This window comes from Rattus rattus, chromosome 4, assembly GCF_011064425.1.
Source record: "Rattus rattus isolate New Zealand chromosome 4, Rrattus_CSIRO_v1, whole genome shotgun sequence".
Taxonomy (NCBI): Eukaryota; Metazoa; Chordata; class Mammalia; order Rodentia; family Muridae; genus Rattus; species Rattus rattus.
This window is the reverse complement of record NC_046157.1, coordinates 92,946,162-93,074,961: the sequence shown is the minus strand read 5'-3', so window position 1 is coordinate 93,074,961 and position 128,800 is coordinate 92,946,162. Positions and strand designations below refer to the sequence as shown.

The following is a 128,800-nucleotide window of genomic DNA, read 5'->3' as shown; positions in this document are numbered from 1 at the left end:
AAAAAAATGGTGTACAGAGCTAAACAAAGAATTCACAGCTGAGGTATATCAAATGGATGAGAAGCACCTAAAGAAATGCTCAATATCTTTAGTCATCAGAGAAATCCAAATCCAAACAACCCTGAGATCCACCTCACACCAGTCACAATGGCTAAGATAAAAACTCAGGCGACAGCAGATGCTGGGGAGGATGTGGAGAAAGAGGAACACTCCTCCAATGTTGGTGGGATTGCAGACTGGTACAACCATTCTGGAAATCAGTCTGGAGGTTCCTCAGAAAATTGGACATTGCATTACTGAGGACCCAGCTATACCTCTCTTGGGCATATACCCAAAAGATGCTCCAACATACAACAAAGACACATGCTCCATTATGTTCATAGCAGCCTTATTTATAATAGTCAGAAGCTTGAAAGATCCCAGATGCCCTTCAACAGAGGAATGGATACAGAAAATGTGGTAAATGTACACAATGGAATACTGCTCAGCTATCAAAAGCAATGACTTCACGAAATCCATAGGCAAATGGATGGAACTGGAAAATATCATCCTGAGTGAGGTAATCCAATCACAGAAAAACACACATGGTATGCACTCATTGATAAATGGATATTAGCCCAAATACTTGAGTTACTGAAGATGCACAGAACACATGAAACTCAAGAAGGTTGACCAAAAATCAGCTGCTTTACTCCTTCTTTAAAAGGGGAACAAAAATACCCATAGGAGGGGATAGTGAGGCAAAGTGTAGAACAGATACTGAAGGAACGGCCATTCAGAGCGCGCCCCACATGTGGTCCATACATATACAGCCACCAAACTAGGTAAGATGTATGAAGCAAAGAAGTACAGGCTGACAGGAACTGGATGTAGATCTCTCCTCATAGACACAGCCAGAATGTGTCATATACAGAGGCAAATGCCAGCAGCAAACCACTGAACTGAGAACGGGACCCCCTTTGGAGGAATCAGAGAAAGGACTGAAAGAGTTGAAGGGGTTTGAGACCCCATATGAACAACAGTGCCAACCAACCAGAGCTTCCAGGGGCTAAGCCACTACCCAAGACTATACATGGACTGACTGTGGGGTCCAAATTCATAGGTAGCAATGAATAGCCTTGTAGGGGCACCAGTGAAACGGGAATACCTTGGTCCTGCCAAGGCTGTACCCCAGTGTATGTGACTGTTGTGGAGGCAGTAATGGATGGTGGATGCGTGGGCAACACCCATATATAAGGGTAGGGGGAGAAATAAGGGTGTTGATGGCCTGGAAACTGGGAAAGAGAATAGCATTTGAAATGTAAATTAAAAATACCCAATTTAATAAAAATGGAAGAAGAAAATAACCTAAGAATAATATGTATAGAAGAGAGCGAAGATTTCCAAATTAAATGGCCAGTAAATATCTTCAACAAAATTATAGAAGAAAACTTCCCTAACCTAAGGAAAGAGATGCCCATAAATATATAAGAAACATGCAGACCTCCAAATATATTTGACCAGAAAAGAAATTCCTCCCATCACATAATAGTCAAAATATCAAAGGCACAAAACAAAGAGAGAATAAAAAAGCAGTAATGGAAAAAGTCAAGTAACATGTAAAGGGAGACCTATCAGAATTGCACCAGACTTCATGAAAGCCAGAATATTCTGGGTAGATAGCCTACACACATCTAAGAGAATACACATGCCAGCACAGGCTACTATATCCAGCAGAATTCTCAACTAACACAGATAAAGAGACCAAGTTATTCCATGACAAAACCAAATTTACATAATATATTTCCAAAAAGCCCTACAAAGTATTCTTCTTGCAACAAACCCAAAAGAAGTGAGGCACACAAACGTAATTACTCCTCTAACAGCAAAAATAACAGAACACAACAATTACTATTCATTAATATCTCTTAATAGCAGTGGACTCAATTCCCAAGTAAAAAGACATAGACTCAGAGATTGGATGCAGAATGAGGCCCCAGCATTTTGCTATATATAGGAAACCTATCTCAGTGACAAAGACAGACACTATCAGAGTAAAAAGGTGGACAAAGAATTTTCCAAGCAAATGCCCCCCCCAAAAAAAAGCTGGAGTAGCTATTCTAATATCAAACCAAATTGGCTTTTCACCAAAAAATTTGAAAAAAGATAAAGAAGGAAACTCCATTTTCTTCAAGGAAAAAATGACACCAAGATGAACTCTCAGTCCTGAATATCTATGCTCCAAATGCAAGGGCATCTATATTCATAAATGAAACCTTACTAAAGCTCAAAGCACACATTGTGCTGCTTACAAAAATAGTGGGAGACTTCAGCAACCCATCCTCAGCAATAGTCATATCATGGAAACAGAAACTAAGAAGAGACAAAGAGAAACTAGCAGAGGTTATCAACCACAAGGTTTTATCAGACATCTGTAGAACATTTCATCCTAAAATAAAAGAATATAACTTCTTCTCAGCACCTCATGGTACCTTCTTCAAATTTGGCCATATAATCAGTCACAAAATATGCAACAATAGATGAAAGAATATTGAAATAATCCCATACATCCTGTCAGATCACCATGGACTAAGTCTGGTCTTCAATAACAACAAAAATAACGGAAAGCACACATGCACATGTAAGTTGAACAAAGCTCTACTCAATAATAATTTGGTCAAGGAAAAAATAAAGAAAGAAGTTAAAGACTTTTTGGAATTTAATGTAAACTAAGGCACAAAATACCCAAACTTATGGGACACAATGAAAGCAGTGCTAAGAGGAAAACTCATAGCGCTGAGTGCCTCCAAAAAGAAACAGGAGAGAGCATACACTAGCAACTGGAAATCACACCTAAGAGCTCTAGAACAAAAAGAAGCAAATACACCCAAAAGGAGTAGATGGCAGAAAATAATCAAACACAGGGCTAAAATCAACCAAGTAGAAACAAACAAACAAACAAAATCCTATGCAAAATATCAACAAAACCAGGAGCTGGATCTTTGAGAAAATCAACAAGATAAATAAACCCTTATCCAGAATAACCAAAGGGCTCAGAGACAGTGGCTGAATTAACAATATCAGAAATGAAAAGAGAGTCATAAAAACAGAATCTGAGGAAATTTTAAAAACATCATCTGATCCTATTTGCAACAAAATTGGATAATCTGGATAAGATAGAAAATTTTCTAAACAGGTACCAGGTACCAAAGTTAAATCAGGATCAGATAAACCATCCAAACAGTCCCATAACCACTAAAGAAATAGCAGCAGTCATTAAATGTCTCCCAGAACCCCCCCCAAAAAAAACCACAAAAAAGCCCAGGACCAGATGGGTTTAGTGGAGAATTTATCAGACCTTCAAAGACGACCTAATACCAATACTGTCAAAACTATTCCACAAAATAGAAACCGAAGGAACACTATCCAATTCCTTCTATGAAGCCACAATTACACTTACAGGTAAATCACACAAACAAACAAACAAACCAAACAAAGAAAGAGAAGTTCAGACCAATTTCCCTTTTTAATATTGACACAAATACAACTCAAATAATTTTCACAAACCAAATCTAGGAACACAACAAAATGGACATGCAACATGGTCAAGTAGCCTTCATCCCAGGGATGCAGGGATGGTTCAATATATGGAAATACATCAACTTAATCCACTATATAAACAAACTCAAAGGGAGAAAAAAACCACGTGAACATTAAACTACATGGTGAGAAAGCATTTCACAAAATTCAATACCCCTTCATGGTAAAATTCTTGGAGAGATAAAGAATTCAAAGCCCATACCTAAACATTCTCAAAGCAATTTTGGAGAAGGTACCATGAGGTGCTGAGAAGAAGGTACATTTTTTGCTTTAGGATGAAATGTTCTATAAATATCTGTTATATCCATTTGATTCAAAAGATTTTTTAGTTTCTCTATGTCTCTGTTTAGTTTCTGTTTCCATGATCTTTCCATTGACGAGAGTGGGTGTTGAAATCGCCTATTATTATCTTGTGAGGTGCAATGTGTGCTTTGAACTTTAGTAAGGTTTCTTTTACGAACGTAGGTGCCCTTGCATTTGGAGCTCAGGTATTTAGGATTGAGAGGTCAACTTGGTAGTTTTTTCCTTTGATGAATATGAAGTCTCTTTCCTTATCTTTTTAGATAACTTTTTGTTGAAAGTCGATTTTATTCGACATTAGATTGGCTACTCCAGCATGTTTCTTCAGACCATTTGTTTGGAAAAAAAATTCTATCCTTTTACTCTGAGGTAGTGTGTGTCTTTGTCACTGAGGTGTGTTTCCTGTATGCAACAAACTGCTATGTCATCTTTCCATATACAGTCTGTTAGTCTATGTCTTTTTATCAGGGCATTGAGTCCATTGATGTTAGATATTAAGGAATAGTGTTTGTTGTTGTTGTTGTTGTTAGAGGTGGGATTATGTTTCTCTCTCTCTCTCTCTCTTTCTCTCTCTCTCTCTCTCTCTCTCTCTCTCTCTCTCTCTCTCTCTCTCTCTTAGTTCTGCTGTAAGCAACTTTCTTTCTTACTTTTTCCTGGGTGTAGTTTTCCCCCTTGTGTTGTAGTTTTCCATCTATTATCCTTTGTACGGATGGATTTGTAGAAAGATACTGTGTAAATTTGGTATTGTCATGGAAATATCTTGGTTTCTCCATCTATGTAAATTGAAAGTTTTGCTGGATATAGTAGCCTGGGCTGGCATCTGTATTCTCTTAGGGTCTGTATGACATCTGTCCAGGATCTTCTGGCTTTCATAGTCTCTGGTTAGAAGTCTGGTGTGATTCTGATAGGTCTGCCTTTATACGTTACTTGACCTTTTTCCCTTATTGCTTTTAATATTCTTTTTTTTTGTTTTGTGCATTTTGTGTTTTGATTATTAATTGACAGGAGGGATTTCTTTTCTGGTCCAATCTATTTGGAGATCTTTGGGTTTCTTGTATGTTTATAGGCAACTCTTGCTTTAGGTTAGGGACATTTTCTTCTATAATCTTTTTGAAGATATTTATTGACCCATAAATTGGAAGTCTTCGCTCTCTCTTATACATACTATTATTAGGTTTGATCTTCTCGTTGAGTTCTGGATTTCCTGGATGTTTCTCATTAGGTGCTTTTTGTGTTTTACACTATCTTTGTTGGTTGTGTCAATGGTTTTTATAGTATATTCTGCCCCTGAGAATTTCTCTTCTATCTGTTGGATTTTGTTACTGATGCTTTCATCTATGACTCCTGATCTCTTTCCTACATTTTCTATCTCCAGGGTTGCCTCCCTTTGTGCTTTCTTTATTGTTTCTATTTCCATTTTTAAATCCTGGATGATTTTGTTCAATTCCTTCACCTGTTTGGTTCTGTTTTCCTGCAATTCTTTAAGGAATTTTTGTTTTACCTCTTTAAGGGCTTTTACTCATTTTATTGTGTTCTGTATTTCTTTAAGGCAGTTATTTATGTTCTTCTTAAATCCTCCATCATCATCATGAGATGTGATTTTAAATCCAAAAAGTTGCTTTTCCAGTGTGTTTGGATATCCAATATTTGCTTTGGTGGAAGAACTGAGCTCTAATGATGCCAAGTAGTCCTGATTTCTGTTGCTTAGGTTCCTGCACTTGCCTCTCACCATCAGGTTGTCTCTGGTGTTAGCTTGTCTTGCTGTCTCTGACACTGGCTTGACTCTGTTGTGACTCTGTGTTTCAGCACTACTGCAGACCTGTTTTCTTTCAGTTGGATCTGGGAACAAAGACTTGCTCCTGGGTTTGTGTGTCCTGAAACCTCCAGGTTGGTCACGTAGAGCAGAGAATTTAGCATTACCTCTGCTCTCAGGTGTGTCTGCACTTCAGGTGACTAGCTTTCAGCTCTGAGCTCAGGAAGAAACCAGAAGGATCATGCTTCTATCTGCTCCTAGGTTCCTGTATCCAGCAGGCACTAGTCAGGTTCCTCTTGGGCCAGGAATGTGAGCAGAAATGGCACTCTCCCCTGAGCTCTCATGATTGTCCATACTTCTGAGAGCCTGACTCTCTCCCCCATGGGATTTGGGTTCAGAGAACTGTGGGACAGGTTCAGTTCAGTTCTGGGTGCAAGCAGAAACCTTAAGGTTCTTGCTGCTGACTGCTCCTATATTGCTGTATCCAGAGGGCACTAGGCAGGTTGCTCTTTGTCCAGGAATATGATCAGAAGTGGTGGTTTCCCCTGAGCTCTCAGGATTGTCTGCACTTCTGAGAGTCCAGTTCTCTGCCCCACAGGATTTGGAAACAGAGAACTGTGGGAGTGGTTCAGCTCTGGGCATAGTCAGAAACCAGAAGTGTCCTGTCCCAGATGACTTCTGCTTTTGTGTGTCCTGATGCCACCAGGCAGGTCACTTGGAGCAGAATTGTTGGTCTTACCTCTGCTCTCAGGTGTGTTGGAACTCCTGGTGACTCCTGTGTCTTGTTTCTGTTGGTGATTCTTGCACCTATGACTCTTGATCTCTTTCTTAGTTTTCTATTTTCAGTGTTGTCCCACTTTGTGATTTATTTATTTATCTTTTTTCATTTTTAGATCCTGGATTGTTTTGTTCAATTCCTTCACCTGTTAGGTTGTGATTTCCTGTAATTCTGGAAGGAATTTTTGTGTTTCCTGTTTTAGGGCTTCTACCTGTTTACCTGTGCTCTCCTGTATTTATTTAAGGGAATTCTTTACATCCTTCTTAAAGTCCTCTATCATCATCATGAAATGTGATTTTAAACCAAGATCTTGCACTTTCAGTGTGCTGGGATATGCAGGGCTTGCAGTCATAGGAGAACTGAGTTCTGATGAGGCCAGATAGCCTTGGTTCATGTTGCTTATGTTCTTGCACTTGCCTCTTGCCATCTGGTTATCTCTGGTGTTATCTGGTCTTGCTGTCTCTGACTGTGGCTTATTACTCCCGTAAGCCTGTGTGTTGGCACTCCTGAAAGACAAACTCCTTCCAGTTGGAATTATGGAAACCTTGGCACAGGGTCAGCTCCAGGGTATAGATTGAAGATGAAAGAAATTTCTCCTGGCTGCTCCTTGGTTCCTGCATGTTCCAGGCCTGTCCCTTGGAGCAGGAATGGTGGTTTTAACTGTGCTCTCATTGTGTCATTACTTCTGGGAAGACCAGCTCTTTTCCAGTGCAATTTCAGTATGGAGATCTGTGGACCATGGTCAGCTCCAGGTGCAGATGGAAACTTGAAGAATCAAGATGTCTCTTATGTGTAGAAAATATACCCTGAATATGAATGACAGAACTCCACAGACTATCATCCCATACTAAATAAAGCACAACAAAGAACCAAAGCAGCTTAATGCCAGTATTCATTTTTGTCTGTAGCCTGGTTGCTTATGTAATATGAACAAATACCTCACATCCATGTGAACAAATTTTCCTGTTATCAAGGATTGCTTTGCACCCCTACATTACAAGTCAAAATTAGACATTCCTTCCTTAAGTTTTTCTGGAGACGTACTAAAGTGCTTGGATACATAAAAAAAATTTACTGAGGTAGAATAGAATTGAGTTTATATATTAAAGAAAAATTGTTATCTTTATCATATTAGTTCAGCCTAACATAGGCCAAGGGATATTAATAGGTAAATTTACAAATGAAGTCTAGCAGTAGAGACCCTATATTTAAGAGAAAGAGGTACCGCACCATGAAAATTTTAAAAAATTCCTCTTGATTTGCAGATATTGATGAGTGTCGATTGGAAGAAACTTTGTGCAAGGACGTATCATATTGTAGAAATAAAATTGGGACTTACATATGCAGCTGTGTAGTAAAATATCCTATAATTAACTGGGTAGCTGCCATTTTTGATATTGATCATCCTGATTGTTATGGTAAGTATATCCATTTTTTTATTTAAGCAAAAGTAGGTGGGTTAGTAGAGCTTGTGACATCTATGCCACGTTTAGCCAGAATACTAGAGTGATTTTTGTGTTTTCATACCCCATACATTTGTTTCTGTTCTTTTTGTTATTCAATAACATTAATCACTGGGATCAAATTACTATTTCCAAACAATAATCTTCCAAATTTTTCTCCAAAGAAAAATTTCCTTTGATCTTCAAAAGAAGAGCTCTGATGTTTTACAGAAGTTTACAGAACTTTAATCTTGTACTGATGCCAAATTTAGTTCCCATGCCAATTTCTCTTCAGAGTAAACTTCATCAGTTTATGCCAATACTCTCAAGGCTTCTGTAACAAGTGACTTCATGGTAAAGCAATGACAGATCAGCTTCTCAAGATCCAGAATATATTTTTATTGATCAAGTCATGTAGAATGCCATACTTTAAATGATGCTTCATTAATATTTAGAGCATCCATTTACAAATTACTTTGGGTGTACAATTAAAAAAACTTTTTTCATGCAATACATTTTGACATCTTCCTTCCACTCACTCTTTCAATGTCATCTTTTTCTACCTACAGAACTTCAATTTCTCTTCCCTGCTTTCTCTTTCTCTCTCTTTCTTCAAAACCAATAAAACAGATCAAAATACAACAAGACAAATAGTACCATGACAAGAAAAACAAAGAAAAATCTCTCACATGCAAACTTATGTAGTTTTATTTTGTTGACCAAACATACATAGACAGAGTTCCTGCACTAGAGAATAGTTGTTATATGTATTGTCACTCTAATGGGGAATAATATCTTCCCTTTTTTCACACATGTCAGTTCCTTGTACCTTCTTGTTTGGGGTTGGAAATTTATGTCTACTACCCCATTTTAGGGCAGGTTGTCTTTATTTCAAGAATTGAATTTTAACCTGAATATATTAAAATGTATCATATATAAGTAGGAATAAAAGTAGAATTTACTACACTGTATACACATTGCTAAATAATAAGTTATCTAAGAATTCAGTAGAATAAAGCAAGAAATAAACCACTTTTGCACAATTTCTGTGAATAGAGGTCTAGACGGGTTAGTGGGGCTATCTGCATCTGAGATTCTTGTTTTCAATCAAGATTCTTGTTTTCATCATTATCAAAGTTATAATTTCACTGTACCTTATATTAAGGCAGGACCTGCCACTTACTCACACAAGTGCTGAAAGGATAGTTAGATGTTTGTTTTGTTTTTTTTTATGTCTTTGTTTTATGGACAGTATTGATAGATATCCAGGGATTTATGAGTCTCCTCCACCACAACTCCCAAATTGAAATTTAAGTATGCTTCAACATGGTTTGGTTTATTATCATAAAGTCTTTCTTTTAAGGCTAGAATACTGTAATCTAGTGTGATTGATTTTACATTAGCAGCTTTGTGTCTTTACACGCATCTTAGATGTGAGCGCCTACTGAAATATAATTTTGACTGAATTGTTGAACTGATAGATTGACTGTGGAGTTACTTTTCTTGTGGAAATAAATAGCTATTTACCAGAGATAGGGTATCAATAGGCGACGAGATAAATGTTATTACCCACGTAGCTTAGAAAATAAATGAGGGGCAGGCATCACACATAGGCAATAATGACACCAAAAGATCCAATCCAACATGAATGGCAACTCAAAAAATATGCATCACTGAAGCTATTTAATGAGCTTTAGGCACTGGAATGATCAGAGACTTTTCTTTCTTTAGAAGTTAGTACTGCAGATGGAGCCCATGAGAGGGACTTTGTGGATCTTTTAAGTTTCATGAAATTTCTGAGACTGCTATTGCTTATTCCTGAATCTTAGCAAACCTTCATGAAGAATGAAGCTTTTCAGTTCTGATCGAATATTGATAAACCCTTCATTCTATCCATTTTAGTTCTCAAAGTATTTTATTTAGCTCTTTCACAATGTTCTCTAAGCCTATGGTTGGGTGAAATTAATATTATCTTCTTTCCTCTACATGTGAGCATCAGATGACTACCACAGCAAGAAGCACTTATTCTGTGAGGTAGCATAATTATGAATCTTCACATTATATTTCCACTTTAAATAAATTCATTTTCCTCAATTACTAACATTTTGTAAGCAACTCGACAAGCTTATGCAGTAAATTAACAGTATAATGTCAGTGGACTCCATGGGGTCTTTGACTTCAGTCATTGGCATACAATATCAGATGTGGTCTCCACCTTGTGAAATTGACCTTAATTTTCAGTAGTCAGTTATACACATAACAGACAGGTCATGGAGTAATATGACATGCATAATTTATAATCACGAAAAAAAAATTGATGTCAATTTTGCTGCCACAGACCACACTGTACATCTCACCATTTTCAAATCTACAAAGGAGTGTATTCTACTCTGTATCAGCTTGATTTCTCCATGTTCTTTAGCCAACAATTTTGGTGTCATTAGCAATATGGTTTTGTCATCCCATTCTGCCATCCATCCTGGAATATTGGGAACAGGCTTTATGATTTTTAAGAATTAAGTGTTTCTATAGCAAATAATTTATAGGGAGTCTTCCCATCGCTGGCACAAGGATTCGTAATCAATGTTATTTTCTAATCACAATAAGTCTTTGTTTTTAGATGTTTTTACAAATCTATAGGATATAATGAAATATTTTTAATGTTTTAGACAGGACTACAGATGCCTACCAAATTTCCTTCCAATTAAATTGTAGTTGTTTATGAAAATAGGACAATTATTAAGTCCCATCACATTATGAGTGATTTCATCCATTCTATAAGTTAATTCATCAAAAGGACAATGTTGGTATGGCACCATGTAAGGAAGCATTATTCTTTGTTGTCATCCATTGCTCACAGACATTTTTATGTGTTCCGGGTTACCATCATTTGTCTTCTGCACTGCTGTATATCTTCGCAAATCAGCCTTGTGGTGCTCAGCTCCCTTAAACCAGTCATCCTTCATGCTGGCAATGTGTTCTAAGTTAAAAATGCTCTCAACTCAAACTATGGTACTTACCTATACAATAGGTACACCTAACTTGTAAAATGCCCCTCCACCCCCAGACTGGGTAAATATTTTTTCCACTACCTGTCAATTATATAAAAAGCACATAGTGAGAGATGCATGTATCAAATCAAACTTAACCTTTCTTTTCTGGAACTGTTACTTGGCCTTTTAAGACATATAAAAGCTCATTAGCTAAACAGGAGCTCATTAGCTAAACAGTGAATTAGCTAGACAGTTGGCTTTCCAGTAATTTATTCACTAGGGGGTCTACCTTGTTCACCCAGTATCCTCACAGTTGTGTTTTATTGTTTTTAATTTTTCTTCTACTCTTGATTATGTTAACATCTTAGAACCTAATTTATGTGTCACAGCACATCACTCACATCCTCTAACACTTCTTTTGCTCATAAATGATTTAAATATCATGTACCTCAGCAAAGCCATTCAAGCACCATGTCAGGCCCAAATTACCTGATCAATCAACATCTTCCTAAAAATCTGTGATAGATTCCTATAAGTCTTATAAGATGCATCTAACTGGATATTAAATGCTACCTTTAATGCAAAGTTTCCTCAACAATGCCTGTCCTTTTAGTGTCTTTCAACCAATATGTTAATAAAAATTACCTGCTGATAGATTCCACCAATGCGTTTTATGGGACATCCCATCAGAAACTTTCCTTAGTATGGTTAGATTATGCATGTTTTGTTGAAGGAAGAATATTAAATTATATTAATGATTTCTTAGTTTTTGTAGCATTCAGATTGACCGTGTCCATTAGTGTGTCCTATAACCCATTTAGCATGGTTTTAAAAAGAAGTTTCAAAGTGTTTGTTTAAAAGTTTTACTCAGTTCATGTCAGATGCAGAATCATCTCTGATTATCATTGTTTCCAGTTTCTCATATGCAGCTGTTCATAAAATTGTTGGCTGCCTTATGAAATGCAGATTTCTCTTTTGCTTTCCTATAGGAAGTCAGAGCTAATGCTGTCTTCTCTGCATTAGTTAGCTAATGATCTTTCAGTCATTACCTTAGTTTTTCTGAGTTCCAAGGTTTTACATCTAAGGAAGGGCCACTTGCAAGCTTTTTCTCAGCATTATTCCATACCTATCTGGCCATGAAATCTGAAATCAGTCATATATCTCACTGCACTCAGCAAAGGCTACAAAAGTAATGACTCAGACTGCTTATGGTCTCCTCCCACATGTGCTAATTTCAGGTATTATAATGTATTTTATACCCTATAAGCCACTTAGTGGGCATTTCTACACTGGATTGAATGACTTTAATCATCAGTGGTGACTGCTAAGAAGATGGCCACACTGTAGTTCTAGCTATGGAGCCTCCATGCTGAGACAGCTTTGGTGGTATTCTACCTTTTATCACAATGAGAATGATTCCACAAGAAAAATGAGAAGGCACATCGTGCCAAACTATATGAGGAAAAGTAGCCACATTGGGATTGCCTTTGCAAAAATCCATCCTCAGATATACCAGCCACTGTTGTGTGCCCCAAAAACCTATCACAGGAGCCACACAACTCTTTTATTTCAAATAATTTCTGATTAAATTAGTGCCATTTGGTATTTACTGGATCATATGAACAAGTTATCTATCAACTGCAGATACAACACTATTGACTATTCATGTCTATATGAACAAGTTATCTATCAACTGCAGATACAACATGATTGACTATTCATGTCTAACTAACTGAGCTAGTGAGTTTACTGGAGTTGCAAGACTATCTTAGAGAAATTATAATAACAGCATGGATTCTTCAAGGCAAATATACCCAAAAGCCCACATGACACAGATTTTAACTTCCTACAGACATAGAGCTCCTTAAACATTTTTTAGACAGTTCAGTAAGTCTTACTACAGAGGCTTTCCTCTCCATCAATGTTTACTGCTTGTATAATCAAGGGAAGGATGCATGGACCTCCTGTAAGTTTAATAACATCTTCAGCCATTTAAGTTTGTTTACTTACCGAGTTTAAATGGATATTCTTTAGCAGAGAATATTTCCGTTCATAGGAGATAGCTTCAGATAAACAATACCATTTGCATTCTAAAACCTTAATACAGTAAAAGCATGACATAGAACACATATAACAAATATCAAGACAGTAGGAGGCCTTGGGAATTAAAAGATTTGGTGAAAGATAGGGAGAGAAAATGATATAGGAAAAAGTAGCAGAAAATATGAAAAGAGACCATATAAATGTGTATTATAAAAAGAAATGACCTAAAATTCAGGTTTAGAGTACATATTCAACATTTTACAATATTAACATTATTAACATTTTTCTTTTTCCCAACTTCTCTAAAATCCTTTCCTCTCCACATGCAATTTTGTGCTATTTTTTCTCTTAAAAATAAAAAAATACAATCCATTCAAGCAGCAACAAAAATAAAAATAATAACATGGATGAACTGTAAACCAATTAGAAAATTATCAAACATGAAGGTGATTGGAAAATAAATATAAACCAGATGTGTTTTCCCATATCTGATATAAATCTGACTTTTTTTCAGTGAACAAGAGCAATGAAATTGGATCGAAATCATGTACTTCGGTGAGCGGACCAATGTCTGTGGTTGGGAGTCATCTAGTCTGTCTTGTTGGGTTGTTCTCTCCTTAAGCACTACACCAGCTCACTATGGTTATTATGATAGAGTATTTCCTATCCCCAGTCTATTTTCTCCTCTGTTCTGTGTAAAGGTGGAAATATGTGAGTGAATGTCAAGCTTGATTGCCATGCGAATTAACTACAACACTATGTCCATGAAAATTGAGAAACTTTAAGGTGGATGCAGGATATAGAATATCTTCAGTTGTCAATCAACAACTTTTACTAAGTGTCAAATGCCTCACTCATCTCATAGCATAGTGACTAACATTGCTGTCCTCTGGAACCAGCCAACAAAACTTACTGACATTTCTTCTTAAGTGTTGATAATAACCTATATATCTGCAAATATGTGTTTAAAAGGGACTACTGAGTGACTGTGACTCTAAAGAGGATGTTGCAAAAGGGGCTACCGTATATCTTCAAAACACAGAACGTTACATCTTAAATGAAAACTCAGATATACCAAAAAAGAGTTCTACACGGGATATAGGTAAGAAATTTAAAGTTACCTTACTAAAGTGCTGTAAAGAAATTGAGACATGGAACACTCATGGCCTCTGAAGTATAAATCTGCTGTTTGCCATAATTTTATGCTTAATATGTGAACATCTCACATAAATAGCAATCTCTATTCATAAGAAAGAATCACATGTGACTTAATCACATTTCATCCCTATGTCAGAATAGGTGAACTTACCAAACATGAAAGGTTTATTTGGGTTAAGTTTTTCCACTTGGGTTTGTTGATATGTGCTATAGGCAGAGAGACAAAATATAGTAAATTTACCATAAGGCTTAGTATAAAGCAGATAGACCATGTGTCATGGGTTTCTTTTCAAAGGCCCACCAACATTGGTTTACCTCCTACAACTCACTCCACCACCTAGTTTCTAGAATCTTATATCCAATAACGTTAGTTTGTGAATCCAGTTATAGACAAATAAACTGATGATGTTCAGAAAGAATCCCAAAAGCCATAGGTCATGATACCTATGATACTTGTTAGAATCTTTACATATCCCTACTTGTGAAAAGAGTGTACAGCACACGACTTTATGGTAGTGGTCAAGGAGAAGAAAAAGTTCTAATTCTTCTTTATCGATTTCCTTGCATATGTTAATGTTAACATAGCCTTCTAAAACTCCTATCCTCCTGTCACATAAAACAATCAAGCACCTCTCAATTGACAAGTTGGCAAAAACTTGACCACATGCAACTTATCAGGAGGCTTTTCATAGCCAAAGGATTAATGATAAGTAGATAAATTCCCATCTAAGTGATTTTACCTTTTTAAGATTGGAAAACAAATAGAAATCATATTCTCAAAGATAGAATTCTTAAGCAAGATTATCATCATTATCATCATTTATCTCATAGTCATTGTTATTGATGTGTAAAGCCGAACTCATTTTTCATTGCTTTCAGTGTATGAAACTAATAAATGCAAGAAGACAACTATTTTGGAAGCTGGCAACAACACAATGAAGATTAATTGCACTAGTGTCCTCAAAGAAAACAAGAATAGAGGTGACATGTTTATGACCAGCATTTTCTCCTGTCACAGACAATAGGCCAAGGGACATGTATTCATATTTTGCAAAGGATCAGAACTTTAAGAATATGTAAAAAAGATCATCTTTGAATACTGATCAGGCATGCATGAAGATGAAGTTGAGTATCTGTCATAAGAACAGTATATTCTGCAACATCCTCTAAAGTAATAACAAATTTGTACTGCTCTATTTTCTAAAGGAGGACAGGCTTGTCAGGTTTCAGTATGATCCACTGTCATACTAATATTCAATAGTGCCAGAGAGGCATTGCCTTGACCATCATTTCTTTGGAGATTCATTCTAAAATCACTTTTAAAAAGCATTTATTCAATTATCTTCTATCTTAGAAAACTCATATTTGTTGCCATATCTTCTCTCTCTCTCTCTCTCTCTCTCTCTCTCTCTCTCTCTCTCTCTCTCTCTCTCTCTCTCTGTGTGTGTGTGTACACCTAGGAATAGATAATATACTGATCAATGACTTGCACGCCTCAATTGAACTTCCACTTCAAAAATGGAGAGCATTCTGTTTTTGACATAATCTTCAATAAATGCCTGAAAAATGAAGGGGGGATATTAGGGAGAAAGAAATAAGGAAAGAAGAAAAAATAATAGAAATCTTTTAAAGTAGAAAGATCTGGTCCAATCTTAAAAGAGAGGTATTTACTCTGTAAATTTCTGATCACTCCTGCATCATCACTCAGAATTGCTCTGTATAAAACCAAAGGAGAGAACTTTCTAAAAAAGAGTTTATTTGAAAAGTGGAGTAAATGATCACAGTGCTGTTGGCTGATGTTAGTCTACAACAGGAGGCTGTACAGAGCCTGCCTAAAGCTCGGCTCTCTGCCTTGGCATGACTGCTTTTATGCCTTACATTTGAGAAAGCGTGCACCAACTATTCTAATATTCTTTCATTGTGATTCGTATTCTAAAGGGGGTGGAAAATATGTAGGCTCATTTGTAACAGAGTTGGAGTGCTGTTCTCATTTGAACTGCCCACCATCATTCACCAGATATACTCATTTCATTTTTGCCTGGAAATTCTACACTGCTATTGGAGTTACTATTTGAGTAGACAACAGGTTTTAGACATACTTCCCTGTATTTTCATTCATGTCCTATAAACAGTGAAACAAGCTCTTTATAAGTTTATCTATCTTAGGGAGAGAATGCTACCTGAATTGAACATTTCGACATCATTCATTAGATAGGCACCATTTTTAATTTTCCCCATGGAAGCCCTCCTGCAGCAGTATTGGACTTAGTCTTTGTATAAATGGTTTTAGAAACTTTTTATTTTTTCATAATCTGGTGATCACCAATAAGATCTAGATTAATATATACAATGCTAATCAATTTTATTCTAGGAGTTATAAAGCAAATCACTATCAAATATGTTTTAAAAGTAATCTTGTACTATTCTTTAATTTTACATGGGATTGAAAAGTAAGATTTGTACAATATAATGAAATCTATGCACTGTAAAATAACAACAAAGAGAATTAGCTGTAACTTGTGTACTTAACTTGTATATATTAACTTCCAATTTTATGAAAATGGAAAGAAGAGAGAAGAAAATAGGAAGAACAAGTAAGTTGGAATAAAATGAAATAAAGAAAGAAGAGGGAAAGAGGGATATATAGAGAGCAAAGGAATGTATATATAAACAGAAAAGACTGCAAAGGCAATGAGAATAAATTAAACAATTACCTAACCTTGAGAGAACTTGAGGTGGCATTGTACTTTTTCCATAGTCCACTTGTTCTTTAGAACAAACATAATCATGTTTTACAACACACACACACACACACACACACACACACACACACACACACACACACGACAGAGAGAGAGAGAGAGAGAGAGAGAGAGAGAGAGAGAGAGAGAGAGAGAGAGAGAGAGTAATTAGTGTCAGGGTGACAAAATTTTCCAGCTCATAGTTTGTGTGTGTGTGTGTGTGTGTGTGTGTGTGTGTGTGTGTATATACATACACATATATACATACTCATATGCATATACAAGTTAATACATACATGCACATACATATATTTATATAAATACATATGAGTAGATATGGTGCATGCATGAAATTTCATGCTTATTAATATTTATAGTGTGTTATGTATGCAATTTAAGGGATGCCTATTATATTTACTTTATGGTCGTATGTAAGACATTTGGGTAACACCTGTAATACATTGTTTAATCTCCAACAAGATTCCTTTTATTTCATCAGATGAAACTACAGTGGCTTTTATTGCATATAAGTCTCTTGGGAATCTTCTAAATGGATCATTTTTTAGAAATAAAGAAGGGTTTCAGGAAGTAAAATTGAACTCTCATATTGTTAGTGGAGCCATTCGCTCAGAATTCAAACCTGTGCTATCTGAACCTGTAATCCTGACTTTACAAAATACTCAGGTGAGTTTGTTCTCAAAGCATCATTTAAAAACAAATTTAAGATTTTTTTTTTTACTTGATGTGCTTGAGTGTTTTGATTGCCTGGTCATTCCTGCATCATGGGTATATAGTAGCCAGAGAAGACCAGAGTATCATATAACTGGATTTCCAGATGGATATGGGAAAGACTATGGGTGCTGAGTAAGGAACCTTTGTCCTATGTAAAAGCAGTCAGTTCTATTTAGTAGTGAGAGACCATACCTTCTGTGTAGTGTATGAAGGGGTTTAATAAAATTAGCAGAAGGGCAAGAAGTTTTATGTTGGTCATTCAAAAGTAACAGAAATTGCAAAAATGTTGAGAATTTTCAATTTTATGTAACTTCACTAGTGAGATGATTTATATTTACATATTAATAGTCAATAAATCATGGTTTGAATGGAGTCTACCTGTCTGTAGCTTCCCATCTGAAAAGAAGCTGGTAATAAAATAATATATTGAGTTGCACCCCTAGAATCAAATGAGTACTCGATAACTTTGTGGTCACATAGATGCAGTGACATTTGAAATAAAATAAGAGATGCTATTATTGGAAAAGGATTTATGGAAAGCTATGTTTAGTGAGGCTGCATGTGAGATTAATGTGGGTAAGGGACACACACTAATTAAATACACTTCATACATTTAAGTTAAAAATTTTTTTAAATTACAAATGTCAGGATTGGTAAGAATGACAAAAAGGGACTCATTATATATTGCAGTTGAGAATTATTTATTAGTTTATAATTTAAGGAAATAAAAAATAAATTAAAACGAGAAAGGAAACCATGAAGGGATCTGTCAATCATCCTACTCAAGGCATGCTAAGCAGACAAAGGTTTTGAAAAGGTACTGTCCTCCCACATTCACAGTACCATAATAGCCAACATTTGGAAGAAAAATACACCTGTCAAGGGCATGGTATGTCAATGAAATGTGAAAAATTTAATAAAATATTGTACAGCTTTGGTGTGTGTGTGCGTGTGTATGTGCATGTGTGCATGCATGTGATGTAATGATGAATAATGAAAACAAGGGACCATGAACTTGAAAGAGAGCAAGAAGGGGTAAATTGGAGGTTTATAGGAAGGAAAAGAAAGATAGTCAGGCTTCTTTAAAAGAACAGAAAGTACAAAATGACAAAGGCCAAAGATCCATTAGTTGTTTAATTACTTGTTAAGTCCATTAAACTGGATATCACATCAGTCCCAGTACGGTACTGGAGTTCCTGGAATGTCTTCAAGAGTTGCTCATCTACAGTCTACATTGAAATCCTGAAGAATTATGTTCTAACACTAGTGCAAATATGCCTTAGCATCAGAACTGATGAACTTGCCAGAAAGAGTAAGGACAAACAGGCAAAAAACAGTAGCTTCCTTCTCTCTCTCTCTCTCTCTCTCTCTCTCTCTCTCTCTCTCTCTCTCTCTCTCTCTTTCTTTTACTTTAATTGTATTACACTCTCTTTTTTAAGGGAGGGTATTTATTTTTTATTTACATTTCAAATGTTATCCCTTTTCCCGGTTTCCTAACATCAACACCCCATTCCATCCCTCCTTCCCCTTATGAGGATGTTCCTCCTCCACAACAACCTCCCCCTTCCCATTCTAGCATTCCCCTCAATGGGGGTCCAGTCCCTGCAAGAGCAAGGGCTTCTCCTCCCACAGGGGCCGAAAAGGCCATCTGCTACATATGCAGCTGGAGTGAGTACCCTTTGGGTAGTGTTTTGATCCCTGGGAGCTCTGGTTGGTTGGTAGTGTTGTCTTATGGGGTTGCAAGCCCATTCAGCTCCTTCAATCATTTCTCTAACTCCTCCAATGGGGACCTCATTCTCAGTTCAATAGTTTGCTAATAGCAATCGCCTCTGTATTTGTCATGCTCTGATAGAGCCTCTCAGGAACAGCTATATCAGGCTTCTGTCAGAATGCACTTAATGGCATCAGCAATATTGTCTGGGTTTGGTGGCTGTATGTATTTGGGCTTTATCCCCAGGTGGAGCAGGCTTGCAATGTTCATTCCTCCTGTCTCTGCTCTGAACTCTTTCTGCATATCCCCTCCTGTGAATATTTTTATTCCCCATTTTAAGAAGGACTGAAGCTTCTGTACTTTGGTTCTAATACTTCTTGAGCTTCATGTGGTATATGAATTGTACCTTGGGTAATTCGAGCTTTGGATCTAATATCTACTTATGAATGCATACCATATGGGTATTTTTTGTCATTGAGTTACGTTACTCAGGATATTTTCTAGTTCCATCCATTTGCCTATGAATTTCATAAAGTCATTGTTTTTAATAGATGAGTATTACTCCATTGTATAGATGTACCACTTTTCTGTATCCATTCCTCTGTTGAAGGACATCTAGGTTCTTTCCAGCTTCTGGCTATTATAAAAGGCTGCTATGAACATAGTGGAGCATGTTTCCTAGTTGTATGTTGAAGCATCTTTAAGGTATATACCCTGGAGTTCTATAACTGGGTCCTCAGGTAGAACTATGACCAATTTTTGAGAAACTTCAGACTGATTTCCAGAGTTGTTGAAGCAGCTTGAAATCCCACCAAAAATGGAGGAGTGTTGCTCTTTCTCTACATCCTTGACAGCATCTGTTGTCACCTGAGGTTTTCATCTCAGTCATTTTGACTGGTGTGAGGTAGAATCTCAGGCTTGTTTATATTTGCCTTTCTCTGATGACTAAGGATGTTGAACATTTTTTAGGTACTTCTCAGCCATTCAACATTCTTCAGTTGAGAATTCTTTATTTAGCTCTGTACCCCATTATTAATAGGATTATTTCATTCTCTGAAGTTTAACTTCTTGAGTTCTTTGCATATATTGGATATTAGCCCTTTATAGGATATAGGAGGGGTTGGGGATTTAGTTCAGTGGTAGAGCGCTTGCCTAGGAAGCACAAGGCCCTGGGTTCGGTCCCCAGCTCCGAAAAAAAAAATAGGATATAGGAATGGTAAAGACCTTTTTCCAATCTGTTGCCATTTTGTTACCTTTGTGTTACAGAAGCTTTGCAATTTTATGAAGTCCCATTTGTGATTCTTGGTCTTAGAGCACAAGTCATTGTTCTGTTCAGGAAAATGTCTCCAGTGCCCATGTATTTGAGGCTCTTCCCCATTTTACTTCTATTAGTTTGAATGGATCTGCTTTTATGTGTAGGTACTCTATCCACTTGAACTTGAACTTTGTATAGGAAGATATGAATGGGTTGATTTGCATTGTTCTACATGCTGACCTTCAGTTGAACCAGCACCATTTGTTGAAAATGCTATCTTTTTTCCACTAGATGGTTTAGCACCTTTGTCAAAGATTGACTGACCATAGGTGTATGAATTCAATTCTGGGTCTTAAACTCTATTCCACTGATACCTGTCTGTCTCTGAATGAGTACCATCCAGATTTTATCACCTTTGCTCTGTAATACACGTTGAGGTTAGGGGTGGTGATTCCCCCAGAAGTTCTTTTATTGTTGAGGACAGTCTTTACTCTCCAGGGATTTTTGTTATTTCAAATAAATTTGCTTATTGCTCTTTCCAACTCTATGAAGAATTGAGTTGGAATTTTGGTGGGGATTGCATTGAATCTGTAGATTGCTCTCAGCTAAATGGTCATTTTTACTATATTAATCCTGCCAATCCATGAGCATTGGAATGGCCATCTTTCCAACTTCTGAGATCTTCAATTTGTTTCTTCAGAGAGTTGAAGTTTTTGTCATACATATCTTTCACTATCTTGGTTAGAGTCATATCAAGGACTATTATGTTTTTTGTGACTATTGTGAAGGGTGTCATTTCTCTAATTTCTTTCTCAGCCTGCTTATCCATTGAGTAAAGGAAGTATAATGGTTTGTTTTGAGTTAATTTTATATCCAGCCACTTTGCTGAAGTTGTTTGTCAGGTTTGGTAGTTTTCATATAGAACTTTTGGAGTCAATTATGTATACTATTATATCATCTGCAATAGCGATATTTTGAATTCTTCCTTTCCAATTTGTACCACTTTGACCTCCTTTTCTTGTCTGATTGTTCTGGCTAGAAGGTCAAATACTATATTGAATAAGTAGGGAGAGAGTGGGAAGCCTAATCTAGTCCCTGATTTTAATGGGATTGCTTCAAGTTTCTCTCCATTTAGTTTGATGTTGGTTACTGGTTTGCTATATATTGCTTTGACTATGATTAGGTATGACCTTTGAACTTCTTAGTATTCCAAGACTTAACATGTTGAATTTTGTCAAGTGATTTCTCAGCATCTAATGAGATGATCATGTGTTTTGTTTTTTCTTTGATTTTGTTATATAGTGGAATACATTCATGGATTTCTGTATATTGAACCATCCCTCCATCCCTGGGATGAAGCCTACTTGGTCATGATGGATGATTGTTTTGATGTGCTCTTGGATTCTGTTTGTGAGAATTTTATTGAGTATTTTTTGCGTTGATATTCATAAGGGAAATTGGTCTGAAGTTCTCTTTCTTTGTTGGGTCATTGTGTGCTTTAGGTGTAAGCTTCAGAAGAGGAATTAGGAACTAGCCCTTCTGTTTCTATTTTGTGGAATAGTTTGGATAGTATTAGTACTAGGTCTTTTATGAAAATCTGATAGAATTCTGCACTAAACCCATCTGGTCCTGGCCTTTTTGAGGTGGGAGACGATTAATAACTACTTCTATTCTTTAATAGTTAGGGGTCAGGGTTGATGGTTTATCTGATCCAGATTGAACTGTAGTACCTGGTATGTGTCTAGAAAATTTTGCATTTCATCTATATTTTCCAGTTTTGATGAATATAGGCTTTTGCAGTAGGATCTGATAATTTTTTAACTTTCTCAGTTTTTGTTGTTATGTCTCCTTTTTCATTTCTGATTTTGTTAATTTGGATACTATCTCTGTGCCCTCTAGTTAGTCTTGCTAAGGAATTCTCTATCTTGATGATTTTTTAAAAAAAGAACCAGGTTCTGCTTTTGCTGATTCTTTGTATAGTTCTTTTTGGTTCTATTTGGTTGATTTCAGCCCTGAGTTTATTTCCTATCATCTATTCTTGAGTGCATTTGCTTCATTTTCTTCTAGAATTTTTAGGTGTGCTGTCAAGCTGCTAGTGCATGCTTTCTCCAGTTTCTTTTTGGAGGCACTCAGAGCTATGAAGTTTCCTCTTAGCACTGCTTTCATTGTGCCGCATAAGTTTAAGTATATTCCCTCATTTTATTAAATTCTAAAGAGTCTTAAATTTGTTTCTTTTTTTCTTTCTTGACCAAGTTTTCATTAAGTAGAGCATTGTTCAACTTCCATGTGTTTGTGGGCTGTCTGGTTTTTGTTGTTATTGGAGACCACCCTGAGTCAGTTGTGATATGATATGATTCATGGGATTATTTCAATATTCTTGTATGTGCTGAGGCCTGTTTCGTGACCGATTATATGGTCAGTTTGGAGAAGGTACCATGAGGTGCTGAGAAGAAGGTATATTCTTTTATTTTAAGATGAAATGCTCTATAGATTCCAGTTAAATCCACTTGGTTTATAACTTCTATTAGTTTCTCTGTGTCTCTGTTTAGTTTCTGTTTCCATGATTTGTCTATTGATGACAGTGGGGTGTTGAAGTCTCCCAGTATCATTGTGTGATGTGCAATGTGTGGTTTGAGCTTTAGTAATGTTTCTATTATGAATGTACGTTCCCTTACATCAGGATTGAGAATTCATTTTGGTGGATTTTTCCTTTGATGAATCTGAGATGTCTTTCCTTATCTTTTTTGATAACTTTTGGTTAAAAGTTGATTTTATTCAATATTACTATGGCTACTCCCACTTGTTCTTGGGATCATTTGCTTCAAAATCATTTTCCATCAGTTTACTCTGAGGAAACCCATTATCCTTAAGTTTGATCTTCTCAATATTTCCTGGATTAACAGTATGTTTTGGGTTAGAAGCTTTTTGCATTTTCTTTGACAGTTGTGTCAATGTTTTCTATGGTATCTTCTGCCCCTGAGATTCTCTTCTATCTCGTGTATTCTGTTGGTGATGCTTGTATCTATGACTCCTGATCTCATTCCTAGGTTTTCTTTTTCCAGGGTTGTCTCCTTTCATGCATTCTTCATCGTTTTTATTTCCATTTTTAGATCCTGGTTTGGTTTGTTCAATTCCTTCACATATTTGTTTGTGTTTTCCTGTAATTCTTTAAGGCATTTTTATGTTTCCTCTTTTAGGGTTTCTATTTGTTTACCTGTGTTATCCAGTATTTGTTTAATAGAGTTATTTATGTACTTCTTAAAATTCTCTATCATCATCATGAGATGTGATTGTAAATCCAAATCTTGCTTTTCTGGTGTGTTTGGCTATCCAGTACTTGCTTCGGTGGGTGAACTGGGCTCTGATGATACCAAGTATATTGGTTTCTGTTTCTTAGTTTCCTGCATTTGACTCTGACCATTTGGTTGTGTCTGATGTTAGCTGGTCTTATTGTTTCTGACAGCGGTTTGCCCTCCCTGTAAGCACTCCTATAGACATGTTTATCAAGACTTGATAAACCAGAGAGTTGTGAGACAGGGTCATCTCACAGTGCAGGCATAAACCAGAAGGTTTCTGTTCCATACTGCTCCTGTAGGTTTTTTCTTTCATGTCTATTTTATGTTGACTACCATGGGAAGATGTGGCTCTGTTTTAGGGTGATTATCCAGGCCTCAAATAATGCAACCAAGTACAAATTTTCTCATGTAGGCCCAAGCGCTATGGTTTTATTTATTTGCATATATAGTCAACACGGGGCAAATGATGTAATTACAATATAATTTCAAAAATAAAGGTAGTAATAAGACCAGAAATAAGAATCCTTGTGTTTTAGTTGCTCAATCTTAAAGTTAAGTTCAAGAAACCCTTCAGGAGTTCACAAACCCTGGAAAGTAAATGATTTTAATTTTTTTTTCTTTTCTTTTTTTTTCGAGCTGGGGACCGAACCCAGGGCCTTGTGCTTGCTAGGCAAGCGCTCTACCACTGAGCTAAGTCCCCAACCCCATGATTTTAGTTTCTTAACAATAGAATTGGACAGGATTTTGAAAAAAAATGACAAAACATTAGAAACAAACTTTATATTATAAAATAACATTTTAGAGACAATGTAACCAACGAATCTTGAGATTATTATGTTTTATTAATGTGAATTAATTTTACATATTAATGGATTAAATTATTATATTTTCATACATTTACATAATGTGTTTAGCTCACATTAACCCCACGATATTAAAGCATTTTGGTTCTTCTGCTGTGTGAAAGTTTTCCTGGGGATGTAAGAACAAACTTTATTTTATCTCATGGCAAAACAAAACAAACATGCCACCCAATTCCAGTTAATGACGCAGTGATCTTGTAAGGGTAAGAAACAGAGACTGCTTACAGTTGCACAGATATCTAAAAGATACTCACAAGAAGGATTAACCCAATATGCATGAGGTCTTCTAAGATGTAAATCCCTGGAATAATGTATGTGTTTTATAGGAACTTGTAAATGTCAATGACCCTCCCTTTCATAGCCATCCTCACAGCTTTTTTTTTAAAAAATAACTTTCAGGAGGCATGGATTTTTGTGAGTTAGAAACTTCTGAATTGTTTATTCTTGAATATCAAAAATTGAATGTTTCAATCCTGACGACAATACTGTAATACATACCCACTCTATCTTTCATTTCATTTCAAATATAATTATTTCATGTTCTTCCTTCTCTTTCTCTTTCCAGTGCCACTTTATGTACCCTACCTTTCTTTTTCCTCAAATTCCTAGTGTCTGTTTTTTAAAAAGATTTATTTATTTTATTTATATGAGAACATTTTGGCTGTCTCCAGACAAATCACAAAATGTCATCAGATCACCTTACAGATGGTTGTGAGCCACATTGAGGTTCCTGGGAATTGAACTTAGCATCTCTGGAAGATCAGTCAGTGTTCTTAACCGCTGAGGCATTTTTCCAGCATGCTTCTTAATGAAATATTATTGTTGCATACTCATATTTCCAAGATATTGGATCTCCAATGTCATCACTGATTTCAAAGTAGGAAGTGATGGTTATAGTTAGTAGCTTAAGTCTAGTAATCCATATATTTTGTATATATTGGTTATAAAACACAATTTAAATGTATAATATACTTGTGAGTGGCACTTCAGGAAAGATGAAAATGAGTACTAAGTAACCTGTATACATCCATTAAGACAAATAACTATTATGCAGAAACTAAATTAGGCAATGGTGTTATCAGAACTGTTCAACATACTGTGTTAGAGGTAGAAATGAGGAACTGGCCTTTGCCAAGATCATCATGGAGAAGACAAATGGTCTTTCTTCAAGCAGTGGTCTATCACCACTACCCCTCTTTAGTTTATTCTGTGAAAGAAAACATTAAGTCAGTTATGAGTCAATGCCTAGTGCAATGAGATATACATATGTGCAATGAAAGATTTGAAATGTCTACTCATGTGCTTTCCCAATCAAGTGTATGTCAGATTAACCTAGGTAGAGAAGTTACAATGTGGATGTGCAGGAAGAGCAGAGAGATGAGGAAGGGCAAAAGGTGAGTGAGATGAGATGGATATACAGTTGTTAGATTATATACTAGCTAATGTCATTTATCTTAATTAAAGATAAATAAAACTTGGCATTTTGACTTTTCTATTGTTTCCTTTACAGCCCATTGACTCAAGAGCAGAACATCTCTGTGTCTATTGGGAAGGATCAGAGGAAGGGGGTAGCTGGTCTACTAAGGGCTGCTCTCACGTGTACACCAATAAATCCTACACAATTTGCAAGTGTTTCCACCTGTCCAGCTTTGCTGTGCTTGTTGGTCTATCCAATGAGGTATCAAGTCTCACAGGGCTAAAGCATGAAATTGGTGTTTATTTTAATATATATCTATGAAAATACCTAGAGTTATTTGACTGTACATTTAATAAGAGATTATTATTAGAAAATCTATAAGAAAATGAGTGCAACTTGGTTCCCCTCTGTTATCCCCCTGATATTTTGTAGAATTATTGAATACTGAGGTTGATTCAATTGACTTGACTGGCTAGAAATGTGTCCACTGAAGCTATATGCATGACCTAATGTGCCAAAACTCCATGAAAGACAATGGATATGTTTTTGTCAACGTTTATTAGTTATTTTACTACTTCTCTCATAAAATACTGTGACTGAAAGCAGTGTAAAGAAAAACATTCATTTGGCCATCTTGTTTCAAAAGTACACTGTCTGTCATGACACCGAAAGAGTGATATCACAAGCAGATGTCAAAATTTGTCTACACAAATGAATGAAAAAAGGGAACACAGTTATAAACCCTCATAGTCTACCCAGGTGATATACCCTCTGGAATAAATTGTATGCCAGAGAGGTTCTATAACCTCCCAGGAATACACTAAATGGAGATCAATGTTGGAATACACAGCTGATAGGGACCTTTAACATCAGAACCTCCAGAAAGATACAGAGGTAGCTTCTCTTCTCTGGTAGAATTGCCAAACTCTCAAGAAATTCCAGTAGTTGATTATAGATAAAAAATGAGAATAGTATGAATCGCACTATATAGAATATTACAAGTTTGGATATATTGAACTTATACTACTCCTAGATGATTTGAAATGAGTTCAGAATATACAGTTCATATCATAATTAAAGGTAGTTAAGCATAGATATAACACATGACCTTTCTTCAGTAATTTTATTTCATGAAGATTTTATAGTAACAGAGTAACACATTTTTAAAATAAGCAGTTGGGTATAGAGTGCTTAGATGACCCATGGAATATTCTTGTATTGACTGCAGAACACACACTCCAGAGTTATTATAACCAAAGGCTGGTTAAACTATAGCACATGACCTTTCTTTCAGTAATTTTATTTCATAAAGACTTAAAAAAAGAAAAAAACATACTTTTAAATGAAATATTTCAAATGTTGAGAAATCTAGGTAGAAGACCTTAAACTTGCAGGAGACAATGGGATCTGGAATTGGAAGCATCCTTTAACTTGCAAGACAGTTATATCCAAAGTGCCTTGGTTGAAACAAATTGAAATAGCTGGCTAAGATCAAAGAATTATCATCATTCTATAGAATTTTAGATGCCAACAAAGTTTCTTGTAAGTAAATTTGAAAGAAACTCATCTTTTATCTTCTAGTCAGTGTGAAATAATAAAATCATCAAAGCTCTCATTTCATAAGAAATAAAAAAAAATACCTTGTTGTAAGTTGAAACATAAGTGGAAATGGCCTGGAAAGATAGAGATGATCATAAATAGCATTATTTTATAGTAAGAGAAAAAAAGAAAATAATGTATTCAATTAATTCAAATATGATAGTGGAACATCAGATGGATGGATCACAGGGAAGCATGGAAATCTTGCATTTCCCAGATGCTATTGTTATTTTATGGTTTGGAATAATGCAATTTAGAGGTCTGGTTGTGTGATTCATAAGAATGTACATAATATTCTCAATAATGCTGGGGTAATTATCAGTTAAACAATAGATGATATTTACAGGGCTAAAGACAATTATAATTATATTATTGCTATTTTGTAATGGTCCAACTCTTTATATTCACAAGTGTTAATCATTTAGGTAGCCTTGTTTAATGTAGCTTTTAGTCTATGATACAGATTTACAAACCCCTATTGCACTTTACTCCGTGTTTATGAAGTATTTTACTACTCAATGGCCATCATGATATCTATTTCTGCATGCATGTTTCATTTAGTCAATATTTAGTGACTCTCATATGTTAAGCACTAATCTTAAACTGTATGACACAACTAAGAAAAGATCCCCAATATATCAGGTTTCCTATAGCTGATATTATGGTTACTGCAATATATACATGGAGACTCTGAAGTATCCCTTTGTGGTTTGTAGGAGAACGCTGTGCTTTCTGCACTCTCTGTGATCACCTATGTGGGACTCAGTCTTTCTCTCTTGTGCCTATTTCTGGCGGCCATCACTTTTCTCCTGTGCCGGCCCATTCAGAATACCAGCACGACACTCCACCTACAGCTCTCCATCTGCCTTTTCCTGGCTGACCTCCTCTTCCTCATAGGCATCAACAGAACTAAGCCTAAGGTTAGTGACTTAATAAAATTACTTCATTGTCTTAATCATTCTTAACTATCATGTCCTTAGCAAGTATGAAGAGTGAGAGTATCACAATAGAGATAGATGAAACTGCTGGAAGATAATTTTAGCTTTCTTTCATCTTTTACTCAAAACACCAACTTTATTGAACAAAGGAATAAATGAGGTTTTCATGTTTTTACATCACAGTTATTTTTTAATCCATGACAGTATGTATAAAGACAAGATGTTTGTCTATTTTTTGTCATTTGTATTTTGTTTAACTTTATATTCATAAATATATTTGAAGGGGTCTCTATCTTTAGTTGGCCATTTTGGAATCAACAGTATTACTAGCAGTAATGTCATTCTAGAGTGTGATTTGTGTTGGTGGTGTCTGAGCCTACTTCAGGGACATGAATGTACACGTGCGTACAGTAATGCATATGTATACAGCAGATAGAGCAAAGTGTTAGTCGTGTTTATTGTGTGCTCTTTAGTGATTTGGGACATAGTCTCTTAATGAATCAGATGCTTTCCCCTTTCATGAGGATGGCTGACCAGAAAGCTTTGGTGATATACCTTCCTCCTTTGTCTCATAATGCTGGGCTTATAGACACATGAAAACATGCCAAACTTTCATTATATTTCTGTGCATTTGAGCTCATGTTGCCATGCTTTCAAAGCAAGTACTCCTACTCACTGGGTCATTTCTTTATCCATAGGTAAAACTTATGACATCTCAGGATAGATGCAAACAAATAGATTTAAAGTATGTCAATTATTTTCCTACACGCTAAAGGTGCATTTCTTACTGTCACTACACAGCTTCAAAGTCATCTTTTAATCCCAAAAGGAAAAAAGTTACTACATACTCTTGCAGGGGAAGCTTATACAGATAAAACCAAGAGTGCATAAAACTTCCTCTTATTGTTATAGTACTTTCACCTCACCACAGCAAACTGTAAGGTATGCTGAGTAATATGACCCTATGTTTGGAAGTCCTTACATTACCTACAAGACTCTACCATAAACAATAAGCTAGAGGTTTGAAGAAACTGACTGTAGATTTGCCATACTAATCTGCAAGTTACTCTAATACTCTTCATTGTAAAGATGTTTGAACTTGAATGAATTCTCACTTTAATATCATGGAAAAATAAGCAATTATTGAGTCCTATTCATGAAATTTTTTTCTATATTTATTATACACAGATTGTTTGATTGTTTTGAAAAGATATAAACATGATAATATAATTATATTATGGGTTTAGTGTTTGAGTATGCAACCCAACCATTGATGATGGCTTAATGAAAAATATATAAATGATAAATGTAGATCCTTGTAGCATAATAGAACACTGACAATAATTAAGTGAATATTTCAAGTTACCAGCAAAAATGCATTTTAGTATTTCTAGAAGGAACACAAAGAACTGATATATCTGTGCTAATATGTGAATGACCCTGATTTGGTCATCCCATTCTGTGTAGACATATTGAAATGCCATAACGTGCCACAGGACCATGTTTAGTTAATATGTATTTAGTAAAATAATAGTGCAAGGTTTTTTACTCTAGTTAGCTACATAGAAAACTACAGAAGGTTTATGAGTCAGAGGCTAGTTCTGGCACAATACTGATACAGTATTTTAAAATAAATATATAAAAGTACAGAAAAGTCATGGAGCCTTCTTTAAAAGATTTTGCTGCTGGGCTCACCACTCACCAATAAATTGTTCTTTATTGCTATTATGAATAGTTTTTGTACAGAAAGACAAGTGTTTGCTTTATACTATCTCTTTTCATATATTACAAGGTGGTGTATAAATATAGGAAGAAGTTTTTCCAGAAGTATCACTTTGAGCTTTGAATATCTACCCACTAAGTTATATCTGTTCTCTGCCATGAAACTCTGTGTCATAGATTGAAAAGATGATATATAAAGCAAAAATTAGGATATGTGTTCCCTCTGAAGATTATCTTCTTGTGTGGCATGAGTAATTAAAACCTACCCTTAGTTCTTTCTGAATGCATAATAAATTGTTATTATCAGTGACAACTGAAATATATGATAGGCCAATGCAGCTAAAGAAACGCTGAGTGCTCACAGCCTAATAGCTTTATGCTTCCTCTCTAATATGCAAATGTCTCATTACAGGCTCTAGTAAGAATTTGGCCCATGAAATTGGAAAGGGTATATTTGGGATAGGACTATGGCTTAGGGATGAAGATCAACTGCTGTTGTTGAACAAACAACTGAGTTCAGATCCTAGCATCTTCATAAAATGTCACATGGATGATGAAGTCAACAAGTTCTGTGCATCTTACTGACTAAAAAACATAACTGAAATAACCAGAGTCAAGTTCAGTGGGAGACTTTTTCTCAGAAGAACAAAGTGGAGAGTCTTAACAGCACATATTCATCTGGCTTCACACACACATGTACACACACCATACATTAGAATAACTCTGTGCACAAATGTGCATACATCATATACAACCGTGTACCACACTTGCACATCAAACACCTTACACCATATATACACATGGAGCACTTATTACACACATAACATACACAGATGTATGCACACACATTCATGCTCCAAATATTTACAAATACCACACAAACACACACACACATACATGCAAGTGCCTCATACATGTACATAGGAAACGTGTACACTCCAAAGACATGAATACTTCATAGCATAATACAGATCAGTCAAATGCACAGATTTTGCAAAATATCCTGTGCAACGAACATGACCATATATCTGTTTTCTGTCTTTTTACACTGTTCAAACCAAACTTAATTTACTGTGATTACTTAAGCAATGTGGGGAAAAGTTAATTACTGTATCATGGATGACAGAAAAGCAGCTGCATTGCCAAGAAGGTCACTCCACGATTGGTGATGCCTCATGTGAAGAATGAGACTAAATGTCACTTTCAACTTCCAAGCAGGTAGACAGGCCAGAAATCCTCCAAATAATTGACATGGACTGACTCTCTTCTCTTAGCCTCACAGCTAATCAGATAATCTTCTTTTTGAGGCAGTTTCTTAATTAATTATTTTATTTATTTTCATCCCAAATATTGCCCCTTCCCAGTCTCTATCTGAAAGTTCTTTACCCCTTCTACCCACACCTACACCTCTGAGAGGCAGCTTCACTTGCCCACCTCTCTTATTTTCTCTCTTACCTGAGGCATCACATCTCTACAGGATTCGGCACATCCCACTGAGGACAGATGAGACAGTCCTCTGCTACGGATGTGCTGTGGGTCTCACACATGCATGCTCTTTGGTTGGTGGGTTATTCTCGGGGAGCTCCCAGTTGTCAGAGATAGTTGACATTTTTTTTTCTTCTTATGAAGTTACCATCCCCTTCAGCTCTCAAAATCCTTCCCTACACTCTTCCATAGTGGTTGCTGACTTCAATCCAATGGTTGTCTGTAAGTAGCTTCAACTGTCTCAGTCAGCTACTGATAATGGAATCTCAGAGTATAGCCATGTCCAATAGTTTGTATATGCTTGGCACAAGAGTGGCACTGTTGGGAGGTGTGACCTCTTGAGTGTGGTATTTAACATCTTTTAAAATACCTTTTGAAATAAGCTTAAATACAGGCATGGTAGTACACAACTTTAATCCCAGGAGACAGAGCCAACTAGATTTCTGAGTTTGAGGTCCGTCTACACCACAGGGTCCAGAATAGAAAAGCTCAGGCAGTGAGTTAATCATAACAGAAGGGTAGTAAGATAAGATATGTTCCTGCCACAGGAAGCAGAACAGAGCAACTTTTGCTATGTGACTCTGACTTTAGAGTCCAGAATAGAAAGAACTACTGGGATAATTGGTGGTAATTAGCTGGAGTTAAGAAATTAGCCATGATTAAGAAGAATCCAGCATCATTGATATTAAATATTCTGGGAAGTGTCTTCTGAAAGGTATTTAATACCTTTAATACTGAGAGTCAGAGGTTCTGCTAGCAACCCTCAGATGAAGATGTAAAACTCTCAGCTCCTTCTTCCTGAATGCTGTCACTCTCCCACCTTGATGGTAATGGACTGAACCTCTGAACCTCTAAGCCAGCCCCAGTTACATGCTGTCCTTACAAGACTTGCTTTGGTCATGGTATCTCTTCACAGCAGTAAAATCCTAACTGACATAATAATTGTCACCAGGAGTGGCATATCACTGTGAAAGGCCTGACCATGGTTTTGTTTGGAAGAATGTGGATTTTGAGACTTTAGATTTGGAAAGCTGCGGGATGCTTTAAATGGTGCTTAATAGATATCCTAGTAGAGATGTGGAAGATGTTTTTCAGATAGTGATTTGAATTGTGAAGACATGCCCCCAAGAGGTTTTAGAAGAGAAGAATTTCAATATACGGCACAGAGACTGGTTTTATGGTATTTTGGTGAAGAATGTGGCTGTTTTTGCCTTGTCTTAATAGTCTAGCTGAGGCTAAGGTAAAGAGATTTATATTAATTGAATTGACAAAGGAAATCTCGAAAAAGCCTAGAAAACATTTTCATGAACTATGTTTTGAACAAGTGTGTCAAGCTTAGGAAAGAGAACTATATAAATCATATAGTTCAAGTAATAAAGGGGCACCAGGGAAGTGCAGTGGAGCTGAATCCTTAGTTCAAGGATATTATATTGAATTAAAGGAGTGGTGACCTTGGGTCAAGATCCTATTCAGTGAAATTTAGGTTCTGGCATGGCACTACACACCCTTAATTCCAGGAGTCAAAGCCAAGCAGATATCTGAGTTAAAGTCCAGGCTGAGAGAGAACAAGTTTTAGAAGAAAATGAAAACTTAACTACAGGCATGGTGGTACACAACTTTAATCTCAGGAGACAGAACCGTGCAGATCTCTGAGTTCAAGGTCAATCTATAGAACAGCCAAGCTTAGGCAGTGAGGGAATTGGAAAACAGAAGGCTGGTAAGATAATATATGGGGGGTCATGTTCCAGCCAAAGAAGCAGAAGAACAGAACAGCTTTGGCTATGTGACTCTGGCTTTAGAGTCCAGAATAGAAGGGACAACTGGGACAATTGATGGAATTAGCTGGAACTAAGAAATTAGCTGTGTTTAAGAAGAAATTAGCACCATTGATGTTAAATATTCTGGGAGGTGTCTTCTGAAAGCAAAATGAAGCTATGTTCCAGAGGAAGCCAAGGTTGTACCTGGTGCTGCAACTGAACTTAGTAAGGTGTAAGAGTCACCCAGGCAGTGGTACTGGTTTCAAGGCAAGAAGGAGTCATGAAGAGCAGCTGAGGCTTGCCACTGTGAGATACCATGGAAGGCCGTGGGTGAAGGTACAGCCTCAGTTGCAGTTGATGGTCCAGAACCGAAGGTGTCATACAAAGGAGTTGAGATTTGGCATCAGGAAGAGAGCCTAGGAGAGGTTTTATGTGAAGCCTAGTTGCAATAGAAGACCTCAGCATATTGGAGATGCCAGTAGCATGGGATGATCTCTAAAATCAGCAGTTGCAGAGGATCAACCCAAGCTTAGTGTGTTACAGAGGTAAGAAGTGGAGAAGTGATGCCACTTCTCTGAAGGATCCCAGATCCTCATGTTTGGATCCCAGACATTGAAACAAAAAGCTATAGTATTGAGGATGCCTTGAAGACCCCAAGATTTTCACAATGCCAGAGCCATAGGATATTTCCTTACAAATGATACTAACAGGGAGTGGTGTCAGCCCAAGAAAAGAAGTTTGTTGCCATCAATAAAGATGAAAAAGAAGTTGGAGATCTGAAACATGGTTGACATCGGATATGGAGATGCAGGGTTGAAGTTTGCCCAGCTGGTTTCCTATCTTGATTTGGGGATTACAGTAAAGTGATTGGATGAATCTCAGAAGAGACTTTAAACTTTGGACTTTTAACATTGTTGTTATTCCTATAGAATATGGGACTTCAGAAGTTGGGGTAAATGAACTTTTTAAATTATACTATGGGTAGATATAGCCTCCCTAGACTCATGTGTTTGAGTGAGCCTATGGGAACCAGGGAGTGGAATGGGATCGTTTGTATATTCTTGGCCCAGGGAATGACAGTGTTGGGAGGTTTGACCTTGTTGGAGTAGGTGTAGCCTTGCAGATGTGAGCTTTAATACTATTGTCCTAGCTGCCTGGAAGTCAGTATTCTTCTAGAAGTCTTCAGATGGAGATGTAGAACTTTCAGCTTCTTCTGACTGGATGCTGTTACTGTTCCACCTTGATAACAATGGACTGAACATCTAAATCTCTAAGCCAGCCCCAATTATATGTTGTTCTTACAATTTACCTTAGTCATGATGTCTGTTCGTAGCAGTAAAACCTTAACTAAGATACCATGCTAAGCTCCCATCTTTGAACACAATATAGCATCAGTAATGCTGTCAGGGTTTGTTACCCAACCATGTGATGGATCCCAAGTTGAGCAGGTTATAGGAAAGCCTTACCTTTTTCTGCTCCATTTAATTTTAGACATGAACAATTCTAGGTCAAGAAAATTTGAGTTGGGTCGTTGACCCCATTGCTTCATTGTGGGCCCTTTCTACCTCCTAGAGGTAGACTCTTCAGATTCCGTCTCCATAGGGTTGGTTGGGCATTTTGGCTAATGTTATCTCATTGAGTCCTGGGAAACTCTCACATTCCAGGTCTCTGGGACTTTCTACAGTTCCTCCCAACCCCCAACCCTGGCAGTCACATATTCCCATTCATTCTCTTGGCCTTCTGGGCTACTCTTCTATCCCCATACCTGACCCTGCCTCTATTCACACCCCACCCCCTCTTTGTACCCAGGTCACTCCTTACCTCTCATAATTATTTTGTTCTACCTTCTAAGTGGAATTGAAACATTCTTACTTGGGACTTCCTTCTTGTAAAACTTCCTGTGGTATGGGGTGGGCATGTATCATTGATATTCTGTACATTTTGACTAATATGCACTTATCTGTGTGTACATACCATGTATGGTCCCTTTGAGTCTGAGTTGGGTCTCACTCAAAATGGCATTTTCTAGTTTCATTTCATTTACTTGAAAAATTCATGATGTCCAAGTTTTAAATGGCAATTGAACCATAGTTTATGTATCCATTCCTTGGTTGAGGATCTTCTGGGTTGCCCTCAGTTTCTCACTATTATTAATAAGGCTACTATGAACATCGTGGAGCATGTATCTGCGTGTTAGAATGGAGCATCTTTTGGGTATATGCCAAGGAGCAGTGTAGCTGGGACTTCAGGTAGAACTATTTCCAAATTTTTACAAAAATGCCATATTGATTTCCAGATGGGTAGTGTGAGTTTGCAATCCCATCAGCTATGGAAGACAGTTCCTTTTTCCTATATCATTGCCAGAATTTGCTGTGACCTTGAGTGCTTGTTCTTAGCTATTCTGATTGTAACAGGCCCCCTCAAAGGTAGATGGAACTGTGTGACCTGGGTTAGAGCAGGCCTACTGAGAAGTAAGCAGTGCTGTTCTGGTTAGAGAAGGCCTCCCCTGTTTCTGGATAGAGCAGGCCTCCCCTCTCTGGTTAGAAGAGTTCTCCTGGATTACAGCCACAGCTGTGCCGTTAGAGAGTAGGCATGCCACTCTGCCACAGGTGCAAGTGGAGGGGCAGACCAGAAGGGCAATGGTCTTCATGTAGATCCCAAGCCTGCGGGACTCTGTGGTGATCTCACATGGCACAAGAATTGAGGCACGAGTCTTGCCTATGTCTCTGTTTAAGACAGACCTCCTGAAAGACAGGCAGGCTGCTGGGTTTAGGTGAAATAAATGCTGATCTGCCATGGATTCAGGTGAAGGTCTTTGAATTAGATTTACTGCATGTATAATACTGAGGAGATACCCTGTTAACCTTGTTAGTTTCAGGCATATTCTGAGGATTGTAAGTTTTTTTCTTTATGAGCTTCATGAGCCTATCTGCAGGATGGCTGTTTTATTTCAGAATAAAGTCTTACATAACAGTCTGTCTTCTTTATGTGTGCTCGTGATTGTGATGTTTTAATATTCATTGAAATAATGGCAATATCGAAGCTTGTTTTTATTATATGGCTATAATAGTACATTGTATGATTTACCTCATCCTGGTTATTCATTAATCACTTAGAAGAATGTGTGTGATTGTTTCTGTCTTTTACCTGTTGTCCTTAAAAATAATATAAATGGTGCTGCCAACAATTCCTTTAAATAAAAATACATATTTATCTCAGTCAATATTTTGTACTACAATTAAGGCTGAGTATGGTAAATATCTTTATTTTTCATTCACAATTTCTGACAATTTTAAGAATTCCCTTTGACTTTGGACCACTCAAATTGAGAAAAATATCATTTTTCTGAACACATTTTCTATACTACCTCCATCATTTTGTTTTAGTAATTTAATTGCTATCCTTACGTATTATATATTTATAAGAAGTTAAGCTGTATTTATTTATTGTGTGTGTGTATGTATTTATACATGGTTCACATGTAAAACCAGAGGACATCTTACCATATTTATTATCTCTATATCATAGAGGTGTCTAATGGTCAAACTAAGTTTTCCATGATTACAGGTAAATATCATTACTCCTGAGAAATCTATTTTTTAGTCAAGTAGTTGAATATGTATGCAACAGTATCTAATCCACTTTTATCTCATTTTGTAGTCATTTCATAGTATTTCGTATATATGCTTCACATTCCTAAAATGTTAATTTTGTTATCCATATATTTTGTATCATACATTTCAATTCCGTATCATAGTTTCTTCTGCCATCTCAGTCATGATTTTATAAGTCAGAAGCATAGCTGGAAACATGTAAGACCACTTGATGCTCTTGAAGAAGAGTTGGATTTGATACCTAGCACTCTCAAGGAGGTTCACAGATGTCTGAAACTCCATTTCCAAGAGAATTACATTTGCATTAGCGGTCCCAGATACATACATATGGAATCATAAACATAGTGCACATACATAATAAATACAGGAAGCTGCTAATTAACATAAAATGAATATTATTCTGTAAAACAAATTAGTCAAATAAATTCTTGTTCTCCTAAGTGAGTAAATCCAATTGTCACAGAAAGTTAGTGACTTAAATTAATGAATGAAAGCATACAAAGTTATTCTTTGTCTTCCTCAAATGTGCACACAGAGTGATAGTAATAATAATAATAATGATAATAATAATAACAACAATAACAAAGTTTATACTAAAGAAATATTACAGTCAGAGCTGAAAATTATTATATATACATATGGATCAAAAATGTGCACACATTTTAAAACTAAATTTCTTAATATTTATTTCTATTGTTATATCATTTATGATATGTAAGTCTGATTTACATTCATTGAAAGTGATGAAATCTCATCCTGAGAGGACATTTATTTTATTTATATAGCTTGAATATTATTGAATATTTTTCTTTGGGGCCTCATTGTCATTTTCTCTAACACAGACACTGCAAAAAAGATTTGAACATTTTTTGCCTTTTATCTAAGACTCAATCAACTAGGAAGAAAAAATAATATCAAGATGGAAAGAGAGCCATTCAATCATTATTTTCAAGTTCCTAGCATAAAAGATTTCATGCAGATTCCACTGAAGACACCCAGGAGGCAGCCCAGAAAGTTTGTCTTAAAATTATGTTTAAAGATCTGGGGAAATGGAATATGGATCTAGGAATCCTTCTGCATTAATAATTTGAGGCATGTGCTGGTAGCATTAATTCCTTGGGATTTTCTAACCTGATGTAGTATTCAGGTGGAAAGTATTTTTTTATTTTTATTTATTTATTTATTTTTCCATCTTTATTAAATTAGGTATTTCTTATTTACATTTCAAATGTTATTCCCTTTCCCGGTTTCCTGGCAACATCCCGCTAACCTCTCTCCCTCCCATTCTATATGGGTGTTCCCCTCACCATCCTCCCTCCATTACCACCCTCCCCCTAAGAATCCCAGTCACTGGGGGGGTCCAGCATTGGCAGTACCAAGGGCTTTCCCTTTCACTGTTGCCCTTACTAGGCTATTCATTGCTACCTATGGAGCTGGAGCCCAGGGTCAGTCCATTTATAGTCTTTGGGTAGTGACTTAGTCCCTAGAAGCTCTGGATGATTGGCATTATTGTTCACATGGGGTCTCAAGCTCCTTGAGCTCTTTCTCTGATTCCTTCAATGGGGGTCCCATTTTCAGCTCAGTGGTTTGCTGTAGGCATGCCCCTATGTATTTACCATATTCTGGCTGTGTTTCTCAGGAGACATCTACATCCGGTTCCTGTCAGCCTGCACTTCTTTGCTTTATCCATCTTATCTAGTTTGGTGGCTGTATATGTATGGGCCACATGTGGGGCAGGCTCTGAATGGGTGCTCCTTCAGCCTCTGTTCTAAACTTTACCTCCCTATTCTCTCCTATGGGTATTCTTGTTCCCGTTTTAAAGAAGGAGTGAAGCATCCTCATTTTGGTCATCCTTCTTGAGTTTCAGGTTTTCTGAGCATCAAGTGTCATTCGAGCATTTAGGCTAATATCCACATATCAATGAGTGCATACCATGTGTGTTTTTCTGTGATTGGGTTACCTCACTCAGAATGATATTTTCCAGTTCCATTCATTTGCCTATGAATTTCATGAAGTCATTGTTTTTGATAACTGAGTAGTATTCAATTGTGTAGATGTACCACATTTTATGTGTCCACTCTTCTGTTGAAGGGCATCTGGGTTCTTTCCAGCTTCTGGCTACTATAAATAAAATTGCTATGAACATAGTAGAGCATGTGTCTTTTTTATATGTTGGAGCATCTTTTGGGTATATGGCCAAGAGAGGTATATTTGGGTTCTCAGGTAGTGCAATGTCCAATTTTCTGAGGAACCTCCAGACTGATTTCCAGAATGGTTGTACCAGTCTGCAATCTCACAAACAATGGTGGAGTATTCCTCTTTTTCCACATCCTGGCCAGGATCTGCTGTCACTGGAGTCTTTGATCATAGCCGTTCTGACTGGTGTGAGGTGAAATTTCAGGTTCGTTTTGATTTGCATTTCCTCTATAACTAAAGATGTTGAACATTGCTTTAGGTGCTTCTCAGCCATTCGACATTCCTCAGTTGTGAATTCTTTGTTTACCTATGAACCCCATTTTTTAATAGGGTTATTGTCTCCCTGCCATCTAACTTCATGAGTTCTTTGTATATAAGCCTTCTATCAGTTGTAGGAGTGGTAAAGATTTTTTCCCAATCTGATGGTTGCCATTTTGTCCTAACAACAGTGTCCTTTGCCTTACAGAATCTTTACAGTTTTATGAGATCCCATTTGTCGATTCTTGATCTTAGAGCATAAACCATTGGTGTTTTATTCAGTAAATTTTCTTCAGTGCCCATGTGTTCGAGATTCTTTCCCACTTTTTCTTCTATTAGTTTGAGTGTATCTGGTTTGATGTAGAGGTCCTTGATCCATGTGGACTGAAGCTTTGTATATGGTGATAAGAATGGATTGATCTGCATTCTTCTACATGTTGACCTCCAGTTGAACCAGCACCATTTGCTGAAAATGCTATCTTTTTTCCACTGGATAGTTTTAGACCCTTTGTGAAAAATTAAGTGACCAAAGGTGTGTGGGTTCATTCCTGGGTCTTCAATTCTATTCCACTGGTCTATCTGCTTGTCTTTGTACCAATATCATTCAGTTTTTATCACTATTGCTGTGTAATACTGCTTGAGTTCAGGAATAGTGATTTCTGTAGAAGTCCTTTTATTGTTGAGCAGTTTTAGCTATCCTGGGTTTTTTATTCCAGATGAATTTGAAAGTTGTTCTGTCTAACTCTCTGAAGAATTGGATTGGAATTTTAATGGGGATTGCATTGAATTAGTAAATCTCTTTTGGTAAAATGGCCATTTTTGCTGTATTAATCCTGCCAGTATATGAGTGTGGGAGATCTTTCCATCTTCTGAGATCTTCTTCAATTTCTTTCTTCAGAGGCTTGAAGTTCTTATCATACAGATCATTCACTTGCTTGGTTAAAGTCACACTGAGTTATTTAATATTATTTGGGACTATTATGAAGGGTGCCATTTCCCTAATTTTTTTTTTGGCTGGCTTCTCTTTTGTGTAGAGGAAGGCTACTGATTTATTTGAGTTAATTTTATGCCCAGCCACTTTACTGAAAGTGTTTATCAGGTTTAGTAGTTCTCTGGTGGAACTTTTGGGATCAATTAAATATACTATCACATCATCTGCAAATAGTGATATTTTGACTTCTTCCTTTCCAATCTGTATCCCTTGATCTCCGTTTGTTGTCTGATTGCTCTGGCTAGCACCTTGAGAACTATATTGGATAAGTAGGGAGAGAGTGTGCAGCCTTGTTGAATCCCTGATTTTAGAGGGATTGCTTCAAGTTTCTCTCCATTTAGTTTATTGTTAGTTTCTGGTTTGCTGTATATGGCTTTTACTATGTTTAAGAATGGGCCTTGAATTCCTGTTTTTTGTATATTAAACCATCCCTGCATACCTGGGATAAAGCCTACTTCATCATGATGGACGATTGTTTTGATGTGTTCTTGGGTTCAGTTTGCAAGAATTTTATTGAGTATTTTAGTGTCGATATTCATAAGGGAAATTGGTCTGAAGTTCTCTTTCTTTGTTGGGCCTTTGTGTGGTTTATGTATAAGAGCAATTGTGGCTTCATTGAAGGAATTCGGTAGTGCTTCATCCGTTTCAATTTTGTGGAATAGTATGGATAGTATTGGTATGAGGTCTTCTATGAAGGGCTGAGAGAATTCTTCACTGAACCCATCTGGACCTGGGCTCCTTTTGGTTGGGAGACTTTTAATAACTGCTTCTACTTCTTTAGGAGTTATGGGGTTGTTTAAATGGCTTATATATTCCTCATTTAACTTCAGTACCTGGTATGTGTCTAGGAAATTGTCCATTTCCTGCAGATTTTCAAGTTTTGTTGAATATAGGCTTTTTTAAAGGATCTGATGATTTTTTGAATTTCCTCTGATTCTGTTGTTATGTTTCCCTTTTCATTTCTGATTTTGTTAATTTGGATTGTGTCCTCTCATTAGTCTGGCTAAGGGTTTATCTATCTTGTTGATTTTCTCAAAGAACCAGCTTTTGGTTCTGTTGATTCTTTGTATTGTCCTTTTTGTTTCTACCTGGTTGATTTCAGCTCTGAGTTTGATTATTTCCTGCCTTCTACTCCTCCTGGGTGTGTTTGCTTCTTTTTGTTCTAGAGCTTTTAGGTGTGCTGTCAAGCTGCTTATATATGCTCTCTCCTGTTTCTTTCTACAGGCACTCACAGTTTTCATTGTCACCCATTAGTTTGGGTATGTTGCACCTTCATTTTCATTAAATTCTGAGAAGTCTTTAATTTCTTTCTTTCTTCCTTGGCCAGGTTATCATTGAGTAGAGCATCGTTCAGCTTCCATGTATAAGTGTCTGTTTTTTTCTTATTGTTATTGAAGATCATTTTTAGCCTGTTGTAGTCTGATAGGATGCATGGGAATATTTCTATCTTTCTGTATCACCTGAGGCCTGTTTTATTCCCGCTTATATGGTCAATTTTGGAGAAAGTACCATGAGGTAATGAGAAGAAGGTATATCCTTTTGTTTTAGGATAGAATGTTCTATAAATATCTGGAAAGTCCATTTGGTTCATAAGTTCTGTTAGTCTCTCTCTGTCTGTTTAATTTCTGTTTCTATGATCTGTTCTTTGATGATAGTGGGGTGTTGAAATCTCCTACTATTATTGTTTGAGGCGCAATGTTTGCTTTGAGCTTTAGTAAGAGTTATTTTATGTATGTAGGTGCCCTTGTATTTGGAGCATAGATATTTAGGATTGAAATTTCATCTTGGTGGATTTTTCCTTTGATGAATATGAAGTGTCCTTCCTTATCTTTTTTGATGACTTTTGGTTGAAAATCGATTTTATTCAATATTAGAATGGCTACTCCATATTGCTTCTTCAGACCATTTGCTTGGAAAGTTGTTTTTCCAGCCTTTTACTCAGAGGTAGTGTCTGTCTTTGTCTCTGAGGTGTGTTTCCTGTAGGCAGCAAAATGCTTGGTCCTCATTACCTATCAATTGGCTAATCTGTTTTTTTTTTATTGGGGAATTTTGTCCATTGATGTTGAGAGATATTATGGAATAGTGATTGTTGCTTCCTATTATCTTCATATTTGGAGATGAGATTATGTTTTTGTGCTTGTATTCTCTATGTTTTCTTGCAAAACTATTAGTTTCTTGCTTTTTCTAGGGTGAAGCTTGCCTCCTTGTGTTGGGCTTTACCATTTATTATCCTTTGCAGGGTTGGAGTTGTAGAAAGATATCATGTGAATTTGGTTTTGTCATGGAATATCTTGGTTTCTCCATCTATATTAATTGAGAATTTTGCTGGGTATAGTAAGCTGTGCTGGCATTTGTGTTCTCTTAGGGTCTGTATGACATCTGTCTAGGATCTTCTGGCTTTCATAGTCTCTGGTGAGAAGTCTGGTGTGATTCTGATAGGTCTGCCTTTATATGTTACTTGACCTTTTTCCCTTACTGCTTTGAATATTCTTTCTTTGTTTTGTGCATTTGGTGTTTTGACTATTATGTGACGGGAGGAGTTTCTTTTCTGGTCCAATCTCTTTGGAGTTCTGTAGGCTTCTTGTATGTTTACGGGTATCACTCTCTTTTGCTAGGGAAGTTTTCTTCTATGATTTTGTTGAAGACATTTACTGGTCCTTTGAATTGCGAGTCTTCCTTCTCCTCTATACCTATTATCCTTAGATTTGATCCTGGATCAAATCTTTGTGTCTTTGTGTCAAATCTCTTTGTGTCCTGGATTTCCTGTATGTTTTAGGTCAGTAGCATTTTCCATTTTCCATTTTCTTTGACTGTTGTATCCTTGATTTCTATGGAATCTTCTGCTTCTCTCTTCTATCTCCTGTATTCTGTTGGTGATGCTTCTATCCACGGCTCCTTGTCTCTTCCTTTGGTTTTCTATATCCAGTGTTGTCTCCCTTTGGGCTTTCTTTATTTTTTCTATTTCCATTTTCAATTCCTTCACCTGTTTGATTTTGTTTTCCTGTAATTCTTTCAGGGATTTTTCTGTTTCCTCTCTAACGGCTTCTACTTTTTTACTTGTGTTTTCCTGAATTTCTCTAAAAGAGTTCTTTATGTCTTTCTTAAAGTCCTCCATCATCATGATCAAATGTGATTTTAAATCTTGATCTTGATTTTCTGGTGTGTTTGGATATTCGGTGTTTGCTTTGTTGGGATAATTGGGCTCTGATGATGTGATGTTGTCTTGGTTTCTGTTACTTGGGTTCCTGCGCTTGCCTCTCACCATCAGGTTGTCTCTGGTGTTACCTTGTTCTGCTATTTCTAGGAGTGGCTTATAGTCTTGTGTGTCAGGAGTGCTGTAGACCTGTTTTCCTGTTTTCTTTAAGCCGGTTACGGGAACAGGCTTTCTGCTTTCAGGCATGTAGTTGTTCCTGTCCACTGGCTTTCAGCTGTCTTTGTGGGAGGGAATCAGTAGGGCCTCCCCCTACTTCTCCTGGGTCTCTGTGCACAGGACAGTTGGTGCTAGTCATTTTCCTCTAGAGTCAGAATTGTGGGCAGAGAGTAGTCTCCTCTTGGTTCCCAAGAATGTCTGCCTTTCTGAAAGCCTAGCTCTCCCGCCCATGAGGCTTGGGAGCAGGGAGCTGTTGGCGGGATCAATTAGGTTTGGGCACCAGCTAGAAACTGGAAGTGTCTGGTCCCAGAGGAATTTTGCCTTTGTATGTCCTGAGTCCACCAGGCAGGTTACTTGGAGCAGAAAAGTTTGTATTACCTCTGGTCTCGTGCCTGAATTCACTCCTTAGGGCTTGGTTTCAGCTCTCCCCATGGGCAGGAAGCAGAAGGTCCTGCCCCTCATTCTTCTGTGCCCATGTGCACAAGGGGCCCAGATGTCACTAGGCGTTTTCCTCTCTGGTCTCGAGCCTGAAGTCACTCCTTGGGGCTGATTTTCAGCTCTCCATGAGGGCAACAACCAGAAGTGCCCACCCCTCCATGTCCTGTGTCCCTATGCACAGGGAAAATAAAATTTAATGACCATAATGTACTCCCTCAAAGTGTACTGTTTCCAAGCAAAATGTCACAGAAACCTATTGTACTACCATAGCAACATCCAGTAAAAAAAAATAGGTACTGAGAATTAAATCAAGCACAGCTGACATCTGTTCTACAATTTTTATTTTCCCTCCCAGGTGCTGTGCTCAATCATAGCAGGAATGTTGCACTATCTCTACTTGGCTTCCTTCATGTGGATGTTTCTGGAAGGGCTACACCTTTTTCTTACTGTGAGAAATCTCAAAGTGGCCAACTACAGCCACTCAGGCAGATTCAAGAAGAGACTCATGTATCCTATAGGATATGGGTTTCCTGCCCTTATTGTTGCTGTGTCTGCAATAGCTGGCCACAAGAATTATGGAACATACAACCAGTAAGCATGGTATATGCATGTGTGTATGCAAGAAGAAAATGTATAAATGTAACTTATGAATTATAAATTCCACAGGAAAACTAAATTTATGTTTTTTGTATTGTTAAGAATATTGTTTCTGTGTCTTTTTTGTTGGTGGTGCCCAAATTAATTGTATTATAGCTGTAACATGAAAAGTTGTCCCCAGTCATAGATGCCATTTGCTACCCTTAATTATATATATATATATTTGTTTGAAACAATAGACACAGGCTTTTGTTTTTTTTTGTTTTTTTTTTTTTTTTTTGGTTCTTTTTTTCGGAGCTGGGGTTGTTTTTTTGTTTGTTTGTTTTGTTTTAGTTTTGTTTTGTTTTTGTTTTGTTTTGTTTTGTTTTGTTATTGATGCTTTGTTTCTTTGAGAGATGGTCTCATGCATCCAAAGGTGGAATGGAACTCACAATGTAGTCAATGGTGTCCTTGAGCTTCCTATCTTACTGGTTCTACTTCCTGGTGCTTTCAGATCCATGCTCAGTTTGTGCAGTAGCGATGACAGTGTGACATCTGGGTGCATCTAACTGAACACCTCAGTAGCTCTGGTGTTTTATTGCATTGAGAATTTGGTAAAATGAGAGGTCCTTACCTTCTCACAATCTCCAATTAATATCAGATGGATTGTGTTCTTTAAGAACCTCAAACAGTAGGTAAAGATTAAGATTATTTCTTTGAATAAAAATAGTGAAAAGAAAAATAGTAACTACCAAAGGCTGGTCTGTCGCTCATGTGGTTTTCAACATTACTTCATGGAGATGAAGTTATTAATTTCATTGATAGACATGTGGAGATAGTTGTAGTTCATACGTGTTTTGAAAGGTGAGATCTGAAAGGAAGCCAAGTAAAAGTACTCAATGCTACATTATGAAGAGTCACAAATTTCTGTCTTTTTAAGAAAAATTTTCCAAATCTCTTCTCTCAGCAGTAAGTTGAATTGATTATCATTTTGATAGTGTTGAGTTACAAGCTTTGTTATACCTAGATAGAATGTCATCCATAAGAACAATCTTACACTAAAAGATATGCTTAGTGTGCACTTTGAATCTTACACTCATCCAGAATAATGATAGAGCATGAATAGTAAACAAAATTGTGAACAGGAAAACTGTTTCAATAAAGTACCAAATATTAATTATCTTATGTTTTCAGACCAGTTACTCCAAATGACTTTACTAGTTTCTTTACCAGTCACTCTAAAGCATATTTCTATGTATCATTAATAATATATAAAGTAATGTGTTGTAAAAATTAATCTCAGATCATCATCTCTACCCCAACTTTATTTTTTCAGGTCCCAGATAAATTACACACAAGTTTTATACTTTAAATAAGCATTTAATACACTTGAATAAGGCAGATAACTACCCTTTAAGCTACATGAATCTACTTTCTTATCAATAGTCATGAGGTATATATTGGTATATTTCATCTGAACTGCTCTTAACTCCAATATGCTGTCCTTCATGGCAAAGTTTTCACAACTCACCTACCTCATGATAACTTTTTCACTTTCAGTCTTCTCTCCCTACTCATGTTTCTCTTCTAACAGCAAGCTCAGGAATCCCAAACTCCGCTTATTGTAATTCTGCCCAGTTACAAGTATCACTAGTCACCAATCATGAATAACTGAGTAACTTGGGAAGTGGGGCAAGGTTGTATAGTGTCAGTTGGGTCTACCTGTAGGTTCTACCCTGGGAGTAACCTGGCCTTGGGGGGCCAGTATTTAGTCTCACAATATGTAGGAAAGACCACACATCAACAGGAAAGAGTGTAACTGAATCCCAGTAAAACTTATATGCAAAATATAAATATTTGGCCATTTCATTTGCTACAAGGTTGCAGTTTTCAATCCAAGAAGACAATTTATGAGTGGATACTTTTTGTACCCTAAATATTATCTGTTGCACATTATAGTTACCAGATTCATAGTTATTGACATTTTCCATGACAAAATATAAAAATCCTCAAAAAATCGAGTATTTTTACACAAAATGTTTAATTTCTTTGATGTAGCTACAGCTAATTGTTGATTTTACTGTCTCATTTCTACCCATTTCATTATAACAGCCTCATCTATTGGACTTGCTTTCACTTTGAAAAGTTACATGTTTATCATCCTACTTAAGCTATATCATCTATAGTTTGTAGATGAGAAAATTTCCAAGTGACCAATGAAAGTTTAAAATAAATGGAGAAGCATCCATGTTTACATAGCCAATCTTCCTAAGATATACACTTTACAAAAAAGTTCTAAATCTTTGAAACATTTAAAACTTTAGAAAAATTTATCTTCTGAAAATTAGGGAAATTATTAAAAATTTATTTGGAGAAATAACAGCTTTTGAGTTTAAGTGTCTCGTTGCTTTACAAGTCAGTTTAACTTTTCCAAGTTTTGATTACTTCTTTCCTACTTGGGAAACATGATCCTCAGTGCACATAGCTTTTGTCAGACAAGAAATTCTTCTGAAATTCTTCTAGGAATTATTGGGTCCACACAGTGTTAAATCATACTCTAGGGCCTGGTGTACAACTCTTCTTTCTTCAATAGTTTCAGACTGATAATTCTCATCTTCTGAACACAGCTGCTGGCTCAGCCTTCATAGAGGATTCATCTGGAGCTTCTTGGGGCCAGTGGCAGCCATTATCTTGGTAGGTGATTGTTACTTGTGAGGATGCCTACATTCAGGTGTCATAGAATAGAATGCATATTTTATTATCTCTTAAACTGGAGCTGAAGTGAAGAAGTGGAGATAGATATCAGTCTGGAAGCCTTTTGTTCCTAAGTATATTGTTATCATACATCTCCCTCTCATATGGTTATCTTCCATTAGTTCATTTTTAAATGTATTTTTGAGGAATTTATACACACACACACACACACACACACACACACACACACACACACACACGGGACTATGATCCTATTTAACCCTTATTTATTCCTTCCAGCTCTGCTCCAAATATTGTTTACTCTTCCTTTTAATGTTACTGAATGCGTTAAACTAGGATATGCCATACATGTGTGGATTCGTGTCCAGCATTGCAATCATGAATAGCCTATTAGAGGGCATAAACAAAAAAAGTGACTCTTTTTTTTTAATTCTACTGACTATTGAGGCCAGCCATTCCTCACTTCGGATGGCATCTCAAGCATTCCTTCCTCACCATGCTGGCATTTTGTGTTACTTAATCTTAAGACGGTTTTGTCTGGATAACTATGGTGGCAGTGAGATCATGAGCAAAATAAACTTGTCGTACATAGACAGTATTTTTCAGCATCTTTATGATTTTTCTCCTGCACTTTACACACACACACACACACACACACACACACACACACACACACATATATATATATACCAATCATAAATTTAATTGATTTTTTTCTTCAGAAAATATTGAATGAACATCCATTTACTGTATAAGTTTTGTTCCTAAATTTAAAAAATTTTAATCAATAGTTTTTGCCTAGGTCAATGTCTTAAGGTTTCCTGCTATATAGACCAATATTTGACCAAGGCAAATATTATAAAGGCAAACATTTAATTAGAGTTGCCTTATATTTTCCGAGATGTAGACCACTCTCCTCCTGGCATGAAACATGGAAGCCTGCAGGTAGACATGCTGCTGGAAGAGCCCACGTGGCTCATCTTGGTCTTAAGGAAGCCAGGAGGAGACTGTGATTCACAGGCAGCCAGAAGGAAATTATATTTTCAATTGTGTGGAGCCTGTGCATAGGAGACCTTAAATCCCACCTATGCACTGGCAAACTATATTCAACAAGACCATGCATCCTCCAATAAGGCCATAATTTCTACGAGTGGCACTCACTATGGCCAAGTATTCACACACATGAGTCTTTGGGTAGCAAACTTATTCAAAGTACAACTGCCATGAATGACTAATAGCCTTTCATTTTCATAAGTTTCTATTTTGAGTAAAAAGTACAGAAAATTATCAAAAACTGAGAGCAGCTATAATTGTATTATGGGCTGAGCACAATATTTCAGAGAATGTGCATAGATCTATAGGAATTCTGAATTATTGATAAATGATTCTGAGATCCAACAAAGTTGTATATGAAAAATTTTCGTGAAAAACTCTCTAATTCATTTTCTAATGCCATTTCCACAGATAAACCTGGTGTTCTACTTTCAAGTTCTATGGATTTTAAGAAGCAAACTTTCTTCTCTCAATAAAGAAGTTTCTACACTTCAAGACACAAAGTAAGAATGTAGTGGAAATGGACTGTTCCAATTGAAACAATTTTAGAGGAAAAACACTTATTTAAAACTATAATAACATGTCTTAATGAAGTCCATATAGGTCTTGGTTAGCAGAATTGAAGTCCTAGCTTCTGTACCCAGACTAACAGACAAATACATGAAATCATACCAAGGTACAAAACTAAATTCTCCATACTATACCCCTGGGTATAACCAGAAACTTTGACTAGAATAAGGTCAAAAGTCTACATTTCAGTTAATCCAATGCAGTCTTTTAACTATGTACTATGGATATTTTTGTTATTTAATTATTTGTGTAATATTATTTATGGAATATATATATATATCAAGAGATTTGTCTTAATTTATTTTCGTACTGCTCTGACAAAATGCAATAACAAATATATATTAATGAAGAAAAGGGTTTTTTTTTTAATCTCACTGGTCTTGAACTTTGTATACCAAAAATTGAGGAAAGGTCAAGGTAAGGAGATATTGAAATATGTTGCTATATAGCATTCACACCTGCAAAGAAGATGGCGATGAATACATGCATGTATATATATATATTCCATTCTACAGCTTATGTAGTATATGATCCCAGCTCTCTGATATGATACTGTAACATTGGGCAGAATGTCCCTCCTTAATTAATATAATCAAGACAATCCTTCAAATATATACACAGAGGTTAACCTTAATCTCAGTATTACTTCACAGATATGCTCCAAAATAGGCTATTTAAGTGATTCTGTTTTCTGCCAAGTAGACCTCAAATGCATTACAGCTCCATTGTTATTAACTTTATACCCAAACATTTTACATTCTACTCCTGGTCCCCACAGCCTCAGAGCCATTACATAATAGGACATTTATGCAGTCCAAATGAGAAGCCTTTAAAGACATTTATAGCTCCAGCATAGTAAAACACCAAGTTTTACTACATACATATAAAATTTCTTAAGTGTGTATTTTTATAATTTTTCTCTTACTCTCTTTATATGCATTATATCTTGTCCACTGTATCTCTTCATTCCATTCCAAGTTCCTATCCAAATCTCATTTTTTCTCCAGATCCACTTCTCTGTTTCCTTTAACAATGAAAATAGCCCAGGGAAAACTACCAAACATGGCTTAGTATGCTAGGCATAAACCCTCATACCCAAGCTGGACATGGAAAGCCAGTAGGAACAAAAGGGTCTTAGAATCAAGCAAAAGAATCAGATACTTCCCATTCCCACTGTTGATAGTCCAGCAAAACCACCAATTTATACAGTCAAAAATATATGTGGAGGATGATGCAGGGTATGTGTTTGTTGTTACAGTCTGTGTGAGCCTCTATGTGCTCTCTTTCACTGATACATTTGGCTGTATTTGCTGCCATAAGTTTTGCAGCACCATTACCTCAGCACATCTTGTTTGTAACACAAGTATATTCTGAATATGTGAAATATTTGTAAAAATTAATAATCTAGCATATGAGAAAACACACAATTTCCATCAATCTAAATTAACTTGCAGTAAAAGCCTAATGGGCAGTAGTTAACTTTGTTGTCATTGTTTTCTTCCAGGATTATGACATTTAAAGCCATCGTTCAGCTATTTGTATTAGGATGTTCTTGGGGCATTGGCTTATTTATTTTCTTTGAAGTTGGGAAGACAGTGAGATTGATCTTTGCCTATCTGTTCACCATCATCAATGTCCTGCAGGGTGTTTTGATATTTCTGGTACATTGTCTGCTTAATCGCCAGGTAAGGCTGTATCATTTCTCACAAACATAGCTCTAAAAGTGTCTTTAACAAAATATGCATATTCTATTTTTCACACTTCAATTTTGAAATTTTCATTTCTTTATTATAGTTTTAAGTTTTGTTTAAAAAAAGCATACAATGTGTTTCATATCTAAGTATACATCTTAGAGGCATGTCACAATGAGATTGATCATTCTCCATTAACAAAGGCTTCTTTGTTACCTTTATTACCCATAAGATTTGGGGGTTTTGTTCATGTTGTATCATTGACATTTGATTGACTTAATATTTATGAAATGAAAAAGTCTTCACTTGACAGTGATTTTGGCTGGCATTATAAACATAGTGTGTGATATTGTCTGGGGATCATATAAAAATCACACTTAAATCTTGAAGCTTGCACATATTACTTAAAGATAGCATTTCTGAATGCTTTTGATTGACCAAAGCAAAGTTCATTATAAAATTTGAGCTAACCATGGAGGATATGTATAATTTCTTGTAGTGATGTGTATTTTAAAGAGAGACAGAGTGACATTCAGCACAAGCTACTTCACTCTCAAATCTTCCATTCAGAAGTTTTTTTTCATGATGGAAAGATTATCCCTATTCTTTCTGAGTCTACTTTATCCTCAGGAAATATTGCAATGTCTTATTTGAAGGACTCAGACTCTACAACAAAGTACAATGTAACCCAGCAGCACATGTTATATTTTGCAAGGGTTGTAATTATAATTTATTATCTATTTGCAACCACTTTTGGTAGCCTTTCTGTTGTTTTGTTTGTATGTTTGTTTACTATTCACTGTAAAAATAACAAGAGTTAAGGTGCTAACACAATGAGGCCATTATCATTACAGTTTATTAATTTCAGTTCATTTAATTATGGGGATATTAGGCTTGTGTGATATTTACAGATAAAAGTGTTTGTCTTTTCGTGTTTGGAAAGAGTTTATTAAAAAAAACAAGACCCTCCAATCTATAATTGGTATGGCATGATCGCAGTCTTTTAACTTAAAAAATCCCACCCTGCTTTGCTTGGCTTTCCAGGGATGTTTTCCCTCAAGGGACTAGTCTGCTTTTGGTAAGGTTGTGAATAAAAGAATCATTGCAATTCTAATGGAACTAGCACTCATGGGGATCTTTAATCTTTCTCAAGTAAATTATTTCAAATGAAATTATATGCAACATGTGCAGTTGTGTTAAATCATGTTGAGGAGTACAAATTAATATCTTATTTATGTTAGTGTATTCTCTCATAAATTTTATCCCTACAGCAGTTTACATCCCTTCTTTTGTCTAGTCCCTTCCCCTACTTCTCCCTTCCATATTCTCTTCCTTTTCCTTTCAGAAAAAGGCAGGAATCCCAGGGATATAAAGCAAACATTGCTTATCACATCTCAGTAAGTCTGGTCTAAGGTTTGGTTGTGCATCTCTACATCACTTGCTGGATGTAGCCTTTATGATGGTGATTGTCAGACTCATATATACAAGTGTAGCAGAAAATCATTATAAATTATTTTGTTGACTTTCTATTTTGCCAGTCATGTTCACTTCTGTCCTAGTGTTCTGGTTAGTACTGACTCTTGATTCTGATACTCCAGGAAATGTCATGGTTAGGCTGCCAGTTGTGGCATGTCTCAACTTGGAAAAGTCCAACAATGCAGGCAAGACAATTCCTAGATAAAAGATTTTGTGGAGGTTGGTAGGGGTGTCCCAATCCCTTCGCTGAAAATATTACATGGTTATAGGATAATCCTGGTTCAGGATCTGTATCCTCTGTTACCAGAAATCTCAGCCAGAGTGATACTATTAGTTATGTTAGAATTTCCTTTGCCCTAGCTTTTTACTCTAACCCAAGATTACCTATCCCCATATCACACTTTTCTCTCTCAGCACTCTCTCCTCCCTTTTCCACACATATTATTATTTATATTCACATCTCCACCCATAATGAATCAACCCACAATATCTGCTGTTTTCCATTCCCAGAGAAATTCATACATCCCCTCAACCTTCATTGTTATTTAGCTTTTCTGGGTCTCTGGAGTTTTGATTAGAGCAAAGTTACTATGGAGTTAATATCTACTAATAAGTGTGTATAAACCATGTTTGTCTTTCTGGATCCACATTGTGTTACTCAGAAAGATTTTTTCTTAGTTCCATCAATTTGCTGGGAAATTGTATGATACCACTTTTGCTGCTTCTTTTTCTTTCTTTCTTCCTTCCTTCCTTTCTTTCTTTCTTTCTTTCTTTCTTTCTTCTTCTTCTTCTTCTTCTTCTTCTTCTTCTTCTTATTATTATTATTATTATTATTATTATTATTATTATTATTATTATTATATTATTATTTACATTGTAGGCATTGCCCTCCTCATATCAGTCCCCCCTCCCAAAGTTCTTATTCCATTCCCATTCCTTCTTCCTTTTGCCGCTGAGAAGGTACATCCTGACACCAGGCCTCCCCATTCCCTAGTGTCCCAAGTCTATCAAGGATTAACTACATCTTCTTCCAGTGAGGCCTGACCAGGCAGACCTCTGCTCTATTTGTGCCAGAGGCCTTGGACCAGTGTGTGTATGCTTCTGGTTGTTGGGTTAGTCTCTGGGAGCTCTGTGGGGTCTATGTTAGTTGAGACTTCTTGTCTTCCTATAGGATCTCTCTTCCCTTCAGTTTCTTCAATCTATCCCATAATTCAACCATAGGGCACTCTGACTTCAGTCCAATGATCGGGTGTATCTGTTTCTGTCTCAACTGCTGGCAGGGCCTCTCAGAGGATAGCCATGACAGGTTCCTATCAGTAAACATATCATAGCATAAGTAATAGTGTCAGACTTTGATCTCCCCTCAATCCATGAGATGATTTCCAAGTTGGGACATTCACTGGGTAGCCTTTTCTTCAGTCTCTTTAGTCACTGCACCTCTTTTAGAAAGGAATAATACAGGGTCAGAAATATTGACTGTAGGTTAGTAACCCTCAGCTTAAGGTCATGTCTCTCTTTCTAGTTCCCTCTCCCCAATGTTAGACATGTTGGCTAAGGTCACCCCATTGAGGCCTTAGGGTCTCTCACATTCTGGGCTTCTGGTATATACTAGAGGGTTCACCCAACTAGCCCTGTATACTTATATCCTCTCCTGTACCCACATATTTGATCTTGTTTTCATTTTACTCCCCCACTCAAATCTCCCACTCAGATGCCTCTACTCATCTGCTCCCCATGATTATTTTATTATTCATTCTAACTGGGATTGATGCATGCTCACTTGGGTGCTTTTGCTTGTAACATTTCTCGTCTTTGAGTTGTATCCCAGGTATTCTCTCCCTTTTACTAATGAAAACATATCAGTGAGTATATATCATGTATGTCCTTTTGGGATAAATTCTAGTTTCATTTATTTTCTTGCAAAATTCATGAAGTCATTTTTTATATAGCTTAATATTATTCCATTTTAAGAATGAACCACATATTCTGTATCCATTCTTCAGGTGAGGCACATCTGGGTTGTTTCCAGCTGCTGGCTTTTACAAATAAGGCTTCAATGAACATGGTGGAGCACATGTTCTTGTGATATGGTGGGGCATCTTTTGGGTATATGCCCAAGAGTGGTAAAGCTTGATCTTCAGGTAGAACTATTTGCAATTATTCAAGGACCCACAAAATTTATTTACAGAGTGGTTGTACCAGTTTGAAATCATACCAGCACTGAAGGAGTGTTCATTTTTCTCCACATTCTTGCCAGCATGTTCTGCTACTTGAGTTTTTGATCTTAGCCATTCTGATAGGTGTGACAAGGAATCTCAATGTCATTTTGATTTGCATTTCCTGGTGACTAAGGACTTTGAACATTTCTGTAAGTACTACTTGGCCATTGAAGATTCTTCTTTTGTGAATTCTCTGTTTAGCTCTGCATCCCATTTTCTTTTCATTTTAATTTGGTAATTTGGTTTTTGGAGGACAACATTTTGAGTTCTTTTTATATTTTGGATAATGGTACTCTGTTTGATGGAAGGTTAATGAAGATTGTTTCCCAGTCTGTAGGAAATTGCTAATTTTTCCTATTGATGATGTCTTTTGAAGCTGATCAGCTTCATGATGTTCTATCTATCAAATATTGATCTTATGGCCTGAGCCATGGTGGTCATTATAGAAAATTTTCCCATGTATCAATGATATCTCTGTTCTTTCTCACTTTCTCTACTATTAGATTTGGTGTATCTTGTTTTCTGTTGAAGTCCTTGACACATGTGTACATAGGCTTTGTGCAAGGTGATAAACATGAATCTAATTCTCCTACCTGCAGACCACCCATAAAAACAGCACTATTTATTGAAGATACCTTCTTTTATCCACTGCATGATTTTTTTTTTGGTCAAAATCAAGTGTCCATAACTATGTGGATTTTCTTCTGTGCCTTTAATTGCATTTCATTGATCAACCTTTTGGTCTATGCACCAATACCATGTGATTTTTATCACTATTGTTTTGTGGTAAAACTTGAATTCAGAGATGGTGATTTCCCAGGAAGTTTGTCTATTGTTGAAAATAGTTTTACATATCCTGTTTTTTTGTTTGTTTACTTTTTTCCATACAAAGTTGAGAGATGCTCTTTCTATGTCTGTGAAGAATTTTAGTGGCATTTTGATAGGGCTTGCATTGAATCTGTAGACTACTTTTGGTAAGATGGCCATTTTTACTATGTTAATCCTCTCAATACCTGAGCATGGGAGATCTTTCCATCTTCTGAGGTCTTCTTTGATTTATTATTTACAGAGTTTTATATTTCTTGTCATATATATCTTTCACTTACTTGGTAATAGTGGCACTAAGATACATTATGATATTTGTGGCTATTTTGTAGCCTAGTCTAAAGAGTATTGACATTAGGCCTTACATAAAGGTCTGAAGGAATTCTGCACTAATCCCATCTCGTCCTGGGATATCTTAGTGGGGAGACATTTAAAGACTCCATCTATGTCTTTAGGGATCATGGGATGGTTTAGATTGTTTATCTGATCCTTATTTAACTTTAGTACCTGATATCTGTCTAGAAAATTGTTCATTTCTTCCAGACTTTCCAGTTTAGTTGAATATAGACTTTAGTAGTAGGATCTGATGATTTTTTTTAAATTCCCTCCATTTCTATTGTTATTTCTCACGTTTCATTTCTGATTTTGTTAATTTAGATACAGTTTCTGTGCCCTGGGCCCTGGGCCCTGTGGTTAGTATGGTTAAGGGTTTCTCTGTCTTGTTGATTTTCTCAAAGAAGAAACCCCTGGTTTTGCTGATTTTTTTGTAACGTTCTTTTTGTTTCTACTTGGTTGATTTTAGCTCAGAGTTTGATTATTTCCTGACATCTATTCTTCTTGGGTGTATTTGCTTTTTCTTTGTTCTAGAGCTTTCAGGTATGCTGTCAAGCTGCTAGTATATGCTCCTTTTAGTTTCTTTTTGGAGGCACTCAGAGCTATAAGATTTCCTCTTAGTACTGCTTTCACTGTGTTTCATACATTTGTGTTATGTTGTGCCTTCATTTTCATTTAATTTTAAATAGTCTTTCATTGCTTTCTTTGTTTGTTCCTTCATCAAGTTATCATTGAGTATAATGTTGTTAAGCTTCCTTCTGTATATGGGCTTCTGTTATTTTTGTTGTTATTGAAGACCAGCCCTAGTTTGTGGCGACCTGATATGAGGCATGGGATTAGTTCTATCCTCTTGTATCTGTTGAGACCTGTTTTGTGATGGATTATATAGTCAATTTTGGAAAATGCAAAATGAGGGGTTGAGAAAAGTTATATTCTTTTGTTTTAGGATGAAATGTTCTATTGATATCTGTTATACCCATTTGATAACGTCTGGTCATTTCACTGTGTCGCTATTTAGTTTGTTTCCATGATCTGTCCAATGATGAGAGTGGTGTATTGAATTGTCCCACTATTATTGTGGGAGGTGCAATGTGTGCTTTGAGCTTTAGTAAAGTTTCTTTTAAGAATGTGGGTGCCATTGCATTTGGAGCATAGTTATTCAGAATTAAATATACATATTGGTGGATTTTTCCTTTGACAAGTATGAAGTGTTTTTCCTTACCTTTTTTGATAACTTTTGGTTGGAAGTCAATTTTATTTGATATTAGAATGGCTACTCCAGTTTGTTTATTAAGACCATTTGCTTGGAAAATTGTTGTCCAACTTGTTACTTTGATAGTATCTCTCTTTATCCCTGAAGCATGTCTCCTGTATGCAGCAAAATGCTGGGTCCTGTTTCCATATACAGTCTCTTAGTCTAGGTCTTTTTTATTGAGGAATTGAGTCCATTGATGTTGAGAGATATTGAAGACCAATGATCATTAGATGCTGAGAAAGCATTTGACAAAATTAAACACCCCTTCATGTTAAAAGTCTTGTAAAGATCAGGAATTCAAGGCATATACCTAAACACAATAAAAGCAATCTAAGCAAACCAGTAGCCAACATCAAACTAAATGGAGAGAAACTTGAAACAATCCCACTAAAATCAGATACTAGACAAGAATGGCCACTGTCTCCCTACCTATTAATATGGTACTCAAATTCCAAGTCAGAGCAGATAGATAAAACGGGTGGTAAAATGGATAGAAATTGAAAAACAAGAAGTAAAACATCACTATTTGCACATTATATGATAGTATAATTAAGGGACCCCCAAAATTCCACCAGCGAACTCCTAAACATTCTCAACTGAGGAATATCAAATTGCTGAGAGACACCTAAAGAAATGTTCAACATCCTTATTCATCAGGGAAATGCACATCAAAATATCCCTGAGATTCCACTTCCACCAATCAGAGATGCTGGTGAGGATGTGGTGAAAGAGGAACACTCCTCAATTGTTTGTGGGATTGCAAGCTGGTACAACCACTCAGGAAATGAGTCGGTTTCTTAGAAAATTGTACATCATACTACCTGAGGACCCAGTTATACCTCTCTACCTCAAAAGATGCTCCAACATTCAACAAGGACACATGTTCCACTGTGTTCATAGCAGCAAATTTTTGTATCTAGGACTTATCATCTTGAGGTTGTAACCCAATCACAAAAGAACACATATTGTATGTACTTACTGATATGTGGATATTAGCCCAAAAGCCCAGGGGCAGGTTTCTGCAGGGGAAACCAAGAAAGGGGATAATATTTAAATTGTAAATAAAAATATGCAATAAAAGAAACAAATTGAAAACTATATATTTGTGGCTTCTGTGATGGGTTTTGCTTCCTAAATTTCTCAGCCTGATTATCTTTTAAATAAAGGAAGGCTACTGATTTGTTTTAATTAATTTTATATCCAGCCACTTTTCTGAACTTGTTTATCTGCTACAAGTGTTCTCTGATTGAATTTTGAGATGTCTCATGTATACTACCATATCATCTACAAAAGATGATACTTTGACTTTTTATCTTCCAATTTTTCCCACCTTAATCACCTTTTGTTGTATAATTGCTCTATCTAGAATTTTGAGTACTATATTGAATAGACAGAAAGTGGGCAATGTTTCTTTTCCTAGATTTTAGCGGATATGCTTCTAGTTTCTATTTAATTCGATGTTGGCTGTTGGTTTGCTATGTATTGCTTTTGTTATGCTTAAGTATGTGTCATGAATTCCAGGTGCTTCCAAGACATTTAACATGAAGGGGTGTTGTATTTTTTTGAAGGCTTTTTCAGCATTTAATAAAAAGACCATGTGGTTTTTTCCCTTGAGGTTGTCTATATAGTGTATCATGTCAATGGATTTTTGTGTATTGAACCATCCCTGCATCCCTGGGATAAAGCCTCCTTGATCATGTTTAATGTTGGTTTTGATTTGTTCTTGGATCTGGTTTGTGAAAACTTTATTGTTTATTTTTTATTCATTAATCATAAGCAAAGCTGATCTGAAGTTCTCTTTTCTCCTTATGTCTTTGGGTGATTTAGGTAGCAGAGTAACAGTGGTTTCACAAATGAATTAGTTAGTGGTCACTCTGTTTCTGTTTGGTGAAAGAGTTTGAGGAATGTTGGTATTAGATCTTCTTTGAAGGTCTGGTAGAAACCTGCACTAAAAGCATCTATCCTTGGGCTTTTTCTAATTGGAAGGTTTTTGATGACTATTTCTTTTCCCATAGATATTATGAGGCTGTTAATTTTGGAATGTGGTATATGTTCTTTTATTTTAGAGGAGTGTTTAACTACGGTGGTTTTGTTTTGTCTGTTTTCTTGAAGTTCAGTATTTTTATTTCAAGTTCTATAAATAATTATGCTGTAATTTTGATGGAAGAATGCATTGCTCAAGGTAAGGTGGCCATGTTTCCTATGTTTATTCTACCTACTTATGAGTATAGGCAACCTCTCTAACTTCTGGTATCTTCTTTAATTTCCTTTTTAAATGACTTGAAGATTTTGCCATATAGGTCTTTTCCATGCTTAGTTAGGGTTACATCAACATATTTTATAATACTTATGGTTATTGTGAATGGTGTCATTTCTTTCCTTTCTTTCAGCCTATTTTTCCTCTGTTATAGGAAGGCTATTGAATTTTTTGTTTGTTTGTTTAATTTCAGGGAGTTTGTATGATGGATTTGATGGAAAAATTTTCTTTTCTTTCCTTTTCTTTTCTTTCTTTCTTTTTTTTTTCCAGGAGCTGAGGACCTAACCCAAGGCCTTGTGCTTGCTAGGCAAGCGCTCTACCACTGAGCTAAATCCCCAACCCCACAAATTTTCTTATGTACATTCAGGCCTCCATCTCTGGGGTAAACCACGGTTGAATATGATAACTGATCTTTTTGATGTGTCCTTGAGTTTTGTTTGTGATTATTTTATTGAATATTTTTACATTAATGTTTATGAGGAAATTGGTCTGTAGAATCACTCTATATTGATGTTTGTGTAGTTTGGGTATCAGGCAAATTATGTCATCATAACATAAGTGGGCATTCTTTATTTTATTTTATTTTTGTGGAATAAATTTTAGAGGTTTCCATTTAGCTCTCTTTCAAATGTGATAAATCCACCTGACTCTGTTATTTGTTTGTTTGTGAGACTTTTAAATGTCCCTATAACCTATAAACCTATCCAGTCTACAGGATGATGTCCTCACCCCTTAACCCTATCCCACTAGACCTCCCCAATCCCTGGGGACTCAAGTCTCTTGAGGGTTATATGCTTCCTCTCTGAAAGAGTCAGACTCAGCAGTCTTCTGCTGTATGTATGTTGGAGGTCTTGTATCAGCTGGTGTATGCTGCCTGGTTGGTAGCTCAGTGTCTAAGAATTCTCAGAGATCCAAGATAATTGAGACTGCTAGTCTTCCTCTAAGATTGCCCTCCTCCTCAGCTTCTTCCAGCTTTTCCCTAATTCCACCGTAGGAGTCAGCAGCTTATGTCCATTGGTTGAGTGTAAATATCTGTATCTCACTCTTTCAGCTGCTTGTTGGTTCTTTGGGGGGGGGGTAGTCATGATATATCCCTTTCTGTGAGCACACCACAACATCAATATTAGTATCAGACCTTGGAGACCCTCCTTAAGCTGGATCCAAATTTGAGCCTGTCACTAGACCTCCTTTTCCTCAGACTCTTCTCTGTTTTGTCTGTGCAGTTCTTTCAGACAATACCAATTTTGGTCAGGGTTTTTGACTGTGGTATGGTAACCCAATCTCTTCATTTAATGCCTTTATTTTCACGTCCTCGCCAGCATGAGCTGTCACCTGCACTTTTTTTTTTATTTTTTCTTTATTAACTTGAGTATTTATTTACATTTCAATTGTTATTCCCTTTCCCGGTTCCCAGGCCAACATCCCCCTAATCCCTTCCTCCCCCCTTCTAAATGGGTGTTCCCCTCCCCATCCTTCCCCTATTACTGCCCTCCACCCAACAATCCCGTTCACTGGGGGTTCAGTCTTAGCAGGTTTAAGGGATTCCCCTTCCACTGGTGCTCCTACTAGGCTATTCATGGCTACCTATGCAGTTGGAGCCCAGGGTCAGTCCATGTATTGTCTTTGGGTATTGGCTTAGTCCCTGGAAGCTCTGGTTGGTTGGCATTGTTGTTCATATGGGGTCTCGAGCACCTTCAAGCTCTTCCAGTCCTTTCTCTGATTCCTTCAACGGGGGCCCCATTCTCAGTTCAGCAGTTTGCTGCTGGCATTTGCCTATGTATTTGCTGTATTCTGGCTGTGTCTCTCAGGAGAAATCTACATCCGGTTCCTGTCGGCCTGCACTTCCTTGCTTCATCAATCTTGTCTAATTGCGTGTCTGTATATGTATGGGCCACATGTGGGGCAGGCTCTGAATGGGTGTTCCTTCTATCTCTGTTTTAATCTTTGCCTCCCTATTCCCTGCCAAGGGTATTCTTGTTCCCCTTTTAAAGAAGGAGTGAAGCATTCATATTTTGATCATCCTTCTTGAGTTTCATTTGTTCTAGGCATCTAGGGTAATTCAAGCATTTGGGCTAATAGCCACTTATCAATGAGTGCATACCATGTGTGTTTTTCTGATTGGGTTACCTCACTCAGGATGATATTTTCCAGTTCCATCCATTTGCCTATGAATTTTATAAAGTCATTGTTTTTGATAGCTGAGTAATATTCCATTGTGTAGATGTACCACATTTTCTGTATCCATCCCTCTGATGAAGGACATCTGGGTTCTTTCCAGCTTCTGGCTATTATAAATAAGGCTGCTATGAACATAGTGGAATACGTGTCTTTGTTATATGTTGGGGCATCTTTTGGGTACATGCCCAAAAGAGGTATAGCTGGGTCCTCAGGTAATTCAATGTCCAATTTTCTGAGGAACCTCCAGACTGATTTCCAGAATGGTTGTACCAGTCTGCAATCCCACCAACAATGGAGGAGTGTTCCTCATTTCCACATCCTTGCCAGCATCTGCTGTCACCTGAATTTTTGATCTTAGCCATTCTCACTGGTATGGCATGAAATCTCATGATTGTTTGATTTTCATTTCCCTTATAACTAAAGATGTTGAACATTTCTTTAGGTGTTTCTCAGCCATTCGACATTCCTAGGCTGTGAATTCTTTGTTTAGCTCTGAACACCATTTTTTAATAGGGTTATTTGTCTCCCTGCCATCTAATTTCTTGAGTTCTTTGTATATTTTGGATAAAAGCCCTCTATCAGTTATAGGATTGGTAAAGATCTTTTCCCAATCTGTTGGTTGTCGTTTTATCCTAACAACAGTGTCCTTTGCCTTACAGAAGACTTGCAGTTTTATGAGATCCCATTTGTCGATTCTTGATCTTAGAGCATAAGCCATTGGTGTTTTGTTCAGGAAATTTTCTCCAGTGCCCATGTGTTAGAGATGCTTCCCCACTTTTTCTTCTATTAGTTTGAATGTATCTGGCTTGATGAGGAGGCCCTTGATCCACTGGGACATAAGCTTTGTACAGGGTGATAAGCATGGATCTATCTGCATTCTTTTACATGCTGACTTCCAGTTGAACCAGCACCATTTGCTGAAAATGCTATCTTTTTTCCATTGGATGGTTTTGGCCCTTTGTCAAAAAACAAGTGACCATAGGTGTGTCGGTTCATTTCTGGGACTTCAATTATATTCCACTGGCCTATCTGTCTGTCTCTGTACCAAAACCATGCAGTTTTTATCACCATTGCTCTGTAATACTGCTTGAATTCAGGGATAGTGATTGCCCCGGAAGTCCTTTTATTCTTGAGGATAGATTTAGCTATTCTGTATTTTTTGTTATTCCAGATGAAGTTGATGTTCTGTCTAACTCTCTGAAGGGTTGGATTGGTATTTTCATGGGGATTGCATTGAATCTGTAGATTGCTTTCGGTAAAATCACCCTTTTACTATATTAATCCTGCGAACCCACGAGCATGAGAGATGTATCCATCTTCTGAGATCTTCTTCAATTTCTTTCTTCAGAGGCTCGAAGTTTTTATCATACAGATCTTTCACTCATTTTAGATAAAGTCACACCGAGGTATTTTATATTATTTGGGACGATTTTGAAAGGTGTCGTTTCCCTAATTTCTTTCTCGGCTTTTTTCTCTTTTGTGTAGAGGAAGGCTACTGATTTATTTGAGTTAGTTATATATCCAGCCACTTTGTTGAAGGTGTTTATCAGGTTTAGTAGTTCTCTGGTGGATCTTTTGGGATCACTTAAATATACTATCATATCATCTGCAAGTAGTGATATTTTGACTTCTTCTTTTCCGATCTGTATCCCCTTGATCTCCTTTTGTTGTCTGATTGCTCTGGCTAGAAATTCAAGAACTATATTCAATAAGTAGGGAGAGAGTGGGCAGCTCTTGTCTAGTCCCTGATTTTAGTGGGATTACTTCAAGTTTCTCTCCATTTAGTTTAATGTTAGCTACTGGTTTGCGGTATATGGCTTTTACTATGTTTAGGTATGGGCCTTGAATTCCTATTCTTTCTAGGGCTTTTATCATGAATGGGTGTTGAGTCTGTCAAATGTTTTCTCAGCATCTAATGAAATGATCATGTGGTTTTATTTTTCAGTTTGTTTACATAATGGATTACATAGTTGGTTTTACGTATATTAAACCATCACTGCATGCCTGGAATGAAGCCTACTTGATCATGGTGGATGATTGTTTTGATGTGCTCTTGGATTCGGTTTGCCAGAATTTCGTTGAGTATTTTTGCGTTGATATTCATAAGGGAAATTGGTCTGAAGTCTTCTTTCTTTGTTGGGTTTTTGTTTGGTTTAGGTATAAGAGTAATTGTAGCTTCATAGAAAAAAGTCAGCAGCGCTCTATCTGTTTCAATTTTGTGGAATAGTTTGGATAGTATTGGTATGAAGTCTTCTATGAAGTTCTGATAGAACTCTGCACTGAACCCCTCTGGACCTGGGCTCTTTTTGATTGGGAGACCTGTATTGACTGCTTCTCTTTCTTTAGGAGTTATGGGGTTGTTTAAATGGTTTATCTGTTCCTGATTTATCTTCAGTACCTGGTAATTGTGTAGGAAATTGTCCATTTCCTCCAGATTTTCAAGTATTGTTGAATATGGGCTTTTGTAGTAGGATCTGATGGTTTTTTGAATTTCGTCTGATTCTGTAGTTATGTCTTTCTTTTCATTTCTGATTTTGTCAATTTGGACACACTCTCGTTAGTCTGGCTAACAGTTTATCTATTTTGTTGATTTTCTCAAAGAACCTGCTTTTAGTTCTGTTGATTCTTTGTATAGACCTTTCTACTTTCTGTTGTTTCTACTTGGTTGATTTCAGCTCTGAGTTTGATTATTTCCTGCCTTTTATCCTCCTGGATCTATTTGCTTCTTTTTGTTCTAGAGCTTTTAGGTGTCCTGTCAAGCTGTTGATATATGCGCTCTCCTGTTTCTTTCTGCAGGCACTCAGCGCTATGAATTTTCCTCTTAGCACAGCTTTCATTGTGTTCCATAAGTTTGCGTATGTTGTACCTTCATTTTCATTATATTCTAAGAAGTCTTTAATTTCTTTCTTTATTTCTTCCTTGACCAGGTTATCATTGAATAGAGCATTGTTCAACTTCCATGTATATGTAGGCATTCTTTCATTATTTTTGTTGAAGTCCAGCTTTAGCCTGTGGTGGTCTGATAGGATGCATGGGATTATTTCTATCTTTCTGTATCTATTGAGGCCTGTTTTATGACCAATTATGTGATCAATTTTACAGAAAATACCATGGGATGGTGAGAAGAAGGTATATCCTTTTGTTTTAGGATAGAATGTTCTATAAATATCTGTTAAGTCCATTTGGTTCATGACTTGTCTTAGTCTGTCTATGTCTCTGTTTCATTTCTGTTTCCATGATCTGTCCATTGATGAGAGTTGGGTGTTGAAAACTCCTACTATTATTGTGTGAGGTGCAATTGCTGTTGTGAGCCTTAGTAAGGTTTCTTTTATGTATGTAGGTGCCCTTGTATTTGGAGCATAAATATTTAGGATTGAGAGTTCATTTTATTGGATTTTTCATTTGATGAATGTGAAGTGTCCTTCTGTATCTTGTTTGATGTCTTTTAGTTGAAAGTTGATTTTATTCGATATTAGAATAGCTACTCCAACTTGCTTCTTCAGACCATTTGCTTGGAGTTGTTGTCCAGCCTTTCACTCTGAGGTACTGTCTGTCTTTGTCCCTGAGGTATGTTTCCTGTACGCACCAGAATGCAGGGTCCTCATTGCATATCCAGTTTGTTAATCCATGCCTTTTTATTGCGTACCTGAATCTATTGATGTTGAGAGATATTAAGGAATAGTGATTATTGCTTCCTGTTTTATTCATATTTCGAAGTGAGATTATGTTTGTGTGCTTTTCTTCTCTTTGTTTTGTTGCCAAGACGATTAGTTTCTTGTTTTTTCTAGGGTGTAGCTTGCCTGCTTATGTTGGGCTTTTCCATTTATTATCCTTTGTAGGGCTGGATTTGTTGAAAGATAGTGTGTAAATTTGGTTTTGTCATGGAATGTCTTGGTTTCTCCATCTATGTTGATTGAGAGTTTTGCAGGATACAGTAACCTGGTCTGGCATTTGTGTTCTCTTAGGGTCTGTATGACATCAGTCCAGGATCTTCTGGCTCTCATAGTCTTTGGTGAGAATTCAGTTGTGGTTCTGTTAGGTCTGCCTTTATATGTTACTTGACCTTTTTCTCTTACTGCTTTTAATATTCTTTCTTTATTTTGTGCATTTGGTGTTTTGACTATTATATGACAGGAGGAGTTTCTTTTCTGGTCTAATCCATTTGGAGTTCTATAGGCTTCTTGTATGTTTATGGGCATCTCTTTCTTTATGTCAGGGAAATTTTCATCTATGATTTTGTTGAAGATATTTACTGGTCCTTTGAGCTGGGAGTCTTTACTCTCTTCTATACCTATTATCCTTAGGTTTGATCTTCTCATTGAGTCCTGGATTTCCTGTATGTTTTGGACCAATAGCTTTTTCCCTTTTACATTATTTTTGACTGTTGTGTTGATTATTTCTATGGAATCTTCTGCTCCTGAGATTCTCTCTTTTATCTCCTGTATTCTGTTGATGATGCTTGTGTCTACTGCTCCTTGTCTCTTCCTTTGGTTTTTTTATCCCAGGATGTCTCCCTTTGTGCTTTCTTTATTGCTTCTATTTCCATTTTTAATTCCTTCATCTGTTGATTGTGTTTTCCTGGAATTCTTTCAGAGATTTTTGTAATTCCTCTCTATAGGCTTCTACTTATTTATTAATGTTTTCCTACGTTTCTCTAAGAGAGTTCTTTTTGTCTTTCTTGAAGTCCTCCAGCATCATGATCAAATGTGATTTTCAATCTAGATCTTGCTTTTCTGGTGTGTTTGGATATTCAGTGTTTGCTTTGGTGGGAGAATTGGACTCCTATGATGCCATGTAGTCTTGGTTTCTGTTGCTTGAGTTCCTCCACTTGCCTCTCGCCATCAGGTTTTCTCTGGTTTTACCTTGTTCTGTTATTTTTGACAGTGGCTAGACCGTCCTATAGGCCTGTGTGTCAGGAGTGCTGTAGACCTGTTTTCCTGTTTTCTTTCAACCAGTTATGGGAACAGAGTGTTCTGCTTTCAGGCGTGTAGTCTTTCCTGTCTACTGGTAATCAGGTGTTCCTGTGGGCATGTGTCCTGAGTCTACCAGGCAGGTCACTTGGAGTAGAAAAGTTGGTCTTACCTGTCGTCCAGCGGCTGAAGTTCCTCCTTGGGGTCTACTTTTGAGTTCTCCATAAGGGCGGCAACCAGGAGGTCCTGTGCCTCCTTTTCCCGTGGCCCCTGTGCACCAGGGTTCCAGATGGCATTAGGTGTTTTCCTCTGGAGTCAGAAATGTGGGTAGAGTGTAGTCTCTTCTGGCTTCCCAAGTGTATCTGCCCCTTTTAAGGTTTAGCTCTCCCTCCCACTGGATTTCGGTGTAGGAAGCCTTTGATCCAGTCCCTTCAGATCTGGGCAGTGTCTGGATCGCAGGGCGTAATATTTCTTTTAAAATGTGAGCGCCCTTGTATTTGGCACATCCTTGTTCAGAATTAAGACATCATTAACTTTATGGATTTTTTTCCTTTGATGTGTATGAAAAGTCCTTCCCTATCTCACTTTATTAATTTTGTAGGAACTCTATTTTCTTTTAAATATTAGAATGCCTGTAAGAGCTTGTTTCTTGGGTTCATTTGCTTGGACAACCTCTTTCCACCTTTTCCTATTAGAAAATGTCAGTCTTTTTTGCTATTTTATTTTTATGTATCACAACGGTGGAATCTGTTTTTATATCCATTGTTTGCCTGCTTACTTTCATTGGGCAATTGAGTTCAATGATATTGAGAGCTTGCAGTGTTCAATGCTTATTGATTTCTGTTGTTTTGTTGTTGGAAGTGGTAGTGTGTGTGTGTGTGTGTGTTTCTTTTCTTTTTGTTTCGTTGCTGATGTGAGATTACTTTTTGTCTGAGTTTTCATTTGTATAATTAACCTCCTTGGATTAGAATTTTCCTTTTGTTCCTTCTATATGACTGTGTTTGTGTATAGTTATTGTTTTGGATTATTAAAAATAGACTGTCATGAAATATCTTGTTTTTTTCCATCTATGGTTATGAAAAGTATGGATGGTTACAGTACATTATTAATACACATGTAATTCCTTTACTTTTACCATCTTTTCATGTTCTGTAAGCATCTTGTACTATTACAGGTGGTTACTTTTTTAGGTTAGGACATTATTCTATGGTTTTTCAGAAATATTTTCTGTGTCTTCCGGCTGAGAATTTTGTTCCATTTGTATGATTCTGAAGTTTGGTCTTTTCATTATTTCGTAAGTTCCTAGATGTTGTATGTCATAAATATATTTAATTTAGCACTTTCTTTGATCTCATCAGCACCTGAGATTCTTCCATCTCTTGTATTCTTTTGGTGATACATTGTGTCTCTAGTTCCTGTTCATGTATCTAGTTTGTTTTTTATTTCCAGATTTATCTCAGTTTTTGTTTAATTTGTTGCTTTTATTTTGATTTTTAGGTCTTGGGTAGTTTTTTGCATTTTTTATAACTGTTTTTATTGTTTGATTGATCGATGGATTGACTCATATCCTTCAGTTGTTTGTGTTTTTCTGAATTTCCTTAAGGGATTTATCCATTCTTCCTATTGGCCACAATAATATTCATAAAATTGTTTTCAAGGTCTTTTTCTTCATCTTCTGTTGTAATAGAGTATACACTACTGGCTCTTGTAGGATATAGGGGATTAAATTTTAAAGTGCTTTTGTTCTTTTTTTTTTTTTTTTTTTTTTTTTTGAGCTGAGGACCGAACCTCCTTGTTAAAGGGCCTTGTGCTTGCTGGGCAAGCACTCTACCACTGAGCTAAATCATCAACCCCTGGTAGTTCTTTATTGTGTTCATATGTTGGCATCTCGATTTCTGGATTTAGGGTAATTAAAGGTTTCAGTACCATTATCTCAATTTGCATTTCTCTTTGTGGGTATTTTTTTGTTGTTGTTGGTTTGATGACTTCCTCTTTCATCTTCTTTTCTGTGTGGCCTGACTAAGTGTCATCCATAGTATCTAATATAGTCTCTGCTCCAGTTGGATCCTGAGGAAAGGCTCAGTGACACATGCAAGACTGGAGATAAAATCAGAGAAATGAGGAGTTAGTGAGGAGTTGGCAATCAGTCAGACTACTTAGTCTCTTCCCTAGTTTATGATCTCTGGTAGAGTAGGAAGCCTCTTCCCCAGTTGGGGTCCCTGATTGTGGTGGACTGGTTGAAATTTTTTTACAGCTGGAAATCTTGTTTCAGTTGGGGATTGAGATATCAAAAAGATGGTAGCAAATTGGAGATAAGTTAGGGAGCCATTGAGAGAGTATAGTACTTTAGGTGCCTGGCATTTTACCTGGATTTGTTTCAGTCTATTTGTTCTCTGATAGTGTGGGGGAGTCTTTGCCCATGTTTAAGGCTGGGGCACAAGTAAGAGGGTACAGAACTGGGTATACATTCATAGTTAAAATGGAGATGCTTTTGTGTTGGGCAGCCTACCTGTGTTTCTCCCAGTAGTTGAGATCTAGTTGAACTAGAAGTCTTCATCCCAGACTGATCTCTGGTAAAGCAAAAAAAAAAAAAAAAAAACCCAAAAACAAAAAACAAAACAAAACAAAAACAAAAACCCAGCTCAGTTGAGCATTGGAGCATAGTGTCTTGGTTTTTGGTGTGCAGATTAAAAAATAATGGGGAGTTTGATGGGATGGCAGCCTATGTGTACTTCTCACAATCTGCTTTTTCTCTGTTCTCTGATAGAACAGAATGTCTTTACAACCATTGAAGGCTGAGCACCTCCCAGTGTATGGGGTTTCTAATAGAGGAGAGCTTCTCTGCCACAGGAAGTCTCCATCTCAATTGGGGGCAAAGATAAGGTAATTAAGAGTGTGATGCTGGGCTCATGATCCAGACCCCAGGGTTCTGTAATATCAGTAGGCCAGGGATCATGTATCACCGCGTCTGCATCCAGAGTTTGTTTGCAGCCCCAGCAAACCTGGCTGCACAGTGAGGCACATAAATAGAGACGTTCCTACCTAAGACTTAAAACCAGTCATGCCAAAGTGGTGCAGATTTCAAACCTGTCTAGGTACCAGAAGACAAAATCTTTCTCCTTTCCTACCTTCCAGCCTTGTTTCTCTTTCAGTAAGAGGGTTTTTTGTGTAGTACTGGAACTCACTCTGTAGAGCAAGTTAGCCTTGAACTCAAAGATCCACCTGTCTCTGCCTCACAAGTGCTGGAATTAAAGGTGTATGCACCATCTCCTGGGTAACATAGTTGAAACAATGTGCACCATGGAGACTGGGACAGTTGCAGAAGTGGAATGCGGAAAAGCGATGTGCCTGAAATTAACAGGATTCCTGTGGACACTGTTGTGATTACAAATTCACCAGTGTTCACATTTCCTGGAGCAGCCTCACTGCCACATCAAAAGCTTCCTAAACTGAATTCCGATGTTCCCTTAATTTTCCCTTAGCATGGGGATGCACAATAGAAACGTTAATCCTGACGATTCCATCCATACTGGTGTGAGTAGCTGTTGTTGTAAAATATAAATAATATAAAAGCATTGTGGTCTTTTACCCCACTAGGTCTGCCCCGCAGTACTTCAAAATATCTGCTAGATATCTTGGCAGAAACACATCTCAGCTGCACACTTTCCTACACTCAAACCCTCACATAAAAGAACACACAACACAGTAATCTTTGACCCAATTGTTAAGATATAATTGCCCATTTAAACATACAAAGCCCGGTAACCATCCATCCCTTAGGAACATTAATAACAACCTGTAAATACACAGAGCAGAATCTTAACATCACCTGCCATGGCTTCTCCCCCTCTCCTCTCTCCTGTCTCTTCCTCTCTCCTCTAGTCTCCTCCTTGTCCTTCAAACTTCTCTCCCGCCCATCTTTCCTTCTGCTCCAAAGACAGGCCTCCTTCTATCCTGTACCTGCCCTTCACCTGTACTTTACAAATTCAGTGGGGAGGTGGATCTGGTGAAGTCACCTGAGTTCTGAGTAGGAGAGGCGGCTGTCCTTGGGGCAGTGGAATTAGCATCAAAATACAGATAACTTCAGGGCAAACCACAACAACTAGCATCTGAATTTAGAGTCCCAAGATGAAGGAATCTTTGATTCCAATCCAAACATGTCATTTCTCCCTCTTCCATGGTCACCATTCCTGTATTTATTAGTTCACAGGCCTGGCAAGTACCATTTCATGCATGGCAAATGTCTCAAATGCAAAATTAAACTTTGCCAGTCTCATGCATTTCTAGACATTAAATTAAACAAGGTCTCACTATGTAGCCCTGTCTAGCCTAGAACACTATGACAGCTTGGGTTCTAAAACACAGAGTTCTACCTGCCTCTGTCTGCAGTTCCGTAATTTAAAAGAATTCCAGCAAGCCTGGCCTTGTAGCTCAGCCTTTACTATTTCTAAACCACACCCAACTCACCTCAGGTAGAAAAGAGTGTGGAGAAAATAGTCTCCACACCAGTCCTGTTAAGTCCATTGAGACATAGTCTCCTCCAACAGGGAAGTTGCAGTTGTGTCCTGATCTCAGACATTTGATCCTGTCTGAACTACATTGCTCAGAAAACTTTGCATGAAGCTCAGCCAATGAAAATGGGCATTCCATGAGAACCATTGGGCGGGACCTTTGGCTTTGGGAGCAGGGAGCAGGAGATTCTTTGTAACTTCCTGGAGCGATCAGTATGGTTCACAGAAAACTGGTGTCATTGGCTTTAGTCATGGTTGGAAAGCCGGCGCGTTAGAAGTGTTTGTCCTTCCTCTCGGAGACGGATCTGAGGTCTGTGACAACCCGTGTGATCTGATCCAGCCTTAGAGTGGGGATGGCCACGTCCCAAGGCCCCGTCATCCTCTGGAGCCCAATGGTGATTGTGGAGGCTGCGGGTGGAGCCCTGCCCCAGGTTTCCCAGTATTCAGTGAAACCTGTCAACCTGGAAGAGGGCTGCGTGTCCTTTGAGGATGTGGCTGTGTACTTCTCCTGGGGGGAATGGACACTGCTTGATGACTCTCAAAGGCTTCTGTACCAGACGGTGATGACAGAAATCTTCACACTAGTGTCCTCCCTGAGACTTGAACTTTCTGGGACTCACAATTTGACTCAGGCGGAGTCTTGTGGAGATCTTTCTGAGGTTCTTGACTCCATGTTTATGAACAGGTTGTTGGATCAAAGTGGAGAGTGAATCGTCCCCTATTGAGCAGAGTCTGTCTGCAGGAGGAGGTGTTAGTTTATCCACGCTGCAACAGCAAATGCTGTGCTGTTTTGAGACACCCTTGCTAAGCACGGACAATGTGACGATCCTTCTGACCTCCACCAGTCTTCTCAGGCATCAGGTGACTTCCAGTGGTATGGACGCCCCAACGAACACTGAAAATGGAGAAGCCATTCAGAGTGAGAAGAAGAACTGCAAATGCACTTACTGTGGCAAGATCTTCATCAGTATATCCCACCTCAATCGGCACTGGAAGATACACACGGGAGAAAAGCCTTTCCAGTGCAGCGAGTGCGGGAAGTCCTTCAGCCAATAAGTCTTTCTCATTAAGCATTTCAGAATGCACACCGGAGAGAAGCCTTATAGGTGCGGCGAGTGTGGCAAAGCCTTCAAGCATAATATCTCCCTTATATCTCATCAGAGACTCCACACAGGAGAAATGCCTTTTAAGTGCACTGAATGTGGGAAATCATACAGGAGCAGAGAAGGCCTTAAGGTCCATTATCGATTTCACACTGTGAAATGCCCTTTGAGTGTAGTGAATGTGGCAAGTCGTACAGGAGCAGAGAGGGCCTTCTGAATCATTTCTACAGTCATACTGCAGAGAAGCCTTTCAGCTGTGGTGAGTGCGGCATGTATTTCACCCAAAACTCTGAGCTCACTGAACATCTAACGGTTCACAGCAAGCCTTTCAAGTGCAACGAGTGTGGACGAGTCTTTAATTCCAGTTACAACTTTGTTAGACACATGAAAGTACACATTGTAGCAAAGCAGTATGCATGCAGGGAGTGTGACAAAGTGTACTGCAGCAGCTCTAGCCTGTACAAACACCTGAAGATTCATGCAAGATAAACCACTCAGGAGAGCTCTAAGGGTACGACGTCCTTTAGCCATCTCCATGAACACTTGAAATCTCAGCGGGACAAAAGAAGTGTTAAACACTTCAAAGCAAACGAGGGCATCATCTACCCACACCTCCAGCCCAGAAAAGTGAAGTTGTCACTGAACTTAGGATGCATTGTGAACCCTTGGATTCTGGGATAGGCTTTGAGCAGAGCAAAAGTGTTTTCTGAACAACAGGCACATCCTGCATTGGTCTCTGGGTGCAGAGATTATAGGGAGTAGCTTCAGCCACTGGCAAACCTTCAGCCCTGAGACTGAACCTGACCTTAGAGAAGTTCTGAGAATGGCTTTTGTGAAACACAGTCACTGGAACTTCCTCCTCTAGTAGGTACATCAGGACATGAGGACTGTTGTCATCTTTCTGTTCCCAAGGAGTTGATGTCAAGGAGCTAAGTGAGATGGCAGAGTTTCTGAATTTGGATGGCATAGGAACAGAATGGTTTAATAATGAGACATGACCACTCTTTTTGCTGAGTGTTGCAGTGCCCTGAAATAAATAAATGTGTTTTCTTCTCTGTAAAAAAAAAAAAAAAAAAAAAAGTGTCATGTACTGAGTAGAGAAAGAGCAGGGATAGAGATCATGCAAGAGGTTGATTCCCAGAATTCTTTCTGGACTCTTAAACAGTTTTTGCTCTCTAGTAGAGTAAGGGGCCAATGAACATGTTATAGGTTGGGGCACAGTTCATAGGAATGCAAAGGACTTGGGATAGGGTTGAAGAACTCTGAATAATGAGAAGGTGTGGATCTTTGGAAGGAGGGCAACCCACATGAATTTCTTGGAGTTTTTGAGTTTTCCATAAGAGTAGGGAATCTCTGGGAGTTGGTCTCTGGGAGTACAAGGAGTATAAACATAGTTTGGAGCTGAGTTTTGGCAAGTAGGAGAGTGGACTACTGTGCATATGGAGGGCAGATGCCAAGAGAGAGTAGTAGTTTAGCAGGTAGGCAACCTACATGAATTTCTCTCAGATATTTTAGTCCCAGCTCAGTGGTACAATGATTCCCTTTCAGGCATGATGTCATGGGTTGTTGAGTCCCTAATCCTAAAGATAATTGTAACAATAATAGCAGACAGAGCAGGTTCAGAGGAAAGCAAGTGCCCCCCTCCCCCAATCTTCACAGAGGATGATGAGTTTCAGGAACAACTGTATAACCATTATTCTGGATGCTTAAGTCTATAGAAGATGGTATAACTTGCGCGTATCTTCCCCCACACTTTGTCTCATTTCTTGTGTGATTGTAACACTGAGCTCAGTGTAAATGTTAATGTGAATGATTGTTGAACTATGCTTTATAATAAGGAGAAATCTATATGTGTGGTACAATCAAATATAAATGTACAGTTGCTCTGAGCCCTTGGATGTTTGACCTAAACATTAGAAAGGTGTATCAAATTTGAGCTCTTCAGACAGTTTTATTCTTAAATGATGCATAATAATTTTTTCTTACAAAAGTTTTATAAATCTATTCTCCTGCTAAATCAGAACATTTGATTTATTACTGGGGATGTGACTATGTAGCAAGTATTAATTGAAAATTAAAAATAAATTACTTTAAAAAAGGAAAAGAATAAACAATAATTATCAATATTTTCATTATCATCTGTACCACTATCACCAGCACCAATATCATCATAACCTTATATTTTTATATAGATACACTTTATAATAGAGGAATTTAAATTTAAATAAAATTAACAAGTTCATATATCATCAAATATATATAGAATAGCAATGAAATTGAAATAGAATAGTAGTTTACATTTGTATCTTGGATATCATGTTAGGTACATTTGCTGTTTTTGTAAAAGTTCAATCTGTGACCATACTTCTAATTGTTCTTTGCCAGGTGCGAATGGAGTATAAGAAGTGGTTTCATAGGCTGCAGAGAGAAACTGAAAGTGAAAGTACGGAATTGTCTCATTCTACTACTCACACCAAAATGGTAAGTTCAACTCTCCAGGAAGGCTTTATATGACTCTGGGGTTCAGGTTAACTGAGACTCCTGGTTCTCTTATTGGGTTGTCCTTTTCCTCAGCTTCCTCCAGCTTTCTCCTAATTCAACCAGAGGTGTCAGCAGTTCCTGATCACTGATTGGGTGCACCTATCTGTGTCTGACTCTTTCAGCTGCTTGTTGGGTCTTTTGGAGGGTAGTTATGATAGGTTCCTTTTTGTGAGCGCCCCATAACCTCAGTAATGGAGTCAGGTCTTCATGCCTCCCCTAAGCTGGATTCCAATTTGGGCCTGTCGCTAGACCTTCTTTTCCTCAGGCTCTTCTCCATTTCCATCCTTGCATTTCTTTCAGATGGAAAGAATTACAGATCACAGTTTTGACTATGGGATAGCAACCCCATCCCTTAATTGATGTCCTGTCTTTCTGCTGGATTTGGGCTCAGGTTCCTTCTTCACACTGTAGGGTCTTTCATCTAGGGTGACCCGGTCCTTTAAGTCTTGAAATCTCTCACCTCCTAGGTCTCTGATGCATTCTGGCGGGTTCTCCCAACCTCCTTCTTCCTGAGGTCACCTGTTTCCATTCTTTCTGCTGGCACACAGATCTCAGTCATTTTCCCCTACCCAATACCAGATCATGGGACCCTCTCTTCCCCCCATACCCATTCCCTTCTAAGTCCCTCCCTCTTTCCTTCCCACCTTGTGGTTGATTTCTTCTGCCTCAGAAGTGGGACTGAGGTGTCCTCACTTGCGACCTTCAGCTTGTTGACCTTTTTGAGTTCTGTGGACTACATCTTGGGTGTTTTGTACTTTTTTGAGAGGGGGCTAATATCCAATTATTAGTGAGAACATATCTTGCATGTCTTTTTGGGTCTGAGTTATCTCACTCAGGAGGATATTTTCTAGTTCCACCCATTTGCCTGAAAAAACTCAAGATGCCCTCAATATTAATAGCTGGGTAGTATTCCATTGTGTAAGTGAAACACATTTTCTATATCCAGTCTTCTGTCATGAATTGTTTCCAGCTTCTGGCTATCTTAAATAAGACTGCTATGAACATAGTGGAACATAATCCCCTGTAGCATGGTGGAGTATCTGTTGGATATATTCCCAAAATACCTGGTATTACTAGGTCTTTAGGTAGATCTATTTCCAGTATTCTGAGGAACCTTCAATTTGATTTCCAGAGTGGTTGTAACAGTTTGCAATCTTACTAGCAATGGAGGAGTAGTCCTCTTTCTCCATATCCTGCACACCATTTGTTGTCCACTGAGGTTTTGATCTTAGGCATTCTGACTGGTGTAAGTTAGAATCTCAGGGTTGTTTTGATCTGCATTTCACTAAGGATTTGAACATTTCTTTAGGTGTTTCTGAGGCATTTGATATTCTTCTGTAGTATATTCTATTTAGTTCCATACACCTTTTTTTATTGGGTTGTTTGGTTGTTTGGTGTTAGCTTCTTCAGTTCATTAAATATTTTGGACATTAGCCCTCTATCGAATATGGGGTTAGTGAAGATTTTTTTCCCAATCTATAGTTTGCTTGTTTGTCTTATTGACTATCTTCTTTGCTTTACTGAAGCTTTCCAATTTCGTGAGGTCCCATGTATCAAGTCTTGATTTTAGAGCAGGAGACATTGGAGCTCTGTTTAGGAAATTTCCCCCTGTGCCAATGAGTTCAAGGTTTTTCCCACTATCTCTTCTATTAAATTCAGTGTATTGTTTTATGTTGAGGTCCTTGATCCACTTGGACTTTAGCTTTCTGCATGGTGACAAATATGGGTCTATTTTCATTTTTCTACATACAGACAGCCAGTTAGACTAGCACCATTTATTGAAGATGCTTTCCTTATTCTGTTGTATATTTTTGCCTCTTTTGTCCAAGATTAAATGTACATAATTGTGTACTTTTATTTCTGGGTCCTGAATACTACTTCATTGATCAACCTTTCTGTCTCTGTATCAATACCATGCCATTTTTATCACTATTGCTCTATTGTATAACTTGAGATCAGGGATTGTGAATACCTGAGGAGTTCTGTTATTGTTAAGAATAGTTTTTGCTATTCTGCTTTTTTTTTTTGCTTTTCCAGATGAATTTGAGTATTGCTCTTTCCATATGTTTGAAGAACTGTTTTTAGATTTAGATGGGGATTGCATTGAATCTGTAGATTGCCTTTGTTAGATGGCCATTTTTACTATGTTAATTCTGCCAATCCATGAGCATTGGGGATCTCTCCATTTTCTGAGATGTTCTTTGATTTCTTTTTTCAGAGACATGAAGTTATTGTAATACTTATCTTTCACTTTTTTTAGAGTTACTCCAAGATACTTTATATTATCTGTGGCTATTGTGAAGGGAGTTGTTTCCCTAATTTCTTTTTCAGCCTGTTTATCATTTGTGTAAAGGAAGGCTAACAACTTAAGAGCATATCTAGAACAAAAAGAAGCAAACTCACCCAAGAGGAGTACACAGCAGGAAATAGTCAAACTCAGGGCTGAGATCAACCAAATAGAAACAAAGAGAACAATACAAAAAAATCAGCAAAACCAAAAGTAGGTTCTTTAAGAGAATCAACAACATAGATAAACCCCTAGCCAAACTAACTAAAGGGTTCAGAGGTAGTATGCAAGTTAACAAAATCAGAAATGAAAAGGGAGACGTAACAACAGAAACAAAGGAAATTCAGAAAATCATTAGATCCTATTACAAACCCTCTACTCAACAAAACTGGAAAATCTAGGTGAAATAGATGGTTTTCTAGACAGATACCATATACCAAAGTTAAATAAAGGGTAGTCAAACTTTCTAAACAGGCCCGTATCCCATAAGGAAATAGAAGAATTCATTAAAAGTTTCCCAACTTTTAATGCAGATTTAGTGCAGAATTCTATCAGACCTTCATAGAAGACCTAATACTAATACTGTCCAAACTATTCTACAAAATAGAAACAGAAGGAACATTAAACAATTCCTTCCATGAAGCCACAATTACACTTATACCTAAACCACACAAAGACACAACAAAGAAAGAGAACTTCAGACCAATTTTCCTTATGAATATTGATGGAAAAATATTCAATAAAATTCTTGCAAACAGAATCCAAGAACACATTAAAAACATCATTCTCAGGAATTCCAAGTTGGTTCAATATATGAAAATTCATTAACATAATCCACCATAGAAAAAACTCAAAGAAAAAAAACACACGATCAACTACTTAGATGCAAAAAAAATATTTAACAAAATACAGCACCACTTCATGTTAAAAGTATTGGAGGGATCAGGAATTCAAACTCATACCTAAACATAATAAAAACAATTTACTGCAAACCAACAGCCAATATCAAATTAAATGGAGAAATACTTGAAGCACTCTCACTAAAATCAGGAACAAGGATGCCCGCTTTCCCCATATCTATTTAATATAGTACTTGAAGTGATAGCTAGAACAATAAGACAACAAAAAATGATTGGGGGGATACAAACTGGTAAATAAGAATTGAAGATATCACTATTTGCAAATTGAATTGAGTTATTATCTTATGCTAACTTTCTTTTTAGGAATATCTACTTTCAGCATATCTAAAGGGACTAAAACCAATAGAAGTGTGGTTTGGGGGACACCTACATTTAGTAGAGTGTCTGTCCTCTAAGCAGAGGCTCAGTTTTGATCCCTGAAACTTACACAAGACCAAAATTATCATGCTTGTACACCTTTGTAATCTCAGCGTGATCACATACAGATGAATGATCCTGTGAGCTCTGTGTACAACTAGGTTAGATGCATTGGTGAGCCCCTGATTAATTAGGGACCCTGTGAAACAATAAATGACACATGATGAAATTATACTGGTGTCTGTTCACTGTCCTTCATTTGTGTGTCCATGAACATGTGCACTAATATAAGCATCCGAATGCCCTCACATGAAATTGAATCACTGTAACCAGTTTTGTGTAGTTATTTATGGCTTTACACCATTTTATCTATCTTGCCTTATGTTATACCATCTAGTTACTGAGAAATTTATTTTCAAGGTAGTACAATGAACAGCCTTGAGTATTATACATGAATAAGAATTTCAAAGTAGTGCATGATAACATGACATCTGGCCATTTCATTGAACTATTATAGTCAGCATTTAGTGGCTACCTATTCTGACAAAGTAATTAATTTGATGTTGAATATTTTACACAATTATTTTACAAATTTAGATTTTTGTAAATGATCTCTTACTTTAAGTCAGCTAACTGACTCCGTAAAATGAATATCCAGGGAACTAAATTAATGTCCCTGTTTCAAAAATTTTATAGTGGATCCTTCACAAAATTGTGTAATATTTCTTTGTGTGTATGTGTGGGTTGTATCCTTAAATATTTTGTTAAATCATTAGCCAGTAATTCCTGACTTTTAAACTAGAAGGTGAAAAAGCAAGCACAGGTCACAAGATGGCATGATAAAATATTTTCCCCTTCTAAGCAATCTCTCTCTGGCCAAAATAATTTATTTTTAAAATTTGTTTTATTGTTTGTGAATTTCATTAATACACATAATGTGTTTTTCTCATATCCCATTTTCTAAATCCATTTTCCATATGTTTGTACCAATTTTATTTCCAAACTATATGTTTTTTTCCCTCCATCTGTATTACCTTGGGTATTTCTTATTTGTATTTTAATTGTTATACCTTTTACTGGTTTCTGGGCCAACAACCCCCTAACCCCTTCCCCTCTGCTCTATATCAGTGTTCCCCTCCCCATCCTCCCCCCATTACCGCCCTCCCCCAACAATCATGTTCACTGGGGTTTCAGTCTTGGCAGGACCAAGGGCTTCCCCTTCCACTGGTGCTCTTACTAGGCTATTCATTGCTACCTATGCAGTTGGAGTACAGGGTCAGTCCATGTATAGTCTTTGGCTAATGGCTTAGTCCCTGGAAGCTCTGGTTGGTTGGCATTGTTGTTCACATGGGGTCTCGAGCCCCTTTAATCGCTTTCAGTCCTTTCTCTGATTCTTTCAACGGGGGTCCAGTTCTTGGTTCAGTGATTTGCTTCTGGCATTCGACTATGTATTTGCTGTATTCTGGCTGTGTCTCTCAGGAGAGATCTACATCCGGTTCCTGTCGGCCTGCACTTCTTTGCTTCATACATCTTATCTAATTGGGTGGTTGTATATGTATGGGCCACATGTGAGGCAGGCTCTGAATGGGTGTTCCTTCTACCTCTGTTCTAAACTTTGCCTCCCTATTCCCTCCCAAGGGTATTCTTGTTCCCCTTTTAAAGAAGGAGTAAAGCATCAGCATTTTGGTCATCTTTCTTGAGTTTCATGTGTTCTGTGTATCTAGGGTAATTTGAACATTTGGGCTAATATCCACCTATCAATGAGTGCATACCATGTGTGTTTTTCTGTGATTGGGTTACCTAACTCATGGTGATATTCTCCAGTTCCATCCATTTGCCTATGAATTACATAAAGTCATTGTTTTGGATAGCTGTGTTCCATCGTATAGATATACCACATTTTTTTGTATCCATTCCTCAGTTAAAGGGCATCTGAGCTCTTTCCAGCTTCTGGCTATTATAAATATGGCTGCTATGAAGATAATCAAGCATGTGGCTTTGTTATATGTTGGGGCATCTTTTGGGTATATGCCCAAGAGAGGTATAGCGGGGTCCTCAAGTAGTTCAATCTCCAACTTTCTGAGGAACCTCCAGACTGATTTCCAGAATGGTTGTAGCAGTCTGCAATCCCACCAACAATGGAGGAGTGTTCCTCTTTCTCCACATCCTCGCCAGCATTTGCTATCACCTGAGTTTTTGATCTTAGCCATTCTCACTGGAGTAAGGTAGAATTTCAGGGTTGTTTTGATTTGCATTTCCCTTATGACTAAAGATGTTGAACATTTCTTTAGGTGCTTCTCCGCCATTAGGCATTCCTCAGCTGTGAATTCTTTGTTTATCTCTGAACACCATTTTTTTTTTTTCCGGAGCTGAGGACCGAACCCAGGGCCTTGCGCTTGCTAGGCAAGCGCTCTACCACTGAGCTAAATCCCCAACCCCGAACACCATTTTTTAATAGGGTTATTTGTCTCCCTGTGGTCTAACTTCTTGAGTTCTTTGTATATTTTGGATATAAGCCCTCTATCAGTTGGAGGATTGGTAAAGATCTTTTCCCAATCTGTTTTGTCCTAACAAGTGTCCTTTGCCTTACAGAAGCTTTGCAGTTTTATGAGATCCCAGTTGTCGATTCTGGATCTTAGAGCATAAGCCATTGGTGTTTTGTTCAGGAAATTTTCTCCAGTGCCCATGTGTTCGAGATGCTTCCCCACTTTTTCTATTAGTTTGAGTGTATCTGGTTTGATGTGGAGGTCCTTGATCCACTTGGACTTAAGCTTTGTACAGGGTGATAAGCATGGATCGATATGCATTCTTCTACATGCTGATCTCCAGTTGAACCAGCACCATTTGCTGAAAATGCTATCTTTTTTCCATTGGATGGTTTTGGTCCCTTTGTCAAAAATCAAGTGACCATAGGTGTGTGGGTGCATTTCTGGGTCTTCAATTCTATTCCACTGATCTATCTTTCTGTCTCTGTAGCAATACCATACACTTTTTCTCACTATTGCTCTGCAACACTGCTTGAGTTCAGGGATAGTGATCCCCCCAGAAGTCCTTTTATTGTTGAGGATAGTTTTAGCTATCCTGGGTTTTTTGTTATTCCAAATGAATTTGCAAATTGTTCTGTCAATCTCTCTGGCTGGCATTTCTGTTCTCTTAGGGTCTGTATGACATCTGTCCAGGATCTTCTGGCTTTCATAGTTTCTGGTGAGAAATCTGGTGTGATTCTGATAGGTCTGCCTTTATGTGTTACTTGACTTTTTCCCTTACTGCTTTTAATATTCTTTCTTTGTTTTGTGCATTTGGTGTTTTGACTATTATGTGACGGCAGGAGTTTCTTTTCTGGTCCAATCTATTTGGAGTTCTGTAGGCTTCTTGTATGTTTATGGGCATCTCTTTCTTTAGGTTTCCTTAGGTTTGATCTTCTCATTTGTGTCCTGGATTTCCTGTATCTTTTGGGCTAGGAGCTTTTTGAGTTTTACATTGTCTTTGAAAGTTGTGCTAATGTTTTCTATGGTATATTCAGTCCCTGAGGTTCTCCCTTCTTTCTCTTGTATTCTGTTGGTGGTGCTTGTATCTACGGCTCCTTGTCTCTTCCTTTGGTTTTCTACATCCAGGGTTGTCTCACTTTGAGCTTTCTTTATTGTTTCTATTCCCATTTTTATTCCTCCACCTGTTCGGTTGTGTTTTCCTGTAATTCTTTCAGGGATCTTTGTGCTTGCTCTCTAAGGGCTTCTACTTGTTAACTTATGTTTTCCTGTATTTCACTAAGGGAGTTCTTTATGTCTTTTTTAAAATCCTCCATGATTTTCAATAAAAATGTATTTTTAAATCTAAATCTTGCTTTTTTGGTATATTTGTATATCCAGTATTTTTTTTGGTGGGAGAACTGGGCTCTGATGATGCCAAGTATACTTGGTTTCTGTTGCTTAGGTTCCTGTGCTTGCCTCTAGCCATTGCGTTGTCTCTGCTGTTTGCTTGTCTTGCTGTTTCTGGGAGTGACTTGTCCCTGCTGTAGGCCTCTGTGTCAGCACTCCTGCAGAACTGTTTTCCTGTTTTCTTTCAGACTTTGCTGAGAACAGGTGCTCGGATTTCAGCTGTGTTGGTACTCCTGGAGACTGTCTTTCAGCTCTAGGTATGGGCAGGAATCAACGGGTCCTGCCTCTGATTGCTCCTAGGTCCTTGCACCCATGGGGCAGAGTTGGCACTAGGCGATTCCCTCTTGGTTTTGGACGGTGAGCAGAGGGTAGTCTCCTCTGATTTCTCAGAAGTATCCACACTTCTGAGGGTCCAGCTCTCTCCCCCACAGGATTTGGGTGCAGGGAGCTGTTTGGCTGGTTCAGTTCAGTCCTGGGCACAGACCAAAACGGCTGTCTGTTCCTAAATCACTATGTCCAGAGGCACTGTGCAGTTTCCCCTTGGCCAGGGATGTAGGCAGAGGTGTGCAGAGGTGGCAGTCTGTCCTGCAGTCTCAATATGTCTGCACTCCTGGGTGTTCAGCTCTCTTCACTACAGGATTTGGGTGCAGGGCTCCTGTTTCTTTTTGGAGGCACTCTGAGCTATGAGTTTGCCTCTTAGCATTGCTTTCATTGGGTATGTTGTATCTTCATTTTCATTAAATTCTAATAAGTATTTATTTTCATTCTTTATTTCTTCCTTGAACAAGTTATCGAGTGAATGTTGTTCTACTTCTATGTGTATGTGGGCATTCTGTCGTTATTGTTGTTATTAAAGACCAGCCTTAGTTCGTGGTTATCTGATAGGATACATGGAATTATTTCTATCTTCCTGTATCTGCTGAGTCCTGTTTTGTGACTGATTATATGGTCAATTCTGGAGAAGGTGCCATGAGGTCCTGTGAACATGTTATATTCTTTTGTTTTAGGATGGAATGTTGTATGAATATCTGTTAAGTGCATTTGGTTCATAATTTCTGTTAGTTTCTCCATGTCTCTGTTTAATTTCCATTTCTGTGTTCTCTCCGTTCACAAGAGTGGAGTCCTGAAATCTCCTACTATTATTGTTTGAGGTGCAATGTGTTATTTGAAATTTAGTAAGGTTTCTTTTCTTAATGTAGGTGCCCTTGCAGTTGGAGCATAGATATCTAGGATTGAGAGTTCATATTGGTTCATTTTTCCTTTTGTGAATATGATGCGTCCATTCTTTTATTATTAGATGACTTTTGGTTGAAAGTTGATTTTATTTGATGTTAGCACGGCTACTCCAGCTTGTTTCTTTGGACCATTTGCTTGGAAAATTGTTTTCCAACCATTTACTCTGAGGTAGTGTTTGTCTTTGTTTCTGAAGTATGTTTCCTCTATGCAACAAAATGATGGGTCCTCTCTATGTATCCAGTCTGTTACTCTATGTCTTTTTACTAGGGAATTGAGTCCATTGGTGTTGAACGATATTAAGGAATAGTGATTGTTGCCTCCTCTTATTTTCATATTTAGAGGTTGAATTATATTTCTGTGTCTCACTTCTTTTGATTTCATGGCAAGAAGATTACTTTCTTGCTTTTTCTACTGTATAGTTTCCCTCCTTGTGTTGGAGTTTTCCATCTCTTATCCTTTGTAGGGCTGGATTTGTAGAAAGATATTGTATAAATTTGGTTTTGTCATGGACCATTTTGTTTCTCCATCTATGTTAATTGAGAATTCTTTTGGATATAGGAGCTGTGGCTGCATTTGTTTTCTCATAGGGTCTCTATGATATATGCCCAGGATCTTCTGGCTTTCATAGTCTCTCTTGAGAAGTATGGTGCAATTCTTATAGGTCTGCCTTTATATGTCACTTGACCATTTTGCCTTAGTGCTTTTAATATTCTTTCATTGTTTTATGTATCTGGTGTTTTCACTATTATGTGACAGAAGGAATTCCTCTTCTGGTCCAATCTATTTGGAGTTCTGTAGGCTTCTTGTATGTTTATGGGCATCTCTTGCTTTAAGGTAGGGAAGTTTTCTTCTATAATTTTGTTGAATATATTTACTGACCCTTTAAGTTGGGAGTCTTCACTCTTTTCTCTAGCTATTATCCTTAATTTTGGTCTTCTCATTGTGCTCTGCCTTTTCTGGACTTTGGGGGTTAGGAATTTTTTGTGTTTTATATTATCTTTGATGGTTGCGTCAGTGTTTCCTGTGGTATCTTCTGCCCCTGAGATTCTCTCTTCTATCTCTTGTATTCTGTTAGTGATTCTTGCATCTGTGATTCCTGATCTCTTGTCTAGGATTTCTATCTCCAGGGTTGTCTCCCTTGTGCTTTCTTTATTGTTTCCATTTTTAAACCCTGGATGGTTTTGTTCAATTTCTTCAACTGTTTAGTTGTGCTTCCTAGGAATTCTTTAAGAGATTTTTGTGTTTCCTCTTTAAGGACATCTACTTGTTTACTTTTGTTGCCCTGTATTTCTTTAAGAGAGTTATTTATGTCTTTCTTAAAGTCCTCCATCAACATCATAAAATGTGAATTTAAATCTACATCTTGCTTCTCTGATGTGTTTGTATATCCAGTATTTTCTTTGGTGGGAGAACTGGGCTCTGATGATGCCAAGTATTCCTGGTTTCTTTTGCTTAGGTTCCTTCGCTTGTGTCTAGCCATCAGGATGTCTCTGGTATTAGTTTGCCTTCCTTTTTCTGACAGTAGCTTGACCCTCCTGTAGCTCTGTGTGTCAGCACTCCTGTAGACCTTTTTTCTTCCTTTCTTTCAGCTGGTTCTGGGAACAGAGGGCAAAATCAGAAAGTCCCCATTCATATTAGTTGAGTAGTATTGCATTGTGTAAATGAACCACATTTTGTGTATCCATTTTTCTGTTGTGGTATATCTGGTCTGTTTCCAGATTCTGGCTTTTACAAATAAGGCTGCTATAAACGTAGAGGAACAGGTGCCCATGCGGCATGGTGTGGCATATTTTGGCTATATTTGCAAGAGTGGTATTTTGTTACCATACCATCAAAGGAAAGTGTTCCTCTTTCTTCATATCCTCCTTAACATGTTACTATATTGAATCGAGTTGGAAAGAGTGGACATCCTTGTCCTTGATTTTAGTGGGATTGTTTTGTGTGCCTCTCCATTTAATTTGGTAGTGGCAGTTGATTTGCAGTAAATTGCTTTTATTATGATTAGATATGGGCCTTGAAATCCACCCCTGAAAGCCCTGAATACAGCACATACCTGAAAATGAGGAAGCTGACCTAAAATCCTACCTCATGAAGATAATAGAGTCCTTTAAAGAGGATATGAATTCACTCAAAAAAATTACAGGAAAACACAGATTAAAAAGTTAGAAGCCCTTAAAGAGGAAACAAATAAATCCTTTAAAAACACAAGGAAACACAATCAAACAGGTAAAGGAATTGCACAAAGTAGTCCAAAATCTATAAGTGGAAATAGAAACAAGAAAGGAAACAAAAATGAAAGCAGACCTGGAAACAGAAAAACTTGGGAAAATGTCTGGAAATACAGATATCAGTATCACCAACTGAATACAAGAGATAGAAGAGAGAATCTCAAGTGTTAAAGATTCTGTAGACAAGATAGTCACAACTGTCAAAGAAATTTCAAAACCTAAAAGAAAAAAATCCTAACCCAAAACACCCAGGAAATTCAGGACACAATAAAAAGATCAAACATAAGAATAACTGGAATATAGGAAAATGAAAAATCCCAGCTCAAAGGATCTGAAAATGTCCTCAACAAAATCATAGAAGAAAACTTCCTCAACCTAACAAAAGAAATGGTCATAAAGGTCCAAGAAGCTAATAGAACACCAAACAAATGGGACCAGAAAAGAAGAATTGTCACATAATAACCAAAACACTAAATACACAGAGCAAAGAAAGAATATTACAAGGAAAAGGGGGCCTAGTAACATAAAATTTAGAACTATCTGAATTACAGCAGACTTCTCAACAGAGATACTGAAAGACAGAAGAGCATGGTAAGAGTAAACCACTGAACTGAGAACGGGACCCCCGTTGAAGGAATCAGAGAATGAACTGGAAGAGCTTGAAGGGGCTTGAGACTCCATATGTACAACAATGCCAAGCAACCAGAGCTTCCAGGGACTAAGCCACTACCTAAAGACTATACATGGACTGACCCTGGACTCTGACCTCATAGGTAGCAATGAATATCCTAGTAAGAGCACCAGTGGAAGGAGAAGCCCTGGGTCCTGCTAAGACTGAACCCCCAGTGAACTAGACTGTCCGGGAGGGCGGCAATGGGGGAGGGGTGGGGAGGGGAACACCCATAAGGAAGGGGGAGGGAAGGGGATGTTTGCCAAATGTACATAAGAAATACTCAAGTTAATAAAAAAAAAAAAAATACAAAAAAAAAAAAAAAAGGGGAACAAGAATACCCTTGGCAGGGAAGAGAGAGGCAAAGATTAAAACAGAGACTGAAGGAACACCCATTCAGAGCCTGCCCCACATGTGGCCCATACATATACAGCCACCCAATTAGACAAGATGGATGAAGCAAAGAAGTGCAGACCGACAGGAGCTGGATGTAGATCGATCCTGAGAGACACAGCCAGAATACAGCAAATACAGAGGCGAATGCCAGCAGCAAACCACTGAACTGAGAACGGGACCCCCGCTGAAGGAATCAGAGAATGAACTGAAGAGCTTGAAGGGGCTTGAGACCCCATATGTACAACAATGCCAAGCAACCAGAGCTTCCAGGGACTAAGCCACTACCCAAAGACTATACATGGACTGACCTGGACTCTGACCTCATAGGTAGCAATGAATATCCTAGTAAGAGCACCAGTGGAAGGGAAGCCCTGGGTCCTGCTAAGACTGAACCCCCAGTGAACTAGACTGTCGGGGGAGGGCGGCAATGGGGGAGGGTGGGGAGGGGAACACCCATAAGGAAGGGGGGGGAAGGGATGTTTGCCTGAAACCGGAAAGGAAATAACACTAAATGTACATAAGAAATACTCAAGTTAATAAAAAAAAAAAAAAAAAAAAAAAAGTCATACAGACTGTAAGAGAACATACATGTCAGCCTTGGCTACTATACCCAGCAAAACTCTCAATCAACACTGATGGAAAAACCAAAGTACTCCAGGACAAAACCAATTTTATATAATATTGATCAACCAATCCAGCCCTACACAGAATCCTGGAAGGAAAACTCCAACACAGAGAAACTACCTACACCAAAAAAGATATTACTCATCTCACAACAGAACTAGGAGTAGAGAATCACACACAAATAAAGCCATCTATAAAAAGCAAACATACCAGAAACCAACAGTCATCTCTTTTTAATATCTCTCAATACCAATGGACTCAACTCACCTATAAAAGGTCATAAATTAACAGAGTGGATATGCAAACAATATCCAACATTTCCCTGCAAATAAGAAACACACCTCAATAATAAAGACGGGCACTGTCTCAGAGTAAAAGATTGAAAAAGTTCTTCCAAAAAAAAGGTCACAAGAAACAAGTTGAAGTTGCTATCCTAATATGCAATAAAGTACATTTACAACCAGATGTTATCAAATGTGATGACAAAGGACACTTTATTTTGATCAATGGGAAAATCCACCAAGGCAAAGTCTCTATTCTGAAAATCTATGCCCCAAATGCAAGGGCACCCACCTTCATAAAAGAATCTTTACTAAAGCTCAAAACACACATTAAACTCCAAATAATAATAGTGGGAGACTTCAACACCCTACTCTTACCAATGGACAGGTTCTTGAAACAGAAATTAAACAGAAACACAGTGAAACCAATAAAAGTTATTACCCAAATAGACTTAACAGATATCTGCAAAACATTTCACCCTACAGCCAAAGAATACACCTTTTTTCAGCACCTCATGTTACCCTCTCTAAAATTGACCGTATAATTTTTCACAAAACAACCTTCAACTGATGCAAGAAGATTGAAATAATCCCATGCACCCTATCAGATCACCATGTCCTAAGGCTGGTCTTCAATAACAGCAAAAGCAACAGAAAGCCCACATACCCTTGTAAACTGAACAATTCTATACTCAATGATAATTTAGTCAGGGAAGAAATAAAGAAAGAAATTAAAGATTTGCTGGAATTTAATGAAAATGTTGACACATCATATCCAAAATTAGGGGACACAAAGCAGTGCTAAGAGAAAAATTCATAGTACTAATTGCCCTAGTAAAGAAACTGGAGAGACATTATAATAGGAACTTAACAGCACACCTGAGAGCATTAAAATAAAAAGAAACAAACTCACTCAAAAAGAGTAGATAGAAGGAAATAGTCAAACTCAGGGTGAAGATCAACCAAATAGAAATAAAGAGAACAATACAAAGAATCGACTAAACAAAAAAGCTGGTTCTCTTAGAGAATCAACAACATAGATAAACCCCTTACCACTAATGACTTTCTATTGTAAGATGATGACTCAGGTTCTCCATTGATGTAGATGTTTCTGTCTTCTAAAGAACACACCTGAGAAATAGTCACTGTCACCATGAATTATATTGTTTTCCTGGATTTGTCACAATCATGCTGTGGTAAACACCATTCACTCTCATGGATAAAATGAGATAATTTCAACAAAGGATAAACAGATGATGTTTCTTTCCATCTTCGGGATAAAATCTTAGACAAAGTAAATACATTTATACCTGTGATGAATAACTACATTTCCATCCAAAATGCACAAAAATGAAACCATGCTTAAGACCAGAGAAGTACCCTTAGTGGTCATCTGATAAAATGATGGAAATAGCACAGGTTCATAAATATTAGCTTCAAAGACTGAAATCTAAGTGAGAGAGAGAGAGAGAGAGAGAGAGAGAGAGAGAGAGAGAGAGAGAGAGAACAAAACAAGAAGTGACATGATAGAGGTTCCAGAAATTGTAGACTTATAATTGTAGACTTATTTTTAAATTTGTATTTAATGACATCTCTTACAACCTGAATCCCTTCTAGTAAATGAGTTGAAACATTCACTTCTATCATACTCATGATTGTGTGATACCATTCATGTATATTTCATATAAAAATAAGTATCGACAAATCAGTGTATATAATCGACAAAGACCATTTGTTGTAATTGTTGTGGTTGTCTTGCTCTTGTTATTGTTGTATGTTGTTGTGTTGTTTGTTTCTTTTGTTTTTAGACACAGTGTGTTCTGTGTACAGTTCTATGTATAGTGACTGCTGTCCTGAAACTTTCCCTATAGAACATTTTGGCCTAAATCTCAGAGTGATATACATTCCACTGCCTCCTGAGTGCTGGAGTGCGCCACCACTGCTGTGATGATACATTTTATAAGATTGAGTCTTTGCTGGTTTTTTTTTTGTATGTGTTTCTGTACATGTGTATGTTCCCATGATTATAAAGCTTCATGTATGCAAATGGGTATGTAAACGCTGAAAGAAGGCATTACACAGGAGGCAGGCAATAGGCAGTGCCAGATCTGTCTATCCTGACCATAGTAACATCCGCCCTAAAAATGGCTCACTCTCAGTGTCCACATTCAAGTCAGCTCTACTGTGCTGTCTAGGTACAGACCTCACAATTTTATGTAATTTCAAGTCTATAGGTGGCCCAGAGATTTATTTTCATTAATTGTGATTTTGAGTGCAATTGGTTTGCGTACTATCAGCCATATTTTATTTGAGCTTCAGTATATATTTTGTATTATTTGCTATATATTTTGTATTATTTAGTTTTAATTTATTATTGTTATTAATTATTATTATTACTATTATAATTGTATTTTATGGTATTATATACTCACATATGTGCACATAAGCATATTCATGAGGAGACTACAATTAAACGTTGGATATTCTGCCATCTAATTCTTTATCTCATTGATTTGACACAGGTTTCTTCTCTGAAAACGGAAGATTTCTGCCAAACAGGAAATCTACATGACTCCAACCCTCAGAATACTAGAGCTGTAGGTTTATATTCAATGCCAACTAAATTTGACCTTGGTGCTGAGGATCTGAACTCGGGTACTCATGCTTACTGGAACAGAGTTGTTAGTGACTGAATCAACTCCTTCTCCAAGCCTCTTATAGTGATTTTTTTCACTAATACTCTGTCATGCACATAAAACCATGTTGCTAGTGTGGTTAAAAAAAAAAAGAACTTTGGTTATTGGTTGCACATTCGATGATCATTTCATTTTATCTCTTCTTGAAAAATTTAGATTTCTTTCCCTACATATCATTTTATATTTCTCTTTCTTGCCTTCATCTATAGCTTTAATTGGTGAGTTACTAGTCTTAATGTTCTAGATCACTGTTTTCTTTTCAATTAACTTTTATTGATATTCACTTCCTTTATAGTGTATACCGCTGGAATATTTTAAATTATTTCTTTAATTTTAAGGTTACAAGATAGTTACATATTTTTTCCTTTTTTCTCCAAGTCTCCTGTATATGTTTTTCTTGGTATTCTTGGCATCTATTCTCATTCATTTTTTAACCTGCATATATATGCTATGCATCACACCACACACACACACACACACACACACACACACACTCACTTATATGCATATATGTAATATATATATATATATATATTCTTACATGCATGAAAACAATCTCCTTGGTCTAAATATTTCTTCTATGTATGTTTTCAGGAGAGAGTTAAGGACAGCCCACAGGGCCTAAGTCTTATACAAAGAATCAGAGGGAATTGCGAAATGGTGAGTTGAAGAAATAGTCTTACCTAGGGAAGAGCATATTAACAAACTATATAATACAAAATCTTCAGCCCCCAAATTATTAAGATATGAATGCCTATATGGGTCTAAGGAATTATCTACATTGAGAGTCCTTGAAAGACCACACCTTTATGGGAACATCATCTGCATGGTGATTCTATGTTCTGAATAGGGCATATTGCATGTCTAAGTGTTGACAGGTTTAATTATAGCATTTTACATTCAGTGTATTTTGCTTTGGTGTAGTGAATAATACCCTATTTCCTTTTATTTGACATCTTTGTTATTTTTTTCCTGGTAATATTTTATTCAACAAGAACCTAGAACCTTAGTTTATTACCTTTTCTTCCATAGAATAATTACATTATCTTCCAGGATTTAATATGATCAATATTTCTTGTTTGCATGTATCAAATGTCATGATGAAACACATTACTGTGTAAAATTAATATCTGCCGATAAATCCAAGAGAAATGGAATATCACTATTAATGTGTATTCTTTAATTCACTAAATATTCTTGAATTTGAAAAATATTGAATTGTAAAACAAACTCTATAAACTTGTATTTGCAGTGAAAAAATCAGAAGGGGTCTGAAATTGTTGATAATTCTATCTCATACCTGTGAAATTATAGAAGGAAACTATACATACCTATTACAGAAATAAAATGTCTAAGCCTGGTCTTTGGGGACTCTGGTATTTCTAGAAATTTCTATGGCTGCAGTGATACTTGGAAAAGCTTCAGATTTGCTGTTGAAGAAATGTTTTTACATCAATGAAATTATTATAAAGATTTAAATCTTCTAGTTCCAATATGCATACTATTATATTCTATGATTCACACATTTTTAAACTACAAACTATTTTAGATGATGAGCAAGCATTTGAAAGCCTAGGGAAGAGAGTGTGGAGTGATGGCTCAGCAAGAATGATCATAATCACCACAGATAACTAAGAAACATCCACCGGAGTGCTCAGACAGGCACGTCTTAGAACAAAAGGGTTCTTTTTTTAATATTTGGAGAAATTTTCACATAAGTATATAAGGTACTTTGAAGAGTGCTTTCTTCTGCCTTCTATCAGTTTCTGTACTGTATCACCTTTGATACTTCATGTCCTACTCTTTAAAACAATTAGATCAATTATGCTACCTATATTGGCAATTAAGTAGAGTTATTAACTGAATCATGGGAAATATGCCCAGAGCTACATGTAAACAAAGATCTCACACTGGCAGCCCTGGCAGCATATCACCATTTCTCTTGCCTTACAGACTCAAGAAACATCATAGACAAGGAAGTGAAAAGTTGAACCAAGGTTTTTTTTAAAAAGAAACAAAATGAAGTAATTAAAAACAGAATTCAGTAATATAGACCCACATGTAAAACAAAGACTTTATCAATATGAATTTAAAAGGACTCAGAGTAAGACATGGATTCATAACCTAAAGTTCATGAACAAAACAGGTTCACAGGTTGGCCATACACAGAAGTAGCATTAATAAATATTGAGGATGTACCTGCATTAGTAACTTTAATTAGAAAGTACATAATTCAATTGAAAATGGTTTTTCAACTCATAGGTTTGCAGACCCAGTCTATTGTTGGCTATGCAAGTGCCTATTGGGTATGTGACAATACAAGATAGCACACAGATTTAAAAGATGTGACAGATTGTTGCTCCATGAAAATAAAAGGAAGTGGAGAGAGAGAGAGAGAGAGAGAGAGAGAGAGAGAGAGAGAGAGAGAGAGAGAGAGAGAGAGAGGCCCTTTCTTCCTTCATGGTATTCTCAGGCTAGGTATTCTACAATTGATCACTAGTCCGTATTGATTTTCATCAACCTCTATAATGAAAGCTAAGCCGCCAGCATTGTATAGTGGATTCTTGGGAGGAGCCTTTGTACAGAAATAAAACAATCTTAAACTCACAGAAGCTTGTGCAAGTTAACAGAAGTTTTCTATGTCCTACTGAGCAACTTCTACTTAATAGAGAACTCAGAAAGTATTCATAGGAGAGAGATTCTTTGCTCACTCAAAGAGAAGACATGTACAGGTTTATGAAAATCTCATTGCTAGGTATGTTATACTTCTTTGGTCATTTATTCAATAGAGTTAAAAATAAACAACATTAATGACATTATTCTTAGTTGTACACCAGATTTAAAGTGGAGACTTTTTTTCTGAAGTCCCTGCCCATTTAAGAAGGCAGGCTATTGAGAAATTAATATGAAACTTCTTCCTGATGCCTAGATTTTTACAGTGCTATAGATGACATTATGAAGGCAGAGAAGGATAAATAGACATTGAAGATAATATGTTGTATTGGAACTTGCTCATGGAAGTCATAGACACTGTGGCATGACCAGTAAGGGGAGTAGATGATTTTATTCTGGAATGTGAAGACTGCTCTACAGGAAGTATTTTATGGCTTATCCTGTAAAAATAGTCAAATATCAAACTACAGGTCATAGACCCTAGGGAGGAACATACTACTCATAGGTGAAATAGTATTGTTCTCAAAATAATCATGAAGTCTTCATTTAGTTTTGTACTGATCTCAGTTTTGATCAGATAAACTTCTTTTCATAATGGGTAAGGTTAATGCAAAGATTCAAAACTGGTAAAACTTTCTCTGTGAATTAGTGACTCTGAGTGCTCATCTGTAGATGAGACATCTATATCATACACATAAACACACATCACTTATTACATATTACTCATCACACGTACATTACACAGCACACACCAAGACCTGGGTACCATATTCGAAGAGTTGTCAGACAAAAAGTATGAAATAGAAGATAAGGAAGAAATCAGTGAAATAGTGTTGTTTAGACAGGATGTAGAGAATGAAAAAATCATGCCACAGAATCTGTGTTTTCTTGTAAATACCTCTACAAGATCAAATATAGTATTAAAGATTTCCAAACCCTTTGTTTGCCTGGAAAGGTAATGCTATTTATGACTGCACTGACAATGTGGTTATGTCAGGGTGCTTATGACTCTGTAAACTAGCATTTCAAGCTATATCTCAAGGTGAAAATAAAACTCAACAGGATCACTCATATGGTGCTATCTTTATAGGAATAAAATATACAAAGTAAAGGTGCAATGGGGGAATTGCATGAAAATATCAGAGGGCCATTGATTCTTGTGTGTTGAGGCCACTTGTGAGCTGTATTAATGAAACAACTATCCTAGAAATTTATAAATGATGAGGAAACTTCTTTGCTGACATTTTCACAAGTCTACATCTTTTGAAATAAAGTTGAATTTCACAAATTTGAATCTTCTTTGTTTATATGCTACCCTTGAGCCGTCTATGAAAACACATCAGTACAGGAAACATTACATTAAGTTGGAAGCTAAGCACTTTAGCTTAAGCACTTTTACTTTTACTTTCACTTTTACTTTTACTTTAGCTCCTTGCATATCTATTATCTATGTCTTTATATTGTAACACTGCTTTATGCTATAGAGCATTTTAGTGTAAAACTCTATGCTTCATTTCTTTGTGTGTTTCATAAATCTGATGACACTTATAATAATAATGATGCTGCCTGAACTCCAATCTGACTTGAGGCTGTCTCCACTAAACAAAGTAGACTTTATTTTTAAACTTAACCACTTTGAAGTTCCATGCATAGTACAGTGTAGTCAGATTCATTAACAGGTGAGAAGATTAATGACTACCAACCCAGTTCCTGATAGAGCACTAGCTTCCCTCGAAATCAGATTGGAATGCCATCTACTATTTGCATTGTTTTAGCATTCTCATATACCAATCCTACTAAAAAGGTCAGCTCATATGTATTGGTCATGTTTCAGGGATGTGAAGAAGTGCCAAATATTATTCCTTCTCTTAGAATCAAATTTCAAAGGCCTACCAGACACTTAGCCAGATTTGTAACCAACATATGTTCACCATTGAGCAGTGGACAGGCTATAGAAGCAGAAATTAAACACAGACACAGTGAAACTAAGAGAGGTTGTGAACTAAAGGGATTTAATAGATGTATCCAGAGCAATTCACACCAAAACAAAAGAATATAACTTCTTTTTAGCACCTCATGGCACCTTCTTCACAATTGACCCTACAATTGGTAACAAAACACGCCTAAACAGATTCAAGAAGATTAAAAGAATCCTATGCATCCTTTCAGATGGCCAGTCTAAGGCTATACTTCAATAACAACAAAAACTAAAGAAAATCCATATACCCATGGAAACTGAACAACTCTCTACTCAACAATAACTTGGTCAGGGAAGAACTAAAGAAATAAATTAAAAACTTCTTGGAATTCAGTGAAATGATGACAGAGCACACCTAGATTTATGAGGCAAAAAGCAGTGCTAAGAGGAAAAATCATAGCCTTAGTTGTCCACATAAATAAATTGCAGAGATTCTACACCAATTTCTTAGACTCTGAGATCAAGAATCAATAAATGGGACCCCATAAAACTGTAAAGCTTCTAAAAGACCAAGGACACTGTCATGAAGACAAAATGGCCACCAACAAATTGGGGAAAGATCTTTTCCAATCCTCTATCTAATAGAGAGTTAATACGTAATACATACAAAGAACTTAAGAAGTGATACACCAGAGAGAAAAACAACCCTATTAAAAATGGGTACAGAGCTAAAGAAAAAATTCTTAGCTGAGGATTATTGAATGACTGAGAAGTACCTAAATAACTGTTCAAGATCTTTAGTCATCAGGGAAATGCAAATCAAAACAACCCTGAGATTCCACCTCACACGAGTCAGAATGGCAAACATCAAAAACTCAGGGGACAACAGATGCTGGCGAGGATGTGGAGAAAGAGGAACACTCCTCCATTGTTGCTGTGATTATAAATTGATACAACCACTCTGGATATCAGTCTGGAGGTTCCTCAGAAAATTGAATATTGTACTACTTGAGGACCAATTTATACCACTCCTGGGCATATACACAAATGATGCTCGAATATGTAACAAAGACACATGCTCCACTATGTTCATACAGCCTTATTTATAATAGGTAGAAGTTGGAAAGAACCCAGATGCTCTTCAACAGAGGAACGAATGCAGAAAATGTGGAACATCTACAAAATGGGGTACTACTCAGCTATCAAAAGCGATGACTTCATAAAATTCATAAGCAAATGGATGGAACTAGAAAATGTCATCCTGAGTGAGGCAGCCAAATCCTAAAAAATATACACATGGTATGCACTCACAGACAACTTGATATTATCCCCAACCCCGAATTTCCCAAGATGCAATCCATAGTTCACATGAAGCTGAAGAAGGATGACCAAAGTGTGGATGATTTAATTCTTAAAAGGGGGAACAAAATATTTATAGGAGGAAATATGGACAAAAAGTTTGGAGCAGAGACTGAAGGAATGGCCATTCAGAGCCTGCCCCATCTGGGGATCCAGGTTATATATCTATATCTATCTATATCTATCTATAACTATATCTGTATCTATATATCCATCTATATCTATATCTATACCTATTTATATCTATATCTATATCTATACTCTCTCTCTCTCTCTCTCTCTATATATATATATATATATATATGTGTGTGTGTGTGTATGATGCAACAAGGAATAGTCAGACTCTGGGCTGAAATCAGCCAAGTAGAAACAAGGAGTATGATACAGAGAATGAATAAAACCATAAGTTAGATTTTTGAGGAAATTGGCAAGATAGATAAACGCTAAGCAAAACTAACTAAAGGATACATAAATAGTATCTGAATTTACAAAATCAGGAAGGAAAATGAAGCTATAATTAGGATACGGAGGAAATTAAAAAAATTTGTGGCTTTGAAGACACAATTACTCTGATACCTAATCCAAATAAAAACTCAACAAAAAAGAACGTCAGACAAATTTGGCTTATACATATCATTGCAAACATACTCAATAAAATTCTAGCAATCTGAATAAAAATAACAGATCAAAACCATCATTCTCCACAATCAAGTAGACTTCATTTCAGAAATGCAAGGTTGGTTCATTATATAAAAATTCATGGACTAATCCACAATATTAAAAAACTCAAAGAAAATTCACATGATCTTCTCATGAAATGTTAAAAAAGTAACTGGCAACATAAAGCAACCCTTCATGTTAAAAGTTTTAGAGAGCCACACCCAGTTGCAAAACACCCAGAGGAAGATTGACTCCTAGGTGCTGCAACATGCTCAGAATCAGAGGTGAGGATGACAATTGCCCTGACAGTAGTTGGGTTCTACAGGGTCCAAGGATGCAGGAACCTTGGCCCAAGCAGTGGCATGCATCCCTTTTGGTGTGAAACAGTGCCTTGGCAGACATCAATTGCTGACTCTGCACCCACATTTACAACACCCAGAGGGAACCCAACTCCAAGGTGGTCTGAAACACACAGGATCACAGGAGAGGCCACAATATGTGCCACAACATCTGCCCCAACACTGGGAGTAACTGGGTATCCAAGGATTCAGGAATGGAAGAATCTAGCCAGGAACATAGGTTCCTTTAGATTTGAACCAGTGCTGTTAGCAGACGTTGGGCGCTGGCTCCACGCCAAGTACCACAACACCGAGAGGAAACCAGACTCCCAGGTGCTCTAACATGCCCAGGATAAGAGATGCTCTGAAACGACCAGGATCCCAGGATCCCAGGATCCCAGAATCATAGGATCACAGAGACAGCTGGACTCTGAGAAGTTCTAACACAACCAGGATCACAGGAGGGAAAGGATGCAGTCAGAGACAGAAAGATCAGGTAACACTAGAGATGACCAGATGTTGAGAGGCAAGCACAAGAACATAAGCAACAGAAACCAAGGTACATGGCCTCATGAGAACCCAGTTCTCCCACTACACCAAGTCCTGGATACCCCATCACACCAAGAAAGCAAGGATCAGATTACACATTACACCTAATGATGGTGATAGAGAACTTTATGAAGGGCATAAATAACTCCCTGAAAGAATACAAGAGAACACAGGTGAACAGATAGAAGCCTTTAAAAAGGATACACAAAAAATCCCATAAAGAATTAGAGGAAAACACAAGGAAACAAGTGAATAATTGAATAAAACCATCCAGCATCTGTACATGGAAATCGAATAAAAAAATAAATAAATCACAAAGTGAAACAAACCTGAAGATAGAAAACCTAGAAAAGAGAGCAAGAGTCATAGATGCAAGCATCAACAAGAGAACAAACGAGAGGGAAGAGACTCTAAGGAGCTGAAGGACCATAGAAAATATTGACACACCAGTCAAAGAAAATGCAAATAGCTCCTAAACCAAAACATCAAGATAATCCAGGACACAACGAGAAGACTAGACCTAAGGATAATAGGTATAGAAGAAAGTGAAGATTTCCAACTCAAAGGGCCAGTAACTATCTTCAACAGTATTATAGAAGAAAATGTCCCTAACCTAATAAAAGTGACGCCTGTGGATATACAAGAGGCCTACAAAATTCCAAATAGACTGGACAAGGAAAAAAACTCTTTCCATCACATAACAATCAAAACACAAAATGCACAAAACAGTTAAAAGTAGTAAGAGACAACGTTCAAGTAACATGTAAAGGCAGATCTAAAGGAATTACACCAGACTTCTCAACAACGAATATGAAAACCAGAAGATTTTGGGCAGATGTCCTACAGACCCCAAGAGAACAACAATGTCAGCCCAGGCTTCTCTATACCCAGCAGAACTCTCAATTAACATAGAAGGGGAAGCAAGATAGTCCATGACAAAACCAAATTTACACAATATCCTCAAATATATGCAACCCTGCAAGGATAATAGATCAAAAACTCTAGCACAAGAAGAGAAATTACACCCCAGAAAAAGCAAGAAGATAATCCCCTTTCAAAAAGCCCAAAAGAAGCTTGCCACATAAACCCAAGGCCTCCTCTAACAAAAAAAAATAACAGAAAGAAATAACATTCATTTTCTTTAACATCTCTTAATATCAATGGACTCAATTCCTCAGTAAAAAGCCATAGACTAAGTGAATGGATACAAAAACAGGACCCAGTATTTTTGATGTCCTGACGATTCTGTCCCTTTAGCTCTGTGTTTCTTGCCTGGGAATCCTAAAAGTTCTACCTCGGTCTCTCTGCTCACCTACTGACCACTGACCCTTTATTGATTAATCAAATTACAATTGGAGGCAGGGACCCTCAACATCTGGAAACAGAGAGATTCTCATGTAATTCTGGGAGCCAAATTAAGACAAAGCATTAGAACTAGTCTTCACCAGTGGTGTTATATTAGAATGAAAATGAGTTGCAAGCTTTTTGTATATATTTTGTGTGTGTGTGTGTGTGTGTGTGTGTGTGTGTGTGTGTGAAGTTTATACCATAGCAATCAATTGGATTACACTCCTAATAAATTTGTATTGCCATTTATTTGACAGCAGACACAGACAGTACATGGCACTTTATAATCTGATGATGGACTGTGAAGTCACTGCTTTTAGTTACATCTTTTTCATTTTCCAGATGCTCAATTTAACTTTCTGAATTCTGTGAAGTTCTGTACTTCTCTGCTGTTTGAGAAGCATTTCTCCTTTGTAGCAAGCACTGAGTATATTCAGACAATGAGCATTTGTATTCACCACGGATAATTATGAACAAATTTTAAGAGTAAAATATGGAAATTAAATGATAAAAACCAAATTGATCTCTTCACATTTGAGGGAATAGAAGGCAACATTAGATAAAATTAAAACATGGGCTCTGGGAAGGGAAAAAAGAAAGCTGCATTAAGGGATATGCAGACTAAAAATGATGTTAAAATCCTTGCATATCATAGAACAATGGTTCCCAGTCTGTGGATTCCAATTCCTTTCAGATTTTTTCCCCAAGGATTACTTGTCATCTATCCTGCATGAGAGATATTTATAGTACTAGTCATAAAAGCAATGTAGTTACCATTATTTTGCAACAAATCATGTTGATAATTATCATAATATGAGGACTATATTAAAGAGTCACAGCATTAGGAAAGTTGAGAACCACTCTATTGTCACACAAAAATATTGAAACAAACAAAGAAAAGGCACTTAACTGAAGAGTTAATTAAAGTGTGGTGTTTACCTTTCTGTTGTTAGTTTTAACAAATACATATGAATGGGGATAAATACAACAATCTTTACATCTTCATCATGATATAAATTATGTTTCTTCTGTTAAGCAGGAAAATGCAAAATGCTCACAGACAGGAGTGGTAATTTGTATGAATCAACAGATAAATATCCAGAATCACAATACTTTTCAAAGGACAAAAGAACTCTTTTCAGAGAATTCTTGAGGAACTCCTTTTTAAGGATCATCATCTGGGGAAGCACACGATTATAACACAAGCTACTTAAGAAATAGAAAAATTCCTCCCATAATTAGAGTTGAAAGGATTTCATTCATGAGAGCAAGACCCAAAGTCCTGACTCTTCTTCTGCGGATTTAGCTTGTAGTGTTTTCCAAGAAATTGTTCAAGGGAGGAGACTTTGAAAAAAATACAAATATATCACACTATGGTGTTGTTGATAAATGATGCAAAAGTAGGAAAAGTCAAAGCCATGCATAAGAAAATACACTAAAAGGAGCAGCATGCTCTCTAAAACATACATATACTACATTGGTTTTCCTTCCTAGGTTCTATGGATTCATAATACATAAATCATTGGTACTTGTATGTGCGCCACCAACATTATGTCAATTCCATGGCTGCAGAACCATAGGCACTCCTCAACACATAACTTCAAAATGGTAAATGATTTCAATACAGATGTCAAATTTCTGATTGCATATAACTTATGACCTCTTATCCAATTACTATTTACTTGTATCAATGACTAGTAAAATGAATTGATACATTCTCTGTTGATGTTTCTTCCTTACAATTAAGAAACCATCATTTGTCTTTTATGTAAGGAGTACATATAAAAGACTGTACTTTCTAGAATGAATTTCTTCTGAGAATAGCTGTGTTCCTATCAAAATATTCTATCACAATAAGGATTGTTTTCATACACATATGACAATTTAAATAGTAAAATACTTTGTGTTATATTCTAGCCACAGAAGCATTGTCATGTTGATTTTCTCACCATCAAAGCTGGACAAGATACAATGTAGATCATTATAAATGCAGTGTCCTTTGTTTAATGAAAATTCAATTTTTGTTCATTATTTCTACCATACTCAGTCAAAAACTGATGTGTCATTTATGAAGAATATTTGAAGGAAGGGAATGCTATCATGGACACATAGTATACAGCATTGTTTTTCCTTGACATAAATGTAATTTTGATTCTGTCATAAAAAGACTGCTGTTTTATTGCAGAATTATGAACATTGCCATTATGAACTTCCTACTCCTATGTTAATATGGAATATTTGAAATATATCCATTCTAAAAAGAAAAAATGCTAAGTAGAAATTATAGTAGATATTTGCAATTATACATACCAACAAATGTTTACCAAATCAACCATACGTTTTTATTTGTTCTGTGATATGAACCTAAGACTTATTTTAATAACTATTATGCATGTTTATGTATGAGAGCAATGTTTCTAATTTGGGTTTTTAAGTTTATACCATAGCGCACTCTACTCAACAATTGTCACCTTATCTGTTTTCCAGTAAGGTCTTAGCCATAACAAACATGCATACTTAACACTTTAGCTCATTTTCCATTTCTAATAAACAAGAGATCATCTGGTCTATACCTTGTGGTACTGTTTTGCTAAGAATTCAGAGGTGTTGCTCTGTATGAAGAGGCATGTCAGGGGTTGGGGATTTAGCTCAGTGGTAGAGCGCTTGCCTAGGGAAGCGTTAAGGCCCCAAGGTTCGGTCCCCCAGCTCCGAAAAAAAAAGAACCAAAAAAAAAAAAAAAAAAAAGAAGAGGCATGTCACTAGAACTCTCCATTCTCATGCTCTACTCCCTGCTTCTTGATAGGATGTTAAGTGCTTACCTGCTGTTCCAGTGTCATGTCTGCTTGCCTGCTGCCATGATCCAAAGCATGATTATCCTGCACTTTTCCTTTGAAACAGTAAGCAATTTCTTAATTAAATGCTTTCTCTGGTAACTTACCTTGGTCATGATGTCTTCTAAGAGGAGCTGAAAATTAACTAAAATTATAACCAGTATTAAGAATCAATGGCTTGATTTTGTACCACTTTTATCTCTTTCAGTGTAGAAATTGAAGACAGTTAGAGACCATGAGGCAGAAGGCTTTCTCTAAAATTGGTCTGAAATACTAGTAATAGGAAACTCCACATTTAATTCCTCCAAGTGATATTCTTTTTTTTTACTTCAAACTAACTTGATGCTTATTATTGACATAGAATTAATAATATCAATCCTTATTCAGGAAGCTTAAATTTGAACATAAATGTATTACTTAGGGATATTATTCAAATGGGTGAAAAGAACATTTTCAGACTAAGACTGACATGAATTTTACATACATCCTAAAGTTCCACTTCAGCTCGAAGATACTAGAGATGTGTTTTCAGTAAATTTCTACACTTTTGTACATTTTTAAGTCTCTGTACAAAGTTCGTATGCCAGTAATGAATCAGAAATAGAAATATAAGACTTTTTGAGGAGAAATCAGTATGAATTATACTTAACACAGTGAAGCTGCTATGTCACAGCATCTAGAAAGACAAAGTATAAGGAAAGTTTGATATTGTGCAAATGCTACTCAACTGTAACCAATATTGACCTACAAAAGCATATATATTATCTAATAGGACTAGAAACTTTATAATATAAATAAAGTTGAGTCTTGTTTTAGTAATAGCATTTTATGTTATTTCATGTTCATAGTCTACGTGTTCTAATACTTAGTCACATCCTAAAGCCTTAATATTTAATCACATTTTCGAGAACTGATATCAATTATTTTATCTATCTCAATGTATGTTAAAACTCACAATCTTAAAACAACAAAAGTCCTTTTTATGATCTATACCAAAAGGTTTTAATTTCTTATGAAGGCAAAGTACATAACATGAAGTAAATGTGTGTTCTTAGAACACTGTTGCACATATATAGTTCATTTACAGAATGCCAGCCAGTAAAATGGGCACAAACAACACAGGATTCAATTCCCTAGAACTACAAATCATGATTACTAATAAATGTCCAAAAACTTGAATTACCCAAGATACAATCCACTGACTACATGAAGCTCAAGAAAAAGGATGACCAAAGTGTGAATGCTTCAGCCCTTCTTAAAAGGGGCAAGAAAAATATTCATAGGAAGGGATTTGGAGACAAAGTTTGGAGTAGACACTGTAGGAATGGCCATTCAGAGCTTGCTCCACCTGGTATACAGCCAATTTATAGATAGCCACCAAAACTAGATCATATTGATGAAACCAAGAAATGTATGCTGACAGGAGCCTGGTGTAGCTATGTCCTGTGATGTTCAGTCAGAGCATTACAAATACAGAGGAGAATACTAGCAAGAATTATGAACTCTTATCCAAATTAATTAAAAGCACAGAAAGATCAATCAACTCTGAGAAAATTAGAGACAAAACTTATACAGACAAATACAAACAACAGACACAGATTGTCCTCTAGACAAACATGAGGACATGTATAAAAATTAATACTCAAAATTAAGAAAAGATCTTCCTTCATCTAATTTGTAAAATCAAAAAGATACATTTCTGTTATATACAATGAATTAAGAACAAATATAGGTCAGATAAGCAATATAAACAGATATATCTTCATGAATGCAATAGAAACAGTAAATAAAGTTCTCTGAAACAAAAAGTCCAATACCAGATGTATTCAGAGTAGAAGTATACAAACATTTCAAAAAATAATTAATGACAATACACTTTAAATTATTACACAAATAAATTAGAATAACAATGACCAAATCATTTTAGGATTCAACAATAACCCTGTTACATAAGAAAAGGAGTTGCAGAACATTTCTTTTGTGACCAGAGGTACATTTTTAAGGAAAATACTTCCAAAATGAATCCAAGAAAATATAAAAACCATCATCCAACATAATCAAATATGCTTTATCAAAGATTTATAAATGCTTCAACATACAAAAATCAATAAATATAACCAACTATGGAAACAGATTGAAAGACAAAACCACATAATTTTTTTCATGGGATAAAAAGAGGTCTTTGATAAATCAAATACTGTTTTGTAATGAAAGTCTTAAAGATTCTAGGTATATAAACGATATATCATAAAATAATGTATAGCAATCCCAAACACAAAATAAGCACTCATGAAAATCACAAAGCATTTTCATGAAAATTAGAAATATGATAAATTTGCTCAATCTATCCATACCTATGCAATACTTGAAATCTGGAATGGAGAAAGAAGGCAATTGAAGGTGATGCACCTCATATAAATAGGAGGGTTACTGAAATTAACTTCATTTTTAAGTATGTGATTGTAAAGAAAATGAACAAAAATCCCGACAGGAACATTCTACATACAGAATAACCACATTCAGTTAAACAGCAGTATAGAGCCTTGATGAACAAACATCAATATACTTTCTATATACAATTGACAAGTGTAATGAGAAAGAAATCCAGGATATGATAACATATATAATGATGAATTTTACATATATTACGTGAAATTGTACATTCCATGTCTAAGGATTTTTGGATTAGAGGATGAAAAGTCCACCAAAACATTATAGGTTATGGCGATTATTATTGGTGTCCCAAGAAAACTGTATGAAAAGCCTATTGTTGAAGACACATCTCTTGTTCAAATAATACAGTAAAACATGTATGAAAAAAATCTTAAAACATCCTACCTGCCTGATAGCTTTGAGAGTGTATTGTATGAAGAATATACTGAAGGTGGCAACCTCTTTTATAAATGCCATTGAATCCTGTAGCAGTGGCGATAACTTCTTTGCTTTCATTTTAGTTTTTTCCATCGTTATTAAATTGGATATTTCTTATTTACATTTCAAATGTTATTCCCTTTCCCGGTTTCCAGGCCAACATCCCCCTAACCCTTTCCCCTCCCATTCTATATGGGTGTTCCCCTCCCAATCTTCCCCCATTACTGCCCTCCCACCAAGAATCCCGTTCACTGGGAGGGTCTAGCCTTGGTAGGACCAAGGGCTTCCCCCTTCCACTGGTGCCCTTACTAGGCTATTTATTGCTACTTATGCAGTTGGAGCCCAGAGTCAGTCCATGTATATATGGACTTTGGGTAGTCTTTGGGTAGTGGCTTAGTCCCTGGAAGCTCTGGTTGGTTGGCATTGTTGTTCATATGGGGTCTCAAGCCCCTTCAGCTCTTTCAGTCCTTTCTCTGATTCATTCAACGGGGGTCCTGTTCTCAGTTCAGTGGTTTGCTGCTGGCATTCACCTATGTATTTGCTATATTCTGGCTGTGTCTCTCAGGAGACATCTACATCCGGTTCCTGTCAGCCTGCACTTCTTTGCTTCATCCATCTTATCTAGTTTGGTGGCTGTATATGTATGGGCCACATGTGGGGCAGGCTCTGAATGGGTGTTCCTTCTATCTCTGTTCTAAATTTTGCCTCCCTATCCCCTCCCAAGGGTATTCTTGTACCTTTTAAAGGAGTGAAGCATCTGCATTTTGGTCATCCTTCTTGAGTTTCATGTGTTCTGTGCATCTAGGGTAATTCGAGAATTTTGGTTAATATCCCCTTATCAATGAGTGCATACCATGTGTGTTTTTCTATGATTGAGTTATCTCACTCAGGATGGTATTTTCCAGTTCCATTCAGGTGCCTATGAATTTCATAATGTCATTGTTTCTGATAGCTGAGTAATATTCCATTGTGTAGATGTACCACATTTTCTGTATCCATTCCTCGGTTGAAGGGCATCTGGGTTCTTTCCAGCTTCTGGCTATTATAAATAAGGCTGCTGTGAACATTCCATCCTGCTCCCCTTCTTCTATAAGGGTTTTCCCCTCCTAATCCAACCCTCTTCCTCCCCCGACATTCCCCTACACTGGGGGTTCAACCTTAGCAGAAGGTTGGCCAAGGATGTTGCTTTCCATTAGTGCCCAACAAGGCCATCCTCTCCTACATACGCAGCCAGAGCCATGGCTCAGACCATGATAGCCTTAGGGTAGTGGTTTAGTCCCTGGTAACTCTGGTTGTCTGGCATTGTTGTTCTTATGGGATTGCAAACCCCTTCACCTCTTTCAATCCTTTCTCTGATTCCTCCAATGGGGGTCCCGTTCTCAGTTCAATGGTTTATTTTTATTGTAAAAATGTTTTTTTTCATTAACACTCAATAATAAGTATTTTAGTATCTGTAATTGGTCTTTGGTTCTATAATTTGAAATACTTCATTTTTAGTATTCCAAATTGTGAGATAATCTGTTTAGAAGTGATCTATCATTATGAATGGGATTTTTTGGGGGTTACATATTTCAATTAAATTGCTCTGTTCAAAATTCCTAGTGTTTTAAGAATATGATATGAGAATGTCATTTACTGCAAATAAGTTTAGTATTGTAAGTGAATATTTTATTTCCATTCAAAATCACATTGCTTCTCTGTAGGTGGTAGAATGGATTCCTGAATCAGGCAATTTGAGAAGAAATAAAAATTACCAAATTATTGTTATTATTAGAACACTCAATTTAGAATATGAGACTGTTTTATCTATACACCCTTCAAGTGCCAGTGTACTAAAAATCATGAAATAAATGACATGTTATAAAAATACCTTGCTTGGGAAGTTAAAAGTAAGTAGGTTTGCCTTCAGGAATGGATTCCAACATTCAATTCATCTAACTGAAATATCATACTGAAAAATTAGAATTAAATTAGTCTTTAAACTGGCATCAATCCATTACCCTAAGAAGATAGCCTGTGTGTAGTATAAAAACTCTTTAGAAGGACACAGAATGCTCTCTGAAATTGACTATATCTAAACAAAAATTCAAATCAATAACTATTAATTTAAAAATCAAGGTCAAATAAATACTAATATCATGTACGTTCACAGCAGGATAAAATGATTATTATCCACAAGAAAATAACAAAATGTGTGATTTTTGGAAATTAAGAAATATGCTATTGAATAAGCAGTTACTTGCAAAAACAGCCATTATAATAGTTAAGAAAGTTCTAAATGAAAACAAAAATTGACACAGAACATTGTAGTATATTTGTGACACAGGAAAAACAGCTATATGAATAAAGTTTATAAGTATAATTCCCTAATTAAAATAAAAATTATGTACGAAATATCTATAGAACATTTCATCCTAAAACAAAAAGCATATACCTTCTTCTCAGCACCTCATGGTACCTTTTCCAATATTGACCATACGATAAGTTCCAAAACAGGCCTCAACTGATACAAAAATATTGAAATAATCGTGTCCATCCCATCAGATCACCATGGAATAATGCTGGTCTTTAATAACAAGAAAAACGAGAGAAACCCTCACATATATATGGAAGTTGAACAATGGTCTACTCATTGATAATTTGGTCAAGGAAGATATAAAGAAAGAAATTAAAGACTTTTTAGAATTTAATGAAAATGAAGGTTCAACATACCTCCAAATCATGGGATAGAATGAAAATAGTGCTATGAGGATAACCCGTAGCTCCGAGTGCCTCCATAAAGAAACAGGAGAGTATACATTATCAGCTTGGCAGAACAACTAAAATCTCTAGAACAAAGAGAAGCAAATACACCAAAGAGGTATATTAAACTCAGGGCTGAAATCAACCAAGTAGAAACAAAAAGGACTATATAAAGAATCAACAAAACCAGAAGCTGCTTCTTTGAGAAAATCAACAAGATAGCTAAACCCTTAGCCAGATTAACCAGAGGTCACAGAGAGTATATACAAATTAACAAAATCAGAAATGAAAAAAGATACAAGACAAAAGAATCTGAAGAAACTCAAGAAATCATCACATCTTACTACAAAAGCCAATATTCAAGAAATCTGGAAAATCTGGATTAAATGGACAATTTTCTAGACAGATACCATGTACCAAAGTTAAATCAGGATCAGATAAACCATCTAAACAATCCCATAACTCCTAAAGAAATAGAATCAGCTAATACAAGTTTCCAAACCAAAAAAGCCCAGTTCCAGATGGGATTAGTGTAGAATTCTATCAGACCTTCATACAAGACCTCATACCAAGACTGTCCAAATATTGCACAAAACAGAAACAGAAGAAACAATATCCAATTCCTTCTGTGAAGCTACAATTATCCTTATACCTTAACCACACGAACACCCAACACAGAAAGAGAACTGCAGACCAATTTTCCACATGAATATCAACCCCAAAATACTCAATAAAATTCTTGCAAAATGAAACAAAGAACACAACAAAATGATCATACATCTTGATCAAGTAGGCTTCATTTTAAGGATGCATGCATGGTCCTGTATATGGAAATCCATCAACCTTATTTTCTATGTAAATGAGCTAAAAGGAAAAAAAACACATGCTGAAAAAGCATTTGAGAAAATTCAACACCCCTTCATGTTAAAAGTCTTGGAAAGATCAGGAATTCAATCCCATACCTAAATATACTAAAATCAATATACAGCAAACCAGTAGCCAACATCAAGCTAAGTGGAGAGAAACTTGAAGTAATTCCACTAAATCAGTGACTAGAAAAGGCTGCCCACTCTCTCCCTACTTGTTCAATATAGTACTAGGAGTCCTGGCTACAGCAATCAGTCAACAAAAGAAGGTCAAAAGGACACAAATTGGAAAGGAAAAAGTCAGAATATCACTATTCACAGATGATATGATAGTATACTTAACTGACCCCAACAGTTCCAACAGAGAACCACTAAATCTTATAAACAACTTTAGAAAAGTGGTTGGATATAAAATTAACTCAAATAAACTAGTAGCCTTCCTCTAATCAAAGGATAAACAGGCTGAGAAAGAAATTAGGGTATGACACCCTTCATAGTAGTCACAAATAACATAAAATATCTCAGTGTGACTCTAACCAAGCAAGTGAAGGATCAGTATGACAAGAACTTTACATCTCTGAAGAAAGAAATTGAAGAAGGCCTTAGAAGGTGGAAAGATCTCCTATTCTCATGGATTGATAGGATAACACCCTTATAGATGAAAGGGGATGGGGTTAGAAAAAGGCGGCTTATGAATGGGAAACCAGGGAAAAGAATAACATTTGAAATGTAAATAAAAAATATCCAGTAAATCAAGAATAAAAAATAAAGTAAATAAATAAAATCTAATAAATGATGCATCCAACTCTTTAAAACTCAAGCAATAAAAATAAAATAAAATTGAAAATAAATGTACAAGAGAAAGCATTTGTAATATCATAACAAAGATTAAGCATATAGGTGCCTTCGTTTGACTAAATTTTCATTAGTCAACAAGCAATTTTGTCGATGAAACTCCATACCCAATAACACTCAGAGTTTGCTATGGTTAATATTCACTGATAATTAGTTAAAGGCTGAAGTTAAGAGAGAGGGTGGAATGCCAGGAGAAGAGTGAAATGTGATCAAGTTCCAATTAACAAGGATGAAAATAAGTATAATTTTACAATTTTAATATGATAGGCAGTGTACAGTTGCTATACAGTTTTCCTGAGTCAAAGAAACCTTAGTTCACTTAAAAGTCTGAATAAATATTTCAAATTAATTAATTAACTACACTCCAGCTTTTATTCTCTTTCCTGTCCGCCCACTGAAGATTCCACATGCCATATACTCTCCCCACCACACTGCACTCCTCTCCGTCCCCATCCCACCCTACTAAGGTGTGATATCCCATCCCCACCAAGGATGTCCCCATCCCACCCACCCAACCAGACCTCTAAACTTCCTGTGGCCTCCAGTCTCATGAAGATTAGTGCATCTTTTCTGACTGAACCTAGACCCAAGAGTCTTCTCCTGTGTATACAGGAGCCCTCATCTCAGCTGGTGTATGCTGCCTTGTTGGTGATCCAGTGTCTAAGAGATCTCAGGGGTCCAGGTTAATTGAGACTGCTGCTCCTGCAACTTTTTCATAATTTGCCCATCCTTCTTAGCTTCCTCCAGCTTTTCCATAATTTGACTACAGGGTCAACAGCATTGGTTCATTGACTGAGTGCACATATATCCATCTAACTCTTTCTGCTGCTTGCTGTGTCTTTTGGAGGGTAGTCATGATATGTATCTTTTTGTGAGTGCTCTATAGCCTCATAATAGTGTGAGGGCTTGGGGCCTCCCCTTGAGCTAGACACTACTTTTGCTTGACCTCCTTTTTCTCAGGCTCATATCCATTTTTGTCCATGCAGTTTTTTCAGACAGGAAGAATTATGTGTCAGAGATTTGGCTGTGGGATAGCAAACCCATCCCTCACTTGATGCCCTGTCTTTGTGCTGGAAGAGAATTCAGTAAGTTCCCCTTCCGCACTGTCCTTTCATCTATGGTTCCCCACTTTGAGTCCTGAGAGTCTATCACTTCCCAGGTCTCTGGTACATTCTGGAGGGTCTTCCCAACCTCCTTCTTCCAGATGTTTCCTGTTTCCATTCTTTCTGCTGGCATGCAGGGCTTCAGTCCTTTTCCCCCACCTAATACCTGATCATATTCATCTATTCACCAATTCTTATCCCCTTTCTCTCCCCTAACCTTTCCTCCCTCCCCGCTTTTGTTTGTTCTCTTCTCCCTTCCAAGTTGAACTGAGGTGTCTTCACTTGGGTCCTTCAGCTTGTTGACTTTTCTGATTTCTGTGGACTGTATCTTGGGTAGTCTGTACTTTTCTTTTTTGGCTATTATCCACTTATTAATGAGAACATACCATGAATGTCCTTTTGGGTCTGAGTTACCTCACTCAGGATGACATTTTTTAATTCTATCCATTTGCCTGCACAATGCAGGATTTCCTCGTTCTTAATAGCTGAATAGTATTCCATTGTGAAAATGATCCACATTTTTTATCCATTCTTCTATTGGGGGACACCTGGGTTGTTTCTAGCTTCTGCCTATCACAAATAAGGCCACTGTGAACACAGTAGATCATATGCCTCTGTGGCATACTGGGGCATCTTTGGGGTATATTCCCGAGTGGTATTTCTGGATATTAGGTATGTCTATTTCCAATTTTCTGAGGAACCTCCAAATTGATTTCCAGATGGTTGTACAAGTTTGCAATCCCACTAGCAATGGAGGAGTTTTCATCTTTCTCTACGTTCTAGCCTAAGTGTTGTCACTTGAGATTTTGATCTTAGCTATTCTGACTAGTGTAAAGTGGAATCTCAGGGTCATTTTGATTTGCATTTCTCTGATCACTAAGGACTTTGAACATTTCTTTAGGTGCTTCTCAGATTCCTCTATTGTGATTTATCAGTTTTGTTCAATACCCCACTGTTTTGATTTGGTTGTTTGGTATTTGTTTGTAAGATTTTAATTTTCATTTTTTAGCTACTGTGTTTAAATTATCTCCATACTGTATCTCCATGCCTCCAAATCCTTCCCTGTCCTCACATTCATTATGCAATTCATTTGCTTCTTACGATATTATTAAGTATGAATGCCTGCCTAATTTTCATACATTTATCTACACACACACACACACACACACACACACACACACACACACACACACGCACATGTATCCATGCAGTATTGTTCATACATGAGCATTTGGGGATTACAAGTGATACTGTATAACCTATCAAGGATCATAATATTAAGTAATCCTAGTTATCTTGTATTTTTAGCCATATACTTTTTGTTAGTATTCATTGAACTGTGAGAGGACATTTGAAATTCCTATTCTTTGAGTCTTCTTAATGTTTGTCATTATTCAGTAGACACTAATAATTATTATTATTTATATAATATGCAATGATATAATATATTTTCTATATATTATAGACCTATAAATATATAACATATTTATATAAACTTGCACACTCTTGGCACAGCAGATGTGTTGGTTCTCTGAATCTGAAGATCACCGTGCATTTTGTTTCTTTAATCTTATGAGTACAGGTTATGTTATATAGATATACCAACTATGGATTTTACTAAATTGTCATTTGTTTTCTCTTTTGCACTAATTATAACTTTCTTTTATCACTTTTGTCTACTTCAGAAAGCATTTTCTTTTAGGACAGGTTATAGCTATACTTATCTGTGTATAAATGGTAACCATTCAGAATACTGTTAATAATTAGAAAGATTTTAAAAAGTGGTAACGTTAGGTTTTCATCTAGAGTTCAATCATCATTGGCAAAATGTTATTGCTTGCATTTAATACATCATACATCAGTTCAACCCTATTAAGCAATCTCTACATTTTCAAACAAGCGAGATTCAGTACTGAACTATCACAGATTTTTTGCCCTTCTGGTAATTGTTTTGATCCACAGGATTTACAACAAGGTAAACTACTAACTAATTTTCTTTCCTGGATATGATTCTACAAACAGTAGATTTTAGGGAGGAAGCTTTCTAACTAGTACTTCCTTTCTTTCTGTGTTCTGTTTACAAAGTGTGTGGTGTCTTCAATAAAATGTTTTCCTGTCTAATCTCCTGTAGAAAGCCATTGTCAGTTGTGATAGGCTTACAAAATTGGATAACTGTCTTATCAAGAATTTGGAAAGCTGTTTCTGTCCAGGTACTGTGGATTTTATTTGATAGTCTATGGTTCACATAATCACTATATCTATCATAACTGCGTACTATTTTTGTATGTATATTTGAATATGGCTTATGTAAATTTAATGGTATATGATAGAAAAACATGAGATGATCTCATATTTGTTAAAGACGGCTCCTGCAAATGTAACTTCTTGTTACTACCGGATAACTTTTTTTCTGAAAGTGCTGAAAGTATTTATTAACATACAAATTAAAGTATTTAATTTTATATAAGGTTAAGGAAGTAAAATCTATGTGGACTTTTCATTTTTGAATAAACAAAATCCAAAACACATACCAGATTTGTGAGTTGATTTTAACAATATCCTATTTCATTAAAATCTATTTTATTCTGTAATGCCTTGAAAGTAATATCTCAGATTTCCTGAGAATAATGTAGCATTTGGGGAAAAAGATACATACTAGGAGCCCTGCACTGGAGGACAAGATGGAGAAGACCTCTACAGAAACCATGGCTTTGCCTTTGGTGCTATGGTAGACAGGGAGAAAAGTGACCCAGACACTGCAGAACACCAGCATGCTGAATGTCAGATACTTAGCTTCATTGAATGTGTCAGGCAGGTTCCTGGCCAAGAAAGCCACAGTAAAACTTACAAGGGCCAGGGAGCCAAGGTATCCAAGTACACAGTAAAAGGCTATGACTGAGCCTTTGTTGCATATAATGAGGATGTGACCATATTCAGTGTGTAAATCTTTTTCCACAAATGGGGAGATGTTCCAAACAGAACCCACAGAGAATAATTTGGATCAGTGTACAGACAGGAATTACAAAAATTTGTGCCCCAGATACCAACAGCCCCCCATCCTCCTTCCTGAGTAGTGATTTTAAAGGCTAAAACCACAGTTATGGTTTTGATAAGACAGTGGTCACAGACAGTAAATGCAAATCCAAATATATCCTTGCTGCATGACGCAGGTGGCTGTGTTTAAGACCAATAAAAAGCAAGGAGCAAAGAAAAAACAAAATATAAGAGAAATGAGTAGAGTGTAGCTGAGAGTACGATTATTGGCCTTTACAATAGGTGCAAGCCATGATGCTTTAAAAAAAAGACCCTAAAAAAACAAGAGCTGTGAGTACAGAGAAGCACAGAGCAAGGAAGGCCAGAGCCATCCCAAGGGGTCTTTAAAGCCAGAAATGTCACAGTCCTTTTGAGGCAGTGATTTTTCTCTCTTTAAGGCATAGTGATCACCTTCCGGACACTTGCCACACTGATCCATATCTGTGAAAATAGAAATGGTGAATGATTGTAGTAAATATATCTAAGTTTATTGCTCCTTATTCGAAAGCAATACATGATGCAATCAAAACAACTTCCTCCTTTTTCTTGTTGTAAACAGCAAAGGAATATTCCATATTGGCAAATTTGAATGTAACAGTATTTATTTTTTCCATTAAACACACAAATATTTGTTATTTTAAAACCATTTATTTTGGATGATATTACATTTATTACATATCAAATACAGCTATTTACTCACAGAGCAAGTAAATTTATCTTGCTGTACTATCGTGAAATATTTGTAACAACATTCCAGAAACTGAATATTTTACAAAAAAAAAAAAGCCTACTGTCTCAACAGCTACTTCATGATCAGAGTCTCTCTCCTACAATGTCATACGGATTCTAGGACATCTCTGATTCATAAGTTCCAGAGAGAACACAAAGATATGTGATGCTAAGGAGGGTGAAATCTAACCCGTGATGAAATCAGAATTATGGAGATGCCTTAACCAGAGAACTCTCAGTAAAGAAAGATCTGGGTGTCTGTTTAGAAACGTTGGGCTTTTCAAGCCCATTTGCAACAAGGATGCTTTTATAGTTAGTTCTTCAGGAGCATGACATAACACTGTTGGATTTGGTGTTTCATCTGCTAGGTTTGGCTTTTTGTTCTTGTTGTTTAATAAATCTTTGTGATGCCTCCCTGCGTTTATTTGTAAGCAAAGTGTTATACATTATTATTGTATATAAGCCACATACTTGATTTTAGTTTTAGGGAACAATCATGTTTTTTTTTCTTTTTTAAATTGAGTATTTTATTAATTCACATTTTAAATGTTATACCCTTTCCTGGTTTCCCCTCCAGACACACATTATTCCATCTCCCTCCCCCAGCTTCTATTAGTGTGTTCCCTGACCACCCGCCCAAACCCTCCCATCTCCTTCCCCTGACATTACACTACACTGTGGCATGCATCTTGACAGTACCAAGGGCCTTTCATCCCACTGGTGCCTGACAAGGCCATCCTATGCTACGTATGTGGATGGATAATAGGTCCATTCCTGTGTACTCACAGGATAGTGGTATAGTCACTGGGAGTTCTAAGGGTTCTGGTTGGTTGACATTGTTGTTCTTATGAGATTCAAATCCCTTCAACTACTTCAGTCTTTTTTCTTACTCCTACATTGGGGACACCATTTTCAGTTCAATGGTTGGCTGCCAGCATCCTCCTCTGTATTTGTCAGGTTCTGGCAAAGCCTCTTAGGAGACACTTATATCAGGTTCCTGTCAGCCTGTACTGTTGGACATCCAAAATATTGTCTGGGTTTGGTATCTTTACATGAGATAGATCCTACATGTGGGGCAGTCTCTGTATTATCTTTATTTCGGTCTCTGCTCCATACTTTGTCTTCATATTTTCTCCTGTGAATATTTTTGTTCCCCCTTCTAAGAAGATTTGAAGCATTCACACATTGTTCTTCCTTCTTCTTGAAATTCATGTTGTTTGTGAATTGTTTCTTGGGTATGCTGAGCTTTTTGGTTGAGTGCATACCATATATGTTTTTTGTGTTTGGGTTACCTCACTCACAATGATAATTTCTAGTTCCATCCACTTGGCTAAGAATTTCATGAAGTCATTGTTTTTAGTAGCTGAGTAGTATTCTACTGGGGAAATGTACCACAAGGACAAATGGGGTCTTTCCAGATTTTGGCTATTATAAATACGGCTACTATGAACATAGTAGAGCATGCATCCCTGTTAAATGTTGGGGCATCTCTAGGATATATGCCCAGGAGTAGTATAGCTGGGTCCTCAGGTACTATTAGGTCCAGTCTTCTGAGAAACCTCCAGAATGACTTCCAGAGTGTGGTTTTAGCAGCTTGTAATTCCACTAAAAGTAAAGGAGTATACCTGTTTCTCTACATTCTAGCTAGCATCTTCTGTCACCCAATTTTTGATCTTAGCCATTCTGACTGATGTAAAAAATCTCAGGTTGTTTTTGATTTGTATTTGATGACTCAAAGATGTCGAAGATATCTTTAGGTGCTTCTTGGTCATTCAATATTCCACAGTTAAAAATTCTTTGTTTAACTCTGTAACCCATTTTAAAAAGGCTTATTTGATTCTTAGGAATTTAACTTCTGGTTGGGGATTTAGCTCAGTGGTAGAGCGCTTGCCTAGCAAGCACAAGGCCCTGGGTTCGGTCCCCACCTCCGAAAAAAAAAAAAGAAAAAAAAAGGAATTTAACTTCTTCAATTCTTTTTATATATTGGAAATTAGTCCTCCATCTGATGTAGGATTGGTAAAGGTTTTTTCGCAACCTGTTGGTTAACATTTTGTCCTACTGACAGTTTCCTTTGCCTTACAGAAGCTTTGTAATTTTATGAGATCCCATTTGTCAATTCTTGATCTTAGAGCATAAGTCATTGGTGCTCTGTTCAAGAAATTTTCCCCCGTGCCCATGACTTTGAAGTACTTACCCACTTTCTCTTCTATTAGCTTAAGTGTATTGGTTTTATGTGGAGGTCCTTGATCTTCTTGTAATTGAGTTTTGTACATGGAGATAAGAATGGACTGGTTAGATTTTTCTGCATATTGACCACCAGTTAAACCATCACCATTTGCTGAAAATGCCTTGTTTTTTTCCATTGAATGGTTTGAGCTACTTTGGCAAAAATCAAGTGACCATATATGGTTGGATTAATATCTGTTTCTTCAGTTCTATTCCATTGATCTACCTGCCTCTCTCTGTACCAATACCATACAATTCTTATCATTATTGCATATATTTTGTCATTGTCCTTTGAAAGTTCACTTATCATTTTCTTTGATAAAAATATATACTCTATTTCTTCTTATTTAATTCTAACTGTGGTTATGAATTAAACTGACACAGTACGCTTTGTTAATGAATACAGGAGTTTTCAAATCGTTATTTTTCCTGAGAATTTTCTCATTACTTGAGAATTCATTATTTTATCTAAATATTAAAATAAACTGGACAGAGAAACTGTCTGCTGCCATATAGTGACAAGTTTGAACTTCTTCACATACAATCAATAAGGCTTATTATAACTTGTTTATCATTTCTTTTCTTATCATGGTTATTTTCATATGTTAATTATGCCTTTTTGGTATAAAATAAAATTTATTTTCTCTGTTTGTTTTTGAGTTTTGTTTTCGTCAGTTTTTCTGTACAGGTTCTTTTTTGTGTTTTTTTAAAATTATCCCATCTCAATTTATTGTTTTATCTATTATAACAAGAACAATGTGTCCAGTAGTTCCCTATTGATCATTAGAGTACACATGATGAAAAGGCATATCTATAACATAGAATTTTAACAACTGTCTATGTCTACTGTACTTGCACATGAGTTTAATTCAAGCACTTTGGAGGAAGAGGGAATTGGATCTCAGTGATTTTAAGGGTAGTCTAGGCTGCATATCTTTTTTCTGAACAGCAAGAGCTATTAAAGGTGACTTTGTTTGTTAAAGCAAAGTTACAATAATAAAAAAATTATTGTATCTAAAGTGAAAACAATCACATCTATAGTGTTTAATGGCTGGTATTTTCAATTTTAAGCACATGACACTTCTATTAAATTTATTGCTACAGCATAAAGTTTGCTTAGTAATATGTTCAAACCAAGCCTTATAGAAATAAAGTGACTGAAATCTATGTATCCTCTATAAGCACAGGACACACACACATACACATACACACACACACACACACACACACACACACACACACACACACACACACACACACACTCTCGCACGAATCCACATGTAAATAATGCCCACATACAGCAGTTACAAAAATTGAGCATAATATACAATACATTAACAGAAAAAACTTTATAATTTAGTTGGAGTCATAGTGTGCTCCCTATAAGATGCTATACCTTGAGGAATATCAGAGGATATGCTGTACTCAGAACATTTGGTAATCCCCCTTCCTCCGAAGTCCCAAAGCTGCCACTGGGAGACCGGTGGACTTGGGGACCCATGTTCCCCCAAACACCCTGACCGCAGAACACGAATCTACTTCTGCCTGGATTTTTCAGCTTGGACTAATAGTCTGATAACTGGAAAATGCTATATCCTGAGATATACTAAATGTTCGACTGCACTCTGAGCATTTGGTAAGATAACCTCTGAAGTCCCACAGTTGGTGCTGAGGGCCACTGGTGTTGGGTACCTACCCCCTTAAATCTCCTAACCGCCAAATACCAATCCCCATCTTCCTGGTCCTTTCTGCTGGGACAGAGTATTAGCTAGTCTGGAAGATGCTATGTCCAGAGACCTACCAGAGGATCCAGTGAACTCAGATCATTTGACATCATATCCTGAGGGATACCAGAAAACCACTGTACTCAGAGCATTTGATAGACATCATGAGGCATCCCAGGAGATCTCCTTCACCCAGGGCATCTGATACAACAGTCAGAGACCTCACAGGAAATCCACTACACTCAGGACAGACAGTTTTAACAAATTCCAGGTGTTCCTTTGTACACAAGGCAATGGGTACCACAGTCTGAATACCTCCCAAGGGCTCTGGTGCATGCAGGGCAACTGACCCAAAAGACTGAAACAATTAAACAGAAAGCACAGTCCATTGAAATGAGCAGGGAACCACTTCATACAGTACAACAGTTTGATTGCTCCTCAGAAGACCCAGCATTCTGAAGGCCTCAAAGGAGACTTATTGAAGTCAGGGCAACAAATTCAGCAGATTCAATGCCCCTCCGAAGACCCTCCAGTTAGAAGGCCCCACAGAAGGTCTGCAAGAACCAGAGTTATAGGCCTAGCAGAAGACCTGCTACTACCCATGGACAAAAGATGCAGACTCCAGGCAGAATCACCAGACCAGCAAACACTAGGGATAACCAGATTATGAGATGCAAGCACAAGCCATAAGCAACAGAAGCCAATATATGTGAGCAACATCAGAACTAGTTCTCCCACCACAGCAAGCCTTGAATACACAACACACCTGCTTTAGGAAGCAGACCTAAAAATTCTATCTATTAAAGATAACAGAGTCCTTTAAGTAGGATATAAATAACTCACTGAAAGAAATACAGAAAATCACAATTGAACAGGTCAAGGAATTGCATAAATTGGTCCAAGATCTAAAAGTTGAAGTAGAAATGATAAAGAAAACATAAATGGAGGCAAACCAGGAACTGAAAAACCTAGGAACGAGGTCAGAAATCACAGGTGTAAGTCTCTTCCACAGAACTCAAGAAAGAGAAGAGAGAATCTCAGGTAGAAGAAATTGACACAACTGTCAATGACAATGCAAAACATAAAAACTCCTCATCCAGAACATCCAGAAAATTCAGAACACAATGAAACACCATATCTAAAAATAATTGGAATACAGGAGAATGAAGATTCCCAGCTCAAAGAACCTGAAAAATTCTTCAACAAAAATCATAGAAAAAATTCTTCCCCAACCTAAAGAAAGAAATGACCATAAAGGTACAAGAAACCTATAGAATACCATACAAATGGGACCAGAAAAGAAAATTCCCTCATCAAATAATAATCAAAACACTAAATGTACAGAATGCAGAAAGAATGTTAAAGCTCCAAGGGAAAAGGGCAAAGTAACATACAAAGGCTGAGCTATCAGAATTACACCAGACTTCTCAAAAGAGACTATGAAGGTCACAAAAGCCTGGTCGGAGGTCATAGAGACTTTGAGAGAACACAAATGCCATTCCAGGTTACTATTCCCAGCAAAACTCTCGATCAACGTAGATGAAGAAACCAAAATATTCCAGGACAAAACCAATTTCAAACAATAACTGTTTACCAATCCATTACTACAGAGTACCCTAAAAGGAAAATTCCAACACAAGGAAGATACCTACATCAAAGAAAAAATAAGATATTCAGCATCTCACAGCAAAGGCAAGATGAGAGAAGCACAGGCACATAAATCCACCTATGAGAACAAACATAACAGAACCAATCAGTCATCTGTTGTTAATATCTATCAATATTAATGGACTCAACTCACTTATGAAATGATGTAAGCCTTCAGACAGGGTAGGTAAACAAGATCCAGACTTTGCCTCCATAACAAAGACAGGCACTATCTCAGAGTAAAAGGCTTTAAAAATGTCTTCCAAGCAAATGGTCCCAAACTGGAGTTGTCATCCTAATACCCAATAAAATAGACTTTCAACCAAAAGTTGTCAAGCATGTTGAGGAAGGACACTTCATATTCATCAAAGGGAAAATCCACCAAGAGAAAGTCTCATTTCTGGACATCTGTGTCTCAAAATGCAATGGCACCCACATTCATAAAAGAAACTTTACTAAAGCTCAAAACATACACTGAAACCCACACAATAATAATGGGGGATTTCAACACCCCACTCTCACCAAAGTGCATGTAATTGAAACAGAAACTAAACAGGAACAAAGTGAAAGTAATAGAGCTAATGAACCATATGGATTTAACAGATAGCTACAGAATATTTCGACCTAAAACAAAAGAATATACCTTTTTTTCAGCAACACATGGAAACTTCTCCAAAAGCAATCATATAATTGGTCACACAAAAAAACCCTCAACTCAAACTCTTTCAAATGAGAAGATTGATATATTCCCATGTACCCTTTCAGCACACCATGACACACAGCTGATCTTCAATAACAGCAAAAGCCACAGAAAACCCACATATATGTGGAAATTGAACAACTCTCAGCTCAATGATAATTTGATCAGGGAGGAAATTCAGAAAGAAATTAAGACTTCCTGCAATTTAATGATATTAACAAATCACCTCAAACTTATGGGACAAAAGGAAAGCAGTGCTAGGAAGAAAATTTATAGCACTAAGTGCACTGGTAAAGAAACTGGAGATATCTTACATTAGCAACTTAACAGCCCACCTGAGAAAAAAAGAAACAAAATCACCCAAGGGGAGTAGAGGGCAGGAAATAGTCAAACACAGGGCTGAAATTAACCCAGTAGAAACAAAGAGAACACTAGAAAGAATGAGCAAAACCTAAAGCTGGTTCTTTGAGGGAATCAACAAGAGAGACAACCCTCTAGCTAAAGTAACTAAATGGCTCAGGGGCAGCATCCAAATCGACAAACTGAGAATTGAAAAGGAGACATAACAAAAATGGAGGAAATTAAAAACTACCTGGAGAACGTAGTTGAAATGAATGGTCTTCTACACATCTACCACATACCAAAGTTAAATCAAGAGCCAGAGAACTTTGTAAGCAGTCCCTTGTCCCATAAGGAAATAGAAGTCATTAAAATCTCTCAACCAACCAACAAACAAACAGCACAGCACCTGCTGAATGGATTTAGTTCAGAATTCTTCCAGACTTTTAACGTAGACCTGATACCAATATTGTCCAAAATACTTCATAAAATACAAAGTGAAGATAGACTACCTGAGGACCCAGCTTTATCACTCCTGGGCATACCAAAAAGATTCTCCAACATTTAACAAAGACACATACTCCATTATGTCCATAGCAGCCTTATTTATAACAGCCAGATATGGAAAGAACCCAGGTGTCCTTCAACAGAATAATGGATAAGGAAAATGTGGTACATTTACCCAATAGAATACTATTTAGCTATTAAAAACAATGACTTCATTAAATTTTTAGGCAAATGAATGAAGCGAAAAATAATCATTTTGAATGAGGTAACCCAATCACAAAAGAACATACATGATATGCCTTCACTGATAAGTGGATATTAACCCAAAAGTTCAGAATACCCATGATACAATTTACAAACCACAAGAATCTCAAGAAGAAAGATCAAGAAAATCTGGATGCTTCAAATCTTCTTAGAAGGCAGAACAAAAAAATTCACAGGAAAAAAGATGACAAAATAGGAAACAGAGACTGAAGTAAAGGCCACCCGAATACTACCACTCCTCTTGGATCCATCCCATATAAAATTACCAAACCCAGACAATAATGAGAATGCCAAGCAGTACATACTGACAAGAGTCTGATATAGCTGTCTCTTGAGAGGCTCTTCCAGAACATGACAAATGCAGATGTGAATATTTGTAGCCAACCATGAACTGAGAATGAAAGACCCATTGGAGGAGGTAGAGAAAGGTTTGAAGGAGCTAAAATGGTCTTCAACCCCATAAAAACAACTATACCCACCAACTGTAACTTCCTGGGACTAAACCACCATCCTAAGGGTACACATGGACAGACCCATGGGTCCAGCTGCATATGTAACAGAGGACAGCCTTGTTGGGCACAAATGGGAGGAAATATCCTTGATCCTTCCATGGCTCGAGACCCCAGTGTAGGAGAATATCAGGGTAGGGAGGCATCAAGGGTGTGTGGTTGTATGGTGGAACACCCTCATAGAAGAAGGAGGAAGGGAGATGCGGTTTTATAGATGGGAAACTTGGAACTGGGATAAGATTTGAAATATAAATTTAAAAAATTCAATAAAAAAAAGTCAGATGAAGGTATGTGCATCAAACCAATGAACAGAAGCTGGTGTTCCCTCTGGTTGAATTAGGGAAAAGGTAGAGGAAACTGAGGAGGAGGGTGACCCTGTAGGAGGACCAGCAGTGACAATTAACCTGAAACCATGTGATCTATTAGACACTGAATCACCAACCAGGCAACATATACCAGCTTATATGAAGCCCACAACACATATATAGCAGAGCACTGCTGGGTAATGGGTTCAGCCAGAGAATATGCAACTAACCCTCAAAAGACTGGAGGTCCTAGGGAGGTAATAATTCTGGTGGTGTGGGTGGTATGGGGACATCTTCACAGAGATGGGGGAGAAGGGAAGTAAGAGATGTGGAACAGTCCAATAGTGGACCATGAGGTAAACAAAATATGCAGTGCAAAAATTTAAAAAAATATTTGGAGTCATAGTTTTGAGGAATAATAAACAGAGAGAAACAAACTCTAGTAAATCTGTTTATAATTTTCTGTTGAAAAGAGCATGCTAAAACATGCTGTTAATGTGACTCCAAAAAGAGAATCCTTTATACATATACATTCAAAATTTTGGATTCAAACACTATTGGTATTCCCCAAGTATTTTTTCAAGAATTTATGGGAAAAATGTAGGTTCAAAATATTTCATCAAAAGAAAGTTTATCATAATTTACCCAATTATACTACTTGTAATAATTTATTACGACATTCCTTCTTCTGATATACAGATGCAGGAATTTTCTATAAAAGTCCTTCTTATCATCTCACAATTGAGATAGAAATATTTATTTCATCATGTAACATATGTATGAACACTCACTTCAAATTTGTGAATACTATTATTTTATTAGGATTGTTTTCTTTTATTCCTACCGATAAACAAAAGTAAAATAGGATACAAATCCTCTAGATTCACAATGTTCTACTTCTGAGATTTCACAGATAACAAATAACAACTATCAATATTTATTGAGACACAATTACACTTTCAAAAACTTTTTCTTTTTCAAGAGCCAGAAGGAATCCTGAGATGGTGACGATGGGTGAAATTCATGATTTCAGTGTTATTCACAAATTGCAAAAATGATTAAAACAAATACATGCAATCTAAAGAGTGTTTGTTTAATCCACTGATGGATAAGGAACAGCTTCATAGGGATTTTAGAGTTATTTCCATGTAAACTAATATCTGCAGTTTGTTAACATAATACATATAACGTAACATCAAGATAATCACAGTGTTTTCTAAACCACATACACAAAGATAAGCATAAGTTCTATATACTTAATGCATATGTTTGATAATGTAAATAGTTACCTGTCTGATTAGAAATTTCATTCTCAAAGCAGGGTTTGCAATCAAAACAGCAAGCAGCCTTGTTCTCCTGAGGGAATTTTCTAGATCCAGGAGAACAGCTTACACTACATACAGAGATGGGTGTCTGTGGACAATTATATATGTTTTTAGAACATAGCAACATGTTACTAACTCTATGATGGTTGGATTATGTTATGCAATTGAACTTCTGAACTATGAACTTCTTTTTGACCAGACTTTGTATAAATGAAGAACCAGAAGAGTTGTGAATGATACTACACTGTACATAGGCACATTAGGAATTATTCTATACAACAGGATTAATTTTCCAATTGTGAAAACCTCTTTTAAAATATAGTGCAAGCTGGATATCAAGAATATGTGGACATATGACTGGTTTATTAATTTATTCTGAAAAGCAGGTGAAGATTTTTACTTACCTGTTTCACTCCTATGCTCCATTCTATAATATTCTCTGAGAGAGACAATTGTTCATCATGTGGGGAATGTGGGACATATGTTCCTACATGCACCTTATGTCCAAGACCTTGAGGAAAATTCCAGAAGTTCAGAATGTCATACTGTGCATCTGATTTTTCTCTCTGCCTCATATCTATTCTCTCTCCAACTGGATTATTAAATTGAATTCTCTTGACAAAACGGTGCAACTAAAAGAAAATTTTTAACATGTAAAACACACTAACTCATTTAATTTTCTGTGCATGGATGTTTTGCCTGTATATGTATACGTATAACAAATGCATGTCTGTGGCCTATGGATATCCAAGGAGGGGTTATCCCCAAGATGAGAGAAACAACAGAAACCTATCATAACTATTCACTGAGAAGATCCACCCAACACTTTACAGAAACAGATCCAGAGACCCATAGCAAAACATTTGAGGGAGGTCAAGAAGTCTTTTGTAAGAGTGGGGAAAGGATTTAGCTGGAGACGATTGAGACTCCACAAGGAGACAAAAAGAGTCAAAAAGTTCTTGAGATTCGGGGGCTCTTAGAGTCTGAACCATGCACCAAGCATAAACGGCTGAAACTGCCCCTGCACACGTGTATATGACGTTGGGCCTGGTCTTCATGCAAATCTACAAACACCTGTATCAGGGGCTCACGCTGACACCACTGCCTGTGGATCTAGTTCCCTTAACTGGAACACCTTCTATGGTTTCTGTCGAAGAGAATGTTCCTTATTTCTGCAGGTACTTGAGTTCCCAAGCTGTATTAGAACCCAGGGAGGACCCCTTCATTCTTAATAGAGAATAAGAGGTGAACAGGAGGAGAGGGTGTATGTGTGGGGACTGAGAGTGGAGAAGCTCAAATTGTAGTGTAAAGTAAATAAATATATACAATAATAAAAAAGAGGATGGTAGATTCCAGAAAAAAGGTCCAAAATTTGTGATTAAAGTATGTGTTCCATGTTTAAAGAACAAAGTCCAATTTTGCAAATAACAATCAGATTTCTTAATCACTCCAATAAGATAAAATATTATATAGTTTCCAAATATAAAACATTTTATTTAAATACTTAATAAATATTAAATATTAAAAATATTATATATGTAGCAATTGTAGAAATTTTATTATGTTATTATAGGCAGAAGATTCAAGTGAAATAATGGAGATGACTACCATTACAAACGTTGAAACTCAGTTATCTTTGAAAGTTCAAAGAACTTCCAAAAGTACACAAAATTTATTCATTACTCCCTTATATTTTACATTATTTACTAACACACTTTGAGTAAATTCTGAATTATAGTGCTTTCAGTCAAGTGTTTTCAGTCACCAGTTCACTCATAGCTCTTACTAAAAATTCCCAGTAAAAGGGTGACTCGTGTGTGTGTGTGTGTGTGTGTGTGCGTGTGTGAGTGTTTGTGTATTGAAATCCTGTGGACAGTGAGATTTGATCTCCAGTTATAAAGCATATCTTCTATTTATCTGACATATGATTTTTTTTATTTCCAACTAGAGTTGCTTTAAGCAAAATGTGAAAGGTGCATGAAAGGAGGTATTTAGGAAGATTTTAAAATGTGTCTTCCACAACACTATGGAACCCATACATGAGTGACAAATGACACATTACCTGCCAGGGATGAATAAACTGTCCTTCGTTACTGTCCACTGATTTTATATCTACATAGTTTAATAGCATCTCATGGAGGCTATGGGCCACAGCATAAACTGCATTATAGATGTGGTAGCTCCCCTCACTCAATTTCATGTCAAACCGATCCCAAGGCAACAAGGCCAAGGATCCTTTAGATGAACAGTTCTTTCTTGTTTTACAGGAATACCCTGAGACTGGACAATTAAAATATAAAGTCCATATTTCTGAAAGGAATGCATCATCTGGGTAATTGGATGGTTTTACATTCTTAATAAAATCTTTAAAAGCAGAAATATCGGGATGATGTTGTGAAAAAATGAGAGTTCCATGGAAAGAGTCCAGGACGAAGTGTCTCATGCTGCTAGTAACATCCCACTGTGAGGTGGTTATCCATACTTTCCATGGCAATATATGTTCCCATCGCATAAATACTGTTCCTACGGAGGACTCAGTATCACCAAAAACAATAACTACATTTGCCGTTTCCCTCATGATTGGGCTATGGTAGATGAATGAATCACTCAAGTGGTAAAAAGAGTTGACTCTGATCATTTGCACAAAGGCAGCACACACATTGTTCTTCTCCATTTCTCTCCTTAAGTCTGAAAGGAATCCAATACCTTTTTCATTCTCCGAGATGACCAGCCCCACCCAAGTCCACCTAAAATGAACCATCAAAGAGACCATGCCACGGGCTAGTGTTGTGTCTTTAGGGGCCATCTGACAGAGAGAAGGAAACTTGATATCGTCACTCAGCATCGGATCAAAAGGCCCAATGGTTAGCTGAAGGAAATAAGAATATACATAAAGAACATAATCCCATCAAGCTCAGTCATGTAGTAACTTGCAATATCAAAGAAGATTGTATTGGTGGTGTGTTCATCATTTTAAAATCATCTCCAACTTCTTACAACTCTCTGAAAGCTTTTAATATGTGCTATATTATATTATATTATGTTACATTTGCTTGTATCATAGGTCTCCATTCTATTTAAAAAATATTGAGAACTGAACAAAAATAAGAGTACTTACTCTTAAAGACACTGTCTGAAACACCACTATTCCAAAAACTATATCCTCCCTTTTCAAATAATTGAGGACAGGACAAATATTCTTTTGTTAAAAATTGACACTCACCTGTGGATATTTGTAGAGTACCAAAAATCTCCCAATTTGGTAAGAAATTTCCCACGTTGTTCCTGTAATGACTGCGAGAGTGTTCATATCTCCTCTAAAGGTGTAGTTAGGGATGGCCTCATCCATGCCTGTGAGGTACTTGATGGTGTTGAACAAAGTTTTTGCAAAATTTGGCTCAGAATTATAGACACTGTATCCAATACTTATGTTTGGTAAAAGATGTGGGTTTCTATTGATCTCTTCAATGGCAAAAACCAATGCCAGGACATGCTGGTACTTATTTGGATATAATCTAAACACAGAACATGAGACCATTACATTAAAATCCAATCTAATTGAATCAAAATTGAATATAATAACTGTTTGTATTGAATGCTGATTTGTGCAAAGTATCATTGCTGAAAATATAACCTAAAGATGGCATTACATAAAAATGAGATATTAGGGTTCTGTTTCATGGTAGATCTCAGAAATTCATTCACTATCAAAGAGGAAGTTTTGGCACTCCTTAAATGTCTGTCCCTGAAGAACCTGTGCTGTAAGACTGCCTGCAATCTGTAGCCCAAGAAGAAAGACAACTCCAAAACTCAAACCTGCTTCTGTCTTGATTCTTGAATCCTTACTGTTCACAATGTGAAAATCAAGATATTGTTCATTTAGTCTCTATTTCATGAAGTGATAAGCAACATTATATGTAAGTCAAACTTCTAATCAACAATGAAATCAGAAGCCCCTCAAACTCATTTTGGAAATTCTTGCCTGGTACAGAGTCTAAAAGACATCAAGTGAGACACATATAACCGTCTAGTTTTCTCCTATTGTTCTTTCTTCAGCACTTAGACTATAAATTTTTATTTAAGTGTATGTTGCCTTCAAATAATATAACCTTTATGATGCTACTATAGTTTCCTTACCATACTCTGGCCCACAACTAGAAATAAAAAAAAAACTTTATTCATTATGATGAACATCATCAACTGTATCCAAAATTTGATATTTTCCACTGCCATTTTGTCTGACTTACAAAAGAATGATTTCCTCTTCTTTTCATTTCCCACTTCCTAGATCCATGCTTTTATTTTTTTCTGTTATCTGTTAATTTACACACAGACACGTTTATAGCCATGAGAAATGTCATGGGCATTTCTGTAATAGATTTATCATTATGAGACGAGACTTCACTATTTCTACGTACATTCACACACAGACCTTAGATTAATGTTCATAAGTCTATGTACATTGAATTTTATTGATCACTCATTTCTTGAAATTTCATATTTTTAAGTGACTCTCATTAATACTTTCTGATGTACCTCTCTAATATTAATGTCTATTTTTAATTTAAATAGACTCTTAGTTTATACAGTATATCCCCACAATGAATTTCCCTACCCTCTAGTCCTCCTAGTTCCTCTCTACCTTCCTTCTTTTAAAGATTTTCTCCTCCTTGGTTTCCTCTACAGAAAAGAACATACCTTAAAGATATGACAACCAAATAGGACAAAAAAATTTAACTAAGGGAAAGTGGTCAGTACAAAGTTTGACAAAGAAACCCAAAAAAGAGAAATGTTTCAATAAAAGGAATAACATTAGCAGATACACCAATCTATTCTTAGGATTCCCACAAAAACATCAAGCTAACATCCATAATGTACATATATATCAGCACCTACAGACCCACATAGACTTCTGGAGTGCAATTTCAGTTGTTGTGAGCCCATGTGACCTCTGCTTAGTTAATTTGATGTGTTTTACTTTCCTTTTACACTTCATCCCCTGTTGCAAATACAGTCTTCCTTCCTCACATTAATTTATATTAATTTAAAAATATTCCACTTATGTGCTTTTGTATTCATATATAGTATTTAACTTTGTAGTCATAAGAGTCATGTTCTTATTTTTATAATGATATTTTTATTAAATTATTCTTTGAGAATTTTATGTT

The 128,800-nt window shown here is 36.8% G+C and overlaps 1 protein-coding gene and 1 pseudogene across 1 annotated transcript; one reads left to right on the top strand and one right to left on the bottom strand.

The window, feature by feature from the left end:
- The first annotated feature begins 7,673 nt into the window (after positions 1-7,673).
- LOC116899235 (adhesion G protein-coupled receptor E4-like) lies at positions 7,674-90,395 on the top strand. Its single transcript, XM_032900837.1, has 13 exons — positions 7,674-7,828; positions 13,403-13,443; positions 13,861-13,990; positions 14,926-15,027; positions 17,287-17,471; positions 26,155-26,322; positions 28,377-28,580; positions 44,785-45,020; positions 47,633-47,699; positions 49,185-49,276; positions 50,848-51,028; positions 74,487-74,582; positions 90,039-90,395. The coding sequence occupies exons 4-13, from the start codon at positions 14,982-14,984 to the stop codon at positions 90,207-90,209; spliced, it is 1,446 nt and encodes a 481-aa protein (XP_032756728.1). The 5' UTR covers positions 7,674-7,828; positions 13,403-13,443; positions 13,861-13,990; positions 14,926-14,981; the 3' UTR covers positions 90,210-90,395.
- Positions 90,396-112,899: 22,504 nt separating this feature from the next.
- LOC116898436 overlaps positions 112,900-128,800 on the bottom strand; it is a 17,248-nt pseudogene continuing 1,347 nt past the window's right edge.

Excerpts from the sequence above, each read along its gene's own strand:
- LOC116899235 (XM_032900837.1), top strand. The coding sequence starts at position 14,982 with ATGAAGATTAATTGCACTAGTGTCCTCAAAGAAAACAAGAATAGAG. Across the intron at positions 15,028-17,286 it reads CAAAGAAAACAAGAATAGAG|ATGAAACTACAGTGGCTTTT; the intron begins GTGACATGTTTA and ends TTATTTCATCAG. Across the intron at positions 28,581-44,784 it reads TCAACAGAACTAAGCCTAAG|GTGCTGTGCTCAATCATAGC; the intron begins GTTAGTGACTTA and ends TTTCCCTCCCAG.